Genomic DNA, 113,100 nt, shown 5'->3' with positions numbered 1-113,100 from the left:
ACTTCCGTTCCGCACCATTCCGCATCTCTGGATTTGCCGACCCATTGAAGTGAATGCGGAATGCCCACAGAACGGCACCCGTGTATTGCAGATCCGCAAATTCGGTCCGCAATACGGCAACGGGGTGCACACGCCCGTGTGAAAGAGGCCTAAAAGAGATCTATTAGGGTGAATAGGACCTCACACTCTCCCTACTGCCCTGTGCTCTGTGCACACAGCAGCAGGGAGCTTACAATGGCAGCCAGGGATTTAGTAGCATCCTGGCTGCCATGGAAACCGTTCAGAGCCCAGGATTACACTGCTGGGGCTCCAATCAGAATCTGCCACTGCACCACCAATTTGCCGAACTGCGGCAATTAACCCCTCAGTTGTGGCACTTGAGTTAATTGCCACTGTTTGGCGGATTACATGCCCCGTTATTGGGGCCGGGTATATGATACTGCCGCTGGCACCCGCTGCCTATACTTGAATTAATGTGCTTTACATTCATTGGTGGCGCAGTGGCCACAGTCCCTCCCCCTGCTATCTTCCCATTGGTGGCAGCGGCAGCCGTGGTGAGGGAGGGAAGGACTCCCTCCTTCTCCACTGTGCTAGTGAAGAGAACATGGAGCACGCTGAGAGCTGTATGTGTCATGTTCTCTAACTGATACTAGGCCGCGCAGCCTAGTATTATTATTTATTATTAAAGTGCCATTCATTCCATAGCGCTGTACATATTATAAGGGGTGCGCATACATAATACAGACAATTGCACTAATCATGAACAAGACGAGTTACAGACTGGTACAGAAGGAGAGAGGGCCTACAATCTACATGGTATGGGAGAAGGACACAGTAGGTGCGGGTTAAGTTGGTCATGGTGGTATAGAGGCAGCAGGGTCACTGGTTGTAGGCTTGTCTGAAGAGGGGGGTTTTCAGGTTTCTTTTGAAGGATTTCACTGTAGGTGAGAGTCTGATATGCTGGGGTAGCGAGTTCCAGAGTGTGGGGGATGCACGGGAGAAATCTTGGAGGCGATTGTGGGAAGAGATAAGAGGAGAGAAGGAGGTCTTGTGAGGATCGGAGATTGCGTGTGGGGGTGTATCGGGAAAGTAACTCAGAGATGTAGGGAGGGGACAGGTTATGGATGGCCTTGTAGGTATTTGTTAGTACTTTGAAGTGAATTAGCTGTGCAATGGGGAGCCAGTGAAGGGATTGGCAGAGGGGAGATGCAGAGGAGTAATAGGGTGAGAGTCAGGCAGCAGAGTTGAGGATAGATTGGAGGGGTGCGAGAGTGCTAGATGGAAGGCCACAGAGGAGAATGTTGCAGTAGTCTAGGCGGGAGATGATGAGGGCATGTACAAGCATTTTCACAGACTCAAAGTTGAGGAAACTGCGGATGCGGGAGATGTTTTTGAGTTGTAGGCGGCAGGTGGAGGAAAGGGCTTAGATGTGCGGTCTAGAGCAGAGGGCAGAATCCAAGGTTGCTCTAAGGCAGAAGACTTGGGTGACCGGGGATAGTGTGCAGCCATTGATTGTGATAGATAGGTCTGTTGGGGGGGTTGAGTAAGATGGGGGAAAGATGATGAATTCTGTTTTATCCATGTTACACTTTAGAAAGTGAGAGAAGAATCGGTAAATAGTAAGACTCAGTATCGTATCAATCTGGGTCTAAATTCTATAGATTGGGTGTCGATACTTCGATACCCGATGCAATCCTACAAGTATCTAACATGCACCGAATGTGTCATACGTGAGCCACTGTGATAAATTTGGCTTATCTTTAGACTCCCTAACGCCCCTTGCAGAGGAGCGTTTGTCACTCTGCGAGTCCGCAGCGCAGCTCCCGGCCTGACCTAACAGCACTGACGGGGTCACATAGCATTATATTGATTTATGATGCTATGTAACCCTTACAGGTCTGGAATGTATAACAGTGACATAATGCTGCCAGTGTTATCCAATACATTCCAGAACTATAAGGGTTACATAGCATCATAAATCAATATAATGCTATGTGACCCCGTCAGTGCTGGGAGTTCAGGCCGGGAGCTGCGCTGCGGACTCGCTGCATGACAAACGCTCGTCTGCAAGGGGCCTAAAGGTCACTTGAGATGATGCATAGGCAATGACTGGGAATGAACCATTTGTTCCTGATAATTGCCTGATTGCCAGCAGAGGGGAAACCTGCATTCAGATGTATTGGGACAAGTAATGACTGCTGCTATTGTTCATTCCCATTCAGATTGATTGTTTGCTGGCAGCACAAGGCGATCTGATGCTGGCAAACAATGATTTCATGTATCAGAAAAAAGATGTCATCACCGAAAAGAGAAACGGAAATGAGAGACAGTGTGATAGTCAGTTTTGCTCGGATGGAAGGTAACTGATTTGCTTTAACATGGGCCGATAATCGGGGACGAGCATTTGTAGAAACACTTGTTCCCGATAACTGACCTGTGTAGGTGTCGGTGATCAACTGATGAACAAGCGAACACTAACCCTGGGTTCACACCTGAGCGTTTCTGAGACGCGCGTTTTACGCGCGTATTTGTTGCGCTTTTTATGCGCGTTTTCTGCAATAGTAAACGCGTGTTTGTGTGATTGACTGCAGTGTTGTCCAATGAGTCTATGGGCCAAAACGCGCTACAAACGCCCCAAAAAAAGCTCAAGAACTTGTTTATGCGTCGGGCGTTTTACAGCGCGTTCAAACGCGCTATAAAACGCTCAAGTGTGAACTAGGGCCATAGGGAAGCATTGGTTTTCCCGTGTTGAGCGTTTTACAGTGCGTTTGAACGCGCTGTAAAACGCTCAGGTGTGATCATTGGGTGATCACGTCTTTCAGCCAGCACCTAAAAAATCATCCCTTCTGTGCAGTACTTCCACCTGTGTAGGGAACAATGAATGTAAATGCGGCTCTCATCTCCCTGACACAAAGGCAATTATTGTTCGTTGCTGATATTTGCCTGATAAATCGGTCGGTGTAAGTGCATCTTGACTAGTCTGCAGATGGGAAGTTTATCTTAGGCCTTCTGCACACAACCATATCTGTTTTTGCAGTCCGGAAATCGCGGATCCACAAAACACGGTTACCGGCCGCATGCGTTCTGCATTTTGCGTATCAGTATGTCCTTCCCTCTTTTTAAATGGACAAGAATAGGACACATAAAAAAAAAAAAAAAAATTCCATTGAAATGAATGGGTCTACGGCCGTGTGCATGAGACCTTAGGGTGCCTTTGCACATGGCAGATTTTGTTACAGAACATCTAGGGCTTGGAAAATGTGCTTACTGCCAAAACCACCCCAATCAAATGATACGTAGATCACAGTTTTGCGCACAGATTTTCAAGTGGAAAATCCACAGACTAAGGGCTCATTCACACGAACGCGTGCTGCCTGTTGCCGTATTGCGGACCGCATTTGCAGATCCGCAATACACGGGCACGGTTCCGTGTGCATTCCGCATCACGGATGAGGACCTATTCACTTCAATGGGACTTCAAAAGATGCGGAAAGCATTCCGTTTGCTGTCCGCATCCGTTGCTCCGTAAAAATTATAGATCATGTCTTATTCTTGTCCATTATGCGGACAATAGGCATTTCTAGAATGGGCCGCTTGTTCCGGTCTGCAATTTTTTTATGCACAGAGGCCCTAGTTATATGGGGGAATCACTTTTATTTTAACCCCTTTCCGACCTCCGCTTTACATGTGCAGTCTATGGGAGCAGCGATCAAACAATTCCATAGTCAAGTCCCCTAAGGTGACTTAAAATAGGTTAAAAGAAATGAAAACAGGTTTTTAAAGCTATATAAAAAATATATATATTATTTATAAAAATTAAAATCAGCCCCTTTGCCCATATTAATAACAAAAATAAACAAGATCATTGCTGCCCACAAATTGCCCATATTATTAAAATACAAATGTATTTATGCCGAATGGTGAACTCCATAATTTAAAAAAATAAAATAAAAATGCGGATTCGCCTTTTTTTGTTGCTTCATCTCCTAAAAAAACTGATCAAAAATATTCCAAAATGGTATCAATAAAAACTACCAATTGTCCAGGAAACCCCTGCCTACTTGGCCACACCCTCTGCCAGTTAGGCTCCACCCACAAGAATGGAGCGCAGGTCGGATTCCTCACGGGGAGGCAGGAGACCTGACTTGGTATTTCATCCTGACAGCCGTGTATGGAGAAGAAGTCGCAGGAATTTCTGAAGCAAATGTGCCACGTGTGAACACTCGCTTATAGGGACCTGCTATGTGAGCAATTACTCCGTATCCTGCTGCAGGGATGCATTGCGCAGCCATGTCCTCAGCCCAGGACAGTTGTCACATTACATCAGCTGCCTGAGTGCCTCCGTCTTCTGCCGAGTTCGGCTTTCAAACGCCGAGCCCTTAGGCATGGCGTGTCACATGACCATGTTAATGACTTGCCATTGGCTAAACCCGGACAGCACTATGGGACTGTGTGACAAGTACATACCTTTACTTGCGGCGTAGAGAGTGGCCGGGGCAGTGGTGGCTCACGTTTGCAGCCACTACTGTGGCACTGGGGTTAGGTACGGCTCCTTAGAGCTATAATGGTGGAGTTGCGGCTTACCACACAATGCAGTGCATTACTACTTACCCGGCTGCCCGGGGTCATATCACAGTCCATCCCGCATATGGGAAGGATGGAGCTGCCCTGTGTGGTCTAGAGCTCCTCCTTATAACTGTGACCGGTAGGTGGCTCTTGTGCGACGGTCCCTGGCTGCAGTGTCCTTCCACTGACTGGAGCAGGAGAGTCACTGACCGTCATGGCACAGCACCCGCTGCACAGTGCGGAGCCAGACCTCTACCGGGACACGTGGGTCCGGTACCTGGGTAAGTCACTAGTGGCAACCTTCCTGCCCTGTCTTCAAGGTGAAGAAGTTACACATCTGCTGCTACAGTACATGTGTCGCTGAAAAGTCGCGCAACATTTTTTGTTATGCTAGTCTATCTATGGCAGGGGTAGGCAAACTCCAGCGGTTGTGAAACTACAACTCCCAGCAGGCATACTTGTTCTGCTCTTCTAAGGACTCTCATAGCAATGAATGAAGCATGCTGGGAATTGTAGTTTCACAACAGCTGGCGTGCCGAAGGTTGCTGATCCCTGGTCTATGGTGTTGCACTTCGACATGCTACCACTGCGATTGCAACCGTCGCAAAATCCATCCAAGTTGGGTTTTTGTGTCACATTCGCAGCAGGGTCGCTGTGTAGCGGTACCCATCTTGTCTCCAGACCCTTAAAGGGGTGTTCCCATCTTGGACATTGGGGACACATTGCTAGGACATACCCCCAATATCTCATAGGTGTGAGTCCCTTAGGGTACTTTCACACTAGCAGCAGGACGGACCCGACAGGCTGTTCACCATGTCGGATCCGGCCTGCCGCTATTTCGCCGTGCCGCCGGACCGCCGCTCTGTCCCCATTGACTATAATGGGGACGGGGGCGGAGCTCCAGTGCAGCACGGCAAGAGGCCGCCGGACTAAAAGTACTGCATGTCCGACTTTTTTTACTCCGACGGCCTCTCACCGCGCACTGCCGTGCTGCGCCGGAGCGCCACCCCCGTCCCCATTATAGTCAATGGGGATGGAGCGGCGGCACGGCGAAATAGCGGCAGGATAGATCCGACAGGGTGAACAGCCTGTCGGGTCCGTCCTGCCGCTAGTGTGAAAGTACCCTTAGAATTAGGGCTGCAGCTAACGATTATTTGAATAATAATGATAATTTAATCGATTTATCTGAAAAAAAACCCACCAAAATTACAAAACAAAGAGGTTTATATGACTTTACTTGAAAAATTATGTTCAAAGGCTAATTAAAACAAATTGTGGATGGCACTGTTATGGGGGATCTGCGGATGACGCTGTTATGGGGGGATCTGCGGATGACGCTGTTATGGGGGGATCTGCGGATGACGCTGTTATGGGGGGATCTGCGGATGACGCTGTTATGGGGGGATCTGCGGATGACGCTGTTATGGGGGGATCTGCGGATGACGCTGTTATGGGGGGATCTGCGGATGACGCTGTTATGGGGGGATCTGCGGATGACGCTGTTATGGGGGGATCTGCGGATGACGCTGTTATGGGGGATCTGCGGATGACGCTGTTATGGGGGGATCTGCGGATGACGCTGTTATGGGGGGATCTGCGGATGACGCTGTTATGGGGGGATCTGCGGATGACGCTGTTATGGGGGGATCTGCGGATGACGCTGTTATGGGGGGATCTGCGGGTGACGCTGTTATGGGGGATCTGCGGGTGACGCTGTTATGGGGGGATCTGCGGGTGACGCTGTTATGGGGGGATCTGCGGGTGACGCTGTTATGGGGGGATCTGCGGGTGACGCTGTTATGGGGGATCTGCGGGTGACGCTGTTATGGGGGGATCTGCGGGTGACGCTGTTATGGGGGGATCTGCGGGTGACGCTGTTATGGGGGGATCTGCGGGTGACGCTGTTATGGGGGATCTGCGGGTGACGCTGTTATGGGGGGATCTGCGGGTGACGCTGTTATGGGGGGATCTGCGGATGACGCTGTTATGGGGGGATCTGCGGGTGACGCTGTTATGGGGGGATCTGCGGGTGACGCTGTTATGGGGGGATCTGCGGGTGACGCTGTTATGGGGGGATCTGCGGGTGGCGCTGTTATGGGGGATCTGCGGGTGGCGCTGTTATGGGGGATCTGCGGGTGGCGCTGTTATGGGGGATCTGCGGGTGGCGCTGTTATGGGGGATCTGCGGGTGGCGCTGTTATGGGGGATCTGCGGGTGGCGCTGTTATGGGGGATCTGCGGGTGGCGCTGTTATTGGAGGAGGATCTGTGGGATGACACTTATTGGATGAGCGATCTGTGTATGCCTAGATAGCTCTATGCTATATGGTCATCCACAGATACCCTTCCCAATAACAGTGCACAGATCCCCTTCCCAATAACAGTGCCAGATCCCTTCCCAATAACAGTGCCATACAAAGATCCCCCTCCCCATAACAGCCCCGGCCCAGCTGCTCACAGCAGACTATTTTGGCAGTAACTTTTAATCAGCGCATCTTTATTACCTTACAATTAAGCTCCAGTAACAGGCAGAGCAGGCGGCATAACGTCACTTACTCACGTGACGCGCCTGCTCCGTCTACTTTATGAATGAAGGAGACGGAGTAGGCGCGTCACGTGAGTAAGTGACGTTACACCGCCGTCTGCTCTGCCTGTTACTGGAGCTTCATTGTAAGGTAAAAGAAGATGTGCTGATTTAAAGTAAACCGCCCGCCCGCATAGCAACGAATCAGCGATTATTCGATTCGTCGCCAATGAATTCCGTTATCGAATATTATCGATAAAGTTGAATAATCGTTGCAGCCCTACTTAGAATGGAGCCTACAAAGTGCAGGGGAGTGCACCGCGCTTATGTCGCCGCCCTCTGTTCATTTTTATGGGAGTGCCATTCTTGGAAGTCCCGTTAAAATAAATGGGAAGCGCACTGCGCAAGCGCGGCCACCACTCCATTAACTTCTTTGGGGCTTACGGAAATAGCAGAGCCAGCGCTCAGCTATTTTTGGCGCCCTCATAGGAATGAATGGAGGGCGGCCGCACATAAGGGGTGCACCCTCCACCACTAAGTATAGAACCTCTGGGACCCCACCTATCAGACATTGGGTTCATGTCCTAGCGATGTGTCCCCAGTGTCCAAGATGGGACAACCCCTTTAAGCTAGGGATACACACTGACAAAAAATGTACAGCTACACCGCAACAAAAGTCAGGTAATGTTTTAAGTAATGATGGTCAGTGGTGCCGCAGTGCAACATACCGCGATGTGACAGCGCCAAAAACCCCCCTGGCTTGGATGGATTTTTTGCATCTGACTTTTCAGCAATAAGAAGTCGCCGTGTAGCCGTAGCCTTACTACAATGGTCACCTGCTGACTATAGATGTAGTAGGTGGCCCCTTTATCCTATGGTCATAAGGTGAGTTCTCAGACAGAGGGCACGGCAGTTGCAGAGAGAGCGGAGCCTCTAGGTGCAATGGCAACGCCCCCGTTTCTCCTAGAGGCTCATTTGCATATATTAAACTTAATTATGAACATGGGACCAACACAGATGTCTTCAGCTGCCAAGTGCACATGTAACTGCTCAGCCAGGTTCATAGGTACAAATCTGCTGACAGATGCCCTGTAACATTCTGTCAAAGTAAGCCAAACAATAGTTGAAACAGTGATGTCACATTTATCAGTCTACGGCAGGGGTGCACAACAGAGCCATGGTTTGCGGCCCCCGCCCTGCTGGGCAGAAACACAGCTGATCCTACAATCAGCTATGTTTCTGCCCAGAGCGCCGCACAGCAGATGGATCACACTGTAGCAGGAGCAGAAAGGGTCCCCGGCTATAAGTGAGAGCGGGGAAGCCGAGGAGAAGACAGAAGCGCTTTATTAGCGCTTCTGCCTTCTCCTCTATGAGCGCTCTGCAGTGTAGACCCAGGAACAGAGGAGCGCTGCCCTGGTACAAAGCCTCCGCAGCAGGCTGGTTTCCCTGTAACTGGGGCTCCTTTGGATGCTCAAGTTACAGTGGTAATAGTACAAAAAAAAGTCACTTATTGTCTCCCAAAGGTCTTCCAGTGACCTCTTGGGGACAAATTATGTGGTAAAAATATATAATAAAAAATGATTTAAAAAAAAGTGAAAAATAAATAAATTAATTAAATAAAAAGGAAAAAGTGCTTAATAAAAGAGTGTTCACTGTCCCACCACAGTCTTTTTATGAAAAAGTGCAACATTTTAAAAAAGTGACAGTGTGCCCCAAAGTCTTTTTATGACCTCTTGGGGGACATATTATGTAGCAGAAATAATATAAAGTAAAAAAAAAAAAAAGATACATAAAAGAAAAAAACACCCACACCAATCAAAACCGTCACCATTACCGCCCCATTCACGTGAAACTTTTCATATTATATAGCAAAACGGCCTACACAAAATAGAGAACTAATTATAATAATTTATTTTGGTGTCAGTTTGCATATTTAAAGAATAAGGAGCTATAGTTTGAAAAAAATATACTTTTTAAAAACGTTTTGTACAGTTTCCCCCAAATAAAAGTTGTTGCAAAAATTATTTTGGTAGTCCAACAAATAAGATAGTTACAACCATTTGAACCACCACGCGTGCTAAATCACAAAAAAGTGTCTGGTCCTTAAGGCCTTTTTGGGCCTGGTCATTCAAGCGTTAACCAATAGGCGCCTTCCCCACTAGCAAGTTAATGTGCTACTTCAGGGCGCCTATACCTGGATTGGCAGGAGATGGTAGTAACCAGTGAGCTCCGTCCTCTGCAGTGAAGGAAAACGCTGATTTATAAATAGGAGGCAGGATGGAAGGAAATGTCACCACTTTTCTGGTAAAAAAAATATTTTTAACAAGTTTCTGCAGCATGGCCTCTGAAATCAAAAATTCATAATTAAATGCTCTACTCCGCTCTGGTCCTCTGCACTGCCTCGATCTTCCGGTTCCTGCTCTGTTTACACTTTTCAGTGCATGGCCATGGTCACTTGCACGGCTCCAATGACTCGCTTCAGCATTGACACGCCGCCTAAGCCAGTCATTGGCTGGAGTGGTGCATGACCATGTCCATGCACTGCCAGTTGTAAACAGCGGAGGCAATTCGAGCAACCAGAGAGGCGGGGAGCAAGTAAGTATAACTCTTCATTTTCAGGGGTTATGCTGCAGCACGATATTTGGGACAATTACTGGGAACAAGTGTTCATAGGAGCGGTCATATCTTATATCTGGCTGGTATAATCGTGCAGCTGATTAGTCGATAAACAAGGAATTGCTCATTTGTCGGCTGATTTGCATATTTTATCAGGACGAAAGATGTCCGATTATCTGCAGCACGACTGTGGCAGTCACTTTGCACTGGCTTGTGCAATAGGCAGATGAGCGCCGATCAACATTTTATTATTTGCGGCCCCTTGAAATAGAGCGATGTGCACCCCTGCCTTAAACCATTGCATTGTTATATGTAAATTGTATTTTGATAAGAATAAATCAAGTTTGGTGTTTTATATAGTCCTTTGGAGAACCCGTAATTTTTTGGATAAGATGCACCAGACTATAAGACGCACCTAGGATTTGGAGGAGGAAAATAAGAAAAAAAATATTTTCCATCAGAGCAGACCCCAGTCCTCATCAGACCCCCATTCTTCGTCAAACCTCAGATCAGACACCTAGCTCCATCAGCCTCAGATCAGACCCCCCAGCCTCCATAAGCCTCAGACCAGACCCCCCCCAGCCTCATTAGCCTCAGATCAAACCCCCAATCAGCCACAGATCGGACCCCCTAGCCTCAGATCAGCTCCCCATCAGACCCTCCCAGCCTCAAATTGGAACCCCATTACCTCGCCTGCACTGCTTCTTCCAGGTCCTGCTTTGCACAGTGAGTAGAGCCAGTGCAGCACTGCGCTTGCCTGCCGCATGCTCATGACCACTTCCATAGCAGAAGCAGTCATTAGCATTCGGACTATAAGAAGCACTGCCACTTTTCCCACACTTTTTTTTGGGGGGGGGGAGTGTCTTATAGTTCCATAAATATGGTAAGTTCATATATGTACAGTAAGCATACTTAGGCTGGGTTTACAAGTAACTGAAAATCCAGTTGAAAAAATCTGCTACAGTTTTTGCCATGTTTCCATAAAATCTGCAACAAAATTGCAAGTAGTACATGTGGATTTTGTTGCAGAAAAGTCAGCGAACTTCACCCTCTCCGTTGCAAATTGTGAAATCCACAGTATAAGGGCTTGTTCACCCGACCATTGCCCCTTCGTGCCCATGCTGTGGACCGCTAATTGTGGTCTGGAATGCACGGGCACTGACCGTGGGCCAGCCGCATGCGGATCGTGGACCCATTCACTTGAATGAGTCCGTGATCCATCCGTTCCGCAAAAAGATAGAGCAAGTTCTATCTTTTTGCCGTGGAGAGGCACGGAACCCCAGGAAGCACTCCGTAGTGGTTCCATTCCATTCGGCATCTCCGGATTCTCCCCATCCGTGATGCGTTATGCACGGTCCGCAATATGGCAACGGAGGGGCAATGGTCGTGTGAACGAGCCCTAATTGACATGCCGCAGATTTCAAATCCACACTGCAGGTCAATTTACTCAGTAGTTTTTGTATGAAGACCACTGTGCTGAATCAACGTGGCAGCTTGTTCATTCTAAGGATGGATGGGTTGGATCCCTGCCGAGTATAAATGATGGAGTACCCCTTAGATGATTCTGGTTGACATCTTCTTTTCCATATGTGTTGATGTAATTCCACATAGCATCTACACCTTCCCGTGCACACAGACGGGAATGTGGTGCCACCCTTTGGTAAACACACCCGAGTTCAATGACCTGAGCTCGCTATCTGTAACCTATTCATACTGTATGTCTGTAATAAAGCCGTATACCCTTCACACACAAGGAGCAGTTTTTTTCAGTCTTGACAAGACTATTTATGGCCCGCAGAAGCACATGATCATCTTACAGGAGAGTGCGGCTAAGTAAAGGTTGTTCTGTACCTGGAACAATGCTATTATCAGCAGTCGCCGGCTTCTTTAACCCTTCCATTGTCTCATCCCTTATGTCGGCTTTTCACTGTGATCAGTAGGGCAGAAGCTGTGGTTCTGATGACTGTAAACCTGACAGATTTTATGCCCTAACAGGTCACAGGGGAATTGTCCCATTTTCATAAAGAGCGACAGAACATCAAATTTGGTACATTCCCAATCACTCCTCTAAATCTCAGAGGAAACACTGTGACAGTACTGCAGACAGTAGAAAAGTAGTATTTGATTTTAAAGCAAATGTAGGAAAGGAGCATTTCACTTGAATGGGTCCGCAATCCGGGAAATGCGTTGCGGAACGGAAGCACTCCATAGTGCTTCCGCAGTGTTTGTCCGTGCCTCCGCACCGCAAAAAAAATATAACTTTTTTTTACGGTGCAGACGGATCACGAACCCATCCCGGCCGCAGCACGGATGTTGCCCGTGCATTGGGGACCGCAAATTGCGGTTCCCAATGCGCGGAACGGCTGTGTGCATAAGGCCTTATTATGTCAAATAACATTTTCAATATCTGATCTTTTTTTGCATAATACTTGAAGGTATAGACTTCTCAGATCCCCACCCATCAGGAGAATAGGTGCCCCGTATCCCAATTTTAAGGTATGCCATAAATGTGTTTTACTGGAATACTTTTAGGCCGGGTTCACACATTTTGTATGTGTTGTGATGTGAAAAGGTACAACAGTATAACTGAATAGGGTTTTATCAAACTAAACATGCAGCAGATTTTCAGATGGCCAGCATGTCCTGTCTGTTGCAGAATTGCCACGGATTTCTCAGTGTTGTTCTTTCCGTCAAGACGACATAGTCCCAACTGGCCATATTGTCAGTCAATTAAGGCCGTTGGTATCAGCCTTAGGGCTCATGCACGCGAATGTATTTTCACGCGCACTCATGTTTCCCAAGTCTAGCCCTGTCAAACCAGGGGAAAGCACTAAAGCTCTAGGGGTGTAACAGTCTGGTGCTCCAAGGTCTCTGGGCTGCCCCTCAGTGCTCTAGTAAGCATATTTGTATATAAATAAATAAAAAATCCGGTTTTCCCATCAATGGTGCAACGTACTGTTATAATCAGGGTATCGTTTTTATCAGTACCATCAAACCTACAAGGCTGTACATCTGGTTTAAGCATGTTGACAGATGGTCTGTAAAGGGGTTGTCCAGCCCTGTATTAACTTTTAATCCCCTCACCGCGGGACCTGTCTGGCGAAGCATACTTACCTGCTCCCCCATGCTGGGTTCTGGGGTCCAGCGCTCTACTACTCATATATTACTGTAGTTCATACTGGTAAATGGAACTCGCAGATTCCTAAAGGGTTTATATTTTTAAGAAGCTCCTCCATGGTGTAAAATAATGTCAATAAGAACCCTGTGGTACAGTATATTGGCCACACATGCACAGTCCTCCTCCAGTTGGTGTCTGTGGGACTGATGCAGATGGCTGAGCACTGGCCCAGATATACTGATCCTATAGATGACGTATGGTAAGGCTATGTTCACCTATCCACCTATTCCGGTTCACCTCACGCATTGCACCCGCGCGGAAAACTCGCACGTGTGAAAGAGGCCTTAGACCCCCAACTCTTTCTTTTGAAGCGCCACCCACTTTCGGCCAAACCTATCTTATTGTCACACATTGGGGAAAAAAGTGTAGAAACCCTAGATGCCAATCCCTTTGTGTACCATCAGGTGGCATCACATTGGGCACCTCTGTATGACTGTTGTGCTGAGTTTAGGCTGTGGTATCACACTCCCACGTACTTCCGGCAGACTACTTGCTCGCCTTAAACTAGCCTATAAGTACTTATGGACGATTAGATATGTTTTACTAAGAATTATTATCTCCAGTTAGGCTGAGGCAACATCTAGACTTTGTTGTCTTACTACAAAAAAAATAATATGCTGCCCATACGGAATACATGGATTAGCTTGAAAATCAAACTTCCAAATCGGTGCAGCCAATTGATTGCTGGAGTGATTTAAAGGCGTTTTCCAAGTGTTCAGTACTGATGACCTATCCTCTAGATAGTATTCAAATAGAAGTTGACGGCAGCATATTCATCCAAATGTCCTTTATTAGTCGTTACTCCATGAACAATGTACAAAAAGGCCAATAAGCATGCTTGACAAAGACTACTGAGTAGTCGAAACGTTGCTGCTTTTTATTGCCCTTTTTGTACATTGTTCATGGAGTAACGGCTAATAAAGGACGTTTGGATGAATACGCTGCCGTCAACTTCTATTCGAATACTTACATATGGATTACCGTGGATCCGGTGCCATGGACGGGCTGTTGCATGCCTAGAAGAGTCAGTAAGGTACACTAGAGCTGCTCTCTACATTATTTATTTTGCTATCCTCTAGATAGGTCAGCAATATCTGATCGGTGGGGGTCTGATTTCCAGTATCCTCACAGATCTGCTGTTGGAAGAGGTCCCTGCTCTCCAGTGAGCGCCATGGCTTCCTCACACCTTACAAAGCACAGTGCCGCCCACTGGATAGTGGCTGTGTTTGGTATTACAGCTCAGCTCCATTACCTTGAAAGGAACTGAGATTCCTAGGCCACGTGACTAATGTACGGTGACATCTAGGAAGATGCCACGCTGCTTACCGGAGGACCACTATCTCTTCAACACCGATCAAATATTGATGACCTCTCCTCAGGATAGGCCATCTATAACAAAATCCCAGAAAACCCCTCTAACCTCTAGAGATTAAGCAGTGATTTTATTTTTAAGAGATTTTCTTGTTGCTCTATGGAGGAAAAAGTGGCCTGGAAATCACTCTGAAATCCCAGCATGTATTTATTAAAAAAGTAATCGCTAGCTACTCACTTGACTGCAGCGATTTTTATCTCTAGCATTTAAGGTGCTCCAGCAATACTTGTGTATTTGCTGCGATTTTCAAGCCGCTCGATGCATACCCTGTGGACAGCGATTTCACAGTGATATTTTTTTTTTTTTTTTTAAGGTGTTAAAAATAATGTCTAGGTCCAGCCTCAGCCATATTGTAGAAGTGGTTACTATACATTTAGTTTGAGATGCAGATCATATCTGCACTGTGCAGTGTTGTAGATACATCATTGACTTTCCTCCTGCAGTTTTACGTGGGTCTAATGTAGCAGACACGAGCCAGGACTTCCCATTATTAATTCATGTTTGATGAGCTCAAAGCCATGAAAGCATTTTAAGAAAATAAAAACTTTAGGGGGAGATTTATCAAAGTCCGACGTTTTACCAGTTCCGTGATTTACACGTGGACCTATTCATATCTATGGGGGCCGCAAAAATGCACACGGATGTCATTACATATTATAGAGCATTATCCATTTTGCGATTAAGAATAGGCATTTCCACAATGGGGGCCGAGAAAATTTAGGAATGCTCATGGCCGGTATCCGTATTTAGTGGATCCAAAGCAGTGAAGCACAAAGCAGTCTTCCCCATTAAGTCAGTCAATAGATCTCGGCGCTATTGCATGTTGCCCACTGAAGATGATAGAAGCAGGGATATTATATTACTAGAACCATACCCCTGGCATAAAACTCTAGGGTACAAGCCATACCAGTCAATGACATCTGCACACGGCTGGTGAACACACACACAAGATCCGCATGAATTTCCATGCGGATTTACGTGCATTTCTGCAGCATTTCCACACCATAATCCTCAATGTCTAATTGTGGTATTTGATGCGGTTTTGCCACAAATCTCATCCTTCCATTGAAAAGGGTGAAATCCACAGCTAAAACCACAAACATAATTGAGATGAAGTTTATTTTGAAATTTGCACAGCAGGTCAATTTCCGCATTTGGTACTGTACTACGCTGCGGTTTTTCCAGCACATATTCCACAACGTTTGCAGGCGGCCTAAGGGTGGTGTCACACACAGCTGTTTGTTTAAGTTTTGATTGCAGATTTTTAACCCACATCTAGATGCAGGTTGGAAAAGAGAAATATTCTGTATGGAGATGCAACGAGCCGGGTTCACAGGGGAAACACATGAGGCTCACGGTGGGCCAATGGGGGTAGTAGTTCATGTACTCACGGTTAGCAGAGCCTCCCTGGGCCAGCAGTGGATGGGAAGATGGCACTAAATCCTCAGGGGCACACTCTATTGCAGGGAACACCAGCCAGATGGAAGTTGAGGTGCCCTTGATAGTATAGGTGTTTAAGGTGCTTTGGTGGCTGGGCCCCCGTGACGCCAGCACCGTAAGGTGAAAATGTTGAGTGTAGTAGTAGAAATGATGATGAGTCGGTTGTGATCAAATAGTTGAACATTTTCTGAATCAATTGTCTTCAGGTAGTCAGTACAGATACAGTTCATTTGTATGGCATGAGTGATGACTCAGAAATGGGTTCAGTAGTATTCCTTTTATCAGGTTTAGGCAATTGTCAGTTGAGGAGTTCTCTTTGAGGCCTCCTGCACACAAACGTGTGCGCCCCGTGGTCGTGCTGCGGCCCGTCCGTGGGGCAGCAGATTGCGGACCCATTCACGTTAATGGGTCCGCGATCCAGCCGTTCCACAAAAAGATAGGACATGTTCAGTCTTCTGCTACATTATTTGCAAAATGCTCTCAGGTTTTTTGGTTTCCACATCTCGGAAGGCTTCTAGTTAATAAGGACAATTCTGCGCACTAATTATCCATTCGTGTCCCGGCCCTCCTAAAGTTGCTCTCAGGCACTTGTGAGGTCCTTATGCTGGATTCAGCTGTAACCCTCACTAGGCTCACTTCATATTTAGACAGACGTATGGTTTTGTGCTTTGCTGCTCTAGATAAATGTTTGCTGTACTCCCTTAGCTTGGCCAGAAATAAGGAGTAGAAATAGCAGACTACATGGTGGACGATGCCTGTTTCTTTCCTCCTCTCCTTCACTACACTGAACTAACTGAATTCACTTCCTGTTAACTATTAGCAAACCCCTGGCCATACATATTATGTGGCGCCAGCACCACCTAGGGGCGATGGGTGTAATTGCATTGCCAGCCTGATAAATAGGAAAATACCATACATTGCAGATACATTAGATAAATAGGCAGATGTTTAAAGTGTCCCGTTTACACACATATGTGGGACGCTGCAGAGAAAAGTATCAAATTCAGTCCCATTACCACAGGTGTACAAAATCCAGCCCTAACCATGCAGTCTGCCTTTACAGACATTTGTGAAATAATGGCTTGTTCTAAAGGGCTCAGTGAATTCCAGTGTGGTGCTGTAAGGCCACCTGCATATGATGCAGATTAAGTGCGGTTTTTTTCAAGTGGATTATCTCATGTACACTTTGCTTTTTTTCTTCTGTGCGAAAATTGACCTGCCGTATGGATTTTAAAATTATGATTATTTGTGTAATCTAAGGCTCCATTCCAGAGTTATGATACGGCGTCACCATTGCTCTTGTTTCAACCAAGCTCCACTCATTTCTCTGGCCAGCCCCTCCCTCGCTGCTCTGATTGACAGGGTCAGGCAGTGCAAAGGCAGCAAGGGAGGGGCTGGTTGCAGAAATAAGGGAGGGGGGGGGGGGGGGGGGACCAGAGCACTGGTGATACCCTCATTGCACAAAATGCCTAATTTGCATATTAAGAAAACATAACTACTCAAAAGAAAAAAACATTGTTTTAATCAGGTGAACCTCAACTGTGTGTCTAGGCCAGGGATGGGCAACTCCCAGTCTGCCTACAGCAGGGCATGATGGGATTTGTAGTTTTACAACAGCTGGAGAGCTGCCGTTTGCCCATCCCTGGTCTAGGCTAACACTTTGATAGGGAGGTTGCTGGTGACGGATTCCTTTTAGGGTCCATTCACACGACTGTATGAAAGGGTCCGCAGCCGTTCCTAAATTTTGCGGAACGGGTGCAGACCCATTAATTTCAATGGGGCCACAAAAGATGTGGACAGCACACAGTGTACTGGCCTCATCCGTAGTCCCATTCCGCGGCCCCGCAAGAAAGATAGCTCTTGTCCTATTCTTGCACGCAGTCATGGAGAAGAATAGGCATTTCTATCACAGGGTCAGCCATGTACGGTCCGCAAAATGCGGAACGCACATGGCTGGTGTCCGTCTTTTGTGAATCTGCAATTTGCGAACTGCAAAACACTTGTTGTGACTGGACCCTTAAAGGGAGTCTGTCAGCAACTTTACATGTTTTAAACTGCTCACACTGCTATGTGGGAGACATATACAGAAAACACAAGATACCTTTCTTTGGCTTTTCTGAGTCTGTAAAGCGCCAAAAATGAACTTTGAAGTATATGCAAATGAGGGCAGCACATGGGCAAACCCCCAGGCGTTACATGTGGATAAATCCTCCCCCTGTTTACCTTTCAGCTAGCCCTGTATCTTCTTCGACATCTGAACTCCTTTGCCTGCGCACATCACTGCCAGGCACTGTACACTACCCCCTGTGGGCAGCGGCATAGTGGAATGTAGTGCCCATGCACCATGCACCATTTAAAGCCGCAAAATCAGAGAACATGAAAGAAGTAGATCAAGAGCAGCACTGGAACCTAGAGAATAGTCCATCTGGAGGGTAGTTTACAGAGCATGCCCCGGCCTGGCAGTGATGTGCGCAGGCGCAGCATTTCAGATGTCAAAGAGAGTGACGTCAGGAGGATACAAGGCTGGCTCAAAGCTAAACAGGGGAGTTATCCACACCGACACATTTAGTATAAACATCATCCCTGGGCACTTGCAATGTTCATTTGTAGCTTTAGAGACTTTGTTTCCTGTATGTATGTCCCACATGGAGGTTGGACCCCCGCTGATGTGATATTGATCACCTATACTGAGGATAGGTCATCAATATTAAATTCCTGGATAACCGCTTTAAGAAGAATAAACACTAGTTTATAATTTTTCTATCTTTCAGGCTATGCCAATGAAGTTGGTGAATCATTTCGTGCCCTGGTACCTAAAGCTCTTGTTTGGGCAACATATGGTGTAGCCACAGCCTATGTAACTGCAGATGCAGCAGATAAAGGGCGCAAAGCAGCTCAGGTATTTCGTCCTGGTTAATTACTGATTTTTTTTATTTTTAAGATGGATTACGCCAGGCTCTAACATAATGCTGGCCACAATTTATGGTGGTATGTAGTTAATACAAAGAACTGTAAATGCATGACACAGGGATGGTGCGGGCATAGCCTCTGCTAAAATGGCTGGGTCCAGAGACTGACCTCGACAGTTCAATATCTTAAATGGCGTAGTCAATGTCAGACCTCAGGGGTTAACAATTTAGATGCCAAGATGTTGAAGTTAAAGATTTTTATTTTATTTTTAAATGCGTATCACTTCACACTTTAGTTGGGCAATACTAAATCTAAACATTTCATTTAAGTGTGTGTATTACCTTCTCTGTCTACAGGCAAACACTGATGGTCCAGGTCGGACAGCAGATATCACGGTGGCTGTGGTAGATACCTTTGTGTGGCAAGCTCTTGCATCTGTGGCCATTCCTGGATTTACCATCAACCGGCTATGTGCTGCTTCTCTTTACTTGATGGGACGTGTCACCCGCTGGCCGCTCCCAGTACGCAAGTGGGCTACGACTGCAATAGGACTCAGCGCTATTCCTGTCATTATAACACCAATAGACAGGTGGGTGTTACTGTAGTGTTATGGTCTCTAAAGGGGGTGGACAAGAGCTTCCCAATAAGGCTAGAATCACATGTAGTTCTTGAGCCAAAGCTAGAAGTGGATGGAGACGCATACTTCCTTACTTAAGAGTTGTCCACTTTATTTATAATTTATGTCCTACCCTCAGGATAGGTCATCAATATCAGACTGGCAGGGGTAACACCTGGCACCCCCGCCAATCAGCTGTATAAAGACAGAGCAGCGCTTATACAAGCTCTACCTCCTCTTTCTTGTTTACCTGCTCGCCATTGCAACCACAGCCAGGGGTGGACTGGGAACTTAAAATAGCCCTGGGGAAAAATCTAAAAGTGGCCCCCTGTTGTAGGAGGGTGTAAATTGACAGGAAGCAGCGCAACGTAAGTAGAAGGGTTCAGCAAGACCATAGCGCAGCACAATATATTGCCCCAAAGTCTTTTGCTCTGTGGGGGCCCATCAATAGCTGCCATTTTATGTTCTCTTTCAGTTGTCTCTGATTAACATATGGGGCAGGGGTGAGGTGAGATGTGGGCCATAACAGTTGAATTTAGGAGGGCATGTTCAGTCACTGGCTGGGTACATGATTACTTGATACTTGCAGCATTAATTACCACATTATGTACCCAGCCAGCGGCAGATAGGAGGGGTTGGGAAGCCCCCTGGGAAAATGCCCTGTAAGGTCAATGGCAAATCTGCCCCTGACCACAGAGGTGAGCAGGTGCAATTACAAGTAAGCTGTCCCATTCTCTTCAATGGGATGGATCCTTTCCATTCAAATGTATAGAAACGAGTCATCCTGTTGAAGTGAATGGGACGGCTTACTCGTAACTACCACCGCTCACTGCTGTGGTTGCAACGGCGAGCAGGTAAACAATGAAGAGAAGGTAGCACTTGTACGAACACTGCTCTCCTTAAACAGCTGATTGTCAGGGGTGCCTAGGCTGAGGATAGGTCAATTTAGGGCTGCAGCTATCGATTATTAATTGGTAGAATACATTATTACAAAAATTGAGTACTCCAAGAAAAAAAAAAAATTATTAAAAGAACGTTTTCCTTTATAAAAACTCAGACCCCCGCCATCAGCTTCTCCCTCCCACAGTCTCACCATCTTCCCCTCCTAGCCACAAGTCCCCAGCGCCAGTGAAATAAAATGCATACCTCTCCTGTAGGAGCGTTGCCGACACTCCAGAGATAATCTTCACGCGCTGCACTGGGACCTGACTGTATGTCAGGATCCAGTGCGGTGCGGGCCAGCGGGAGACCATGGAGCGTGAGTAATAGCAAGCGCTGTACTCACTCAGTGGTCACATGGCACAAACAAATCCTCAATGCAAAAAGTTTGTATCAAGTAATCGTTTTAGCCATAATCAATATAAAGCAGACAATCCTCCTAGTATACCTTTCTGGCTTTGGCTCAAAAAAAAAAAAAAAAGTGTGCATGCAACTACCCTGGTGGCCCTTAGACGAAATTTGCTCTGCCATTTTTTCCCCCTCACAGGAAAACAAAACTGCATGCTGTTTTTATACCGCTTTCACAAATAGGTTTTTGCTGGCTTTAAACACCAGCTTCATGGTAACTGAAGGTCTTTGGTAAACACAATATGTAGGATGTACAAAATGTTATTTGCTAATGGATTTTCAAAATTAGATTGTGTTTTTTTTATTTTTTATTTCCATTTCAAAAACACAGCATGTTGTAGTTTGCTTGTTTGTTTACATCTTTCACTGTAGGGAAAAAAAATAAAAAATTATATATATATATAAAAAACCACCAGTGCAAAGTTAGTGTGCAAAGAACCCTTGGAGATTTTTTTTTTTCGTGGCATCTTTCAAAACCAGTGTTTGAGCAGCATTTCACTCTATAGAGGAAATGAAAAATCCCTAAAGCTCCAATATGCTGCATTTTGAATTAAAAAAACAAACAAAAAACAAATAGGGGGGAGAAAAAAATAAAATAAAGTGCCACCATGCAGAAAATACTTATCTATCCTGCTTTTTTTAAATCTCAGACTTTAACACCTAGTGCTGATATTTGTACCTTAAAGACCACAGGGTTGGCCCCTGTGGAAATCAGAATCCAAGTAGGAGTGAGATTTCCACAATGGACAGGATCACTGCTCCTTTTAATAATTTATAATGCTGAGAGTCTCTGCCTGACCTCATTTCTACAGAATTCGGCCTCTTGCACACGACAGTGTTGGGGAATCTCGCTCACACAGTGCCAGTTTTCCACACCAAACATGCTTGTCTGACAGGGGCCTTTAAGTGCAGAAAACATCACAAAATACCCATGTTTTCACTCTAAGGCCTCTTGCACACGACTGCAGATCCTTAACACAGATACTGGCAACGTGCTTTTTTTTATTCTATAGAAATGTCCTATCCAGGTCAGTTTTGCAGACGTTTTCTCTTTGCCAGGCAGCAGAATGGACATATGGATGCAGACAGTGCCATCCACGTTATTTGCACCCATCGAAATAAATTGTTGCAGATCAAAAATAGTCATGTGCATGGGGCCTGAAACAAGTGTCTAACACTTTCTATGCAGTGCACTTTATTTGTATGACAAAGTAAGCAGCACAGCATCATAGCAATCAATGACGCCGTGAACTCAGCAGAACGACAGGCTGGGTTTTCACAAGCCGTGGTCTACATGTGTGTGAATGAGGCCTTAGTCTGAACCAGGTAACCGCATGGGGGAGCCTCCTGCAGCCTTACACAGCATGTACTATCCAGTAGCACAGGAACTGGTGTTACAGGGGCAGAGCCCCTCCTTAAAGCCCTCCATGGAAGTTCCCATTTCCTATCCTGGATTGATGCAGTCTCAAGGGTGCAGTCATGGGCATAGGGGAAATAGGTAATTTTCAATTATTTTTTTTTTTTTTAAAGGCTGCTGTTTACTGACCATTAAAATACAACAGCCATGTGACTAGCTCCATAGACTAATTGGTTCTGAAAACAATTTTCATTGTTGTGTGAATGAGCCCTTAGGGTACCTACACAAAAACAGGAGAAAATAAGTTTTCCACGGCCATTTTGCATCCGCTTTCCAGTCATCCATTTTTAACAGCCATTAATAGGATAATAGCATATTGTGATAAAGTTCATTATTTTCTGTAATGTACTGATAAACATTAGACTTTCATACATTTTAGATTCATTACACACCAACTGAAGTAGTTCAAGCCTTTTATTGTTTTAATATTGATGATTTTGGCATACAGCTCATGAAAACCCAAAATTCCCATCTAAAAAAATTTGCATATCATGAAAAGTTTCACTAAACGAGCTATTAACCTAATCATCTGAATCAACTAACTCTAAACACCTGCAAAATATTCCTGAGGCTTTTAACCCCTTAAGGACATAGGACGTACCGGTATGCCCTATTTCCCGAGTCCTTAAGGACCCGACTTAAAATCGGAATTCCGGCACCGTGGGGGTTAATCGGAACAGGACGCCGGCTGTTCAGACCTGCGGTTTTCTGCGTTTCCGGTCCATTCGGGTGTCCTGTGACCTGATGAACCGGAAAAAGACTGCGATCGGTGGCATAATTATACACCAATCGCAGTCCGAAGATTTGGAGAGGCGGTGCTGGCCCTGGTGCTGAACACCGCTGTCCAGGGTGCCGATTGGTGCAGGGGAGAGAGGCACAAGATTCAAACTTCCTGCGCTCCTCTCTCCCCTCCTCTTCCGGTCCAGCACCCTGACCGTGCAGCATCGTCCAGCTCCTGCGTTCCTCCCCCCCCCCCCCCCTAATCGGCATCCATCACCCTCCTGCACCCATCGCCACCCAGGTAGGTTAGGGTCAGTGAGGGAGAGGCACCGTTAGGCAGGGAAAGAAGGGGGGGGGGGGGGGAGAAAGTACTTTTATTCCAAACTTCCATCTAACCCTAACCCAGAATGTCCTTTACCAGACCCCACTGTACAGTATGGTCATGACATGTCACCGGTTTGAGGCCATCCGGAAATGTCTCCATTATTCCGATAATGCAGCATGTCCACCCTGCGGTGATACGGCCGGTCATCGATCACTTTGGGGCCAAATTCATGGAGGCCTATGTACCTGGAAGGGAGGTCACGGTTGATGAGTCTCTCGTTGCGTTCAAGGGGAGACTCAGTTTCCGCCAATATATTCCCACAAAGCGGGCGAGGTATGGCGTGAAGCTATACAAAATTTGTGAGTACCTCAGGGTACACTTACAAATTTCATGTGTACGAGGGGCAAGATTCCTGTATTCAACCCCCAGAATGTCCCCCCACCTCTGGGTGTTAGTGGGAAACTCGTGTGGGACCTTATGTACCCACTGCTGGATAATGGTTACCACTTGTACGTGGATAACTTATACCTTGCTGCCAGATCCACGTCTGCTTGTGGGACCGTGCAGAAAAATCAATGCGGCCTCCCTGCCTACCCCCTCCAGGTACCTATCCCCAGGGGTGAGACCTGTGCACTTACCAGTGGAAACCTGTTGCTGGTCAGGTATAAGGACAAGAGGGATGTCCTTATGCTGCCCACAATCCACGGTAACAGCACCACCCCAGTCTCTGTGCGAGGTACCGCGGCAACGGTCCTCAAGCCCGATTGTATCGTTGACTACAAATCGGTATATGGGAGGAGTTGATCAGAGAGATCAAGTCCTCACGCCATATAACGCCATGTGCAAAACCTGGGCATGGTACAAAATAGTTGCGGTCTACTTGGTACAGGTTGCCATGTACAACTCTTTTGTACTATCCCGAAGCGCTGGCAGCACAGGGACATTCCTCCAATTCTATGAGGCAGTCCTCAAGGAACTGATCTTTTTGGACCGGGAAAGAGCAGGCCGGAGTACCTCGGGAACTGGAGGCGCCCGGATTGTCCCTGGTCAACACTTTCCAGGTGTGGTCCCCCATACTGGAAAGAAGGGACGAACCCAAAAAAAAAGTGCAGAGTGTGTCACAAGAGGGGGATACGGAAGGACACCACTACTCAATGCGACACGTGCCCCGATCATCCAGGCCTCTGCATTATTGATTGCTTCAGGGAGTATCACACTTCCATGGAGTACTAAATTTTTATAATCCAACAGTCCACTAGAGCAGTGTTTCCCAACCAGTGTGCCTCCAGCTGTTGCAAAACTACAACTCCCAGCATGCCTTGACAGCCTTTGGCTGTGCGGGCATGCTGGGAGTTGTAGTTTTGCAACAGCTGGAGGCACACTGGTTGGGAAACACTGCACTAGAGAACATAAAACACTATGGCTCTCAGACTGGAGACACGGAAACAATTTCTTTCCCCCAAAAAATATTAGTTTTAGTGCAGGCATCCTCAAACTGCGGCCCTCCAGATGTTGTAAAACTATAACTCCCAGCATGCCCAGACAACCTACAGCCATCAGCAGGGCATGGTGGGAATTGTAGTTTTACAACATCTGGAGGGCCGCAGTTTTAGGATGCCTGCTTAGTGCCTCCAAAGTCTGGGAGCCATACATATTGGGCATCGTCGCGTGCGTAAAAGTCATCGCTATAAAAATAACTTTTGACCAAACGCCTCGGATGAACGGTGTTAAAAATATAAAATAAAAACTGTGCCAAAACACCCATTTTTTTCAATTTGAATCCATTTTGCCAGTAATAAAGCAAGGGTTAACAGCCAAACAAAACTAAATATTTATTGCCCCGATTCTGTAGTTCGCAGAAACACCCCATATGTGGTCGTAAACGGCTATATAGCCGCACGGCAGGGCATAGAACGAAAGGCACTCCATACGGTTTCTGGAAGGCAGATTTTGATGGACAGTTTTTTTTTGACACCATGTCCCATTAGAAGCCCCCCCTGATGTAGCCTAGACTAGAAACTCCATCTGACCCCATCTAAGAAACTACACCCCTTAAGGTATTCAAAAGTTACTTTACAGACTTAACCCTTTAGGTGTTCCACAAAACTAAATAGCTTATGTAGAAACAATTTTAGAATAATTTTTTTGTTACAGTGCCTCAAAAAAAAGTAATATAGAGCAACCAAAAATCAAATTTACCCCAAAAAGAGTCCCAAAACCACCTTATCCCGTAGTTTCCTAGATGGGGTCACTTTTATGGAGTTTCTACTCTAGGGGGTGCATCAGGGGGTACATGGTGTAAATAAACCAGCCCAGCAAAATCTGCCTTCCAAAAACCATATGGTGTTCCCCTTCTATGTCCTGCCGTTTAGCCAAACAGTAGTTTACGACCACATATGGGGTGTTTCTGCAAACTACAGAATCAGGGCAACCCATTTTGAGTTTTGTTTGGCTGTTAACCCATTTTTTCCAGTAATAAAGTAAGGGTTAAAATGGAAAATTTTCCAAAATATAGAAATTTCAAAATTGTTTCTCCATCTGCCATTAACTCTTGTGGAAGACCTAAAGGGTTAATAAAGTTTGAAAAAACAGTTTTGAATACTTTGAGGGGTGTAGTTTCTAGAATGGGGTCATTTTTGGGAGGTTTCTATCATCTAAGCCTCACAATATGACCAAACCTGAACGGTCCATAAAAAGTGGGATTTTGAAGATTTCTGAAAAATTTCAAAATTTGCTTCTAAACTTCTAAGCCTTGTAACATCCCCAAAAAATAAAATATATATCATTCCCAAAATGCTACAAACATGAAGTAGACATATGGGGAATGTAAAGTCATCACAATTTTTGGGGGTATTCCTATGTATTACAGAAGTAGAGAAACTGAAACTTTGAAATTTGCTAATTTTTCAAAATTTTTGGTAAATTTTTTTGCATAAAAAAATAAAATTAACTTTGACCCAATTTTAGCAGTGTCATGAAGTACAATATGTGACGAAAAAAATCAATCTTAGAACGGCCTGGGTAAGTCAAAGCGTTTTAAAGTTATGAGCACTTAAAGTGACACTGGTCAGATTTGCAAAAAGTGGCCTGGTCCTTAAGGGGTTAAAAACTCCCAGCCTGGTTCATTACTCAAAACCGCAATCATGGGTAAGACTGCCGACCTGACTGCTGTCCAGAAGGCCATCATTGACACCCTCATGCAAGAGGGTAAGACAAAGAAATTTCTGAACGAATAGGCTGTTCCCAGAGTGCTGTATCAAGGCACCTGAGTGGGAAGTCTGTGGGAAGGAAAAAGTGTGGCAGAAAACGCTGCACAACGAGAAGAGGTGACCGGACCCTGAGGAAGATTGTGGAGAAGTACCGATTCCAGACCTTGGGGGATCTGCGGAAGCAGTGGACTGAGTCTGGAGTAGAAACATCCAGAGCCACCGTGTGCAGGAAATGGGCTACAGGTGCCGCATTCCCCAGGTCAAGCCACTTTTGAACCAGACACAGCGGCAGAAGCACCTGACTTGGGCAACAGAGAAGCAGCACTGGACTGTTGCTCAGTGGTCCAAAGTACTTTTTTCGGATGAAAGCAAATTTTGCATGTCATTTGGAAATCAAGGTGCCAGAATCTGGAGGAAGACTGGGGAGAGGGAAATGCCAAAATGCCTGAAGTCCAGTGTCAAGTACCCACAGACAGTGATGGTCTGGGGTGCCATGTCAGCTACTGGTGTTGGTCCACTGTGTTTATCAAGGGCAGGGTCAATGCAGCTAGCTATCAGGAGATTTGGGAGCACTTCATGCTTCCATCTGCTGAAAAGCTTTATGGAGATGAAGATTTCATTTTTAAGCACGACCTGGCACCTGCTCACAGTGCCAAAACCACTGGTAAATGGTTTACTGACCATGGTATTACTGTGCTCAATTGGCCTGCCAACTCTCCTGACCTGAACCCCATAGAGAATCTGTGGGATATTGGGAAGAGAAAGTTTAGAGACGCAAGACCCAACACTCTGGATGAGCTCAAGGCTGCTATCGAAGCATCCTGGGCCTCCATAACACCTCAGCAGTGCCACAGGCTGATTGCCTCCATGCCACGCCGCATTGAAGCAGTCATTTCTGCAAAAGGATTCCCGACCAAGTATTGAGTGCAGAACTGAACATATTTGAAGGTTGACTTTTTTTGTATTAAAAACACTTTTATTGGTCGGATGGAATATGCTAATTTTTTTAGATAGGAATTTGGAGTTTTCATGAGCTGTATTCCAAAATCATCAATATTAAAACAATAAAAGGCTTGAACTACTTCAGTTGTGTGTAATGAATCTAAAATATATGAAAGTCTAGTGTTTATCAGTACATTACAGAAAATAATGAACTTTATCACAATATGCTAATTTTTTTTAGAAGGACCTGTATTATGTTCCCCCTCCCCAGTAGTAAAAAAAATTTAAATTTGCTGTTGTGTGACCTTAGATCAGTGATAAGCAGCACAAGAGCTCTCCGTCAGACAGCAGTTGTAGGATTAGCTCCTTCAGAGCACTTTAAGCATCGAGATATCAGATGGTGTTTGGCACACAAATGTACATTGAACATTAGCATCCGAGATTAGTCCATAGTAAGGGCACCAAATACTTATCTGAGCACAGTACTGTGTCAAAAATCCAACTAAGGAGCCATTCACAGCCCAAACATGGGCTTATCTGACCCAAAATGCTGCGTGTTCCAGTCAGGTAAACCCATGGTACATGATTGTCATGGCTCTTTGAATCAGTTTATGCGAAACTGTTGTAGTCCAACTAACTATACACGTTTCATTCTTCAGATCAGTGGACTTGTTGCTGGACTCAAGCCTTCGGAAACTCTATCATACACATGACAAGAAGCCGGCTGAGTCTCGGCCTACTTAATGCATCATTGCTTCTGAATATCAAGAATTAACCAGAGGAGGATTTCAAGATCAAGTGCCGCACTGGACAGGACTATTCCTACTATCCAGTTTCTGAACTATGCAACAATAAAGCCAACAGCCTAATTAACTTAATTGGTTGGGGTGAAGGGTCAGGGCTAATGGACGTGGAATAAAGAGGGTTTTCTAGGATCAGTTTCTCCAGTATACAATTTATTGTGGTTGAGTGGAGTGTTTAATTTAAAAACATGCTGTAATAATGATCAAGTGACATAGTGAGAAAGATTTTTATTTAAGATTTAGTTTTCATGAGTAACAAGCAAGTGCTTTTCAAGCTCTTCAGATTCCTGGTTGGCTGCACGGCCATATATAGCAACCCCCAAAGACAACAGCAGAAGGACCATCAGCTCCAGGAAGAGTGCTCCAACAGCAGGCGGTATTGGGAAGACTAGATTGGAAAAGAAAAAACATTTGAAAAAAAAAAAAAAGTCAAAAAATAAATTCTTTGCATAGTCCGTTTTCTGACAATCATAACTCATATTGCTGTCTGAAGTGGGCTTTTCTGCAGGAAGAGCTACAGTTTTTATTGGTATTTTTGGGGGTATGTACGGCTTTTTGATCACCCATTCAGATTTGTTAGAAGAGGTAAATGACAGATGTTTTTTCTTCATTATGGCGTTCACCACACATGAAACTTCTATTCTAGTAGTTCAAGCATTTTGGGACCTGGCGATATAGGTTTATTTTTATGTACACAATTGGGAGAGGTCTCTCTCGTCCCCTAAGGAGACAAAGTTTCTCTTCAATTTCTCAAGGGTTTAAGTGACTGGGTTCGGCATCACCAATCTTAGTCATTGCGGCAGATGCCTGCTGTATTATACGCATGTATGGAGCGTGGCCTTAAAGGGGTTGTCCCATTTCCAATATTTAGGATCTACCTTCAGCATAGGCCATCAATATCAGAACAGCAGGGATCAAGCTCACAATACCAGCTCTTTAAACTACAACTGCTCCTTCCCATTCACGAGAATAGGACCGAAGAAGAGTAATTATACTGCTCCACTCTCCAAAGAGTGGGTAAACAATAGAGAACAGTGCCCATACAAGTGCTGCAGTCTCTCCAACAGCTGTTCGGCAGGGGTGCCAGGAACAAAGCCCTGCTGATCTGGTATTGATTACCTATGCAGAGGATGGTCAATATCGGAAACTGGAAAGCCTCTAAGCATAATCATGTACGTACTTCTGCGTTAAGGGCTTAATGGCCGTTAAAAAGCCATTATAGAAAATGTATGGGTTGGTTAAAAAAAAACTACATACAAGTCGCTCAGTATTCATAATGCGCCCCCCCATAGTGACCCATGATAAATACTACCCCATAGTGCTTAGGGCACAGGCAAGGGAGTGCATCGGAGCACAAGATTGGGGGGGGGGGGTTGTCTGGGTTCAGCTCTGAACCCGGACAACCCCTTTATTTGAAAAAATATATATATAAAACAACAAATATCAGCATGGCTATATTAGTAAATACCATTATAGTCATCTTACATAAACATTGGCCAAAAGTAGCCAACTAAGTCTAAAAAAAAAAAAGTCTCCATAATTTCAGAATTATACACCCTCATACCATTGAATGCATGGTATCAAGCAAATAAGCATTACCTGATGCAGTGTCCAGTGTCTTTGAATCATTACTGGAGTTTGAGCTTCCATTAACAGGTGGACTATTTACTGTGAATGGCCCCAGAACCATCGTATGAAGAATTCCAGAATCACTGGTATCTGCACAGTGGGAAAGAAAGCTTTTGGAATATTACAGTTTAAAGTGCAAGGCCATGGCTGTCAGCCAAATGTCTAATGCTACCTACCTGCAGCATCTCTCCTCCTTCTGGAAGATAGCCTACAGATGGAATCACAGCAGCTGCAGAGGTCACTTCGTGGATTGCCCAAAAGCTGCCATCTGATTAAAGAATTAAATGCACATCAAATAAAAGTGGATCCATCTGAGGGGTTTCCTCAAATATCTTCAGAATGTTTCACAAACAGCCTAGGACCGGGATGGCACATTATACCACCCCAAAGCCAACTACCACAGCCCATCACAAAATACTGCCAGCAACAGAGCACATCCCCAAAAACTTCACTGGCCGGCAATGAGGAAGGCCCCCCTGGGAAATTTCCCTGTAAGGTCTATGGCCAATCCGCCCCTGTTGACCACTCTTCCCTGCACCGACCATGTTTTATGATGCAGTCAGTTCATGTATGATCGCAGATCTCTTGTACTGAACTCAAACTGATGCACGTTCACTACAAGAGATCAGTGTTCTTGTCCGCCTTTAATGAATTTCAAGCATTTTTTGGCCTGGTTCATATGAGAGTTTTGTTCAAGGATTTCCATCAGTACTTGTGAACAAAACGGCACAGATCTTTCCACTATACCTTCTTCGTAGACTCCACTCCTGGTTTTGGCTCACAAGACCTTGTTCACTTGTTTTTCAATCAGTGCTTTAGGTTTTTCAGGTTTAACATTTTTATTTTTTATGTAGCCAGACATTACTTTAAAGATGGGCTATTCCAGTTATTTTGAGCGGTTTGCTGCTCTAAGGTTCCCCGCTTTTGAACTTTCAGTGGTGGTGGGGGATGGGTCACATGTGCCAGTGACTGTCACACAAGCAATGTGTGACCCAGTGACATGCCACTTGCAGAAAGCACATCATTGTGGCCAGTCTCCAGCAGCACGTGACCCGCTTCCGCTGCATTATGAAATGCACTACACAGAATGCATTTTTTTTATGCAGTTTCTTCTGGTTTTTACCCCGTAGGAGTTGAAAGGTCTGTAGAAAGACTTACGGGGAGAACAGCAGAAAAAAAAAAATTAAATTAACCCCAAAAAATGCTTAATTGGAAAACGGGGGAAAATAAATATTGCAAACAAACTATGCTTATAGATTTTGAACAGCAAACTGCAAATAAAACCGGCCCCAAAAAGGAGTGTTAACACTTCATGGTCATTTCAGTTGTTAACCACAATTCTCACAAAAAACACTGGATAGCACAATGGGTCAGAAGGAAGGCTTCAGTACTTGAAACTGGAATCCAGATCAACCTCACCTGTCAACGTCGCTTAGATAGGAGCACATCTTCAGTCCATTTGCAGCTTTAGGATCCCAAACCATCAGCTTGAAGTGAATGTAGATCTGCACAGAAAAGGGAAAGTTAAAAAAGTATTGTCTTACTTCAGTAAATGCCATTTATCATGTAGAGAAAGTTAATACAAGGCACTTACTAATGTATTGCGATTGTCCACATCGCTTCCTTTGCTGGCGGGATTCATCACATTTTGGGGTCCATTCACAAGTCCGCAATTTCGTTCCGCATTTTGCAGAACGGAATTGCGGACCCATTCATTCCTATGGGGCAGCATGATGTGCTGCCTGGACACGGAACTGTGAACCCACACTTCTGGGTCCACAATTCAGTTCCCGAAAAAATAAATTAGAACATGTCCTGTTCTTGTCCGCAATTGCGGACAATAGCCATATTCTATATAGTGCCAGCAATGTGCGGTCTGCAAGATGTGGAACGCACATTGCCGCTGTCAGCGTTTTGTGGAAGCGCAAAACATGTTGCGAATGGAGCCTTACACTGCTGGTTTCCATGGTAATGACTGTCTTGCAATAGAGCAGCAGTGGTAGTGCTTGCACACTAAAAAATAAAAAATGTGCTAGACACCAGAGGTCAGCACTTTCTTATATTGTGTAAGTACTGCCACCAGTGTATAATGTTATGGAAAAATGAATCCAGCCAGCGAAGGAGACAATATGGTCAATTACATTAGGAGGTGCCTTATATTAACTTTGTCTACACGTTAAACACCATTTGGTGAAGAGAGACAACCCATTTAGTCATCAGTTTTTATACTGGTTTCTTGCAGGTGCTCATACTTGCCTTGTCATTGGCACCTACAAATTTCATAGCTGGGAATGCAAGCTTGACCGTATCCAGCAGAGGAGGCTCCACAAACCTTGAAGAAGCTACTTTACCATCTACAAAACACCTGAGGGAGGGGGGGGGGGATAAAAAAAAAAAAAAATTTATATATATATATATATATTATATATATATATATATATATATATATATATATATATATAAGAGTTTACATTTTATAGAAGTTACTACTAGAGATGAGCAAATGTCATTTTTGAAATTCATTCACGCCTTGTTTACTGGTAAAAGGGGAATTGTGTTATGGATTCGTTACCACGGACCAGAGCACAATTCTATGATGGAATGCCTTTAGAGGCATTCTGTTCATTCCGTCATAGTTGATCCATTTCCGTTATGCAGACTCTAATAGACTTTCCATTTTGCAGCCCATAGACTTCTATGACAGAATGCCTCTAAAGGCATGACATAGAATTGCGCTATGGTCCGTGGTAACGGAATCCATAATGCATTTCACCTTTTACGAGTAAACAAAGTGAACGAATTGCAAAATATGAAACTCACTCTAGTTACTACAAGACTCAAGCACTGTATCCTGCAGAGTATAAAGTAGAGCATCTAATCAGTGCTTTTACATCACAAAAGAGCAGCAAATTATGATGTGAGCGGTTCCACCTTTCTAAAGGGGTGAGAAAAGGAGGACAGGTCTTCGGAGTGGTGGTGGCCCCCTGCAGCCTGGGAGATTTACTCCATGGGGATTCAGAGGATCAGCCCATTCCATTCATACAAGACACTTTATTCAGGCAGGAGTGTACTCATGTCCCAGTATACATGCAATCTAGCACTGTAGTAGCATTGAACACCCCCCCCCCCTAAAAAAAAAACAAAAAAAAACACAAATCTAAAAATCACACACACACACACATTAGTGCAATTCATGCGCTGCTTCTTTGTGTGGTGCCAAATCAATTAGAAGTATAAGTACACCATACACTAGGTGGTTTCATGAAAGCATCTTCTCTCTTCCCTGAGCCATGGTAGAAGAGACGCCCTTTATTCACATTACATTGACTTAAATAGCAGACATGACATCACAAAAGGGGTGTTCCTTAAGCAGAGACTATTGGCTACTTAACCTGATAGGAGTGGTTTCAGCAGCTTCAACGGAGGTCATAGGTATATTTGAAAACTAATGTAACCCCCTCCCTTATTGACCTTCTCATACATATGGTTTGTGGCCATCTAGTGGACAAAAATATGTACTACAGAATGTTCACATTATATGTATAGAATAATAAATCCATCTCTCACACATACATATACACCTTGCAACACTACGTAGAAACTCCTCTTTATTAGTACGGTATATCCTTAATGAATAAGACAAATACATGGCAGCAGTGATCCACCCATAAAGACACAAGGGGGCGCCATCACAACGACTGCAAGTTATCGAAATGCTAAATCCAGGAAGCAGACGTCCCGCACATGGTCGGTATATTACTTGGATTTTCTTATCCATCATTACATTTAGCAACCACTACTTATGTGGTGATTATATGACATTGTTTAGGCTTATTCATTTATCAGATGCTGTTCCGGATTCAGCATTTTGATTACTTACAGCCATTATGTGATGCCACCTTTTTCAGACTAGTAACTCAGAGCTGAAATTAAGTTCTGTTTCAAATCTTAACGTGGTTTGCCCTCTTTAAAAAAATAAAATCAATTACCGAAGTTACTCAACGAAGTCACGCGCCACTTCGCCTCATCGGAGCCCATACATTCTATTACTGCACGGAGACGAGTCTCTGTACAGTATTATTCCGAAGTTTTGAATTAAGTGACTTCAGATGAAGCATCTGAAGCTTGTGTCGCTCACTGATGAGCTTCTATATAGTGATCCAAGGAGTCATTGTTTTTTATGGGTTTTCAGTGTATGTTGTAACCTTCTTGGACTAAAATGAACAGCGAGCCAGTCGTATTTGGCGTTTCACTGTAGTAGCAGTGAAATGTTTGAGGACTCCTGCCTGTGCCAGAGACTTTGCTTCAGGAACAAAGCCTTATGGTCCTTCTATGCAAATGTACCTCATCTCTGCTGATGATCTGACAGAGTTTGCTTCAGTCCCCATAATCTGCCAGATCTGTATGTGTAAGAGGACCCTTAGGGTGCGATGATACAAATGTAACAGGCAAGTTATAGTTCTTTGTAGGGTTACCTCTAAGCTGGAAGCAAGCATGGCTTACGATGACTTACCCATGATTGTTGATCAAGACATATTGAGCTGAATTACTAAGGACTTCTGTAGCAGCAACAATGCATTCATCCACGAAGAGCTGCAGAGGCAAGTGATTGCCCGTGTTCACAGATATAGACAAGAAAATTGGAGAGCCAAGAAAGAATTGTTTTACATCTAAAGGTGCTGTGAAGCCATCTGGGATGGGAGAAAAAAAAAAAAAAAAAAAAGTCAATATGCAGTCTTAGGCCTCATGCCCCCCCCTCCCCCCCCCCCAATCTGTGGATAGCACACTGGCCCATTACTTTCTATGGGGCCATTCCTGCGAATTATAGAACATGTCCTATTCTGGTCTGTGTTGTAGCCGATAATAGTTCTAAAGAACCTGTACTCTGCAGATACGGTTTGCAGACTGAAATATGGACACAGCTTTGTGCATAAAGCCCAATAGAAAGTATGAACAATTGTAACTTGCCAGACCTACAAAGCAACAGTTTGTAGTGACCGTTTAAAATCAGTGCCAACTCTTCACACAACTTACCAAATCAATAATACAAGTGGCCACAAGAAACTTTGTAATATGTCTCATCAGTGAGAACTGTCTAGTTCATGTTATCTGTTTACTTCTCTTGCCAATTGCTTTTCACTTTGAAAAATGCCTGAAGCCAGTTGAAGACCGTCCAGCTTTAAAATGGAGTTTAGCAAAGCATTAAAGTGAAGGAATAGTATGGTTAGTGATGAAATGTGATGTACTTGTTAAGAAAATAGAGGTCCCGTGTGATAGATTAAAACATGTTCTGACTAGGACTAACTAGTTATGAGATAATGGAGTTTTTTTCTTCTTTCATACGCCATAGTTTTATTTTATGGCAAATACTCAGATAATGGAATCAGCACTAATGATTAAAAAGGATAAAATGCGTTAAATATTTATTCTCATAAGTGTTGGAAAACTTAGCCAATTAAATCATGAAGCCTTCCTTATGCCTATTGATGTTTGTACACGAGGTGTGACTTATGCATGATGTTCTAATGTGGTCATAGAAATTAATATTGAGGGGGGGGGGGTTGTCTCACTTCAGTAAGTGGCATTCATCATTTAGAAAGCTAATACAAGGCACTTACTAATGTATTTATATTGCCTCCTTTGCTGGTTTTTCGTTTTTCCATTGCATTATACCCTGCTCGTTTACATAGTTACAACCACCCTGCAATCCAGCAGTGGTGGTCGTGCTTGCACACTATAGGAAAGCCACCGGCCTCTGGTGGCCAGGAACGCACACAGGTTAATGCTTTTTGGATTGCAGGGTGGTCATAACCATGGAAACAAGGATTGTATGATGTGATGGAAAATGTAATCCAGCCAGCAAAGGAGGCAATATGTACAATACATTAGTGAGTGGCTTATATTAACCCCTACATAATAAATGCCATTTGTTTAAGTGAGACAACCCTTTTAAGCTATTAATGATGTAATGTATGAAACACTAATCTCTATAGACTGCAGTACACTGGAAAACTTGAATACTAAAATATTTTGTTGTCCTCTGGGGTATAAGAGACCATGTATGGGGACAATGCTGGGAGTTATGCTATACTGGGACCCCAAGGGCGTACCTAAAGGCTCAAGGCCCTGGGGCAAGAGTTTAGCTTAGGCCTCCTTCCCTCAGTGCTTTGTTGCCAGGGAAGCACATAACCTTCCTGCTGGCCAAGTCAAAAATTTTAACTGTACCCCCCCCCCCCCCCCCATGCCAAATATACCTGAACTAACCCCTTCCCTCCAGCCAGAGGTGTAACATGAAGATTCTGGGCCCCTGTGAAAAATCTATAACAATGCCCTCCCAGCATGCACTTTCTAGAATACCATTGTCTTATGTGGCACAAGGGTCTTTGGGCCCCCTCAGGCTCCTAGGCCCAGTAGCAACTGCTACCTCTGCACCCCCTATAGCTACACCCCTAACTGGGACTGTATGTTAGGGAGGTCATTTACATGGGACTGAATGTTGAGGGAGTGCGGTTTACATGGGATTGCATGTTTGAGGTGGCAATATTTACTTGGACTGTAAATTGAAGGGGACTGGAGAGATTGTGTGATGCTATTTACATGGGACTGTCAGAGGGAGGGGAAAATTTTTTAAAAAAGTGTTTACACGAGACTATTGGAGGCACTGAAGGGAGGGGAGTGAAGTCATGTACATAGGACTGTAATTTGGAGGGGCAGGAGAAATTGTGTGATGTTATTTACATGGGACTGTATGGTAGAGGGAGGAATAAAACTACAGGGGGCATTATAAGTACTGGGGCACTTCAGGGCAGTGTAGGAGTAATATAAATCCAGGGGACACTATAGGCGTTACTACTGGGGGCTCTATAGGAGGGATATAAATCTGCCTTTTTTACTAAAAGCACTATGGGGGGCCTTACTACTGAGGGCTCTGAGGTAATTAATACTGGAAGGCTCTTGTACTAATGGAGGAATTCTTGGGGAGCGTTATCACTGTTAGGTGCAGTATTCCTAATGAGGGCATTCTAGAAAGGAAATTACTATTGGTGGGACTTTAACCACTTCAGCCCCGCTAGGTGAAACCCCCTTCATGACCAGAGCACTTTTTACACTTCGGCACTACACTCCTTTCACCGTTTATCGCTTGGTCATGCAACTTACCACCCAAATGAATTTTACCTCCTTTTCTTCTCACTAATGGAGCTTTCATTTGGTGGTATTTTATTGCTGCTGACATTTTTACTTTTTTTGTTATTAATCAAAATGTAACGATTTTTTTGCAAAAATGACATTTTTCACTTTCAGCTGTAAAATTTTGCAAAAAAAAACGACATACATATATAAATTTTTTGCCAAATTTATTGTTTTACATGTCTTTGATAAAAAAAAATGTTTGGGCAAAAAAAAAAAATGGTTTGGGTAAAAGTTATAGCATTTACAAACTATGGTACAAAAATGTGAATTTCCGCTTTTTGAAGCAGCTCTGACTTTCTGAGCACCTGTCATGATTCCTGAGGTTCTACAATGCCCAAACAGTATAACTACCCCACAAATGACCCCATATCGGAAAGTAGACACCCTAAGGTATTCGCTGATGGGCATAGTGAGTTCATAGAATTTTATTTTTTGTCACAAGTTAGCGGAAAATGATGATGATTTTTTATTTATTTTTTCTTTCTTACAAAGTCTCATATTCCACTAACTTGCGACAAAAAATAAAAAAATTCTAGGAACTCGCCATGCCCCTCACAGAATACCTTGGGGTGTCTTCTTTCCAAAATGGGGGTCACTTGTGGGGTAGTTATACTGCCCTGGCAATTTAGGGGCCCAAATGTGTGAGAAGTACTTTGCAATCAAAATCTGTAAAAAATGGCCGGTGAAATCCGAAAGGTGCACTTTGGAATGTGTGCCCCTTTGCCCACCTTGGCTGCAAAAAAGTGTAACATCTGGTATCGCCATACTCAGGAGAAGTTGGGGAATGTGTTTTGGGGTGCCATTTTACATATAACCATGCTGGGTGAGAGAAATATCTTGGCAAAAGACAACTTTTCCTATTTTTTTATACAAAGTTGGCATTTGACCAAGATATTTCTCTCACCCAGCATGGGTATATGTAAAATGAGACCCCAAAACACATTCCCCAACTTCTCCTGAGTACGGCGATACCACATGTGTGACACTTTTGCAGCCTAGATGCGCAAAGGGGCCCAAATTCCTTTTAGGAGGGCATTTTTAGACATTTGGATCCCAGACTTCTTCTCACACTTTCGGGCCCCTAAAAAGCCAGGGCAGTATAAATACCCCACATGTGACCCCACTTTGGAAAGAAGACACCCCAAGGTATTCAATGAGGGGCCTGGCGAGTTCCTAGAAATTTTTTATTTTTTGCATAAGTTAGCGGAAATTGATTTTTTTGTTTTTTTTCACAAAGTCTCACTTTCCGCTAACTTAGGACAAAAATTTCAATCTTTCATGGACTCAATATGCCCCTCAGCGAATACCTTGGGGTGTCTTCTTTCCGAAATGGGGTCACATGTGGGGTATTTATACTGCCCTGGCTTTTTAGGGGCCCTAAAGCGTGAGAAGAAGTCTGGAATATAAATGTCTAAAAATGTTTACGCATTTGGATTCCGTGAGGGGTATGGTGAGTTCATGGGAGATTTTATTTTTTGACACAAGTTAGTAGAATATGAGACTTAGTAAGAAAAAACAAAAAAAAAATTTCCGCTAACTTGTGCCAAAAAAAAAATATGTCTGAATGGAGCCTTACAGGGGGGGGGGGGGGGGGGGGTGATCAATGACAGGGGGGTGATCACCCATATAGACTCCCGGATCACCCCCCTGGTAAGGCTCCATTCAGACGTCCGTATAATTTTTACGGATCCATGGATCGGATCCACAAAACACATGCGGATGTCTGAATGGAGCCTTACAGGGGGGTTATCAATGACAGGGGGTGATCAGGGAGTGTATATGGGTGATCACCCGCCTGTCATTGATAACCCCCCTGTAAGGCTCCATTTAGACGTCCGTATGCGTTTTGCGGATCCGATCCATGTATCCGTAAAAATCATACGGACGTCTGAACGGAGCCTGACAGGGGGGTGATCAATGACAGGGCGGTGATCAGGGAGTTTATATGGGGTGATCATGGGTGATCAGGGGTTAATAAGTGACAGGGGGGGGGGGGGTGTAGTGTAGTGTGGTGTTTGGTGCGACTGTACTGACCTACCCGAGTCCTCTGGTGGTCGATCCTAACAAAAGGGACCACCAGAGGACCAGGTAGGAGGTATATTAGACGCTGTTATGAAAACAGCGTCTAATATACCTGTTAGGGGTTAAAAAATTCAGATCTCCAGCCTGCCAGCGAACGATCGCCGCTGGCAGGCTGGAGATCCACTCGCTTACCTTCTGTTCCTGTGAGCGCGCGCGCGCCTGTGTGCACGCGTTCACAGGAAATCTCGAGTCTCGCGAGATGACGCATATATGCGTGACTGTGCGCCAGCCTGCCACCTCCGGAACGCGAATCTGCGTTAGGCGGTCCGGAGGTGGTTAAGGAGCACCATTACTATGGGGGGGTGAAACCATCTGTATTGTAGTAATTTCTCTTTAGTATTTGGCCTCATGCACACGACCGGTGTGTTTTGTGGTGCGCAAATTGCGGATCTGCAAAACACTGATCGTGTCTGTGTGCGTTCCGCAATTTATGGAACGGCACAGCCAGCCATTGATATAACTGCCTATTCTTGTCCGCAAAACGGACAATAGGATTGTTTTTTTTTTGCAGACCTCGGAACAGAGCTGTCCGCATCTTTTGCAGCCCCATTGAAGTGAATGGGACTGCGGCTCGGAAGCAGACCAAAACAATGGTCGTATTGGGGAGCGCAGTGAGCAGCAGGATAACAGTGGGGATTCTAGGTTGGGGGGGGGAGGGGGGGGGAGGGGGGGGGTTGATAGAAGAGTGAGGAATCCAAGATGTCTGTCACACTTTGCAGAGACAAGGTGTGGCTCAAAGAAGTGTCCAGACCGAATGGAGAAGATGAGAATTTCTACATCGGAGGAGACGTCACCTGGGAGGCCCTGGAGGTACGCGCTGCTGTATAGCAAGTACAGTAAAATGCGGTGTGAGGGTAGAGAATTGGGCCATATTCATTGGGGCTTGTGCCCCAGATCTTTTGAGACCCTAGCAACGCCCCAGCTTAGCAGGCTATAAGAGCTGTATTCAGGAACTATGAAATTGATCCAGAACGCAAGCATGTGCGTCACACACTATTCTGATCAATAGTACCAGGCAGTTCAGTTTACCATCCTCAGGACAAATACTAGTAGACATGTCCTGAGTTAACACTCCTGGGACAGCTTCCAAAGAATGACAAGATATTTACCATTCATGAACTGGAACGAAAAGCTAAGTTGCCCTACTCCAAATACTTGCACCATCACTGTAGTTTCGATAGGTGTAGGGTTGAATGAACTAAAAAATGTAAACAAGCAGGAGTTAATTTTTAACTAGTACTGTTACATACTGTACATTTTACATAGTACCCCAGAGGGAAAAAAAAAAAAAAAAAAAACCCACACATTCTATCACATTTAATACTTTTCCAATAGCAAGTCGTCACATCACCACAAATTTGCCACTGCATTCTCCCAAGCTGTAGGAGGATCCTAAAATTCACTTAAAAAGGAGTTCTCTGGGCTTGCAATATTGATCACCCAATCTCGGGATAAGTCATGATTATCAGATCAGCGGGGGTCCGACTTACAGCACCCCTGCAGATCAGCTGCATGAAGGGAAGGCACACGCAGTGTGCATGTGCCACCTCCCCTCTCTTCCTGCTCCTTTGCCATAGACCAGCAGGAAAGGACAGCACATGCATGCCATCATACAGCTGACGTGCTGGGTATCAGAACCCTGCCAATCTGATATTGATGACCTGAGGTTAGGTCATCAATATTAAAAGTTCAAAGAACCCCTTAAGTTTAATAAAGAAATCAAAAAGTTTTTAATCTACAGCGTTCAGTTTTATTGCATTTGCAAACAAGCAGGCTGTTGGAGTCACATTGAATCTGTCATCTCCATCACTGAACTTCTGACAGCTTATACACTTAGCAGATTTGCATCTATGACACTGGCTGACCTGTTACATGGGCACTTGGCAGCTTATGACATCCGTGTTGGTCCCATGTTCCGCATTGCTGAGAATATATATATATGCAAATGAGCTTCTAGGAGCAACAGGGGCGTTGCCATTACACCTAGAGCTGTGACGGTTAACCACTCCAGGTAATACTACGACTCCTAAAACGGTCAGTTGCTTGGCTGTTCTCAGAACTCCATAGAAATGACTGGAGCATGCTGGGAGTTGTAGTTTCACTACAGCTGGAAGTTAACCACTACTGACTTAGAGGCTCTGCCCTCTCTACAACTGTTGTGCCCTCTGCACTTTGACAGGGCCAGGTGTGATTACATTTACACTGCCTGGTCCCGTCAACGTGCAGAGAGCAGAGCCTCTAGGTATATCGGCCACAGGATGCCGGTTACAAGCCCGGAAGCATGAGCTTCCGGGTTTTTGACCATTTAGATGCTGTGATCAATTGATCACGGCATCTAAAGGCTTTAATTACCTGGAAATTAGCCCATGTGAGCAGGCGCCATGTTTGCCTATCAATCCAGTGCCGTGCATGTTTAGTACTGGTAGCAAAAGGGTTAAAGTGGTTGCCCGCTTTTTACTATTTATCCTCCGGATAGGTCATCAATATGAGATCGTGAGGGGCCCGACACCACAGTGGTGAGCACGTGTAATTACAAGTACGGCATTCCCGTTCACTTCTATGGTATGGCTCCTTCCTATGCTCTTGGACAGCAGTTTGTGAATGGCGACGCCACACTTAATTATACCTGTTCACAAATCGCAATAGCTGTAGCAAGCAGGCAAACAGCAGAGAAAGCTGTGCTCATACAAGTGCTGCCTTCTCTTCACACAGCTGATCAGAGATTTTGACCCCCACCGATCTCATATTGATGGCCTATCCTGAGGCTAGGTCATCACTAGGAAAAAGTGGACAACCCCTTTAAAGAAAATTTTTTCTGGCTAAGAATAGTCATGTTTTGGATTGTAAACACAGACACGTTTGACACTTCCGGTGTGGTCCCATTTCCCCCAGACTCATTCACATGAGTAAAGGCCCATTTAGACGTGTGGAAAATTGACAACCATGTGAGGCGCAAAGACACATTTACATGCACCGATGGAGCATTTATTGGAGAGAATAGTTCCTTCCTGAGGATTGTCTTTGCCGGTGGAGGTAGAGGGCTGTATGTAGTGTAGAAGTCAGCTCCATTGTATAGTGATGAGTGATCACTACTGCCATTGCTCGTCTTCATACATGGTTTCTGGGCAGCAGGTTGTGGTGTAAATGGTGATCTGCTGCCCAGAAACAATTTGGTGTCCGTATGAATAATTTCACCCAGTGAATGAGCATTTTGCTTATTCATGTGATCAGTGGCACCTTTACATAGGACGATCAGGAATGAGTGTTCATACTAATATTCATTCCCGATAGTCGCCCTGTAAATTTGCCCATAAACGACAAACCTTTAAATGGATGGATTATTGTGCGTGTTCTCCTCTCTATCACTTAGCATTTACTCATTTTTAGATGATACCCCTTTACACATGTGGAATTCATGCTGATGAATAATTTAACTGAGAAGTGAAAAAAAGTAGTTAGTCTCCTTGTCTGATTGCAGTATGGCTTCACATTACTCAATGACCAGCCACTCAATTTTCAAATAATTATCCACACGGCTAAAGGGGCCTCAAGTCTTGCAGGAAAAGTGGACCAATATAGAATGTTGCCCATGTGAAGACACCTATTGAATGGGTCAGTGTCCACCCATCTGAAAGGGCTAACAGTTGTGGGAAGCACCTGAAGGAGAACTTACATATCCGATATGCAGGTGATCTGCTGTTGAAAAGGCCGGGAAAACACATTTGGGGCAGCATTAGGCCTGTAAACCAATTCCGTAAAGAAAGTCACAGTATTGCCAGAGGTCTGTGAAGAGAGAAAATATCTAGTGTGGGGTTATGGATATTTGCATTGAGGAGCTGGTGAAGACATTACTCCAGTTTTAACTCCTACACATAGCAAAATATGAGTGAATTAATGTTAATACCACTTTAAAAGTAAAATTTGTATTCTGACCTGTTAGAAAGGTACATGATATAACCTGTAGGGAATGTAATCTTACTAGTGTCTATTTGTGAGGTATCCCCTCTTCTAATTGTAGCTGTGTGATGTGACCAACTGACACAGGAGAAGAATTCAGTTACTTCTCTATTAATTCCTATGAGACCGACATTTAGGCTCCCATAGGAATACATGGAGAAACTGACTTCCTGTCCACACACAAGATGCTGAGTTGGAGTCTGATTGTCGGTCACACAACACAGCTGAGAAGCAGAAGGGAGAACTCAAATACAGACACTGGTCAGAAGATTACATCATGTACCTTTCTAGCAGGTCAGAGAATACATTTTTTTGCAGGAGTTTAATAACTAAATCTGCACACTGGTAGTATGCCAATTGTACCTCTAGATGGAACCAACAACAAGTTATTGGTTGTTCATATCAGATTTTAGTTTTTTTGCTAGCGGAAAATGTTAGACTGAAATATATTCTTTAAAAAAAGTTTGCTCAGCTTTTAGTTTTTTTGTGCCAGTTCATTTTACACAAATCAGATTTGCTCCAGTTGATCCGGAAAGTGGTATTTTTAGCTTTACAAGTTTTTGCTCCCGCTTTAAGATGTTGAGTTAGGCTACAGAGACAAGCTCTGCCCACACCACCATCCCTACCTACATGCACAATCCAGCCTGAAGGACAGCCCACAACTGGCTAGCAGTCACCGGGACAAGGAAATGTTCCACTCATACATAGTAAACGAGTTCATACCCAGACAACCCCCTTCAAGTACAAAAAGTAGAGCCTAACCCAGTATCACCCCCCCCCCCTCCCCCCCTCCCTTATTTCCAGCACTCACCATTGTGTAATAAGGATTGCAGTTGCTTTCAGAGCTTCTCTCAACTAGCTGGTAAAGCGAGCAACACCATGTGGTTTGAAAAACTCAGGCATTTACACCTACTGATACGTCCAATTATCGGAGATTACTTATTCCTGATAATCTAAAAATCATTGTTTCTTTCGCAGCAGATGGCCCTGTGTAAACAGATCTGCTGCACAGGAACAACTATGGGGGCAAGCAATTGCTGTATCTAGAGGAGCAAAGTCTTCAAAAATTAGATTTGGACACTGCCAAATTTCTCCAAGAAATTCAGTTAGTTACAAATTAATTTGTCATGAAGTGCATTGACTCAGGTCTGTCCTAGTCTGCAGTTAAACTAATCCTCTGCATCTGGGGGAAAAGGTTTGTACACCACAAATATAGAAGAGGATTCTCTATGGCAAGAGCAGTGAGACTATGGAACTCTCTGCCTGAGGAGGAGGTGATGAGAGTTCACTAAAAGCGTTCAAGAGGGCCCTGGATGTATTTCTGGAGTGTCATCACCTGGCTAAGTTGCTGGTGTGCCTGGACCAGAACCACATTTACCCAGTGGGCTGTAAAGGACATACATTATACAGTTAGAGCTCCACATGTCAGCACCGACATGACCTGTACCAGATGCAGACAGCCTCAAGAACTGACCCACTTTCTGCTCAACATACGTGTGCAGGGTATATATATATATATATATATATATATATATATATATATATATATATATATATATATATATATATTTTTTTTTTTTTTTTTTTTAACGTAATGACAGCTTGGGACTCTCCACCTTGGCTGGGTACAAGACATCAGTGCTTTGGAATTTTCAGAGTCCATAATATGGAAAAGGCAGAGACTTTAGTACCAGCAACTTGACCAGGTGCACGTTCAAGTTTCTGCGCCATTGCTGGTGAAACATGTACAATGAGGAGGAGCATCAGGAGGAATAGACAAAGGGAAGGGATGACAGCTTCCTTTTGCAGAGGTTGAGCAGCCCTGACTGCTGGAGGTGTGCGGGCCGCTGGGAGAATCAGCAGTTGCTGTGTCAGGCTGTACCATGGCTTTTTATGGTGACGCTCCATGTGTTGACACAGGGCCGTAGTGCCAACATTAGCACCCTGACCGCATTTCACCTTCTACCCACATACTAACGTTCTCTTGCGAGAGACAAAAAAAAAAAAAAAAAAGTAATTTCTACACTGCCAAGAATAGCATTTTTACCCCTCCCCCCCCCCCCCCCACTACTCTGCTGACTGCCTGCTGCCTTTATGAACCCATACACTGCTAGCTTTGTGACAGGTAATCTCCCAGCAGTCGAATGTATGGACAGTAGGAGGTGCACTATCACAACTGGATAATTTGTAATAGCGCACCTCCTACTGTCCATACGTTGGACAGTGGGAACGAGAAGAAAGGATGCTTGACTGTTTCGGTCAAACCCGAGTGGTGGGGTGGCTCCCACCAAAGGGATTCTGATATATCTGGGCTGCACCAACTGAACCGTCTACATACAACCTCTACTGGTGTTGCACCCAATTAGGTGCAACCTTAATAGGCAAGCATACATAAAAGTTTGTATTTTAGTGGATTCTCCACTTATTGAACGCCCCCATGAGCGCCTTTCTCTACCCTTTGGCCATCATTAACTAAGCATGGTGTCAGAGGAACCCACAGATTCCTGGCTGTGTCTGACATCAATTGAGATGTTGAAAAGCAAGTCAACCATTCCAGTACAGATGGTTTGTTGGTCAAAACTCAACTGCTGGATGGGACGACAGTGGCAGCTCTGGCCTTTTGCCACAGCAAAATTTGCCACTGCCCATTCCTTTTGAGGGCCCAGGAAACTGTTGGCCATAGTGTACAGTAACTACACATTAACTAAGTGTGAATGGGGCAGCAGGCAAACTAGAAAAATGCACCTAAATATTACATGGCCTGTTGATGCCAAGTCTGATGCTCATGAAGTCTATGTAAAACAGAAAAGATTAAGTATGAATAACAGCAGGTGAACTAGATGCAAAGGGCAATTACACCAAGTCTGCACTGTCCCTGCAGTCTCCCTATCCAATATTCTACAATTAAAAGCTTTGTAAAAACAGTCCCTAGAGCTTACTACATCGGTCCCTATGCTCTGCTCACAGTAAAAAGGCAGAGGCTGGGGTGGGATGAGACTTTTCTAGGCCATCACAGGAGATGGCCATCAGCAGATTGGCTGGCTGCACATGCGTTCCTTACTCTTTGTAACTTGAGTAGCCACCATTTGACAAAAAAGATAAAGCTATTTGTTATGACGAAGTGCACGAAAATTTGAATTCATTGTGAACCAAGTTTTTCCTAAACTTCAGATCAAATTCCACTTCTGATGTATATCTCTTGTCCCTATACAGTGGAGGTGATAGCTGGGCAAGATCCGTGGCAAAGATTCATAAATTGACGTACTGCATATTTAAAATACACACTGCTGGTCAAGTTTTCTGCACTAGGGTGGATGAAATTTTAATTAAATCCATTCTGCTGCTACTGTAAATGCAGTAGATAAAACATGCAATTCAATTGCAGAAAATCAAATGTACACAACACTTTCCATAAGGATTTTAAAAAAGTTTACCATCCTGGAGAACCCACAAATATGGAGACTGTACTCAAACACCAAGAAGCCTTGTAGTGCAGTGGTACTGGAGACAGGACACTTCCCCAAGGTCAGGCTTCCAGGATCCAACAAGATTCTGTTGTTTAAGGGATCACTTTTAACAGCCATACCTATAGATGTTCTGTTGCACTGATAGAACACAGTATTTGGAGGAGCTGCCAAGAAAAGGAAAGAAAGTACTTAAGTAACATTACAAAAATAAGCTGGCATCAATAGGATGGTTGAGCAATTACAGTATGGAGGTGAAGCTATTGTACAACTCCAATGTTAGCCCGAAACACATTGAAGTCAGAAGCCAAAGACATACCATCTTCAAAACTGGTTTGAGTGATTGTTATTCTGATAGCATAAACAAAAACCATGACTTTAGAGGATAAGTCATCAGTTCTAGATAGGTCATCTGTATCTGTTGGTGGGGCCCCTCACCGGTCAGCTGTTTGAGAGGGCACCATGCTCCTGTGAGCTTGCAGCTTACCAAGCACAGTGTTTTACATTTTATAGTGGCTGTGCTTGGCATCTCGCTCAGCCCCATTCACTTCTATGGAGCCGAGGCGCTCCTAGGACACATGACCAAGGAACGAGTCATCACTCGCCTAGGAAAAGCTGTGAGAATGCTGTGGGGCTTTCTCAAACAGCTGATCAGTGGGGTCCAGATACTGATGACCCATCCAGAGGACAGGCGACTCATTAAACGCCCAGAAATCTCTTAATTGTGTAAACATAATCTAGTCTCCTACAGAGTACCTGTCAACTTTTCAGAGTCTTTACTTCGATCTCCATGCTCCCACTGCACGCCATTGTTTACAACCCAAATACAAATTTGTGTATTCGCAGGAATACAAGTCCCTTCTCCAATAAAATCCAAGAGAGTACATACATATGGGTCCGTGCTAAACTTTAATGGGGAGTGTTTCACAAACAGGCGGTCTTCAGAGATTTCATAGCTTCACAGATGCATCCCTGGTATATGGTCCCGATATCAACCAGAAATGCTACAGCAATGGAACAGAGCATAGTGCAATACCCAAATCTTTTTAAAAAGATATAATTTATTGTACTTACAATAAAACCGGAAATTACATGTTATTCTAAGCTCATGTGATCAGGGATTATTTAAATCAGTTTGGGTGGATTTGATTGTTACACCCCAGACGAAGCAAAGGAGAAACCTGGGTCGGGCAAGTTTATACGCAAGTTGTTTTATTGTAAGTACAATAAGTTATACCTTTTTAAAAAAGATTCGGGTATTGCACTATGATCTGTTCCTTTTGAAGGAAGTTGCATTGCTGGTTGATATTGATACTATATAGCGGGGATGCATCTGTGAAATCTCCGTGAAGACCGCTTGTTTGTGAAACACTCCCCATTCAAGTTTAGCGCGGACCCATATGTATGTACTCAATTGTTTACAACCCGAATTTCCAGGACAGCACAAGTCGGTAAAAAAAAAAATTGAAGTGTAAACAAGGCCTAAGGCTTCATTCACATCAATAATAAAAATCGCAGACGTGTGCAGTCCGTGTTCTCCATGGATACTACATGTATCCATTGACAAGTGTTTATTCACACATCCTTGTTTTTCCATTGACTGTGGGTCAATGGAAAAAACAGACATTCCCTACTTTAGTTTGTGGTGCAGCCCAAACACCACCACTGAAGACTATGCCCCCCAGATGTTCTGATCCACGTGACATCTGTGCTGGCATCAGGAGCCATGCTGGTGCCAGGGAATAGAACAGACACACAAGGAAAATAGTCATGTGCATGAGCCCTTAGGGACGGGCTTTGAACCTTATATCTGCAGTACGCCACATTTATCACATTCTCTCCTTGATACAGTTGCTGTGTCAATACAATTTATTCACTTTGTTGCACCTGTGTTGCGACACCTGCACAATTTTCTGATTTTACAAATGGTCGTTAAATCTTTGGAAAATTAAAGGTGGAATTTGGTTGTTAGGTGAAGCTAAGGCCACTTTCACATCCGAGTCATGGATCAGCAAAATCACTTCCATCATAATACAACCATCTGCATCTGTTGTGAATGGATCTGGTTGTATTATCTCTAAAACCATTGTAAGTCAATGGGGGACGGATGCTATGGCTGGCATAGACTTCTATTATGACAGAATGCCTCTTCTAGGCCTACGTGGTACATGCCATCATAGAATTCCGTTGTGCGTCCCGACAGTTTGAAAAATTGTGCAAACTCTCGACATCTACTAGGGGTCCTATATCAGATATTTATGTCCTCCTTTCAACCCCAGAGCTGCCCCAGGTTTTACGACATGCGTACATGGCTAAATGGGAGAGGTACCTTGAACGGGACATTGCGCCAAGTGAGTGGCAGCTTATCTGGCGTAGAGCTGCAATGTCATCCACCTGTGTGACCTTCAGGGAGAATTCATATAAAACATTAATGTTCTGGTGTCATACCCCCCAGTTGCTTCGGCATTTGAACCCTGCGGTCTCCGGTAGTTGGAGGTGTGCTTCTGGTCAAGGATCTTTATTCCACATCTTTTGGGACTGTCCAGTCATCTTCCCATTGTGGAAAGAAGTTCAGCATCTTTTAGTGCAGCTTTTCAATGTCACGTTTTCATTGGACCCATACATGTTTCTATTGAACATGCTTCCAACAACGCTAAAGAAGCCAGTGCTTGGTTTAGTACTTCATGTCTTGTCAGCGGCGAAACGCCTTATTGCCCAGTTTTGGAAAAGGCAGGACATACCTACCAAATTAGAACTGTTCACTAGTATCACAGAAATTAGAAGAATGGAGTACCTGACAGCAGTTAATACGGTAGATACGTTTAATAAGGTCTGGCAACCCTAGGATACTTTCTTTGAAAGTGGCGATTAACACCCTTCTCCCCTTGTTGTATGTCTATCCTTATGCGTCTTGTCCTGTCTCCCTTTTTTGTCTTTATAGTATATACACTATCATTAGAGTGTGGGCATTATTTACCTGGCTATCAGGATCTAGTACGACATGATGACATCCGATTGGGATGGTTAGGATTACTACTTTGAGGACATATCTGTATTGCCATCCCTGCTACTTTTCTCATTTAAAATGTTTGATTGTCAAATGTTTACATGGAAAAATTGTAAAAGTACTTTTATTACTGTACCTTTTCTTCAATAAAAAGACAGTTATACAAAAAAAGAATTCCGTTGTGGTCCTGGAATTTTTAGATTAGCAAGTTCAGGTTAACACTAAGGGCTCATTCAGATGGCCATATGCTATCCGCAAAAATACTGAATGCCATCTTTTTTGGCGGATCCGCCAAAAAAAAAACAGATAGTGTCTGCCCTTGGGTCAGAAGAACAATATGCCTAGTCTAATTTATCAGGGTAATTTAATTGGGCTGCACTCGCTGTCCAAAGGGTGAGGTGCTTCAGTGGAGTGGATATAATCCAAACAATGAGAGTAATACCAATGCACACTTAAGGTTTACATGCAAATAAGATCTTTTATGACATATCTTCCGTATGGTATAAGCAAATGAGAAGAACACCTATAAATTGATGTTTCGGTCATAGCCAGACCTTGCTCACACAAGTCACTAATGAAAAAGCAAACATTATTAATTGCGAGGCAAAAAAAATAAAATAGATAACATAACATAATTGGTTTAGTTCATAAGAATAAACAAGTCTAGTTTATGGTGAAGAAAGGGAATGCAGGTCCTAGCCTGTATAGTGGTATGCAGGTTTGTGGCTGGTACAGATGGAGCCATAGTTTATCACCTAGGCTGAAATGGATCTGGATGTAACTAGGTAGAAAGTTGTTCATAGTAATTGGTACTATATAATATACAGCATACCAACCTTAAGGTTACTCAGCTGAGAAACCTTCCTTAGGACACAGCACCTTTCCTTGTCTTCATTGCAGCTCCAAGATTATAAAGAGACCACATCACACACCCACATACAGTTAAATCCTATCCAGAGATTTCTTCTCATGCGACTCAACATTTGTCATATACCTTATCAAATGCCATGCGGGCTACTCTATATGGGAGTAACCACGTAATATGTGACCGTATCATTAGCCACAAATCTACCATCAGATGCAAGAACTGGCTTCCAATCCCTGATCACTTCACCAAATCCCAACACAATATTGCCCAATCCAAGTTCCAAAATCGAAAAAGTACCACGACGAGGCGGGAACCATGTACGTCTGCTGAAGGAACGCAAGGCATTTTGAAGAGGACTCCAGCATAACAGAAACCGGATGGATCTGTTATGCAGGCCATAGACTTCTATTATGATGGAATGCCTCTAAAGGCATTCCGTCATGTAATTGCGTTACGGTCCGTGGTAACTAAATCCATAACAATTCAGTAAATACCACAACCTAAACTTCAAAATATGAAATTCGCTTATCCCTAGTTTACTATATATGAGTGTGTGTTATGTGAAGCCTTCTTGGTGTTCTTTGTTACTAATCCAAATTTTACCTTCCATACCCATTGACCTTACATTGACACTAGAGGTGGTATGCACCTCAGACCAGCCCTTTTTTTCCCCCCACATCACACCTATTCTCCACATACATTACACCTTTCACATCCCCCCCCCCCCCACTGCATTCATTACACATCACATATACCCACTCTGCCAGAATTCAGTCCTTAAACCCCCCCCCCCCTTCCCATTCTCTTTTCTCATTCCATTCTTAGGGCTGTTTCACACGAGCGGATGCCGTGCGTGACATCCAAGACCCGATGCGGACTGCAGAGGCACGGAGCAGTAACATGACTGAATGCTCTGTGCCTCTCTGATCTCTTTACTACGAAATCACAGTGATATAAAAGTGGTCATTGTGATTTTGTAGTAAAGAGATCACAGAGAGGCACGGAGCATTATCAGTCATGTTACTGCTCCGTGCTTCTGCTGTCCGCATCGGGTCTTGGCTGTCATTCACGGAGCGGATGTCACGCACGGCATCCGCTCGTGTGAAACAGCCCTTAAACGCACACCATCCTACCCACACACTTTACCCTCACCCATCCTCAATACTTAAACACACCGTTTTTTTTTTGTTTTGTTTTTTTTAGACACTGTTCCCATTTTCCAAGTCACCGCACTCACTGTCATCACAATTTTAATACTTCATTCCCCTTGCCCTTCTTTCCAATATCCAAGATGGCTTCGCTGCCTATAATGAAACTCCACCCTGCCTCTTGCTCCCATCAGCCTCACGAGACCCTGTGGGACTTCCCACGCTACCTCCTCCTACCACGCCTCCACAGAGTCCGTGATCGGCATCTCACCCGCAGCGCTTACATTCTGTGCCATGGGGGTCCCTTCTATACTGCTGCTTCTCCTCTGTGGCAAGATCTTCAATGCTGGCACTGGGGGTTGCCCTTGACTCTCCACATGACCGTTCAAATTGTCTAACCCTATTCCTTAGTTTACCTACTACCTCGTCAATGGATGTCGTGTATCTGAACTTCTCCAAAGCATTTGACACTGTACCACATTAAAAAGGTTAGTATACAAAATGAGAATGCTTGGACTGGGAGAAAACGTCTGTATCTGGGTAAGTAACTGGCTCAGTGATAGAAAACAGAGGGTGGTGGTTATTAATGGTACATACTCAGATTGGGTCACTGTCACTAGTGGAGTATCTCAGGGGTCAGTATTGGGCCCTATCCTCTTCAATATATTTATTAATGATCTTGTAGAAGGCTTGCACAGTAAAATATCAATTTTTGCAGATGGCACTAAACTGCAAAGTAATTAACACAGAGGAGGACAGTATACTACTACAGAGGGATATGGATAGATTAGAGGCTTGGGCAGATAAGTGGCAGATGAGGTTTAACACTGACAAATGTAAGGTTATGCACATGGGAAGGAATAATGCAAGTCACCTGTACATACTAAATGGTAAAACACTGGGTAACACTGACATGGAAAAGGATCTAGGAATTTTAGTGAACAGCAAACTAAGCTGCAGAAACCAGTGTCAGGCAGCTGCTGCCAAGGCCAATAAGATAATGGGTTGCATCAAAAGGGGCATAGATGCCCGTGATGAGAACATAGTCCTGCCACTTTACAAATCACTAGTCAGACCACACATGGAGTTGTGTACAGTTCTGGGATCCTGCAAACAAGGCAGACATAACAGAGCTGCAGAGGGTTGAGAGGAGGGCAACTAAAGTAATAACTGGAATCAGGGTACTGTAGTCCACCCAAAGATTATCAAAATTAGGGTTATTCACTTTAGAAAGAAGACAACTGAGGGGAGATCTAATAACTATGTATAAATATATCAGGGGTCAGTACAGAGATCTATCCCATCATCTATTTATCCCCAGGACTGTGACGAGGGGACATCCTCTGCGTCTGGAGGAAAGAAGGTTTGTACACAAACATAGAAGAGGATTCTTTACGGTAAGAGCAGTGAGACTATGGAACTCTCTGCCTGAGGAGGTGGTGGTGGTGAGTTCACTAAAAGAGTTCAAGAGGGGCCTGGATGTATTTCTGGAGCGTAATAATATTACAGGCTATAGCTACTAGAGAGGGGTCGTTGATCCAGGGAGTTATTCCGATTGCCTGATTGGAGTCAGGAAAATTGGCTTGTACCTCACAGGTTTTTTGTCTTCCTCTGGCTGAACTAGATGGACAGGTGTCTTTTCGGCCTTATATACTTTGTTACTAGGTGATAGAGCCATAGTTTATCTGTACCGGCCACATCCTGCATTCCCTTTCTTCACCATGAACTAGGCTCGTATTATTTATTTATTTTTTTATCAACTAAACCAATCATGTTCTTTTTTGCTCCGCAATTAAATATTTAAGTTTTTTTTCCATTATTGACTTGAGTGACCAAGGTCTGGATTTGACCGAAACATCAAGATTTCTAGTCAAAAATAGCAGAGAGATATAGAGCTATACACACACACAATAAGGAAGATATGCCATAATAAAAGTTTTTTGATTTGCATATAAACCTTGTGTGCAGTGGTATTACGCTTACTATAGTCTAATTTATAGACTGTGCGTCATTTGGAAAGAGACGGCCAAAATACACACGATTCATTAAGTCACAAAAGTTAGAAAGCTTCTGAATTAGAGAAAATATATATATATATATATATATATATATATATATATATATATATATATATATATATATATATAGTATAATTATGAAAAAAGTTTTGGGACTAAAGACAGATGCAGACACTATAGGAAGTGTATTTTACTGGAGCTGCTCATCTGAGGACACAGTTTACCACAAACACAAGCATAGGACCACATGCCACAGTAAGAACATGGCCACGCTGTGGTCTCAAGGGCTTCAATGGGCTCTGATTAAATGAAGACCGCACTGTTTAGTTGATTTGCATCATTAATGGCTGCGCTGTATTGAAGGTCCTGTACAGCCATTAACAGTGCAGTCTTCATCAGTTTAAGAGCTCATGCATACAAACATTTTTGGTACACATTTTTTTGCATGTCGGAGGCAGAGTTATTCACTTCTGTGGGGCCACAAAAGATGCGCAGAGCACACCCATGTGTGGTTTCCAACCGCACATCCATCCCACAGCCCCGGAAATAAAACAAATTAGAACAAGACATTCCGTTCCACAAAATCCAGAACACACATCAATTTGCAGACTGCAAAAACAGCAACGGCCATAAACCTAATCAGAGCCTGCTGCAGCCCATGCGACATGACCACACCGTGTGGTCACACCCAAAGCACTACATTTCACATACAGTACAAGACCACTTACCATTTTGGCCTGTAAGATAAGTGACCCAGGAAAGCAACAGCACCAACACCCCCCAGCTCCCCATGCTGAATACACTGAACACTTCCTGTTCACAACCTGAAGATATAAAGCAATACAACGCAATTAGGCAATTATTAGGCTCAGGTGAATCTAGCTTGCTGCACCTAATTTTAACCCTTTACTGTACGCAAGTAAGTGAATCTTACTTCAGGGATTCAGATATCATATTGGGGGGGGGGGCTTTTTGTTCTTTTTGATCCGTCTTTTTTGTTTTGTTTTCTTTATTTTGTTTGGTACAAAAAAACTCTATGGAGAAATATTAACTGAAAAATTGTGTGAAGGAGGTTATATGGCTTGTGATGGCTAACCTCCGGCACTCCAGCTGTGCTGAGACTACAACTCCCAAGATGCACACACTCTCTTGGCTGTTCTCAGAACTGAAATGAATGGAGCATGCTGGGAGTTGTAGTTTCACCACAGCTGGAGTGCCGGAGGTTAGCCATCACCATTATATGACGTGTTCACATGGCAGATTCTCCACACACGGCATCCGAATGCAATCTGTTTTTCATTGATGGTTGAGATGAGATGTAGATTGTTAGGCTACTTTCACACTAGCGTTCGGGGCTCCGCTTGTGAGCTCCGTTTGAAGGCTCTCACAAGCAGCTCGAACGCATCCGTCCAGCCCTAATGCATTCTGAGTGGATGCGGATCCGCTCAGAATGCATCAGTCTGGCGGCGTTCAGCCTCCGCTTGCAGCGTTCGGGTGTCCGCCTGGCCGTGTGGAGGCGAGCGGATCCGTCCAGACTTACAATGTAAGTCAATGGGGACGGATCCGTTTGAAGGTGACACAATATGGCTCAATTTTCAAACGGATCCGTCCCCCATTGACTTTCAATGGAAAGTCTGGACGGATCCGTCTGAGGCTACTTTGACACTTAGAATTTTTTCTACAATATAATGCAGACGGATCCGTTCTGAATGGATCCCATCGTCTGCATTATAGGAGCGGATCCGTCTGGGCAGACCCCAGACGGATCCGCTCTGAACGCAAGTGTGAAAGTAGCCTAAGTCTTCAGGCTTGTTTTCACATAAAAACTGATTGCACCCACAGAGAAAAGAACGCAGAACTTGCTCTATCTTTTTGTGGAACGGAAGGATCGAGGATCAAGTGAATGGGTCTGTGAACTCCATGCGCCTGCCCCACGGACGGTGCCTGGGCATTGCGGACCACAATTTACGGTCCACAGCACAGGCTTGGGCTTCAGGCGGTCGTGTGGACGAGCCCTTAGGCCTCATGCACACGAACGTTTTTTCTTTCGTTTTATGAAAAAAACCTGAAGTTACTCCATATGCATTCCGTTTCCGTATGTCCATATTTCCGTTCTGTAAAAAAATTGATCACGTCCTATTATTGTCTGCATTATGGACAAGGATAGGACTGTTCTATTAGGGGCCAGCTGTTCCGTTCCGCAAAATACAGAATGCACACGGAAGACATCCGTATTTTTTGCGGACCACAAAATACATACGGTCGTGTGCATGAGGCCTTACAAGAAAAAGACTACTAGATGTCAAACTTAAACCAAAAAGGCAAACCAGATTTAGGCTAGGGCTACACGCCGACATTTTGTTGCACCAATGTCGCGTGACAATTTTTATAATGATAGTCTATGGTTTCGCACTGCGACATGCTGCGACTGTGACACCATCCAAGATGTATTTTTCTGCGACTGTTGTGTCGCAGCAGGTCGCATGTCGCAGTGTGACACCATAGACTATCATTACAAAAATTTTCGCGCAACATTGGTTCGACATCAATGTCGCGAGACACATGTTGCAGTGTAGTTGTGCCCTATGTGTAGTTGTGCCCTATCTCTTTGACCGCTTACAATCTGGCTTCCGACCCCACCACTCGACCGAGACTGCCCTTACCAAAGTCACCAATGACCTACTGACAGCCAAAACCAAGAAACAATACTCTGTCCTCCTTCTCCTTGACCTGTCCTCTGCCTTCGACACTGTTGACCACTCCCTTCTGTTGCAAACTCTCTCATCTCTTGGCATCACTGACCTGGCCCTCTCCTGGATCACATCATACCTCACAGACCGGACATTTAGCGTCTCCCACTCTCGCACCACCTCCTCGTCTCATTCCCTCTCTGTTGGTGTCCCTCAAGGCTCTATCCTAGGACCCCTGCTCTTCTCTATCTACACTTCTGGCCTGGGACAGCTCATAGAGTCCCATGGCTTTCAGTATCACTCCTATGCTGACGACACACAAATCTACCTCTCTGGTCCAGACATCACCACCTTACTATCAAGAATCCCACAATGTCTATCTTCTATATCCTCCTTCTTCGCCTCTCGCTTTCTTAAACTTAACATGGATAAGACAGAATTCATAATCTTTCCCCCATCTTGTTCAACCCCCCCAACAGACCTATCTATCACGATCAATGGCTGCACACTCTACCCAGTCAACAAAGCCCGCTGCCTTGGAGTGACCTTGGATTCTGCCCTTTCCTTCCGACCGCACATCCAAGCCCTTTCCACCACCTGCTGCCTCCAACTCAAAAACATCTCCCGCGTCCGTGCTTTCCTTAACTTTGAATCTGCGAAAATGCTTGTACATGCCCTCATTATCTCCCGCCTAGACTACTGCAACATTCTCCTCTGTGGCCTTCCATCTAGCACTCTCGCACCCCTCCAATCTATCCTCAACTCTGCTGCCCGACTAATCCACCTCTCACCCTATTATTCCTGTGCCTCTCCCCTTTGCCAATACCTTCACTGGCTCCCCATTGCCCAACGAATTCACTTCAAAGTACTTACAAATACATACAAGGCCGTCCATAACCTGTCCCCTCCCTACATCTCTGAGCTACTTCCCCGATACACCCCCACACGCACTCTCCGATCCTCACAAGATCTCCTTCTCTCCTCTCCTCCTATCGCCTCTTCCCACAATCGATGTCACGAGGGTATCGAGAACCACGCCTGACTCCGTTATACCCGGGGTCAGGAAGTCGCAGCGGTTGGCTGCACGCTCTATTTAAGATAGGGCTGTTTTCCTTATGGTAGCTTTCTGGGTTTGCTTTGCAAACCCTTTTGGCTCACTCAGGGATCCGTAGCTCCTTCTCCTCAGCTGTTCCTTGTCCAGCACTCCCAAACCTCCTTATATTCCTCTCTCACACTTCTCTGGTTGCCAGAGATAGAGCTTCCTGCCTGGACATCTATCCTGACCCACTGGAGCTGTGTTGCTGCGTTCTCGGATGGTTGTTTCAGAACGCTACCCTCCGGATCCCTGTTGGACCTTTGTGGACTGCTGTGGTCGTCCACCTGGGTGTTTGTTTGTATTTGTCTGTCCTCTCCCTGGTGTTTCCCTCTTAGTGCAGTGGTGCGGACTAGCGATCCCACCGGCCCGTTCACTATCTAGGGCTCATTTCAGGGAAAGCCAGGGTTTAGGCACGTGATCGCCGCACGGGTGAGGAACCCGTCTAGGGACGTCAGGGCAGTCAGGTGCCAGCCGCAAGGTGAGTTAGGGGTCACCACCTTTCCCTCTCCCTTGGGCAGGGCTTTCCCTGTTTTCCTCCCTGTGTGTGACGCCGGTCATTACAATCGACTCCAAGATTTCTCCCGTGCATCCCCCACACTCTGGAACTTGCTACCCCAACATATCAGACTCTCACCTACAGTGGAATCCTTCAAAAGAAACCTGAAAAACCACCTCTTCAGACAAGCCTACAACCAGTGACCCTGCTGCTTCTAAACCGCCATGACCAACTTAACCCGCACCTACTGTGTCCTTCTCCCATACCATGTAGATTGTAAGCCCTCATAGGCAGGGCCCTCTCTCCTTCTGTACCAGTCTGTAACTCGTCTTGTTTATGATTAGTGCAATTGTCTGTATTATGTATGTGCACCCCTTATCATATGTACAGCGCTATGGAATGAATGGCGCTTTAATAATAAATAATAATAATATGTGTCGCACTACACATGTCGTCGTGTAGCCCTAGCCTTATGAAAAGATAATAAATGAGGTGCATTAGTGATTTTGAGCCAAAACCAGGTGCAGGTCAAAAACACAGAACACTCTCGCCTTTTGTTTTGGAGTAAAAAACCATAGTTGTATTTGCAACATTTATTATCCCTTAGGCTTAGTTCACATGAACGTATGGCTTTTATGTTTCAAAAGCTTTATTAGAAAGTAAAATATCATCAAGTAAAAGCATCTTGACAAAACGATATGATATACTTTGTAGACACAGAAAATATAGAAAAATAAAACAATAAGCACAATATTAAACATCAAATGGAGATCCAATAGCTATTATAGCTGGTAAATAAGGAGCAGGTCAGAAGCGTCCGACAGACGAACATACATATCAACAAGCCCGGATTATTCACATACAAAATTGCCATCCTTACAGTGAGAGACTTTGCTGCACATTGGCGGAGTAGGAGGAAGAAACCCAGGGTTCCCAAAGTTTTTCAAATGCCTCGAAAGTGTCCATGCGGATAGCTGAAAGCTTCTCATACAACAGAATCCTATTAATCCTATCCAAAACTGCCTGATAGCTTAAAATACTGGACTTCCATTTAAACGCTATATGGATTCTAGCAGCCATTAAGATGTACTGAGACAGTCTGAACTTGGCAAATGTCAACCAGGGCGGCTTATCCCCTAATAAACAGTAGGCGGGGGTTGGTTGGTAATTACAATCCAGAACTGAAGAAAGCAATCTACACACTTTGGACCATAATAGCTGGACATGAGGGCATGTCCACCAGATATGATAGACTGTCCCATTCTCTGCACATCCCCTAAAGCAGAGCGGCGATACCTCTGGATAGATGTGATGTAACCTGTAAGGCACTAAATGGGTTCTATGAAGAATTTTCACAGAGGTCTCTGCCAGTGTGGTTTGCCAAGAACTTTTGGTTATGGTTTGGGAACGGAAAAACCAATCTGAAAGAGGGTATTCTACCTGTGTATCCTTCTCCCACTCCACCATATACGGGAGGCGAACCCCATCCGGCGAGGGATCTAGCATTCCATACAATCTAGACAATAGTCCTTGCCTACACAAAGAAAAGTTAGCATAACGTTCAAAGGGAGTGAAATCTAGATTCGCATTATTGATCCTTAAGGAGTGGAAGAATGAGAATATTTGATTAGCCCTGAACGATTCGCTCCTAGGGAGGGCAGATTTATCTGTAAAATCATTCAGGGTAATCAATTTCCCTCTGACCAAGAATCTGTGTAAAGTCACATACTTGTTGCCAATCCACCAGCTAAAATCGGAGGCTTTCATTCCTGGAGGGAAGGCGGGATTACCAATAAGGTGAAGAAGTGGAGAGATTCTTGATTGTAGGTCCAGCTTAAACCTGACAGATCTCCACAGTAATAGAGCTTGGTAGGACAGTGGTGAGTTAAAGCGTACCCTGAGCGGTAGGGATAATGAACGTATGGCTTTTATAGTTTTTTGCGGTCCGTTTTTCACTGATCCGTTGTTCTGGTTTTGAGTTCCGTTGTGTTTCCGTTTCCGTTCCGTTTTTCCGTATGCCATGTACAGTATACAGTAATTACATAGAAAAAATTGGGCTGGGCATAACATTTTCAATAGATGGTTCAGACAAAACGGAACGGATACGGAAGACATACGGATGCATTTCCGTATGTGTTCCGTTTTTTTTGCGGACCTATTGACTTAAATGGAGCCACGGAACGTGATTTGCGGGCAATAATAGAACATGTTCTATCTTTCAACGGAATGGAAAAACGGAAATACGGAAACGGAATGCATACGGAGTACATTCCGTTTTTTTTTTTGCGGAACCATTGAAATGAATGGTTCCGTAGACGGGCCATGTACGGAACACAAAAAAACGGCTCGTACACTCGCAAAAAAAACGTTCGTGTGAACTAGGCCTTAATCAGTATTTGTACGCCAGTTTGCAAGATCGCATATTCCATCATTTGTAAAACAGACGGTTGCATGCTTTTGTGGACAGATTAATAATCTGTAAAGGCTTGTTCACATCACAGTTTTGGATTCCATAATTGTTTTCCGTTATAACATGGTTATAACGGAATCCATAAGACGGAAGTCAAAACGGAAACCTTTAAGAGGCATTCCGATTTGATCTGTCATAATAGAAGTATATGGGCAAGCATAACTGATCTGTCTGGTTTCCGTTATGCAAGACGGAAAACAAAGTCCTGTGGACAGGGCTTTTTTTTCCGTTCTGCATAACGGAAACCAGACGGATTCGTTATTAAATCCAACAATCATGATGATTATGCCCACACAATCTATCGAACCAACAAGAAATCTACAGATTGTCGATTTAACGATAATTTACATGATAATCAGCTAATGTAAAGGTACCTTTACAAATACTGACCGTGTAAAAGAGGTCTCAGGCCAGGTTTTTCTTTTTTGATTTAAAGGGAACCTGTCACTGGGATTTGATGTATAGAGCTGAGGACATGCAGTGCTCTAGACTAAAAAAAATAACCAGGAGCTATTGGCTCCTAAACTAAAAAATTTAGGAGCCAAATAAAAAAAAATTGTAGCCAAATTTAAAATGCATATAATAAAAAAAAGGAGTTGGAGACGATGAGATGCAGGTCACAGTAGTGAGCCAGCACTATATATAGGAGAATACAGCACCACATACCTCTCACATCCAGTGACATTTTTTGGGGGACAAGGTGACTAAAAATGGCAAATTGCGTGGTTTTGATTTGTTTTCTGTTACGGCCTTCACCAGAGCAGAAATATTTTTTTATATTTTAATAGCTCACACTTTTTCGGATGTGGCGATATGTAATATGTTTATTTTTTCATATATATATATATATATTTTTTTTCTCATTTAGGTTTTATTAAGATTTTCCAACATAACATATTAGAACAGTTTCAAAGTCATGTGACATGAACACTTCAGTTATGGTACTTATAAAGTTGTAAAGGGTATATACAACCCGGTATCATGAAACAACATGGAGTTAAATGCCCTAAGTGGACATGATACTTAGGCCTCATGCACACGACCGTTGTTGTGTTCCGTTCCGCAAAATGGGGTTCTGTGATCTGTTTCCGTTTTTGTTTCCGTGTTTCTTCCTTTATTTTTGAAGGAGCACCAAACACAAAGGAATGTAAAAAAAAGTCTAAGACATATCTGCCATGCAAATTGACCCATTGACTTGAATGGGTCCACGAACCGTTTTTCGCGGAAATAATAGGACAGGTTATATTTTTTTGACGGACTGGAACCACGGATCACGGATGCTGATGGCAAACAGTGCACTATCCGCATTTTCAACGGCTCCATAGAAATGAATGGGTCCGCACCTGAAATGCTAAAATCGGCAGAACGGACGCGGAAGCAAACAGCGGTTGTGTGCCTAAGCAAAAGAGACATACAAATAAGACGATAGACAATGGGAGAAGGGAGAGGGAAGGAGAGAAATGGAAAGAAGGCTGCAATTGACCATGGGGAGTCTAGACCTGTGCATTCCGAAATAAGTTTGAGGCTTCCCAGGGGCCCCACGTTTTCACATATCGTGAGGTGTCTGAGGGCGTAATACTGATGAGGTCTTCCAATCTTTAATATAGGGCGATTTCAGTAAACCACTCCTTAGGTGAGGGAGGAGAGGTGGATTTCCAATGCCTAGGAATCACCGCATTCGCAGCTTGCACCATATATTTTAAGAGGGATTTCTTATATGCTGGGACATCCAGGACACAGTCGAACAGCAGTAACGCATCTGGGGAATTCTGAATGGGGACGCCCATGATTTCCTTCATTGTTTTTACACAAAGTTCCAGAAAGGGCGCAAGCCGCTACAATGCCACCAAACGTGGATCATCGTGCCCTCCTCCGTAAGACATCTCCAACTACAATCCGACACTGTTGGGAACCATTTGTGGTGTAACGCTGGCACTCTATACCATCTAGATACAATTTTATGTTTCAAAGTATTTTATTCAGAATAAATGTAATTGCACATATCACGTAAAATACATACAATGGTGCGTGAAACAGATGCCACACGATGAACATGACCTATATGTATAGCAGGATTCAATACATCCGAATGGATTGTGGTGATAAGTATGCAATAAAAAATAAAAGAAAAAATACAACATAAAAAGCCAAATTAAATAACATAAAATAAACCAACATACGAAGATCGTGTTGAAGAGCCAATTTAGACCAATGTGATGTTATGAAATATTTAGATGCACATAACTTCCCTACAATGTAAATGCATCGTGACACGTGTTCTAAGGATTGGGTTCAATAATGAGTCAAGCTATGCTGTGAAGCTGTAGAATATGAGGAGGACATCCAGGGTCCCCACAATTTTTCAAAGGCTTCGTATGTGTCTTGACGAATTGCGTTCAGTCTCTCGTATAATAATAGTTTGTTGATTCTATCAATTACTGCTTGGAAGCTAAGGTCTGCTGACCGCCACTTATATGCAATGTGAATCCTGGCTGCTAATAACATATATTGGGATAACTTAAATTTGGAGTAAGACATTCTAGAGAGTTTATCGCCTAAAAGGCATAAGGTAGGTATCCTGGGAAGGGCACAGCCTAGCACAGAGGAGGTCAAGTCACAAATCTTACTCCAGAATGTGGGCAAGACCACCAAATGTGAAAGACCGTGCCATTCACCCCGCATCCCCTAAAACAAAGAGGAGAAACCTCAGGGTAGATACGGTGAAGTCTAGAGGGGACTAAATATGTCCTGTGGAGAACCTTGATAGAGGTTTCCGCTAATGTAACTTGCCAAGAGGTCTTATTTAAAGTCTGTGAGCATTGACGCCATTTTGTAATTGAAAGGTCTTCCTGGATATCCCCCTCCCACTCCAACATATATGGTAGTTTAAATCCCTCTGGCAGGGTATTAAGAAAACCATACATCCTAGATAACAACCCTTGTTTATATAGTGAGTAAGTGACAGATCTTTCAAAAGGTGTAAATTCCACATTTGTGTTGTTAATCTTCAGGGATTGGAGACACGAAAAAATCTGTAATGCATTAAATGACTCACATTCTGGTAGGTTGTATTTGTTCTTAAAGTCAGTTATGGACATAAGCTTCCCCCTAGCTAGGAATTTATAAAGGGTAGTGAAATTATTGGAAATCCACCATCTAAAAGTTTCCAGCCTGAGGCCATGTTGAAATGCTGGGTTCCCAAATAGGTGAAATAGTGGTGAATGTTTAGATTGAAGGCCTGCCTTGAATCTAACAGATCTCCAAAGGATCAGAGAGTGATGTGACAACGGTGAGGCTGTACGAATAGCTGAAGGCAGGGGTATATTATTCCAGAGGAGGGATCTCCAAGTCCAGGGTGCACACAGGGTTTGTTCCAAAGAGACCCATAAGGGGAAGGAATCTGGCTTTAAGTGTGTCAAGAACAATTGAGCTAAACCCGCTGATTTGTAATATTTGACAAAATCAGGAACAGAGAGACCTCCCTGGGATTTGTGTCTACACATTGTGGACCTGGAGATCCTAGCCCTCTTTCCTGCCCAGATAAATTTCATGGTGTCTGCTTCATGGTGTCTGCTTGCAAATTTCGGAGATCCCTAATGGGGATCCTAGATACAATTTTATAGCTTGTTTCTTGAGCTTTGGTAGAAAATGTGGATTTATGAGATAGTAGGAAGAATTTGTTCCATTAAGCTGGGGTATAGTGGTTACCCAGATCCCGCTCGGCACGAGGAACGCTGGTGTATCAGTAGCCTGTACACAGAGGATATGGGATGAAGGACCGCTGAGGGAGAGACACACATCTGCTTAAACTCAGTGAATTTTCGGGTCAGGGTGTGAGTCTTGTTCAAAGAGAAGTAGAAATGCTGGAGTTGCAGATACTCAAAGGAGTTACAGGCTGATGGGGTCGGGGTCTCAAGTATTTGGGACAGAGTTTTCAGTGCGGAGCCTGAGAGAACATGCCAGAACCTGAACGGGCGGGTTCTCGTGCCCTGGAGGAAGTGTCGGGATGAATATCCTGGAGGAAATCTGGGGTGGTCAGTTACTGGTACCAAAAGGCCTTTGGGGTCAATCAGTGAAGTAGGTCGCCCTATGGATGCTAAAATTGCAAGGCTGTGGTGGGTGGTAAAGGACAGTTGCGATGGTGTAGGGCGCGGAGAGCCCACCAGCCATGGGAGGACTGTTACGGAACACTGTGAAGAGTTCCGTGCAATTTGCACCCAGGATTTGGATGTGTCAGTACGTGTCATGTCCAATAATCGAGCATAATAGAGTCGACAGTCTGGGAGACCCACCCCTCCAGCTTCCTTAGTGCGGGTCATTATTTCCCGTTTTAATCGCGGCCGACCAGGTGCCCACACAAAGTGCGTGAAACATCTACGAAGTTGAGACCAGAATGTGGATGGGATGCGAAGGGCGATGGTCTGTAAGAGGTAGAGTAGTTTTGGTAACAGGGTCATTTTTAAAATACTAATCCTACCAATCCAAGAGAAATCTCGTCTGGAGGAGAGGTGCGAAGTTTAGTTTGTGGAGCCGTGAGAGATCAGTGGTAATTTTTATTCCAAGATATGTTATTCCATTTGGTGGCTAAGCAAAGGGAAAAGAGGCTTTAAGGGAGGAGGTCAGAATATCTGGTAAGGAGACGTTTAGGGCCTCTGATTTGGACATATTAATTTTAAAATTGGACCAAGCGCCAAAGAGAGATATCGCCCGAAGCAAAGATGGCAAAGAAATGCGTGGATTAGTTATGTAGAGAAGGAGATCATCGGCAAACGCCGCACATTTATATTCATGCGATCCAATCTTTATTCCTGAGATATCTGGAGTGGCACAAATAGGGGCCAGTAGGTGCTCCATGACCTAGACGTATAGCAAGGGGGATAATGGGCATCCCTGTCGTGTCCCATTGTGTATTGGGAAGGGGGGGGAAGAGCACCATTCATTTTAACTCGAGCTGTGGGGTGTTGGTAGAGTGTTAGGATCATTGACAGGAATATCGGGCCTATACCTGTGTGAAAGAACAGCATGGATGGGATGCCATGGAGCAGAATAGAAGAAAGAGCAGAAGTGAAACACTTGTAGAATCTGGCTGTGAACCCATCGGGGCCAGGACTTTTGCCACCTGGTAGAGACTTGAGAACTATTTGCAGTTCAGTGTCTGTGAACGGGGTCTCCAAACTGGAAGAGTCAAGTGAAGATAATTTGGGAAGTAGAGGAAAGGGTTTGGGGGAATTACCCATTCGTTGTGAAGATGTTTGGGGTTAGTCATAGGGCTATGAGTAAAAGGAATGAAAGGTTGCCGCAATGTCCGTGGTGGTGTGTACCATACGGTCCTGAGAAGTTTTGACAGCGGAAATGTGGGAGGAGGCTAGTTTTCCCCGTAGAGCTCTTGCCAACATACCTCCACTTTTGTTTTCATATTCATAGAATTTACTCCTGCATATTTGTATCATGCATTTATAGGATGCCTTCAAGAGGTGTTTGGCTTCCATACGCGCATTCTGGAGGTCATAAAGAGTTTGCAGGGTAAGTGCTCGTTTGTGGGAAAATTCTCGGGAAGTAACTCTTTGCAGTGCGAGTTTAAGGGAATGGTCTTTTTCCTTCTTGAGACGGGAGCCATGTTTAATGAGAACACCTCAAAAAACACATTTCAGGGCCTCCCATTGGACCGGGAGCGGGGTGGTATCCTCTTTGTGATCTGACAAAACGTTTGTTATACAGCTTGTAAGGTCAGCAGCACACCCCGTGTCAAGAAAAGAGTTTCATTCAACCGTCACGTCCATTACTGTCTGGTAAGAAAGGGGAGATTCAGGGAGCAGTATATGGGGGCATGGTCTGACCACAAAATGTTTCCTATTTGTGTGGAATCCAGCCAGGATAAGGCCGGTTGCTGAATAAGAATGTGGTCAATACGGCTATAAGAGTCATGAGGGGCAGAGTAAAAGGTGTAATCTTTGTCAGCTGGGTGTTGGAGACGCCAGGGGTCTCGTAATTGCAGTTGAAGTAGTGCCCGTTTGACCTTTTTAATAGTGGAGTATGTGAGGGAAGCACACCCAAGTTGAGTTGTCAAGTGTAGGGTCAAGGGTCAGGTTAAGGTCACCACAAAGTTTATAGTCCCCCAGATCAGAGGTGTGATTTTGTCAATTAGGTCTACGATGAAGGATGTGTGGTTCTGATTGGGGACGTACATGTTAAGGAAGGTGAGTTCTTGTCCCCCAATAAGTAGTACAAGGATCAGGTATCTTGCTTCCGGATCGACAGTACATCCCAGCACCTGGTGAGGTAAAGACTTGTGGATCGCTATGGCGACTCCTTTTGTCTTGTTCACCGAATTGTTTGCAAAGTGCCAGGTTGTGTAGTGCCGATGTCGTATATTCGGGGCGCTACCCCCCTTAAAGTGCGTTTTCTGAAAACAAACGTGGCTTTGGCGATGTAGCTTTTGGCGATGAAACATGTAGCTTTTGGCGATGAAAGTCATGGTACCTGGTCCCATTTTCCATGAGTATTAAGACCTTTCGCGTTAAATGATGCAACCTTCAATGACGCCATTACTGCGGGGAGAGGAAAAAACACAAGGAGAGAGGGGGAGGACGGCCGACAAAAACGAAAAGGAGACGATTAAGTGTAAGAAGGATAAAGGGAAAGAGAAAAACAGATGAAGAGAGATAAGGTAGTTAGAGTGACCAAGAGGTCTAAAGAGGCTATCGCTCGGGGCTATATCACCCCAAGGGAGAGTCTCTGGTTATTTGGGGAAAAGTAGCAGCCAGACAGGAGCCGGCCTACCACAGTCCCAGCAGCTACAGATAGAAAATTAAGATCACCAGCTGTTTGAGAGCAGGAAAACAGGTAAAGAGGATAGGCAAATATCAAGTAATTAAAGGGGAGAGACTAATGTGCAAAGGCATTAGTAGTCCCAGACAGGTATCGCAGGAAGCTCTTCAGGTGACGAGGTGGGATGGGGATCCACGTTTTAGGCTTCTTGGTCTTTTTTGTCGTCGTCCTCGTGGGGTCGGTGCAGAAGATCTAGAAGTGCCGTCAACAGGTAGTAGACGGGGTCGTCCCGATGATGCAGGAGCAGGTGGAAGGAGAGATGGCCAGGGTGCCAAATCCACCGGTGGCGGGTCCAGTTGTTGTGTTGTAGAAAGTGGGGAAGATCTAAAGGGTCACAGAGGGTGACAACCTGTTCCTTGGGACCCGCAAGTAGAGCAAAAGGGTTATCCCAACGGTAAGGAATGCCGCGATCTTTGAGGAGGTTCAAGAGCGGGCGCAAGGCAGCGCGTTGTGCCAAAGTGTGACGGGAAAGGTCCTGTAGTAAAAGAAGGGGTCAGGGTTGGGGGGTCTCAGAGCTCTGTGAGCCCTGTCAATTTCGATGTTGGAGCTTGGCAGTCGTCCCAGGAGACCATTGAAGATTTTTATAATTGTGGGTAGGAGAACCGCCTGTGTTATTGACTCAGGGAGGCCTCTGATCTGTAGATTATTGCGACGGCTTCGATTTTCAATGTCATCTAGATGATGTTGCAAGGTGTGCAGTTGTGCATCATGGGACTGTACTTTGTCTTTCAAGGTTTGAACAGCTGCGGAGAGGCATGGTCCTGTTTAAGTCCACCTTTGTATCGAGTAGGACTATCTCAGAGCGTACTGGAGTAAACTCTCTTTTACATTCTTGTAAGATGTTGGCGGCAAAGCTGGAGAGATCCGTCTTGGAAGGTAGCGAGCATATCAGGTTGTGTAAGTCATCTCATCAATACCGGAAAACTAAACTCATCAATACCGGAAAACTAAAACGCTAGTGTGAAAGTAGCCTTAACCCCTTCAAACCCAGGCCTGTTTTCACCTTCCTGCCAAGGCCATTTTTTGCATATCGTACTTCATGACAGTGGTAAAAATTAGTAAAAAAAATAATTTTTATTCATATAAAAATACCAAATTTACCAATAATTTGGAAAAATTTTCAAATTTCAATTTCTCTACTCTTATAATAGATAGTAATACCTCCAAAAATAGTAATTACTTTACATTCTCCATATGTCTACTTCATGTTTGGATCATTTTGAAAATGACATTTTATTTTTTGGGGACGTTACAAGGCTTGAAAGTTTGGAAGCAAATCTTGAAATTTTTCGGAAAATTTCCAAAACCCACTTTTTAAGGACCAGTTCAGGTCTGAAGTCACTTTGTGAGGCTTACATAATAGAAACCACCCAACAATGACCCCATATTAGAAACTACCCCCCTTAAAGTATTCAAAACTGTCATGGAACCATGAACCAGACGTACAACAAGAGATAAGTGGGAATAAAAAGGCTTTATTGAAAATCAAGCTGTAAGCAAAAGTCCAAACGGATGGCTAAACCGAAGCAGGGTCTTGCGTAGCCAGAGGTCAGGAACCAGAAGGGTAGTCAGACGAAGCCAGGATCAGGAACCAGCGGGGTAGTCAGACGAGGCCAGGATCAGGAACCAGAAAGGTAGTCAGACGAAGCCAGGATCAGGAACCAGCGGGGTAGTCAGACGAGGCCAGGATCAGGAACCAGAAGCAGCAGCAGTCTTAGAAGCATGTGAACACAGGAGGACCAAGCAAGGAACTGAAGCCACAGACCTCCTATATATATGAGCTAGGCATCCAGCTCCTCCCAGTGGGAAGGAGAAGCCGCAGGGTGGGAGGCTACAAGAAACCCAGAAACCAAGATGGCCGCCAGCACATGTCAAACGAAGGAGAACAGCAAGAAGGTAAGACCATGACAGTACCTCCCCCTCAAGGGCCCCTCCTCCGCGGAGTAAGGAACGGTTTCTGAGGGAAGCGTGTGTGGAAGGCTCGGAGCAAAGCAGGAGCATGGACATCTGCGGAGGGAACCCAGGAACGCTTCTCTGGACCATAACCACGCCAATGGACCAAAAACTGCAACCGACCGCGGACCAGGCGTGAGTCCAGGATATTGCTCACCTCATATTCCTCACGATTGCCCACTTGGACCGGACGGGGCCGAGGAACCGAGGAAGTGAAACGATTACACACCAATGGCTTCAACAGGGAGACATGAAACACGTTGGAGATCCGCATGCCAGGAGGAAGCGCAAGGGCATAGGCTACCGGGTTTACCCTGCGAAGCACTCGGAAGGGACCAACAAAGCGAGGCGCCAGCTTGGGAGTGGGCACTCGAAGGTTGAGGTTGCGGGTGGACAACCATACACGGTCTCCGACCTGGTAGGAAGGAGCGGGCGCTCGTCTGCGATCAGCCTGGAGTCTCTGGCGCTGCGCAGAGACCTCAAGGGACCTCTGGATCTGTACCCAAGAAGCACGTAGGACGGAAAGGTGATCCTCCACAGCCGGAATATCCTGGGGAGAGAATACCTCCGGTAACACGGCAGGTTGGAACCCATAATTGGCCATGAAGGGAGACGTCCCAGAGGAAGAGTTCACCGCCGTGTTCCTGGCAAACTCAGCCCAAGGCAGGAGGTCAACCCAATTGTCTTGGTGATCGGAGACATAGCAACGAAGGAATTGCTCCAAGGCCTGATTGGATCGTTCTGCGGCCCCATTGGACTGAGGGTGGTAGGCCGAGGAGAAAGAGAGATGAATCCCCAACTGGGAGCAAAAGGCGCGCCAGAACCTGGACACAAACTGACTCCCCCGATCCGACACAATCTCCTTGGGCAAACCGTGCAACCGGAAGACCTCCCTGGCGAAAATCGTGGCCAACTCTTGTGCAGAGGGTAACTTCTTGAGAGGAACACAGTGGCACATTTTGGAAAACCGATCCACAATCATGAGAATGACCGTATGGCCTCGGGATGCAGGGAGGTCCACAATGAAATCCATCCCCAGGTGTGACCATGGGCGCTCCCCGGTGGCTATGGGTTGCAAAAGGCCCAACGGAAGGTGCCGAGGGGACTTACTCTGGGCACAAACGGAGCATGCCGCTACATATGCGGCGATGTCGGAACGTAGAGAAGGCCACCAGAACAGACGTGAAACAGCCCAGGACAGCTGATTCTTTCCAGGATGCCCCGCGGCCTTGGAGTTATGGTAGGTTCGCAACAACCGAGTGCGCAACTCCTCAGGCACAAAACATCTGCCGTTGGGTCTCCCAGAGGGAGCACCAGATTGAGCCGCCAAAATCTGCTCACCCAGGGGAGAGGTCAGACTGGTGCGAATGGCCGCCAGGATCTGATTCGGAGGTATGACCGAAGTCGGAATCGACTCCTCCCTGGACAGCTCGGAGTACTGCCGTGATAAGGCATCCGCTCTGATGTTCTTGGAACCGGGTAGGTAGGAGACCACGTAATTAAAACGTGACAAGAACAGAGCCCATCTGGCCTGACGTGGTGTCAATCTCTTGGCCTCAGAAAGGTAGGTCAGATTCTTGTGGTCCGTCAGGATGAGAACCGGAACCACCGAACCCTCGAGCAAGTGCCTCCATTCTTTAAGGGCCTGCACGATGGCCAATAACTCCCTGTCACCAATCTGATAGTTGCACTCCGCGGAAGACAGTTTCCGGGAGTAAAACCCACAAGGAAGCAGAGGACCCTCTGGTGTTCTACGCTGAGACAGAAGGGCGCCTACTCCCGTCTCAGACGCGTCCACCTCGAGGACAAAGGGCAACCCAGGGTTGGGATGCGACAGAATCGGAGCCGACACAAAGGCGGACTTTAGAGCCTCAAAAGCTCGGATGGCCTCGAGCGGCCAGACCTGGAAATTACTGCCCTTCCTGGTCAGATCCGTGAGAGGCTTGGCTAGCATAGAAAAGTCCCTGATGAACTTCCGATAATAATTGGCGAAGCCCAAAAAGCGCTGCAGGGCACGGAGACCACTGGGCTGGGGCCACTGTAAGACAGCCGAAACCTTCTCAGGATCCATGGAGAACCCCTCAGCGGAAATGATGTAACCTAAGAAGGTTACCTGGGATCGGTGAAATTCGCATTTCTCAAGCTTACCGAACAGCCTGTTCTCTCGTAACTGTTGCAACACTCGTCTGACATCCATAATGTGGGCCTCCATGGATTCAGAATATACCAAGATGTCATCCAAATAGACCACCACACACTGCTGCAACAGGTCACGGAAAACATCGTTGATGAATTCCTGGAAGACTGCGGGCGCATTGCACAACCCAAAGGGCATAACCAAGGATTCATAATGACCGGTCCTGGTGTTAAACGCGGTCTTCCACTCATCGCCCGCCTTGATCCTTACCAGGTTATATGCCGCCCTCAGGTCGAGTTTGGTAAAGACCGTGGCCCCTTTGAGGCGATCGAACAGCTCGGAAATCAAGGGTATCGGGTAAGCGTTCTTGATCGTGATGCGATTGAGACCCCTGTAATCGATGCAAGGCCTCAACTCACCGCCCTTCTTTTTCACAAAGAAAAATCCAGCCCCTGCCGGGGACGAGGATTTGCGAATGTGTCCGCGTGAAAGCGCCTCCCTCACGTACTCCTCCATGGCCTCATTCTCCGCTACCGACAGTGGATAGACTTTGCCACGAGGAGGAACGGCACCAGATTGTAACTCTATGGCACAATCGTATGGGCGGTGCGGAGGTAGGGCAACCGCGCGCACCTTATCGAATACATCCCGGTACTCTTCGTATTCAGGAGGCAACAGAGAGTCCGAGGAAGTACACAGCAACTTGACAGGCCCATGGATGCAACTAGCCCCACACTGCGGTGACCACGAGAGGATCTCGGCCGATCTCCAATCGAAAGTCGGATTATGCTTCTGGAGCCAGGGGTACCCCAAGACCACCGAGTAGTGTGGAGACGAAATCACCTGGAGACAGACCGACTCTCTGTGAACGGCACCAATGACTATCCCCACTGGAAGGGTCCCATGAGTCACGTGTGGCGGCAGAAGGGGTCTGCCGTCTATCGCCTCAAGAGCCAGTGGGGAACCTCGAGGCTGCAGAGGAATGGAATTGGCGGCAGCGAACACACTATCAATGAACAAACCACCAGCACCAGAGTCCACCAACGCCTGGGTCGTCACCGAGCCCCCGACCCAGGAGAGGACAACAGTGATCAGTGGTTTGTCAACACGGGAAACCGGGGACGAGGAGACTCCACCCAAGATCTGCCCCCGACAGGATCTCAGGTGCGAGCGTCTCCCGGACGGTTCGGACATGCCAACCGAAAATGCCCACCGAGACCACAGTACATGCATCGGCCCTCCCGTCTCCGGAGTACCCTCTCCCCCTCGGACAGGCGAGCAAACCCCAGCTGCATGGGTTCACCCCCAGACAAGTCATCCCCAGGAGGCGTGGGAGGAGAGGGAGGCACGGGTGGGACAGCAAACGTAGGCGCCAATCTGTTAGAAGGCCTCCGCAGGCTCTCCTTAAAGGAAGGTCTCTCCCTGAGTCTGGTGTCAATCAAAATCAGGAAAGAAATAAGAGACTCGAGCTCCACTGGTAGGTCCTTAGCTGCAACCTCATCCTTCAAGGCATCCGAGAGACCATGAGAGAAAGCAGCGACCAGAGCCTCATTATTCCAGCCCACCTCTGCTGCCAGGGTACGAAACTCAATGGCGTATTCAGCTACGGATCGTGAACCCTGTCTGATGGACATAAGGAGCTTCGCAGCAGAGGCAGCACGAGCCGGCACATCGAATACCCTCCGAAGAGAAGCAACAAAACCGGAAAACTCGGCAACCACCGGATTGTTGTTCTCCCATAAAGGGCTGGCCCAGGCCAAGGCCTTGTCCGAGAGCAGCGAGATCAAGAAGCCCACCTTTGATCTCTCAGTAGGAAAGGCATGTGGCAGCAACTCGAAATAAATGCCCACCTGGTTAAGGAAACCTCGGCACTGAGTTGGCTCTCCCCCAAAGCGCTGTGGAAGGGGGGCAGAACCGGTCATACCCCGAGACACCGCAGGCGCAGCAACAGGTGTCGGGGTAGACTCTGGCGCAACAACCGGAGCGGCAGTAGGAGCGGGCCCAGGAGCGACAACCGACCCATCGGCAACGGAAGCGAAATGAGCCGTGCGTTCAAGCAGGGTTTGCAACGCCACAGCGAACCGACCCAACAGGTGATCCTGCTGATCAAGTCTGGCAATCAGCGTAGGTAGCGAGGATGGCCCTGTACTGTCAGAATTCATGGCTTGGTCCTAATGTCATGGAACCATGAACCAGACGTACAACAAGAGATAAGTGGGAATAAAAAGGCTTTATTGAAAATCAAGCTGTAAGCAAAAGTCCAAACGGATGGCTAAACCGAAGCAGGGTCTTGCGTAGCCAGAGGTCAGGAACCAGAAGGGTAGTCAGACGAAGCCAGGATCAGGAACCAGCGGGGTAGTCAGACGAGGCCAGGATCAGGAACCAGAAGGGTAGTCAGACGAAGCCAGGATCAGGAACCAGCGGGGTAGTCAGACGAGGCCAGGATCAGGAACCAGAAGCAGCAGCAGTCTTAGAAGCATGTGAACACAGGAGGACCAAGCAAGGAACTGAAGCCATAGACCTCCTATATATATGAGCTAGGCATCCAGCTCCTCCCAGTGGGAAGGAGAAGCCGCAGGGTGGGAGGCTACAAGAAACCCAGAAACCAAGATGGCCGCCAGCACATGTCAAACGAAGGAGAACAGCAAGAAGGTAAGACCATGACAAAAACTGATTTTACAAACTTTGTTTACCCTTTAGGTGTTCCACAAGAATTAATGGAAAATGGAGATGACATTTCAGATTTTCACTTTTTTGGAAGATTTTACATTTTAATCCATTTTTTCCAGTAGCAAAGCAAGGGTTAACAGCCAAATAAAACTCAATATTAATTAGCCTAATTCTGCGGTTTACAGAAACACCCCACATGTAATTGTAAACTGCTGTACGGGCACACGGCAGGGCGCAGTAGGAAAGGAACGCTATATGGTTTTTGGAAGGCAGATTTAGCTGAACTGGTTTTTAGATGCCATGTCCCATTTGAAGCCCCCCTGATGCACCCCTACATTAGAAACTCAAAAAAGGGGGCGTGTCCTGGACATCTACAGTGATGGCGGCGTGATCCCTGAGCTCCGTTGCTCCTGCTTCTAACTCAGGCCGAATTCGCTTACAGTGGCGCGTCACATTGGGAAAAAGTTACCCCTAAAGAAGCCCACTACCTGCCCGTCTTCACGAGGGGAAGGAACCCTGGATGCTTACCTTACCCGCGGCTCCCAGCTCCCGTCTTCTCAGAGCGGCCTTCTCCAACAGTCCGTCACAGACGCCATTGCAGTGCCGGCGGCTCCCACCTTCTCCACCACGGCAGGTGAGCGCAGCAGCGTAATCGCAGGGGAATCTTCTCTTTGCCCCCTGGCTATAGACTTTGTGCCGCTTCGGCCCACCGATACCCCTGGCCTGAGCCTGAAGTCTCCTGGCTGCTTGCAGGGCTCCCAGTTTATAGCCACCATTAGGCCGCCCAAAGCGGCTCCCAAACAGGCCAAACAGCCTACGGCTACGCCAGCACGCCGCCGAGAATGGGGAGATAACCCTGATGCTGAGGCAGATGCAGCTTCTGTTCCTTTGCACCCCCCTGAATGTCTGGGGCCAACGTCCAGCCTCTGGAGATGAGAATGGGGATGATTCCCCTTGTGCCTTCCAAGATATGAAATTTCTGCAGCAGACATTACAGCAAATGCCTACAAAAGAGGATTTTAAAGTAATGGTGGCTGGGGTGCATGATGCCTTTAAGGCAGAAATTTTCTCTTTACGATTGGACTTCCAACAAGTGTCCGCCCGTGTAGATCAAATGGAAACAGAGCATGATGACACCAGACGATATGTGTCTAAGCTACAGTCTATTATAGCCACTCAATCCCAAGCTGTTAAAGAGAATACTAACCATCTGGAAGATCTGGACAACAGGGGGCGCCGTAATAATATACGGGTCAGGGGTCTGCTGGAATTAGAATCTGATGAGGACTTGGACATTATATTGAACAAACTGTTTAATCTAATTCTGGCCCCCCAAACACCGCTGGCCATTAAACTTGATCGGGCTCATAGAGCGCTTCGGCCGAAAAACACTACTTCACAACCGCGAGATGTGATCTGTTGCCTACATGACTTCCGCCTGAAAGAATCCATTATGGCCAAGGCTCGTGCCTTACGTACGATCTCTTTTAAAGGCTCAAGTGTCCACCTATACCAGGACTTATCTTGGCTGACCCTACAGAAAAGGAGAAACCTTCAACCTCTTTTAGCCTGTCTGAAAGATCTTAAAATCCCATACCGTTGGGGCTTTCCCTTTGCTTTAATTGCTACAAAGAATGGCAAATCCTCAGTTCTACGCACGCACGCGGACTTATCCCATTTTTGTTCCTCTTTGGGCCTTAATACTCCGGTCCTTTATAATTGGGAGATCCCGGACCCTCCCCCAGCTCCTGTTCCATTATGGCACACAGTCCAGCAGAAAAGAAACCGACCCCCATCCCTAGCGGGAGCATCTGGATCTCCCCTTCGTGACGTGCCTCCTTGAAAGTTTATTTTTGAGGGATTGACCCCCTCTGAGGCCTTCAGATGACTGTTCTGAGCAGCAGCTCTTAGAGTTAGTGCAATTGTTTTTATTGCATTGTTTTTCTATCTTTTTGACCTGTCTTATCTCAGGTGTTCCCTGAGATATCATTCTTGCCTCGCCTGTTATGGCATCCAGTCAGGTCCCTACCGACGGGACTCTATTTGTTGCCCTCTCGCTTTCCCTCACTCTAGATTTTGAGGCGGGACAGACGTGGGCTTTATTTTTCATTTTTGCTCACGTTATATTGAGTCTTGACTGGGTGATCACACCCATTGTTCAGAATTATATACCTATTATAATATGTTCTTTGTCGTATATGTTGTCCTTTGTCTTCCCTTTTCTCCTTATGTGTCTTCCCCCTAGGGTCCTTAATGATGCTACACTGAGACGAGTTTCAGTATTTGGAGGAGGGTGCTCACTGAAGGATCCCTCTCTGGTCATTGGCAAGTATTATTATACCACGTACACTCATGATTAAGTGCATTTCTTTGAACAATAAAGGTCTTAACTCTAACGCAAAAAGACGGTTGGCTCTTACTGAATGTAAATCTCAGAAGGCAGACGTTGTTTTCCTGCAGGAAACGCATTTTGACAGAGAGGGCTCCTTTAAGTTTGCTGCTCGATCCTATCCGCGAGTGTATTCAGCTAGTGCTGGCACAAAAACTGCTGGGGTTGCTATTCTTTTATCTGCTACCTGCCCTATACAAGTTGAATCCAGCCGGATTGATGACCACGGTAGATAGATAATACTCCAGACCTCCCTTCACAGTACCCCACTCATCTTATGTAATATTTACGCCCCAAACTCGAAACAGATCTCATTCCTGAAAAAGGGTTTTCGGGAAATAGAAGAATATATGCCAGCAGCACTTATTGTAGGCGGAGATTTTAATGCCGCATTTTCAGAACACTGGGATAGACTGACCCCCGGAAACACACCGCCGTCTAGAGCCCAACGGAAAATGTCATGCCTCTTTAGACAGCTCATTAGACAATATGCCCTGTATGATCTGTGGAGGGTTGATAATCCTTCGGCTAAAGCATATTCATTTTATTCCCACCCTCACAGGACTCATACCCGTATAGACTACAAACCGGATTCCCAAAAAGTTGGGACACTATACAAATCGTGAATAAAAACTGAATGCAATGATGTGGAGGTCCCAACTTCTAATATTTTATTCAGAATAGAACATAAATCACGGAACAAAAGTTTAAACTGAGAAAATGTACCATTTTAAGGGAAAAATATGTTGAATCAGAATTCCATGGTGTCAACAAATCCCCAAAAAGTTGGGACAAGGCCATTTTCACCACTGTGTGGCATCTCCTCTTCTTCTTACAACACTCAACAGACGTCTGGGGACCGAGGAGACCAGTTTCTTAAGTTTAGAAATAGGAATGCTCTCCCATTCTTGTCTAATACAGGCCTCTAACTGTTCAATCATCTTGGGCCTTCTTTGTTGCACCTTCCTCCTTATGATGCGCCAAATGTTCTCTATAGGTGAAAGATCTGGACTGCAGACTGGCCATTTCAGTACCCGGATCCTTCTCCTACGCAGCCATGATGTTGTGATTGATGCAGAATGTGGTCTGGCATTATCTTGTTGAAAAATGCAGGGTCTTCCCTGAAAGAGATGATGTCTGGATTGGAGCATATGTTGTTCTAGAACCTGAATATATTTGTCTGCATTGATGGTGCCTTTCCAGACATGCAAGCTGCCCATGCCACACGCACTCATGCAACCCCATACCATCAGAGATGCAGGCTTCTGAACTGAGCGTTGATAACAACTTGGGTTGTCCTTGTCCTCTTTGGTCCGGATGACATGGCGTCCCAGATTTCCAAAAAGAACTTCGAATCGTGACTCGTCTGACCACAGAACAGTCTTCCATTTTGCCACACTCCATTTTAAATGATCCCTGGCCCAGTGAAAACGCCTGAGCTTGTGGATCTTGCTTAGAAATGGCTTCTTCTTTGCACTGTAGAGTTTCAGCTGGCAACGGCGGATGGCACGGTGGATTGTGTTCATTGACAATGGTTTCTGGAAGTATTTCTGAGCCCATTCTGTGATTTCGTTTACAGTAGCATTCCTGTTTGTGGTGCAGTGTCGTTTAAGGGCCCGGAGATCACGGGCATCCAGTATGGTTTTACAGCCTTGACCCTTACGCACAGAGATTGTTCCAGATTCTCTGAATCTTCAGATGATGTTATGCACAGTTGATGATGATAGATGCAAAGTCTTTGCAATTTTTCGCTGGGTAACACCTTTCTGATATTGCTCCTCTATCTTTCTGCGCAACATTGTGGGAATTGGTGATCCTCTACCCATCTTGGCTTCTGAGAGACACTGCCACTCTGAGAAGCTCTTTATACCCAATCATGTTTCCAATTGACCTAATTAGTGTTAATTGGTCTTCCAGCTCTTCGTTATGCTCAAATTTACTTTTTCCAGCCTCTTATTGCTACATGTCCCAACTTTTTGGGGATTTGTTGACATCGTGAAAATTTGAATCAACATATTTTTCCTTTAAAATGATACATTTACTCGGATTAAATGTTTGATCTGTCATCTACGTTCTATTACAAATAAAATATTGACATTTGCCATCTCCACATCATTGCATTCAGTTTTTATTCACAATTTGTTTAGTGTCCCAACTTTTTGGGAATCCGGTTTGTATTTCTTTGGGAATACACCCGCCCTTAGGATGTTAACAGATGCTGAGTTAGGGAATATCACGTGGTCAGACCACGCGCCAATCTCTGTCACGTTTAATCCAGGGGGTGCTCGTCCTCGGGTATGCCACTGGCGGCTTAATGAATCTTTACTAACTAAATTACCGACTAGACAGGAGTTAGGTAGTTCCTTGGAGGAATATTTTGCCTTCAATCAACCCTCAGCCCCATCCATAGCTATACTGTGGGAGGCACATAAAGCTGTTTTCAGAGGCAAGTATATTAGTGTAAGCACTAGATTGAAAAGAGATTATAATCTACGCTATAAAAACACCCTCGCCCAGTTAAAACTGTTAGAAGCTCGTCTGGGGTCTCATCGTTCCTGTCACTTATTACGGCGTATAGTACTCCTTCGTGTTCGATTACGTGAAATGGCTTTTGAAAAAAACGGTAAACTCCTATTGTATTCGCGGCAACGGTTTTATATGTGGGGGAATAAATCACACACTATTTTGGCCCGTCAATTGCGGGAGTCCACCGTGACTACTGCCCCAATGGCACTGAGAACGAGCAGTGGAGGCATGGTGTATGACCCCAAAACGATACTCGACCAATTTCAGAAATACTATGCTTCTTTATACTCCCTTACACCACAGACACCCTCCGACCCAGTAGATCGCAAGACACTATTTGACTCTTTCTTGGCTCAGGGTAGTCTACCCAAGCTGTCGTCAGAAGCAGGGTCTGCGCTTAATGCCCAGATCACGGCTGAGGAAATCCAAGGAGTAATCTCCCAGTTACCTAATGGCAAATCACCTGGGCCGGATGGTATACCCTATTCTTACTACAAGACATTCTCATCTCTTCTCGTACCCCATCTGTGTACGCTTTTTAACTCATTCTTACAAGGCACAGCTATACCGGAAACCATGCTCCATTCCCATATTACTCTTATTCCGAAACCAGGAAGAGACCCCCTAGATTGCACAAATTACCGCCCTATTGCTCCTTTAAACTCTGATCTAAAAATATTCACCAAGCTGTTGGCAGATCGGTTGGCGTATTGGCTCCCGCAATTGGTACACTCAGATTGGCTTTGTGAGAGGCCGTCAGGGTGGAGATAACACGAGGAGGCTTATCAACCTGATAGATATTGCCAATAGGCAGCATCGTCAGGCATTACTATTGAGCCTGGACGCTGAAAAAGCGTTTGATCGCTTAAGCTGGCCGTTCATGTTTTCCACTCTGCAGGCTTTTGGATTCTCTGGTCCCTTTCTCTCAGCCCTTCATTCATTATATAGCCACCCTACAGCGACAATTAAATTACCATATGCAAACTCAGCTCCCTTCTCGATTAAAAACGGCACTAGACAGGGATGTCCGCTCTCCCCTCTTTTGTTTGTGCTTTGCATTGAGCCCTTAGCTGCAGCAATTAGGTCCCACCCGGACATTCATGGAATCGTAGTTAACCAAGTTGAATATAAAATATCATTATTCGCGGATGATGTTCTACTTACTTTATCTGACCTGCATATTACTTTACCTAACTTATTTGGTTTGTTAACACTATATAGTCGCCTCTCCGGATATAAAATTAATTCCACGAAAACAGAAGCCCTTCCCTTGAATTTGCCGGCAGACGTCCTAACCCCGCTTCGGTCTAACTATCATTTTCGCTGGCAAGCTACTGCCTTGCGCTATTTAGGTGTGAACCTGACGGCAACATATTCTTCTATATAGTCCCATAATTTCCCCGCCCTTTTTCAAGAACTTAGGCGTCAGATGACTAAGTGGATGTCTCTTCCCATATCCATGTTCGGCCGCATAGCGGCAGTTAAAATGTCCATTTTGCCAAAATGACTCTACTTATTTGAGACCCTCCCGGTACATGTACCAAGGACGGAACTACGAGCATTGCAGGCCGGTATATTTAAATTCATATGGAATGGAAAGAGACATAGGATATCTAGTAGTACCCTTATGGCCCTGAAATCTCAGGGGGGATTGGCAGTTCCAGAAATCGCCAAATATTATTGGGCCACCCATCTTAGACGGTTACCGGCGTGGTCTAGACTCTATGCTTACTCCAGGTGGATGGAAATTGAAAAATTGTGGATTGCCCCAATACATCCTAACTCTTTGTTGTGGTCCCCAATCCCCCAAGTCCAATTACCAGAATTGTTAGGACCAATGCTACATACATACAAAATATGGCAATATTGTAAACACCGTTTCTCTCTAATTTCTGAGAAGTCCTCCATGACATCCTTTCTGTTTACACCGCTCTTCAGTGCTGGGTCACAAGTCTCCTTTTTTAAACCTTGGTTTTCCAAGAAAATGTTTAGGTTTGCAGATCTAATTGATTATAGAACGCTACAACTACTTTCATTCGACGAACTTAGAAGCTCTAGGTCGCTTCCGGAGGCTACTAGGTATCAGTACTTGCAAATCCAGCATTTGTTTACTACTCTGTTTCACTCGAAACAAATATCTATCCCCACGTCTTTTGAGAAGATGTGTAAGCTTTCGGAGTCAACCAAGGGTCTTATATCTGAAATATACGTGCTGCTCTCGTCCCCGGCCTCTCCTGCATCTATCCGTCATTCATACATGTCTAAATGGGAATCGCTCTTGCACCGTTCTATTTCAGTGGATGATTGGAAAATAATTTGGCAGAGAGCTGCGATGACATCAACCTGTGTTACTCACAGAGAGAACACTTACAAAATAATGATGTTCTGGTACCACACTCCATGATTATTGCATAAGTTTAATCCTGATATTTCGGATCGCTGTTGGAGATGTAGCATGGAAGAGGGTTCACATATTCATATCTTCTGGGAATGCCAGATTATAACCCCTTTCTGGGTCATGGTACAAGAAGTACTATACAGCTTGTTTGAAGTAAGGTTCCCCTTAGACCCCTACATGTATTTGCTGAATATCCCACACATACCTTTGAAGAAACACCTATTGAAGTTAATGTTATATATTTTGACTGCGGCTAGACGTTTACTAGCCAGATTTTGGAAAAGGACAGATTGCCCGTCACGGGCTGAACTCATCAATAGTGTATTAGAAGTCAGACACCTTGAACATATGTCGGCTACATTGCGTGCCTCGGTGGATAAATTTGACAGAGTTTGGAAGCAATGGGACATGGTGTTTGATGTCTCAGACTGATTGAGTCTCCGCCTTACCCCACCCATCCTAACCCTACTGTGTCAAGTGTGTATATGACTCTCCACAGTTAACGCAAAAATAGATACTCTGTTATTTTAGTAACCTCTGGGCTCTTATTACAGTCCTGCCCATTCATGACTATTGTATCTGTATTTTCTCAGACTTATTCACTGTAATGACCTATATACTGTACATAAAAATGTGACATATGCTATCTTTCGCTCAATGCCCTTAGTTGTATCTTTGTACCGTGAATACTGTACTCCAAAGTCATACTTTTTTGTATGTACATGTCTATTCTTGCAAATATCGTCAATAAAAAGACAATTGATAAAAAAAAGAAACTCAAAAAAGTGACCATTTTGGAAACTACAGGATAAGGTGCCAGTTGTATTGGTACTATTTTGGGGTACATATGATTTTTAGGTTACTTTCACACTTGCGGCAGTGTGATCCGGCGGGCAGTTCCGTCAGCAGTTCTGGCCGCCGGATCCGCCGATCTGCCGTGACGGAAAGCATTTGTGAGACGGATCCGGATGCGAATCCGTCTCACAAATGCATTGCAAGAACGGATCCGTCTCTCCGCTTGTCATGCAGACAGACGGATCTGTCTTGTATCCTTTTTCACATTTTTACCGGTCTGCGCAGGCCGGAAGGTCGGATCCGATATTCCGGTATTTTGAATGCCGGATCCGGCACTAATACATTCCTATGGGAAAAAATGCCGGTTCCGGCATTCAGGCAAGTCTTCGGTTTTTTTCACTAGAGATAAAACCGTAGCATGCTACGGTTTTATCTTTTGCCTGATCAGTCAAAACGACTGAACTGAAGACATCCTGATGCATCCTGAACGGATTACTCTCCATTCAGAATGCATGGGGATGAAACTGATCAGTTATTTTCCGGTATAGGACGGAACTCTATGCTGGAAAAGAAAAAACGCTAGTGTGAAAGTACCCTTAATTGCTCTATATTAAGTTTTTTGTGAGGCAAGGTAAAAATGTATGTTTTGGCACCGTTTTATTTCTAATTTTTACAGCGTTTACCTGAGATATTAGGTCATGTGACTTTTTGATAGAGCAGATCGTAACGAACATGGCAATACCTAATATGTCTACTTTTTCTTATTTATTTAAGTTTTACACAATAATAGCATAAACCAAAATAATGATATTTTAGTGTATCCATAGTCTGAGAGCCATAGCTTTTATATTTTTTGACCAATTCTCTTAGGTAGGGTCTTATTTTTTGCGGGATGAGGTGACGGTCTAATTGGTACTATTTTGGGGGGGCATATGCCTTTTTTTTTTTTACGGTGTTCACCTGAGTGGTTAGGTCATGTGATATTTTTATAGAGCTGGTTGTTACGGACGTGACGATACCTAATATGTATACTTTTTTTATTTTTTTCACTTTAGCACAATAATAGCAGTTTTGAACCCCCCAAAAAATTATGTTTTAGTGTCTCCATGTTCTGAGAGCTATATATTTTTTTGGGGGCGATTGTCTTAGGTAGGGGTTAAAGTTTTGCAGGATGAGGTGACTGTTTTATTGATACCATTTTGTGGGACATACACCTTTTTGATGGCTTGGTGTTGCACTTTTTGTGATGTAAGGTGATAAAAATGGCTTTTTTTTTACAACGTTATTATTTAAAAAAATGTATGGTGTTAATCGGACAGGGTGGATCATGTGTAGGGCTGCAGTAAACGAATATTACATTACCCATTGGGTTTGGAGGGGTTAATGGAAGCACCTTGGCATTAGGCATGTATAAAGTTATTGGTTTGAAGAGGTTAATGAAAGCACCTTGGAGGTGCCTTCATTAACCCCTCTATAAACCAATAACTTTATACATGCCAAGGTGGTGCCTGCAGCCTCCATTAACCACTCTCTCTCCATCTGCCTCCCCCCAGCCTCTGATCTGCCTCCCCCCAGCCTCTGATCTGCCTCCCCCCAGCCTCTGATCTGCCTCCCCCCAGCCTCTGATCTGCCTGCCCCAGCCTCTGATCTGCCTGCCCCAGCCTCTGATCTGCCTGCCCCCAGCCTCTGATCTGCCTCCCCCCAGCCTCTGATCTGCCTCCCCCAGCCTCTGATCTGCCTCCCCCAGCCTCTGATCTGCCTGCCCCCAGCCTCTGATCTGCCTCCCCCAGCCTCTGATCTGCCTGCCCCCAGCCTCTGATCTGCCTGCCCCCAGCCTCTGATCTGCCTGCCCCCAGCCTCTGATCTGCCTCCCCCCCTCCCCCCAGCCTCTGATCTGCCTCCCCCCTCCCCCCAGCCTCTGATCTGCCTGCCCCCAGCCTCTGATCTGCCTGCCCCCAGCCTCTGATCTGCCTCCCCCCCTCCCCCCAGCCTCTGATCTGCCTCCCACCAGCCTCTGATCTGCCTGCCCCCTCTGGTAATGCAACCCCCCCTCCCTCCCCAGTATTAATCATTGGTGGCAGTGGCCACAGGGTCCCCCTCCCCCCCCCCCATCATTGGTGGCAGTGTCAGTTCCGATCGGAGCCCCAGCAGTGTAATGCTGGGGCTCCGATCGGTTACCATGGCAGCCAGGAGTTATGCTACTGAAGTCCTGGCTGCCATGGTATGTTAGTGAGCAGAGAGCAGCGCATTATACTCACGTGCGCTGTGGCCGCCGGTCGCTCCTTCTCATAGGTCTGTGCGGCGCATTGCTAATGCTGTAAGCATTAGCAATCCGCCGCACAGACAGAAGAAGGAGCGACCGGCGGCCACAGCGCACGTGAGTATAATGCGCTGCTCTCTGCTCACTAACATACCATGGCAGCCAGGACTTCAGTAGCGTCCTGGCTGCCATGGTAACCGATCAGAGCCCCAGCATTACACTGCTGGGGCTCCGATCGGAACTGACACTGCCACCAATGATGGGGGGGAAGGAGGTGGACCCTGTGGGATATGGCCGGCACATTCATTGGTGGCGCAGTGGCCACAGTCCCTCCCCTCCTCCTCCTCCTACTCTGTCCTCATTGGTCTTCAGCGGCAGCCGCGCACAGTGGGGAGGGAGAGACTCCCTCCTCCCTCCTCCTCTGTGCCGGCCGGCTCAGTCCTGCCTCTCTGGCCTCCGGAGGACACGGAAGTGGTGAGTGAGACGCTTAATTTCACTCCCGCTAGGTGATCACGTTATGTAAACGATTACTCGATGCAGGGAAACTGCATCGATGAATTTTTTGACTCGATTTAATCGAGTTATTCGAATAACCGTTTCATCCCTAATCATGTGATATATTTATAGAGCCGGTCAATACGGACGCAGCGATACCTAATATGTGTCACGTACCGGCAGGACAGGTAGTGGATCCTCTGGACCAGAGAGGCGATGGAGCGGGTTGTACTAAAGGACCGGTTCTAAGCAGTTACTGGTCTTCACCAGAGCCCGCCGCAAGGCGGGATGGATTTGCTGCGGCGGTAACTACCAGGTCGTGTCCCCTAGTAACAACTCGACCTCTCTGGCAGCTGATTAGGCGTGGTACACAGGGAGAAGGCAAGAGCGTAGTCGGACGTAGCAGAGGTCAGGGCAGGCGGCAAGGTTCTAAGGTGAGTAGACAGTAGCAACGGGTTCGGCAACAGGCAAGGCAAACTAACACAGTGGAACGCTTTCTCTGAGGCACAAGGCACAAAGATCCGGCAGGAAGCTGTGGGAGGAGAAGGTATAAATGGGCAGTGCACAGGTGCAGCCTAATTAAGTCAGCACTGCCTCTCACAAACCTTAACCCTTAATAACCCCTTTGGACCAGGCACCAATCACTGGTGCACTGGCCCTTTGAATCTAAGAGTCCCTGCGCGCGCGCGCCCTAGAGAGCGAGGATGCACACGCCGAGACACTGGAGTGCTGCCTGGGGGCATACGCTGTGAGCACTCCGAGGCCAGCAGGGGACCCGGAGCGCTCAGTGTAACAGTACCCCCCCCCCTTTGGTCTCCCTCCCTTTTTGGTACCGAAGAACTTGCGGATGAGACTGCGGTCCAGGATGTTCTCCTCCGGCTCCCATGACCTCTCCTCAGGACCGCAGCCCTCCCAGTCGACCCAAAAAAATCTTTTCCCCGGGAGATCTTGGTCGCCAAGATCTCCTTGACAGAGAATATATCGGAGGTACCGGCGACAGGGGTGGGAGAAACAAGCTTGGGAGAAAAACGGTTAAAGACAGCAGGTTTAAGAAGGGAGACATGGAAGGAGTTATGGATTCGGAGGGAGGGAGGAAGATGGAGCTGATAAGAAACTTGATTGATACGACTCTTGATTTTATAGGGTCCCAGGAAACGAGGGCCCAACTTGTAACTTGGGACCCTAAATCGGATGTACTTAGAGGAGAGCCACACCTTGTCACCCGGGCAAAATTCCGGAGGAGATCTGCGTCTCTTGTCAGCTTGAACCTTCATACGGGTGGAAGCCTTGAGGAGAGCGGCGTGGGTTTCTCGCCAGATGGAGGAAAAATCCTGTACAAGACTGTCAACGGCAGGTACAGAAGAAGGAGTGGGAGACTGTGGCAGAGGTGGAAGAGGATGACGGCCAAAAACTACAAAGAAAGGAGACTTGTTAGAGGCAGAGGATTGTTTGTAGTTGTAGGAGAACTCCGCCCAGGGAAGTAGATCAGCCCAGTCATCATGGCGTGAGGATACAAAGTGACGCAGATAGTCACCCAAAATTTGGTTCACCCGTTCTACTTGGCCGTTAGACTGAGGATGGTACGAAGAAGAAAAGTCCAATTTGATCCCGAGTTGAGCACATAGAGCCCTCCAGAATTTGGAGACGAATTGTACCCCACGATCCGAGACAATATGTTTGGGAAGGCCATGGAGACGGAAGATGTGTTGGAAAAATTGTTTGGCCAACATGGGCACAGAGGGTAGACCGGGCAGGGGTACAAAGTGAGCCATCTTGGAGAAGCGATCCACCACGACCCAAATAACGGACTTGCCATGGGAGGAGGGAAGATCTGTAATAAAGTCCATGGCGATGTGAGACCAGGGAACTTCAGGAACAGGTAGAGGCAAGAGGAGACCCGCTGGTTTCTGGTGAGGCGATTTATCCCGGGCGCAAATCATACAGGCCTGGACGAAGTCCGAGACATCTTTCTCCAGAGAAGACCACCAGTACCTTTGGGAGATTAGTTGGAGAGACTTTTGCACCCCTGGATGACCGGCAAAAGGGGAGGCGTGGCCCCACTTGAGAATTCGCAGCCGCTGACGTGGAGGTACGTAGGATTTGCCAGGAGGAAGAAGGCGCAGGTCCACGGGAGCGACTGTAATAAGGCGTTCTGGAGGGATAATATATCAAGGTGTTAACTCGTCGCCCACCACATCAGAGGAGCGAGACAGAGCATCTGCCCTAATGTTCTTACAAGCCGGACGGAAATGGATCTCGAAATTAAAGCGGGCGAAGAACAGAGACCAACGAGCCTGACGGGGATTTAATCTCTGAGCAGACTGGAGATAAGCCAAGTTCTTGTGGTCCGTGAAGATGTACACAGGATGTGTGGCGCCCTCGAGTAAATGTCTCCATTCCTCCAGTGCCAATTTAATAGCCAGCAGTTCCCTGTCCCCAATGGAGTAATTTCTCTCTGCGGAAGAGAATGTTTTTGAAAAGAAGCCACAAGTAGAAGTCTTGCCCCGGGAAGACTTCTGGGTGAGGACAGCTCCGGCTCCCACCAAGGAGGCATCCACTTCAAGAGAGAAAGGCTTGGTGGAATCTGGTCTAGAGAGAACGGGTGCAGAGGCAAAGGCGGATTTCAGGGACTGGAAGGCTTCCTCGGCTTGGGAAGGCCAGGATTTGGGGTTAGCTCCTTTTCTTGTGAGGGCCACGATAGGAGCTACCAGAGTGGAATAGTGAGGGATGAATTGCCTGTAGTAATTCGCAAAGCCCAGAAATCTTTGTATGGCTCGGAGACCAGAGGGGCGTGGCCAATCCAGAACCGCCGAGAGCTTGGCTGGGTCCATTTGAAGTCCTTGGGCTGAGATAATGTATCCCAGGAAAGGCAGGGAGGTCCGTTCAAAAAGACATTTTTCAAGTTTAGCGTACAGGTGATTTCTCCTTAGACGAGTAAGAACTTGTTGCACATGGAGGCGGGATGGATTTGCTGCGGCGGTAACTACCAGGTCGTGTCCCCTAGTAACAACTCGACCTCTCTGGCAGCTGATTAGGCGTGGTACACAGGGAGAAGGCAAGAGCGTAGTCGGATGTAGCAGAGGTCAGGGCAGGCGGCAAGGTTCTAAGGCGAGTAGACGGTAGCAACGGGTTCGGCAACAGGCAAGGCAAACTAACACAGTGGAACGCTTTCTCTGAGGCACAAGGCACAAAGATCCGGCAGGAAGCTGTGGGAGGAGAAGGAATAAATGGGCAGTGCACAGGTGCAGCCTAATTAAGTCAGCACTGCCTCTCACAAACCTTAACCCTTAATAACCCCTTTGGACCAGGCACCAATCACTGGTGCACTGGCCCTTTGAATCTAAGAGTCCCGGCGCGCGCACGCCCTAGAAAGCGAGGACGCACACTGGAGTGCTGCCTGGGGGCATACGCTGTGAGCGCTCCGAGGCCAGCAGGGGACCCGGAGCGCTCAGCGTAACAATATGTGTGTTTTCTGGTTTTTATTATAAAATAAGGGGAAAGGGGCTTTTTTTTTTACTTTATTAATTTTATTACTTTATTAATTTTATTAAAAACACTTTATTTATGATGTTCACTTTTGGGGGTCTGATCCCCTCTGCAATGCATTATAATACATCTGTATTGTAATGCATTGCCTGTTAGAGTATGACACTGAGTCATACACTAACAGGTTGCCTAGGAGACCCAGCCTAAGGCTGGATCTCCTCGGCACCCGTATAAGGCAGTTCCCGATGCCTCGGGCTGCCTTGTGATGCATCGGGTCTCCGCAACAGCAGCGCGGGGACTCGATGTGATCACTCACCCGACACAAACCCCTTCTATGTCGCAGTCAGCACGGACCGCGGCATAGAAGGGGTTAATCCGCCGCCATCAGCTTTTACAGCGATGCCGGCGGATACAACAGGGGCCCGGCTACCATGGACTGCAGGACCCCTGCAGTGATCGCGCGCGCACCGCTCCGGTGCCCTCACGATTACTATGACGAACCATTACGTCAAATTGTGGGAACGCAGTGGTTCCCATGACGTAGTAGTATGTCATATGTCGGGAAGGGGTTAAATAAACTACATTGGATCCGCTTGTTTGTTTTCCATTTCTCTGCAGTAAACTCCCAGACTCCATGAAGCAAAGGAACAGCCACAGCGATGTATAACTGCAGTGTTTGCGAGTGAACCAGCTTGGAGAAAGAAAGAGGGATGCTCCTGCACCTAACAGCTGACTACCTTGGTGACAATCTGGCTTAACGGATCCATTCTGACACACAATGTAAGTCAATGGGGACGGATCTGTTTTCTATGACAGAGTCAGAGTTTTTACCACTCTGAGCCTTTAAAGGGAACCTGTCACCGGGATTTTGTGTATAGAGCTGAGGACATGGGTTGCTAGATGGCTGCTAGCACATCCGCAATATCCACCCCCTATAGCTCTGTGTGCTTTTATTGTGTAAAAAAAATGATTTGATACATATGCAAATTAACCTGAGATGAGTCCTGTACGTGAGATGAGTCAGGGACAGGACTCATCTTGGGTTAATTTGCATATGTATCAAATTGGTTTTTTTTACACAATAAAAGCACACAGAGCTATGGGGACTGGATATTGCGGATGTGCTAGTAGCCATCTAGCAACCCATGTCCTCAGCTCTATACACAAAATCCCGGTGACAGGTTCCCTTTAAGTGCTGGAACCCCTGCTATTCTCACTACAGAAGAAGGGGGGAGGGGTGTTAACAGCAGCAGCTGGCAGCCGTCAGCCCACACAGGAGATCAGACAGAAGAATGTCTTAGCAGCCAACCCTGACACACACTGGCCAATGTTCCAGGAGGCTCTTCATGCCAATGCAACATTTCAAAAATGAAGAGCTGACTTATAAGACCCCAGATGAGTCTGACACAGAGAGGTTAACATGGGACCAGGGCCAACTATACAAGCAGATGATTCCCACTGGTATACAGTCAGATTGGATACAAGGCAGGCAGATGGTAGTGCCTTGCCAGTTTAGGGAACAGCTACTGCAAGTAGCCCATGAGCTACTACTAGCCATTCATCTGAGAATGTGCAAGGCAAAAGACTTGTATGGGAAATTATGTCACTAACTACTGCTTTTCCTATATTGCGCGCCAAAGAATGCGGAAGTCTAGTTCTATTCCCATGGCTCCCCTATAATTGATGAACCTTTTCTAGAGGACTGCTGTGAATATTATAGGGCCCTTGGCCATATCCAGCAGCTCAGGAAAGCGTTTCATCCTAACAGTAGTGGATTATGCTACAGGGTACCCAGAAGCTGTAGCACTATCTTCAACCAAAGCTGATAAGTTGGCAGATGCTTTGTTAAGCATATTTGTATGGGTAGGATTCCCCAGGCAGATGCTGACGGATCAAGGGACCCATTTAATGTTGAACTTAATGCAATGCCTTTGTATGAAAATACAGGTGCAACATCTTGTAGTCAGTCCTTACCACCCACAGACTAATGGTCTGTGTGAATGGTTCAATGGGACCCTCAAACAGATGCTCAAGATGTTTATGAAGTTCCAAAAACCAGACTGGCACCATTATCTCCCACACCTATTTGCTTACAGAGAAGTACCCCAGGCCTCAACTGGTTTCTCACTTTTTCAGATGAGTATGGGGCCACCTAGATCTCATAAAGGAATCCTGGGAGGGAGAACTGGTCTCAATCATTGATTATGTCCTTAGATTCCAGGAGAGGATGCAAACCCTGACAAGTCTAGTACATGAAAACATGGTCCAGGCACAGGCTAATCAGAAAAAGTGGTATGACCGAAATGCCAGTGAGAGAGTTTATGAAATAGGTCAAAAGGTGTTTTGTGGCATAGGGACTAGTACTCTAAAACTTTCGGTGGTATGGGAAGGCCTGTATCCTATTCATCAATGCCTAAAAAATGTGGACTATGTAGTCATGATCGATTATGTTTGTAAGAAACAGAAAGTTTTTCATGTTAACATGATAAAGGCCCATGTGGAGCGGGATATGTGTGCCCTGCGAGTCTGTAGTTTACCAGATGAGGGGGAGAGTGAAACCCTATTAGACCTAGTAGCCATAGTGCAGCAGGAAGGATCCATTGAGGATGCCCAATTTACCCCACAGCTATCAGGAGGCCAATAATTCCCAACTATCTGAGGTATTTACTCCTTTCTTATCCACCTTTACAGGGAAACCTGGAAGAACCCAGCTCACAGTCCACCTCTAAGGCAATCAGCCTATCTCATCTTCATAGAGGTAAGGGCTGATATGAAGAGATAGATGAGATGTTAAGTCTGGGCATGATCCAGAACTTGCATAGTGCGTGGGCCTCAACTGTAGTCCTTATACCCAAGAAGGATCGGATGACCCATTTTTGTGGGGACTACAGGAAATTGAATGCCAACAATATGTTTGATACATACCCAATGCCCTGCATAGATGAGTAACTAGATCAGCTCACCAGTGCCAAGTACATAATAATTATGGACTTGAGTAGGTGATACTGACACTTCCCAATGTCCAAAGAAGCCCAGTAGAGATCTGCCTTCATCACTCCTTTTGGGATCTATGAGTACCTAGTAATGCCCTTTGGCATGAAAAATGCACCTGCCACTTTCCAGTGCTTGGTTAACCAGCTGCTTGGGTAGTTTGAAGGGTTTGCAGTGACTTGCAGTGGATGACATCCTAGGAGGATCACCTGACCCACCTGTCTCAGGTGCTCAGGTGAATCCAATCCTCAGATCTAACTATCAAGCCTGACAAGTGTCAGTCATGACAGAGGTACAGTTCCTTAGACACAGAGTGGATGGAGTGACACTGAAACCAGAAGTAGGGAAGGTAGGTGCCAGGCTAGGTAGCAGGCTATTTCCTTTTTAGGGACTGTGGGGTACTATAGGAAGTTTGTTCCTAACTATAGCACCCTTGCTAAACCTTTAACTGACCTAAGAAAAAGCTGCCTCAAATAGTCAATTGGACTGCAGACTGTGAGCATTCTCTGTCCGCTCTAAAATCTGCTCCTGCCAGCTATCCCAGCTTGCAAAGTCCAGATTATACCCACAAGTTTGTGGTGCAGACTAACGCCAGTGCCTATAGCTTAGGTGCGGTGCTCAGCCAGGTAAATATGGAAGGGGAGGAACATCCAACCATATACTTGAGCAGGAAACTTTTACTGAAGGAGGTGGCTTATGCCAATTTAGAGAAAGAATGTTTGGCCATTGTGTGGACCTTGCAGAAGTTGCAGCTCTACCTGTATTAATGCTGATTTACAGTAGTGACTAATCACAACCCCCTTAGTTGGTTACACTGGGTGGCACGTAATAATGGGAAGCTTCTGCAATAGGGTCTGGCCTTGCAGCAATATGATTTCACTATCCAGCATAAGAAAGGTAGCAAATATGGCATTGCTGATGTCTTATCCTGCCAGGAAGAAACGACAGAGACAGGCTCGTGTTATTGATAAATATATCAATAATACCATACTATATCTAAAGGGGGAGTGGTTTAGATATCAAAATAATTTGTAGATACTCCCCTGACATTCTTGTGGCTGGCCATAAAGTCATCAATGTCTCATTCCCAAAAACAGAACACAAAGTATGTCACCAGGGAAGCAGAACAACTGCACTCAGAAAATGTATTACCCATCCCAAACTTTATCTTAGCATTTGAGATGTCCTCAGACCCCCTAGACCTGGTGGAACCATTCAAAAGGTCAGGTAGAGGATACCATGACCTGCAGAAGGGGTCATGTATCAAAAAACATACAGATGAATACTCATCAAAGAAATACTGGACCTAATCCATAACTTGGCCATGTGCTGCTCATGACTGGAATTAGGCCATCCACCGGCCTCCCCTTTTACCATCACCTCAATCAGGGTTCTGCAAAATGTGGCAATTAAAGAACATACCCTGTACTGTCTCTAATCCCTCCAAGTTTGATATGCACATATGTGGAACATTATGATGGTTTGGATGTGGCATGAACTCGCTATGATGCCCACAAGAAAATATATCTTAGGCTACTTTCACACTAGCGTTAATATTTTCCGGGAATTGAGATCTGTCATAGGGTCTCAATACCGGGAAAAAAAAGCTTCCGTTTTGTCCCCATTCATTGTCAATGGGGGTATAACGTAACTGAACAGAACGGAGTGCTCCAAAATGCATTCTGTTCCGTTCTCATACCGGAGAGCAAACCGCAGCATGCTGCGGTTTGCTTTCCATCCTGGGATGCGGAGCAAACCCACAATGAAAGTCAATGAGGACGGATCCGTTTTCTCTGACACAATAGAAAATAGATCTGTCCCCCATTGACTTTCAATGGAGTTCATGACGGATCCGTCTTGGCTATGTTAAAGATAATACAACCGTATCCGTTCATAACGGATGCTGATGGTTGTATTATCAGTAACGGAAGCGTTTTTGATGGATCCTGCCGGATTAAGCAAAAACGCTAGTGTTAAAGTAGCCTTAGTGGACAGATTCTGAGTCAAGCACTGACCTCATAAAACATGGTTGTAAAAGCCCCATAGCATACACACTAGCCTCTCCCTGACATCAGAAGCAGGGGGGCTAGTAGGGGAATCTGAAGTCCTTCTTAAAGGGGTTGGCCTATCATAGACAATGGGGCAAATTGGTAGGGAGCGGGGAAAGTAGTGGAGAGCGCACTGCACATGTGCAGCTGCCCTCCATTCATTTCTATGGGGCCGCCAAAAATATCCGAGCACTGGCTCGGCTATTTCTGTCGGCCCTATATAAATTAATGGGAGCGATGGCCATGCAAAGCGCTGTGCGCTCCCATTCACTTGTATGGGGAGAGCGCTTGGCGGTGGCCAGAACCCAGGAAACCCAGGGTCCTACAGCATCTGCTCTCCCCGCTCCGTTCTCGGCATAGGTGTGCGTCCCAAAGGTAGGACAAGTTGTTTGGGGGACAACCTGTTTGATCATCTGGCCGACTTTTCTGCTTATTCCAGACAACTAGACTTCTACCATCTTGTAACGTATTACGTTCCCTTTCTTTTATCCTTTTTATTTTCAAACTGTTATTTGTTGCAATGTATTTTTACATTTTGATAACTGTATTTTTGTACGCACTGTCCTCTAGATATTAAAACTTCAATTTAATAACACAGCCTTCTTGTGTTCTAAACGATTTTACGACCTCAGAAGCATTATGTATTTTGGTGTAGTAACCCTGTGAATGCTAGAGAGAGTAGTAGGTTGAAGTGGGTAATTGTGAGTTACCTAGTTTTAGGTGTCAGTGGTGGCAGCTAATATCCCTTAGATGTGGATGTCAGATAGCTAAAGGGGGAAGATTTAGCATAACCCTGTGGCTCAAAATAGCAGAGTCGATCTCATATGTTAGTTTCACCTTTTAAGTTGCATTACTGAAATAAATGAACTTTGCTCAATATTCAAATTTTTCAAGTTTCACCTGTATACTAATTGCATAGGTCCTATACCAACAAGTAAACATGGTCTCAGGTACGCATTCGTTGTGGTAGATGTATTTTCAAAACGGGTGGAACTCTTACCAGTCAGAAAGGATGATGCTTTGTCCAAAGTTACAGCATTGATAAATTATGTATTTTGTACTTAGGAGATCCCAAAAATGATTACTTCTGACAGAGAAAGTCATTTTACAGGAAACATTATGCAAGCAGTTTGTGCTATTTTAGGGGTACAGCAACAGTTTCATGTATCTTATCATCCACAATCTGCTGGAACTGTGGAAAGAATGAACCAAACAATTAAAACTAGAATTGTTAAAATGTTACTTGAAGAGGGGCGTGGCTTGACCGTGCATGTAAGCATACGCATGGTGTGGAGTTCATGGCTAAGTCTCCTGCATATTATCCGTTTACCTGCTGTTTTGCTGGACAACTTACCACTAGCCTGTGTTGAACTGCTCCTACTGCGACTCAACACCTTCCAGCGACAACATGACACGCCAAAAGTGCAAAGAAAAGGAGGGGAAGGAATGCAACCTTGCTATGCCGGCCAAACAACATGGTGCCACGCAAGCTGCAAAGATGTCAGAAGTGGCTGCGTGGCTACAAAAGTTTGCCCGCTTCTCAGCACTGTTGGGGCAAAACCCCCACCTCTATGACTGTCGGGATTCCAAATTGAAGTTTTGTTTATGAGCGCTCAGAGGGAGCTGACACAGACACACTTGCTGAATCAACTACTCTCCTTTATTCCATAAAAACATACATTTTTATAACAGTATAGATAACAGACAAATCTGGCACACCACCAAGGGGGTGGAAAGCAAAACTAATGATTTGATTGGTTATTCATAAAAGGTAATACTTCTACATCATACTAACAGAATTCTACTAATTAAATAGGTCCTGCAGAATCTTATCTCAAAGTTAGTATTCATTAGCAGGGCATTCCAAACTAACATGGAGTATAACTCTCTCTTGTATGTCAGAGGGGTCTACTACCTTGGCCTTGCAGCTATGAGCATTTGATTTATATACACAGAGACTCCCTACGTCCTGCCAGCTGGTTCATTAATTTTTCCACATATGTACAAGATGGAGGACATATTTATACAAAATGGATTCTCACCCCTTACAATTTCCCCATTTTGAGATATCTTGGAACTGACATCACAACGCATAGGTACTTTAGGTGGGATAGGTCCAACTGCCAGCCGGAGGCCAGATTCCCTTGCAGGTATTGATGCAGTTCCCAAGACCTCTCAATAATCCTGATAGTTTCTCCTTTTGGTACAGGACCTGTTGGCGCACATAAACATAAGCTTAATCACATCATATACTACTATTATAATCAACACTACTTGCATTATTGTTTGTCTTGCCACCAGGGAGCCTCCACCCACCCTGCTATGGGCAGAGGGACTGCAGTGGGGCTATACTTTTGATCATCAGGCCCTGGTCTTCTTTGTGAGACAAACTGCCAACAAGACATATGAATAAGTTCTTTAAAAGTCAAAGGGATTGCCAGATAAGGCCGAGTTCTTGAACTCACGGGACTGTAAGTACAGATCCAATAGTCTTTAATTTTACTGTCAGTGTCATTGAGTCCTCTAAAGAGCACCTGGTGGTGCCGGATAAGTGCATTGTCCCAGTTATCCTTCAGTTGTTGGTACAATGCCGTTGTCCCCAGGATTAGGGCAGCCATCAGCAGGAGGATCCTCATTCTTGGGCGTCAGAACTTTCTTGCAGTGAGAAGCGTGTATTCAGTTATGCTTTCCTTCAACCTTTACTGCTGTACGAGTAGTCAACAGGACTTGGAAAGGACCCTCAAATCTGGGATCCAGGCCTTTTCTCTACGTGTCTTTTTATAACCACCTGGTTACAGACTGTGTTCCTTCTACTGAATATGGATCTGGAAGGGAAGCAAACACTTGTTTATGGGTGTGCTCAAGCCTCTTTGTGAGGGCCCGCATGTAACTTGTTAGGCTATCATAGTTCATTTGCAACTGTTGTGGAAAATACAATCCTAATCTGGGGGCACTTCCAAACAGAATATTAAATGGGGATGACTTGCATCACTTCCCTTTATTACTTCTCTTGTCTGATTCAATAACTTCAGGGACACCATACCTGCACACCAGTTCACTGACCAGCTTCTCTGCTGTGTTCTTTGCATTTGCCTTTGTTACTGGGAAGGCGTCTGACCATCCTGAAAAGAGATCAACACACACAAGGACAAACTCATATACTCCTACCTTAGCCAGTTGTATATAGTCTATCTGAAGTCTCTGGAACGGATAAAGTGGCCTGGTGGTGTGCTTGCTTGGAGTCTTCACCACTTGACTGGGATTGTTCAATGCACAGACCATACATACTTGTACAAATCGAGAGGCTACTGTAGAAAATCTTGGAGCAATCCACCCTGTATTAACCACACTTACCATGGCACCTTTTGATAGGTGAGTAGGCCCTTGGGCCTCCTGAACCATAGCTGGGTATAGAGGGCACGGTAGACAAATTTTGTCCTTGTTTCTCCAAATTCCATGCTCATCAGGTTTGGCCCCTTGTTTTGCCCAAAGTTCTTTTTCCTTAGGAGGGGCTTGTTCGAGCATTCTTTGAAATGTACTTACAGAAATGTCCTCAGGTCTCAAGGCTCTCACTGGGGTGGCATCAGCATTTAGTGGCTGGAGTGCAGCTCATTTGTCTGCCTTGTCTGCTCGATCATTGCCTTTTGCTGCCACCGTTGTACATCTTGTGTGAGCCTTTACCTTAATGATAGCAACCTCCTCTGGTAATAACAGAGAGTTCATAAGTTCAAGTACAGAGTCTTTATTTTATTTATTTTTTTACATATTTTTATTCAGTTTTCCATGTATTTGACATTTAGTCACATATCATATACAGAAAACAGATTTTTGTCATTTAAATAAATGAGCAAAATATTCACATACATTTGTTATTCTCTACTGTCCCCCCACCCCCCTTCCCCAGATGCTGTAGTAACATCTCACAATACAATTCTTGTACTCTGTGATAATATTCTCCCTGATTACTAAATTAAGTCATTAGCTATATCCCTGGGTAGTATAAATTTGAGCCACTTTGCGTGGTATCCTTTTGTAGCTTTCTTTCCTTCTTTGTCTGCAGCCCATTTGTCTGCTAATATACACTTTTTTGTATGATTTATGACTTCATTTATCGAGGGTATCGTTGGCAACAACCAATGTGCTAAGATACATCTTTTTGCGGCTAATAGGACTGCATGAGCCACTAAAGGGGTCTGAGGATTAGTGGCATGAAACAATAGTTCTTCCGGTTCTATGGATAGATTTGTTTTTATATTTGTCATTTAGCTCTTTCGCTATCTTGTCCCAGAATTCACCTATCCCTTTACAGTCCCACATGCAATGATATAAAGTTGCTCCTGAAAGCAAGCATTTAGGGCAAGCTGTCAGTCTTTTACCATTGGAAACAGTATTAGTGCTTTTGACGTCAAAACCGTATATTGCCTTATGTAAAAGCTTAAAATGAGTCTCCCTCCATGTTTCACTTGACACTGCTCTTTGTACACTCTTCCAACCCCTTAATATATCTTTTGTATCTATCTTAGTATTAGTGCCTCCTGGCCAGCTTCTAAAAAAAGTATCTCCTGTGGTATTGAAAAGTGTTTTCCTCACTTCCCTATAAAGGGAGGCTATGGAGGGTTTGCCATGTCTAGGTGATATCACTTCATCAAAATCATTTTGAATAAATTCTGCCATATTGTTCAGCAATCAATTTTTTAAAAAGCTCTTGATTTGATGATAGGCCAGATAATGTTTTGAGCCTAGACCATATAGTGTTGGTAGGTCAGTAAAGGAGTAATACTGTGACTTTGTTCATCCCACAAGTCCTTCACTGTAATTATCCCTTTTCTTTCCCATTCTAAGAAATGTTTATTTAGCGACCCTGGTTGAAATTCTGGGTGGCGCCATGGAGATAAATATTTTGGTAATAGAAAAGGGAGTCTGTATAGCTTCCTGGCTACTTTCCAAGCTGCTACTGTGTCTTTAACTAATACACTCTTTTTAATCGCAGATGGAAAAGCTGAGTACCTAGTGTGCAAATAAAGTGTTGAGACTCTAAGGATTTACCAGCTGTGATTCCAAAGATAAGTTAGAAAATATGGAAGAGACTCTAATCCAATCTATGCCATATCTCATCAGACTTACAATATTATAGTGTCGTATATCAGGGAAACCCAACCCCCCCTTCATCTTTGCTAAACATAAGTGTTTTTAGGGCAATTCTCGGCTTTTTACCCGCCCAAATGAATCGACGAAAGGCATTCTGTAAGATATTAATGTCTGAGTACTTCAATAAAACTGGTATTGTTTGCAACTGATATAAAAGCTGTGGAAAACTTATAATTTTTATTAGGTGGCATCTACCCATCAAAGAAAGTGGAAGATGTGCCCATCTCTCCAAGTCTGCTTTTATGCGTTTCATTAAATCTGGATAATTGAGTAGATATAGAGATTCCGGTGTCCTTCCAATGTGGATACTGAGATATTTAATAGAGGTATTCACTACTTTTACTGGAACATCCTTCCTCATCCCAGCATACCTATTATTAATTAAGTACAGCATTTCACATTTTGACACATTGACCTTAAAACCCGACAAAGATCCAAAGCTAGTAAGAAGGTCAAATAATTTGGATAAATCATGATGCGGATGTGCCAAGAAGACCAAAAGGTCATCTTCAAACAGTGCATGCTTACCTATTACATTTCCCACTGCAATCCCTCTGATGTCTTTGTTATCAGCTATAGCCCTGGATAATGGTTCTATAGCCAGGTTGAACAACAAAGTGGACAAAGGGCACCCCTGACGTGTTCCTTTTTGTAGAGCAAACCTGAATGACAGATAACCTGGTGTATAAACTTGTGTGAAGGGTGAATTATATAGTGCTGAGAGATATTGTCTAAAGGGTCCCACCAATCTCACCATGTCTAAAACCCTATTTAGCCAGTCCCAGGCCACATTGTCAAAAGCTTTTTCCGCATCAATAGCTACTATGGCCGGGGACTGGCCAGTCCTAGGCTTCATTTTCAGATCATCCAATACTGCCAACACCTTCCTGATGTTAGTTACTGCGGCTCTATTTTGTGTAAACCCTGCTTGGGGTGGTAGAGAGAAGGTCTGGCATTAATCTAGCTAGCCTACTCGCTAATATCTTGGCTATTAATTTTATATCCACATTTATTAAGGAGATTGGCCTATATGAAGCAGGCAATAGTGCATCTTTTCCGGGTTTCGGAAGTACTTTAATATACGCAGTTCTAGCTGTTTCTGACATCTGCCTTCCTGACATATATTCATTAGATAGGGTCACTAGAACTGGTGCTATTTTCTCTTTCATCAATTTGTAAAATTCAGCCACAAAACAGTCAGGGCCTGGGGTTTTATTAGCTGATAATTGGCCTATGGTTTCTATAATTTCCTCCTGTGATATTGGTTTATTTAAGATCTCTAAGTCTTCTTGTTTTATTTGTGGTAATGATATGTTCTGGAGCCATTTCTCAGCCATTGCCTTGCATCTTGGAGGATCTGAATATAACTCTGAATAATAACCTTTCAAAACCCCACTAATTTCAGAAGGTAGTGTTTGGGTAATTCCCTTATTGTCTTTCAGGGCTAGTATTGGGCTGTTTTGGTATGGTCCCGTCGCTAACCGCGCCATTAGTTTCCCTGCCTTATTCCCATATTTGAATAATTGGGCCTCAAATTTCGTCTGAAACATTGCTTCTTTTTTGTTTATCCACTCTTCATATTTTGTTTTCGCCTGTGTCCAAGCCTCTTTATGTTTCATATTTGGGAGTGTTTGAAATAAGGTATAAGCCTCTTTCAGTTTATGGCTACACTTATTCAGAGTCTCTAATGTTCCTTTTTTTGAGTGATGCTGCATATGCTATTATCTTCCTTCATAGTACTGCTTTGCCTGTATCCCAAAGTAATTGGGTGTCTTCAGTTGTGGCATTAAAGCGCATATATTCCTCCCACCAGGTTAGCAAAGAAGATTCAAATTCCTCATTACCTATCAAGGCTGAGGGAAATCTCCAGATGTAATCAGTTTCCCTGGGGATTGTGTCGGATAATTAGAGGAGGACTGGCGAATGATCGGAGATCACCAGGTCTTCTATGGAGATTGACCTTGCCCTGATTTGTAACGTGGATGATAGTAGAAAATAATCTAAGGGTACTTTCACACTTGCGGCAGGACGGATCCGACAGGCTGTTCACCATGTCTGATCCGTCCTACGGCTATTTCGCCGTGCCGCCGGACCACCGCTCCGTCCCCATTGACTATAATGGGGACAGGGGCGGAGCTCTGGTGCAGCACGGCAAAAGGCCGCCGGACTAAAATTACTGCATGTCAGGCTTTTTAGTCCGGCGGCTTTCGCAGTGCACCGCCGTGCTGCGCCGGAGCTCCGCCCCCATCCCCATTATAGTCAATGGGGACAGAACGGCGGTCCGGCGGCACAGTGAAATAGCCGCAGGACGGATCCGACAAGGTGAACAGCCTGTCGGATCCGTTTTGCCGCAAGTGTGAAAGTACCCTAACCTAGACCAGGACTCGTGGGCATGTGAATAATGGGTGTATTCTCTTCCCTCTGGATTCTTAGCCCTCCAGATATCACATAAGGAGTGTGTCTTACAATAACGCGTTAGTGCAGTGTCTCTATTTGGTTTTTCCTTGTGCCCGGTGTCTATCTTCAAGATGATTACAGACCTCGTTCATATCTCCAGCTACTATCTGGTGCGAATAAGTGTCAGATTGCAATCTATTCCCTAAGTCTGCATAGAAAGATATATTAGCATTGTTTGGACCATATACATTGTATATACTAAGAGCGTCTCAAGTAGAATCCAAACACACCTGGAGCAATCTCCCCTCCCCATCTCTATAACCTTCCCTGACTGTGTAGGGTAGATTCTTACGGATTAGTGTTATGACCCCTGATTTTGAATGAACAGATGGAGAACTGAACACCTCTCCCACCCATAGCTTTTGTAATCTAGTGCCTTCTGCTTCGCGCAGATCTGTTTCCTGAAGTAGGGCCACATCTGCCTTTAGTCGATTCAAATGTCAGAGAACTTTCATTCTCTTTTGGGGGATTTTAGCCCTTTCACATTACACGTTACTATTTGCATATTTTTACTCTACGATTACTTTTATCCCTGGCTCCAATGTACCTCTTTCCTATTATTTTAAAAAATAAGGAAGCATAGCATCTGGTATAAGATCGTGACAGCATCAAATATAGCCCACCCCAACTGCCCTTTTTAAAAAATTAGACATGTATGTTTAAACTGGTATAAAACAAAAAGAAACCATAATAATAACCAGCATAGGAGTGATAGTGTAGCTTCAATTAGCTTCACTTTCCCTTGACTGTCAAAAACTCCAAATTTTTTCCAACATGGTACAATAGTAGTGCCTTCTAACTCCATGTCATTCCTCTGCAATGCTCAATTATGTTGATAAACAGAACTAAAAGTCCCAACATAGTAAGTTAACATAACATTAACATTGTTATTTCAGGCAGACGCATAGTGATTATATGCCTCAGAAACCTGTTATTATGAGTCCACTCTGGTGGAAGGTGACATCTCTCATATCCGCCATTAGAATACCCAGTCTCAGACATATAGACTCACCAAATGGTTAAAAGAATGAATCTAGCAGTCTGTCGCTGGATGTCGCAAAGTTCACTTGATCGTTATTTCCAGCTTTATTAGGTTTCTGTTTTGCCTGCATCTTCTTCTCTCAATGGGTATGATTTTTCGAACCTGGAAGGTCCTCGGTATGGCGGGTGTGGAATTTGAATCCCCAAGTTGTCTTTGGCTTCTTGTGCCGATGTAAAGGTGGTTACTGTGCCATCTTCTTGACAAATCTTCAAAATAGCTGGATATAATAGCGCAAATCTAATGTGATTCTCATAAAGCGCTGAGCAGATTGCGGAGAACGCTCTTAGTTTTCTTTGTACCTCTACAGAGTAATTGTCATAGCCAATTTATGTTTGACCGTGACGCTGTTGCGTGCAGATTGGTTGCCGGGGGCAACGTGTCGTTTTCTGTTTGCACGTACACTTTCCTTTATTTGGTGCTTTCCCCGTTTTGGTTGTCACGGGGTTAATTTAGGTGTGTCTGCTAGGTGTGGTGGGTGTGACCTCAGGCCTCTTCATATGATGGTGTGTTGGAGCCTGTGGTCAGTCTTATTTTGTTGTCTGCCTGTGTAGGAGCTCTGCTCCCTGGCGGTATGTCTTTGTGTCTGTGTGAGTCACCCTTATTTATTATATTGTTTCCTTGCCCTGGCTGTGTGTCCCCTCCGGTGTGTCTCTGTTTTCCTCCCCCACCTGGTGTATGTTGTATTGGTGTGGTTGGTGTATGGAGGTTTTCTGGTGTGTCTTGGCTCTGAAAGGGGTGTGCTTTCCCGGAGGGGTTTAAGCGAAGACAAGACTGTGGGTTTCCCAGCCTGGATCCGCATTCCATCTTGGCTACGGCAGGTAAGTGTGGATAGCATAGTTATGTTGCTGTGTAACTTACCTGCCGTCAGTGGCGTCTCTAGTTTCCAAATTTTGGGGGGGCACACTGGGGGCCAGGACAAAAGTAGGGGGGGCAGCTATAACAACGATACATTTACACAAGTACGCTTAGAAATGCTGCGATACTTTACCCAATACCTAAAACCGCAACAGGGAAGAAAAGTCCAGCTGTCTGTGGATGACACTTTTATAGAGAGGGGGATCTGTGGATGACACTGCTATGGGGGGGATCTGTGGATGCCACATACCGTGTATAGCATCTTATGCTATATGTGTCATCCACAGATCCACCCCATGACAGTGTCATCCCCATTTCCCCCTCCATAACAGTGTCATCCACAGATCTCCCTCCCTGCCTCTCACAGGAGTGTACATTTGAAATTTCTAAACTGTAATCCATATCCTGCAGTAACTTTAACTTTAAATCAGGATTAAGCGGCCGCTCATCTCTACTAGTACCTTAACCTTACACCACTCGGCTAGCTTCGGTAACAGGGTCAGGCTACAGCCTTTAGGTACTGCCTGTTAGTTGTTATTGAGCGAGTGCTGATTTCTGCAGGTCAGAGGATACGGATTACAGTTTAGAAGAAATGTACACTCCTGGGAGTGGTCCAGACCAGTGGCGGATCCAGAGCCTGGACTCGGGAGGGGCACTTCCAGATTATTTTCTGTCCGCCGCCACAGAACAAGGGTGCTTATGGAACAGACTACACAGTGTAGAGGTATACTGTATATTGTGTGGCACAGTGTAGCGGTATACTGTATACTGTGTGGCACAGTGTAGAGGTATACTGTGTGGCACAGTGTAGAGGTATACTGTGTGGCACAGTGTAGAGGTATACTGTGTGGCACGGTGTAGAGGTATACTGTGTGGCACAGTGTAGAGGTATACTGTGTGGCACAGTGTAGAGGTATACTGTACATTGTGTGGCACAGTGTAGAGGTATACTGTACATTGTGGGGCACAGTGTAGAGGTATACTGTACATTGTGGGGCACAGTATAGAGGTATACTATATATTGTGGGGCACAGTATAGAGGTATACTGTATATTGTGGGGCACAGTGTAGAGGTATACTGTATATTGTGTGGCACAGTGTAGAGGTATACTGTATATTGTGGGGTACAGTGTATAGGTATACTGTATATTGTGGGCACAGTGTCGAGGTATACTGTATATTGTGTGCACAGTGTAGAGGTATACTGTATATTGTGTGGCACAGTGTAAAGGTATACTATATATTGTGTGCACAGTGTAGAGGTATACTGTATATTGTGTGCACAGTGTAGAGGTATACTGTATATTGTGTGGCACAGTGTAGAGGTATACTGTATATTGTGTGGCACAGTGTAGAGGTATACTGTATATTGTGTGGCACAGTGTAGAGGTATACTGTATATTGTGGGGCACAGTGTAGAGGTATACTGTATATTGTGTGGCACAGTGTAGAGGTATACTGTATATTGTGGGGCACAGTGTAGCGGTATACTGTATATTGTGTGGCACAGTGTAGCGGTATACTGTATATTGTGTGGCACAGTGTAGTGGTATACTGTATATTGTGGGGCACAGTGTAGAGGTATACAGAATATTGTGGGGCACAGTGTAGGCTATATGTCTATAACAGACATATTTCACATGAACACTTACAGTTACTTGGCTTGGCCCTTGGGGGTCTCGGACGCCACTTCCACACTTTGGCCGGGGGATTTGGAGAAGGGGCAGAGGGATAGCAGAGCAGGGAGAGGCTGGTGCTGCTACTAGGGGGTCATACCATGGGGGAGTAATAAAGCCCACCATAATGCCCCCCAGTAGAAATAATTCTCCTTATAATGTGACAATGCAAAAAATACCCCCATATGCCCCCAGTTGAGCTAATGTCCCCCATAATGTGCCAGTATAAAATACCCCTATATAGTGCCCCCAGTAAATGCCCCCATAGTGCTCCTCTCCCCCTTCTTCCTAGTGCCCCCCATAATGTACCAGTATAAAATGCCCCAGTAGATGCTTTCAGTGTCCCCCATAATTTGCAAATATAAATTACCCCTTCTTAGTGCCCCCGTAGATGACTCCATAGTACTCCTCTCCCCCTTCCCCATAGTACCCACCATAATGTGTCCCAGTATAAAATGCTACTGTACAGAGCCCCCCATATAAAACACCTCTTCTTTGTGGCCTCAGTAGATGCCCCTATAGTGCCCACCAATAATGTGCCAGTAATAAGCCCCCCATTACGTGCGAGTAATAAGCCCCCCCATTACATGCCAGTAATAAGACCCCCATTACGTGCCAGTAATAAGCCCCCCCATCATGCGCCAGTATTAAGCCCCCATCATGTGCCAGTATTAAGCCCCCCATCATGTGCCAGTATTAAGCCCCCCATCATGTGCCAGTATTAGGTCCCCCTCATCATGTGCCAGTATTAGGCCCCCCCATCATGTGCCAGTATTAGGTCCCCCCATCATGTGCCAGTATTAAGGCCCCCCATCATGTGCCAGCATTAAGTAAGTCCCCACCTCCATCATGTGCCATTATTAAGTCCCCCCCATCATGTGCCAGTATCAGTATTGTAAACAAAAAAAACAAAACACTTATACTTACCTCAGTGTCAGCGATGCGATGCAGGCCTCTTCTGGCCTGTGTCCCACGCTGTATGGCTCAGGCGGCGCGATGATGTCATCGCGCCGCCTGCGCCGGCCTCTGATAGGCTGCCGGCCTAGTGCCTGCAGCCTATCAGAGGAAGGGGAAGGGACACGCCTCTCCCTCCCCTGCACCGCTGATGGCACAGGCAGATTACTAAGGAGATGAGCGCAATGGAAGCGCTCATCTCCCTGTGCCTGGCGGCGGCTCACTTGGGGGGGCATTTTAGTTGGGGGGGCACATGGGGGGCACAGCATGATGTAGGGGGGCCTTGGCCCCCTCTGGCCCCCCCTGGCGACGCCACTGCCTGCCGTACTGTTTTTCCCATGGTCTTGCTTCCTGTCTGCCACTGGGCTTCTGGAGACACCTTTTCATCCGTGGTGTAGGATGAATGGGTGGTCTCTGCCCTGTCATTAGGCCTAGGGCATTACAGGGATAGTAGGGTCCTAGGTTCGTGAGCATGAGCCCCCTTACCATCTGAGGCGGCTCATGCGCTAGGAGTCCAGGGAGAGCTCAGGGTTACTTTAGGTGGTGACCAGCTCCCTGTGCCCTGCTATCTGGCATTGCAGCCACTGCCATTGCATGGTGGGGGGTTTTCCCCGCTCCCCGCCGTGACAGTAATCTCCGAAAAAAAGGTAGTTTCTGACCATTGATCTACAACGCTGCCTTGCGTTTTTTGTAAGATCTCAGGATTGCCACTTTATCTGTAAAGTCCAGATATTTTACAATTACTGGTCTAGGACGTCTGGCTAGAGCACTTAAGGACTTTAGACTCTTGTCCTCTTTTCCAGATCACAAATCCGGGCCTATTCTGTGTGCTCTTTCCGCTTTGCATTTGTTGGGTAGCCCCAAAGCCGCTGGAATATCATTTTCACAAATGCGTTTAAGATCTTGTGTCAGGATCATCTCTGAGAGACCAACAATCCTCAAATTGCTTCTGCGGAAACGATTTTCCAAATCGTCTACTTTTTCCTTCAGGAATCTGTTATCTCTCAGGACTGAATCTAGCTGGGCTTGCAGCTTGTGGCAGGAGATTTCTACTTCATGCACTCTGTGTTCCACCACTTCTAATCTAGTGCCATGCTCTGCGGCAGTGTGTTGGAACTCTTGCAAAGTCACCCCCACTGTATTAGAGGCCTCATGCACACGACCGTTGTGTGCATCCGTGGCCGTTGTGCCATTTTTTTTTTTTTTTCGCGGACCCATTGACTTTCAATGGGTCCGTGGAAAAATCGGAAAATGCACCGTTTTGCAGCCGAGATCGTGATCCGTGTATCCTGTCCGTCAAAAAAATATGACCTGTCCTATTTTTTTGATGGACAACGGTTCACGGACCCATTCAAGTCAATGGGTCCGTGAAAGAACACGGATGCACACAAGATTGTCATCCGTGTTCGTGATCCGTTGCCATAGGTTACTTTCATACAGACGGATCCGAAGATCCGTCTGCATAAAAGCTTTTTCAGAGCTGAGTTTTCACTTCGTGAAAACTCAGATCCGACAGTATATTCTAACACAGAGGCGTTCCCATAGTGATGGGGACGCTTCTAGTTAGAATATACTAAAAGAACTGTGTACATGACTGCCCCCTGCTGCCTGGCAGGTGCTGCCAGGCAGCAGGGGGCAGACCCCCCCTCCCTCCCCTGTAGTTAACTCATTGGTAGCCAGTGGGCCCCCCCCCCTCCCTCCCCTGTAGTTAACTCATTGGTAGCCAGTGGGCCCCCCTCCTCCCTCCCCTGTAGTTAACTCGTTGGTAGCCAGTGGGCTCCCTCCCCTGTAGTTAACTCGTTGGTAGCCAGCCCCCCCTCCCTCCCCTGTAGTTAACTAATTTGTAGCCAGTGGCCCCCCCCTCCCTCCCCTGTAGTTAACTCGTTGGTGGCCAGCCCCCCTCCCTCCCCTGTAGTTAACTCATTGGTGGCCAGTGGGCCCCCCTCCCTCCCCTGTAGTTAACTCGTTGGTGGCCAGTGTGCCCTCTCCCCTCCCTCCCCCTCCTAATTAAAATCTCCCCCCTATCATTGGTGGCAGTGGAGAGTACCGATCGGAGTCCCAGTTTAATCACTGGGGCTCTGATCGGTAACCATGGCAACCGGGACGCTACTGCAGTCCCAGTTGCCATGGTTACTTAGCAATTTGTAGAAGCATCATACTTACCTGCTAGCTGCGATGTCTGTGTCCGGCCGGGAGCTCCTCCTACTGGTAAGTGACAGATCATTAGGCAATGCACCGCACAGACCTGTCACTTACCAGTAGGAGGAGCTCCCGGCCGGACACAGACATCGCAGCTCGCAGGTAAGTATGATGCTTCTACAAATTGCTAAGTAACCATGGCAACCGGGACTGCAGTAGCGTCCCGGTTGCCATGGTTACCGATCGGAGCCCCAGCGATTAAACTGGGACTCCGATCGGTACTCTCCACTGCCACCAATGATAGGGGGGGAGATTTTAATTAGGAGGGGAAGTGAGGGGAGAGGGCCCACTGGCCACCAACGAGTTAACTACAGGGGAGGGAGGGGGGGGCCCACTGGCCACCAACGAGTTAACTACAGGGGAGGGAGGGGGGGCTGGCTACCAACGAGTTAACTACAGGGGAGGGAGGTGGGTCCCACTGGCCACCAATGAGTTAACTACAGGGGGGGAGGGGGGGCGGCCGCACTGGCCACCAATAAGTTAAAAACAGGGGGCAGTCATGTACACAGTTCTTTTAGTATATTCTAACTAGAAGCGTCCCCATCACTATGGGAACGCCTCTGTGTTAGAATATACTGTCGGATCTGAATTTCACGATGTAACTCATATCCGACAGTATATTCTAACATAGAGGCGTTCCCATGGTGATGGGGACGCTTCAAGTTAAAATATACCATTGGATTGGAGAAAACTCCGATCCGATGGTATAAAGGGACTCCTGACTTTACATTAAAAGTCAATGGGTGACGAATCCGTTTGCAATTGCACCATATTGTGTCAACGTCAAACGGATCCGTCCCCATTGACTTGCATTGTAATTCAGGACGGATCCATTTGGCTCCGCACGGCCAGGCGGACACCAAAACGATTTTTTTTTCATGTCCGTGGATCCTCCAAAAATCAAGGAAGACCCACGGACGAAAAAACGGTCACGGATCATGGACCCCGTTTTTGCGGACCGTGAAAATAAACTGTCGTGTGCATGAGGCCAGACAGTGAGTCTTGGAGATCTGGAAGAATCCTTTTTGCCACTTCTATTGCTAGCCTTAAAGGGAACCTGTCACCGGGATTTTGGGTATAGAGCTGAGGACATGGGTTGCTAGATGGCCGCTAGCACATCCGCAATATCCAGTCCCCATAGCTCCCTGTGCTTTTATTGTGTAAAAAAAACTATTTGATACATATGCAAATTATCATAAAAGAGTCATATCTTACTTGTGTGACCAGAGAAGAGTCATATTTTCAAGCTCTGACTCATCTCAGGTTAATTTGCATATGTATCAAATAGTTTTTTTTTACACAATAAAAGCACACAGAGCTATGGGGACTGGGTATTGCGGATGTGCTAGCGGCCATCTAGCAACCCATGTCCTCAGCTCTATACCCAAAATCCCGGTGATAGGTTCTCTTTAAATAATCTATATGTTTGTCGTCATCTCTCAAGCCTTCGCAATCAGCGCTTGTGGGCTCTGTCTGCCCAGTATGTTCTGGCGTTACGGGATCATCTCCCGCCATGTCTGTTTCCCGGGCTGCTGGCTTCTGTAGTTTATTTTGGCTTTTAGCTTTATTTCTGCTCCCTATGTTTCGTACGTGGCGCTCCATGCAGAGACACCGTAGCGCTGGTGTCGGTAGTCCCGAAATTAACTTCGGTATGTAGGGGAAGAGTTGTGTGCAGATTACTTCTTCTCAGAGGAGTGACTAGGTGCGTCTCACCATGTTGGCGCCGGAACCGGAAGTCCCCTTTATTTTTAATTGGTTGGCCTGCTGATGTTAGAAAGTCTTTAGCTGCCCATATGGGTCCAAAGTCATGTGCAATACTAAAAGCATACCTTGAGTCCGTGTAGATGTTCACCTTCTTCCCCTTGGCCAATTTACACACCTTTGTGCTCCTTTTGGCACTTGCATCCTTTCAACATCCTCCTTTCTGTCTGGGGTTAGGTGGCGAGCTCCGTGGGAGAGGCAGTGTCCTGAACCTTGCTTTTTACAAAACTACAGCTTCTGTTTTGAGGCTTTACACCCGTTCCGATGTAAGAAAAGTAAACAAGATATAGTTTCCTCACAGCAAGTCTCATTGTCTTCAGCACACGAAAAGCATCAATTTGACTGGCCACTGCTATCTCCTGGGCATAACTGAGGGGGTACTGCTTCACTTGAGGGGGCTGACATCCTGGCTTAAGATGTACAGTCGTGGCCAAAAGTTTTAAGAATGACACAAATATTAGTTTTTACAAAGTTTGCTGCTAAACTGCTTTTAGATCTTTGTTTCAGTTGTTTCTGTGATGTAGTAAAATATAATTATGTAATCCAGAGAACGGGGGCACATCAGAATTAAAGCAAGAGTGCCGGCACACGGTATAAAATACAATGTAATGTAATTCAAAGGAGAAACAAGAATACTGAGATAATAGCCGCACATCTAAAAAGTATCAAATTTATTTAGAACAACAGACACAACAAAGAATAGATTAAAAACATTAGTTCACATGGCCCGGATCCATTGTATACAATCATATGCACATGCCCCCCTGACTCACCACAAAACCATGAACATTCCCCCACAAGTACAAGTAAACAGAAGATTAAAGTGCATGTAATCCATCAACAATAAAAATATTGGAGAACTATAATACTTATGATTTAGAATGACATAGTGGGGGTAGCTAATAACAGTCAAGATCACCTGTGTCATGGCGGCAGAGTGGGGCGTGGAGGCGGCAACCTTCCATTCAGCTGGTCAATGGGAGGGGAAAGGAGGGAGAAAGAGAGGAGGAAGGGAACAGAGTAGTATCTAATATGCGCTTTGAATACGCGCTTATTATTACTGCCAAATACCGGCGTGGATAAGCAGGAACCAATGGTTCTCCAAGATCTTATATAGTGCTGTCCACTGATTGTTGTAACGAGTAATGAGATGTATTTTGCCGCCCCTGATTTGGGGTTTTGGGGTAAATAACTTGGTTCGGTCGGAGCTCTTGGCAGCCTCGTAGGCACGGGATATAATTTTCTTGGGGTAGCCCCTGTCCTTAAAACGTGAAGACAGATCCTCTGAGGCTGTCCTGAAATCGGTCAAATGCGTGCAGTTACGGCGTAGTCTGAGAAATTGACCTTTCGGTATTCCATTTTTCATATGCGCCGGATAAAAGCTCCCGTAATGCAACAGACTGTTAGTGGCGGTGCTTTTTCGAAAGAGGGAGGTAGTGATCCGTCCTTCCTCCCTACGTATTTTTAGGTCCAAGAAGTCAACTGCAACCTCCGAGATGGTGTATGTCAGATGAATATTCAAATAGTTCTCATTTAGTCTCTTTTGAACCCTGCCAAAAAAACTGAATGTCATCGATATAACGGAACCAGCCCACCGCACAATCATGGAAAAACGATGACGGGTACATGCACACCCCCTCCCACCAGCCCCAAAAAAGGTTGGCGTACGAAGGTGCGCGGCGCGCACCCATCGCCGTTCCGGACTCCTGCCTATAAAAATTGCGATCAAAAACAAAATAATTATGGTGTAAAACAAAATGCAGGAGACTCACCAAGAATGTGCAGTGGGCTGGCTCCGCAGAGACCGACCTCTCCAAAAAATGGGAAACAGCCCCAATCCTGTCCTTGTGCGCTATGTTGGTAGACAAAGACTCGACGTCACAAGTCACCAATAGTACGTCGGATGTAAAAGACACGTGTTCCAGCATCTCAATCAGGTGAAAGGAATCCCGTACATAGGAGGGTAGCTCCTGGACTAGGTGTTGAAGAAAGAAATCAATATAGGTACAGGCTTGTTCACACAGACCCCCAATACCACAATTGGTCGCCCTGGGGGGTCTTGAAGATCTTTGTGGACCTTAGGGGGCATATAAAATGTTGGAATGATGGGTTGACTCACCTCCAAAAATTGGTGCTCCTTCTTGGTGATTACAAACATCTCCCGGGCTGCCCTTAATAGCTGGTCCAATTTCTTCTTAAAGACCGTGGTTGGATCGGAAGGCAGAGGTGTATAAAAAATTTGATTCTTAAGCTGTCGATTTGCTTCCCGTGTATACAGATCAATGTCCCATAAGACCACGGTACCGCCCTTATTTGGCGTCTTATAGTTGTTTCCTTTTTCTCTTATATATTATGCCGATCTACACCTTTTTTCATAGCACACTTGATTGTGCACTTTTTATTCAGTGTGTTTAATTTAGGTCAGCTCCCGTAATATTGTTTCTTTTTATTTTCCCTTCTTCCTTTTTTGTTGTGTTCCGCTTTGTCTCTTTGGCCACGGGGCCCTATTTCTGGGTGTGCTTATGGCACTTAAACTACACCGGAGAACTTCCGGTGTTTGGCACGCATTGTGTGCTTTGTGAGCATGCGCGTTCTGCCGTTTCCGCTGTCTGGAACGCAGGACGCGCCGGCGCACATGGGTGCATGTCATTTCCGGCTGTTATCCACGCCGGTATTTGGCAGTAATGATAAGCGCGAATTTCAAAGCGCATATTAGATACACTCTGTTCCCTTCCTCCTCTCTTTCTCCCTCCTTTCCCCTCCCATTGACCAGCTGAATGGAAGGTTGCCGCCTCCACGCCCCACTATTATGTGTATATATATGAACCTATGTGCTATTCAGAAACAGGCACCCCTGAAGAAGCCAGCAGAGCCTGGCGATACGCGTTGGGCTTGTTTCCAGACCACCACGCATACCCCCACTATGTCATTCTAAATGATAAGTATTATAGTTCTCCAATATTTTTATTGTTGATGGATTACATGCACTTTAATCTTCTGTTTACTTGCACTTGTGGGGGAATGTTCATGGTTTTGTGGTGAGTCAGGGGGGCATGTGCATATGATTAGTTCACATGGCCCGGATCCATTGTATACAATGTTTTTAATCTATTCTTTGTTGTGTCTGTTGTTCTAAATAAATTTGATACTTTTTAGATGTGCGGCTATTATCTCAGTATTCTTGTTTCTCCTTTGAATTACATAGTGAAATATAATTACACGCACTTCATACATTTCAAATGCTTTTATCGACAATTACATGACATTTATGCAAAGAGTCAGTATTTGCAGTGCTGGCCCTTCTTTTTCAGGACCTCTGCAATTCGACTGGGCATGCTCTCAATCAACTTCTGGGCCAATGTCTGACTGATAGCAACCCATTCTTTCATAATCAATTCTTGGAGTTTGTCAGAATTAGTGGGTTTTTGTTTGTCCACCCACCTCTTGAGGATTGACCACAAGTTCTCAATGGGATTAAGATCTGGGGAGTTTCCAGGCCATGGACCCAAAATGTCAACGTTTTGGTCCTCGAGCCACTTAGTTATCACTTTTGCCTTATGGCACGGTGCCCCATCGTGCTGGAAAATGCATTGTTCTTCACCAAACTGTTGTTGGATTGTTGGAAGAAGTTGCTGTTGGAGGGTGTTTTGGTACCATTCTTTATTCATGGCTGTTATTTTGGATGAGAAGCAACCCCACACATGGATGGTCTCAGGATGCTTTACTGTTGGCATGACACAGGACTGATGGTAGCGCTCACCTTTTCTTCTCCGGACAAGCCTTTTTCCTGATGCCCTAAACAATCGGAAAGAGGCTTCATTGGAGAATATGACTTTGCCCCAGTCCTCAGCAGTCCATTCACCATATTTTCTGCGGAAGATCAATCTGTCCCTGATGTTTTTTGGGAGAGAAGTGGCTTCTTTGCTGCCCTTCT

The 113,100-nt window shown here is 45.4% G+C and overlaps 2 protein-coding genes across 3 annotated transcripts; one reads left to right on the top strand and one right to left on the bottom strand.

Annotated features, from left to right (window-relative positions):
• The first annotated feature begins 4,490 nt into the window (after positions 1 to 4,490).
• MTFP1 (mitochondrial fission process 1) lies at positions 4,491 to 28,114 on the top strand. The gene is made up of 4 exons (XM_044288514.1): positions 4,491 to 4,847; positions 18,465 to 18,592; positions 18,960 to 19,192; positions 27,839 to 28,114. Exons 1-4 carry the CDS (start codon positions 4,781 to 4,783, stop codon positions 27,921 to 27,923), a joined length of 513 nt encoding a protein of 170 aa, XP_044144449.1. The 5' UTR covers positions 4,491 to 4,780; the 3' UTR covers positions 27,924 to 28,114.
• A 107-nt stretch (positions 28,115 to 28,221) lies between these two features.
• On the bottom strand, positions 28,222 to 54,144 carry LOC122933469 (zona pellucida sperm-binding protein 3-like). Of its 2 annotated transcripts, XM_044288499.1 has the most exons (10): positions 54,075 to 54,144; positions 46,276 to 46,472; positions 42,558 to 42,667; positions 39,994 to 40,082; positions 34,125 to 34,302; positions 31,868 to 31,976; positions 31,031 to 31,116; positions 29,788 to 29,879; positions 29,582 to 29,701; positions 28,222 to 28,370 (listed from the first exon to the last, which is right to left on the bottom strand). In XM_044288499.1, the coding sequence occupies exons 1-10, from the start codon at positions 54,136 to 54,138 to the stop codon at positions 28,222 to 28,224; spliced, it is 1,194 nt and encodes a 397-aa protein (XP_044144434.1). In that variant the 5' UTR covers positions 54,139 to 54,144. The 2 variants fall into 2 exon arrangements, with proteins under 2 accessions (XP_044144434.1, XP_044144442.1); XM_044288507.1 differs by lacking the exons at positions 46,276 to 46,472; positions 54,075 to 54,144 and adding an exon at positions 43,653 to 43,807.
• Positions 54,145 to 113,100: the final 58,956 nt, after the last annotated feature.

Source organism: Bufo gargarizans, chromosome 1 (assembly GCF_014858855.1).
Source record: "Bufo gargarizans isolate SCDJY-AF-19 chromosome 1, ASM1485885v1, whole genome shotgun sequence".
NCBI classification, from domain to species: domain Eukaryota; kingdom Metazoa; phylum Chordata; class Amphibia; order Anura; family Bufonidae; genus Bufo; species Bufo gargarizans.
This window is presented reverse-complemented; position numbering and strand designations above follow the sequence as displayed.

Excerpts from the sequence above, each read along its gene's own strand:
- LOC122933469 (XM_044288499.1), bottom strand. The coding sequence starts at position 54,138 with ATGGGGAGCTGGGGGGTGTTGGTGCTGTTGCTTTCCTGGGTCACTTAT. Across the intron at positions 29,880-31,030 it reads TATCTAAGCGACGTTGACAG|ATGGCAGCTTTTGGGCAATC; the intron begins GTGAGGTTGATC and ends TTCTTTAATCAG. Across the intron at positions 29,702-29,787 it reads AAGGAGGAGAGATGCTGCAG|ATACCAGTGATTCTGGAATT; the intron begins GTAGGTAGCATT and ends CCCACTGTGCAG.
- MTFP1 (XM_044288514.1), top strand. The coding sequence starts at position 4,781 with ATGGCACAGCACCCGCTGCACAGTGCGGAGCCAGACCTCTACCGGGAC. Across the intron at positions 18,593-18,959 it reads AAGGGCGCAAAGCAGCTCAG|GCAAACACTGATGGTCCAGG; the intron begins GTATTTCGTCCT and ends CTCTGTCTACAG. Across the intron at positions 19,193-27,838 it reads ATTATAACACCAATAGACAG|ATCAGTGGACTTGTTGCTGG; the intron begins GTGGGTGTTACT and ends TTCATTCTTCAG.